A 144179-nucleotide genomic window follows, 5' to 3' on the forward strand; every position below is an offset into this window, starting at 1 on the left:
AACAACCGGAAATATAAGATTTTTTGACAGCAGACTAGATGACAAAATCTTCTGAACCGAATAATAAGAGGCATTTCCCATGCTAATTCTGCGTTTAATTTCCTCCCGAATGTCATTTATATTTGTTACTGGTGCTCCAAAGTTATTTGAATTTTTCTACCTCATCGAAGGATATATTTTTAATTTTTATATTGTATTTCCATTTCGAATAATATTCTGGTCACGAGATATAATCATATACTTTGTCTTTTCGGGATTTACTTCCAAACCTATCGCTTTACTTGCTTCAATTCCCGTGTTTTCCCTAATTGTTTGTGGATTTTCTCTAACATATTCATGTCATCCGCATATACAAGAAGCAGTAACCTGTTCAATTCCAAATCCTCTCTGCTATCCTGAACTTACCTAATGGCATATTCTAGAGCGAAGTTAAAATGTAAAGGTGATAGTGCATCTCCTTTCTTTAGCCCGCAGTGAAAATATTATGTCATTGAGAAATTAATCATTGAATTATATTCCTCCTCTTGTTTCTGACTAGTGCTAATTTTGTACATCGACAATTGATTACACATTGATTAACTGCACGAGAACACGGCATTCTTCAAGATAACAATGAAATATCGCACTAGAAACCTCTGTTCCTACGCAAGTCTTGCGTTGTACAGTCTCTCCGCAGGAGTAAATATGGCTGCCGCGGCGGCATTTGTCGGATCAAAAGAATGCGGTACTCTCCAACAACGAGCACAGAATACATAGAGTAGACACTAGCATCTTAATACCATTGGATGGAGTGAAGCCGGTTTGATGGACCTGACGCCATCTTGTTGCTACCAAAACATTGCAAAATAGCTATTACGTTATAGAAGATCTTATGATAATAGAAATTCCATATGTCCCTAAGTCCCTAATTTCCTGGAGGACTCACACTTTCTTGTTTGTTTCGTAATACAGAATCGCTAGGCACGTATTTTTAGCAAAAATTGCAAAACTGTCATCAATAAGTCACATATATACAGGTTATTTAAATTGACAGCTCTTCAAATTGCAGTATGGTATTTAATAGATACTCTGGAAAGTAAACAAACAATAATGATAAAAAAGGAAAATAACAGTTTGACTTTATTTTGCTACTAGTCCAATAAAAATGCTAGCCTATAATAATTACTTTTATAGGTTGATACATTTGCTTCCATTTAATAATGCAGCTTGCTTCTTAACGCAAATTATCATTCTCTTCCTTTTGCCAGTATTTCGTATAGGCTAGGTGTCCCGATTTTGTTTAGAGAAAAGTGGAATGCTCTTAACTATATATTTGATAGGCTCTTCGTTTATAGTATATAATTAGATTATAACGGCGGACAAAAGTGAAGTTTTATTACCAAGTTGGTCAAGTTAGTTCACGACCGAGTTAATGAAGCTACTAAGTCTGCAAAGCATAAGTCTGATTTCGTGATTATAAAAATTAATTACAATAATATTAATACACTATTTCTTTTTTTTCATCAAACGAATACGTGCATTCGGTTGAAGAGAAACCTCGGTACACCCATTTTCTATAGCACGCGACACAAACTTCCAACATGGATTGTTAGGTTAGCTTCGCTCGTAAATGCTAATTCTGCAAAGCATGTCTGATTTCGTGATTATAAAAATTAATTAGAATAATATTAATATACTATTTCTTTTTCATCAAACAAATACGTGCATTCGGTTGAAGAGAAACCTTGGTACACCCATTTTCTACAGCACGCGACACAAACTTCCAACATGGGTTGTTAAGTTAGCTTCGCTCGTAAATGCTAATTCTGCAAAGCATGTCAGATTTCGTGATTATAAAAATTAATTACAATAATAGTAATACACTATTTCTTTTTCATCAAACAAATATGTGCATTCGGTTGAAGAGAAACCTCGGTATACCCATTTTCTACAGCACGCGACACAAACTTCCAACATGGGTTGTTAGGTTAGCTTCGCTCGTAAATGCTAAGTCTACAAAGCGTGAGTCTGATTTCGTGATTACAAAAATTAATTGCAGTAATATCAATACACTAATCCTTTCTCTTAATCAAACTAATACGTGAAAAATACGAATCTAACCGACTAACCTAGGCTAAATCATTAATTATCTACCGGTAATAAGTACATTTCACACATGCATATTTACCCGTGAAAAGTTATTCCAGGAATTTTTTTTGAAAACCTGTTTGTGCAGCCATACGCAGCACATGTAGGCATACTGAAATTAGTTCATTTATTAATTAAAACAACGATACAACATCACAATCAATTGCCCATGTGCTAACTGGGTGCCCAATGTTTTGGTAGCATCATAATGGCGAAGGTCTACAAAAGCGGCTTCACCTCCAAGCTGTTCATGTCTACTCTATGCATTCTGTGCTCGTTGCTCTCCAATATACACTGCTCTGTTCGACACGCTATTGACGCGACATCGAGACACTTGGCGGCAAAACATCGGAACTACATCTCGTTACAAATAGCGGTAGAATGCGGAACTACATCCCATGTTACACGGCCCGATCGGTATTACCGGTATCCGTTATGCCAACATCAGAGCCTGATCGGTACTGCAGATACCTATTATACCAACACATACTAGTATTTTTCATATCGCCAAAGGAGTGTGTAAATCAGTTTAAATAACATGTTTAACCACAATATTTATATCACATTTTCGTTTTAACATGTGAATATAAATATAATGGTTGAACATGAAACTGAAAACCATTAACACACTCCCTCTTTTAACACCGTCATTTAACCCTTCTGTTAAATTAATTTATCAAATTTGACTGATAAAAGTTTTTGCATCTTCTAGATAAAATATGTAATTGAGATACAGGATGCGAATAGGCTAGGATAGTTCTCTCCAAAACACCTTAAGCACTATTTTTAAATAATGTTATGTATCATGTATTGGAAGATAAAAACAAAGATTGACTTTGGAATATTGACTTCAAAGTTATTATTGGTCAGTTATATAATTATAATTCGCTCTTAATTTTTTTATGTCAAACATTAGCTTGAAAATAGTCATAAGATGTTTTGCTGTGACATAGTACAACTCACGTTCAAAACATTTTATAAAACACCACTTTATTTGTTTTACACCGTCAGAGCTGAACATCTATTTTTAAAAGTAACTGCCATTAGTTTAATATATGGATATTAAAAATCTAAGTAATCAATAATCACCACTGATAAAGAATACAAAGAAAACTATTTGTGTACAACAGACATAAAATTAACTTAGACTTTTAATAAAAACACCATTAAGAAATACAAATAAAAAATTATTTTTCATTCTCTGATGTATAGTTGATTCAAAACACTGAACATATTAGAAAAAGTGCAATACAGTTTATTAGAGATAAGTCTATACTTCGCAACATTTCCTAATTTTGAGCTTTGATTCTGAGAGTGTTTGATTTGGTTGTGGCCCCATTGCTCAAAATATGTTGTTGTTGTATTCTAATGCCAGGGGTTTGACAATAAAGTCATTTGACCTCTTGCACTCCAATATTTTTCGAAGATATTATCATGGTCAGCCAGCCACTGAAGCACAGATTTTGAGGTGTTCCGAATCCATTTCTTGGTTTGAGTTGCACAGTGGGTAGCTAGGGGACTGATATATTCCAATTCTATGGAGGTATTTGGCCAGACAGTCATGGCCTGTTGCCAATCTAAATGCAGCTACAGACGATTTTCGTGGTAAGTCGGGAATTAACTGTGGATTATGATGCAGAGAGTTCCATTTTTTCCCTTGAGATTGTGTTATCAAATTTTGTTTGTTGAAGTCTAAGTATGTAGATTTAATAAATCTTTTCACAGAATAATACGTAGACTTAGTAACAGGTCTGTAAGTAGCAGTGCTGCCCTTCATTGCTAAAGCATCTGCATTCTCGTTTCCAAGGATTCCATAATGGGATGGTATCCATTGAAATACAATTCTTTTATTGAGTGATATTAATTGAGAGAGCATTTTAGTTATTTCTGCTGTTTGAGATAAAGGTGTGTGTTTAGAGACTATTGATAGAATAGCTGCTTTGGAGTCTGACAATATAACTGCATTCTTAAATTTATTGATGTGGCATAGAAGATTACTGAGACTTTCACTTATTGCAATGATTTCACCATCAAAACTTGTTGTTCCATATCCAAGAGATCTATAAATTCAGAAGAGACAAAATATTATACCATATTTACTCTCTTCTTAGCTGATGTTATGCGACAAGCATTCCATTATAAGAAATTTAGTTGCTTCTGTACCATTAAAGTTGTCCCGCCCGGAAATCCGATTGGGGGACTATTTTGCTGCATAGAATTGGAATATATCAGTCTCCTAACTGTCCATTGTGCTACTCAAACCAAGAAATGGATTTGGAACACCTCAAAATCTGTGCTTCAGTGGCTGACCATGACAATAATTTTAAAAAATACTGGAGTGCAAGAGGTCAAATGACTTTATTGTCAAATGCCTGGCATTAGAAAACATCAACATATTTACTCTCTAAAAATTCTAAATAATGCACCCAAATCTCACCAGTTGGAGAAGCTGCAGATTTGTATCGCTGCCACTGGACTCCTCCTATGCCCTATAGCTGACACAACTGAAATGCTCATTGTACTAGTAATTATTATTTGTATTTATATTACTATGTAATGTTAACTTAGGGTCTTAAAGATAGTTAGATTTATCATTGCCCTATATATTACAAAAATTACATAGCTCATAATGTAGAAGTCAAGTACTCCACTTTTTTTTTTTCAGATGAATGAATTCCCCTTACTCTCCTTCAATTAACTGAAGAAATCAAGACATTAAACGAAATGAGATAATAATAATAATAATAATAATAATAATAATAATAATAATAATAATAAGGAAAGAAGTCCATTACCATACACTTGTCAACAAAATTAAACACATTTTTTGTTAAAAGATAAAGACAATGAATGAATCACTCACTGAAAGAGAATACAAAGAAAGCAATTTTTCTACAACAGACATACTGTAATAATTAATCATAGGCTTTCAACAAAAGCACCATTAAGAAATACATACAAAGAAAAAAGTGGTACTTTTAAAGGTTCTCATGCATAGCTAATTGAAAGCACCACTATATTTGAAAAAGTACAATGTAATTTATTAGAGATAAGTCGATATTTCACATTTCCTTATTTTGAGCTTCGATACTGGCAGTGCTTGGACTGGTTATGCCCCCATTGCTGGAGTATTATTCTCTAAAAATATGTAAATAGTGCACCCAAAACTCGCCAGTTGAGAAAGCTGCAGGTTCAAATTGATGCCACAGTGAAGTGCAATGAATGAAGCAATCATGTTAGGTGGTGAAAAAGGTTAATGTAAGTAGGCTGGTGATGAAGTGGATCGTAGTTCCTGAGTGGGATACCAAGCATCTCTTGATGGAATGGCCCCTCTTAGTAAGTTGTACCTGAAGTCATCGTTATACTGATTACTGCGAAAATGGCTTGCACATATATAGGCCCTTCTGTAAGGATGAGGATTTTCTGCCACAGCTGCCCACATTTGGTACCTGTTACAATCAAAATTCTATTATTATCTTCGAGAAATACACAAACCAGGGTTGGTATTAATTTAAATTAATGATTTAATCATGATGTAAATAAAATAATTTTCATTTTATTTACATCAGATAATTGTTACTACTTAAATCACAGATTAAAATTATATGCACCTAACATGGTTAAGATGAGAAATTAACTTCCTGAAGAAAAAAATATAAACGTTTTTACATATGACTGTTCTGCTGCTTCTTAAAACTATTAACAATATATATGAGTAGCAAACTTGCAAAACTTGACATGTCCATTTTTAGAAAATACACTTCAGATGCCAAAAACTTGCATCTCTGCAATGAATAAAATATTTTCTATGGTGAAATATATTTTTCTTCCTGTAAATTCATGTAAAATTTCACTACAGAAAAATCTTTGTTTATTATAGACATATAATTCTAGCATTTTCTGAAGAAATAGATAGGTTTTGGAACTTTGCTTCTCATATGTCTTTTCCTAAATCCTAATTAAGGAGCATCAGAACACATGGTACAGGTAGTCAAGTAGAGCCTGCTTTCGGAATCACCACCTAATTAAAGCATAGTATGATGCTGAGGATTGAAATGAATAGCTGTAGCTCATAACAATATTCAAAGTAAAAGTTGCACAATGCCAAATGGACTACATATTTATTTTGAAAACACACAATGCTAAGCTCTTCTGATAAATTTATTTGTAAATATTAATCTCTCTAAATAGTTGAATTCTTTTCTAATGAATAACAAACTGAGCATAATATCTTGCCTAAGTCCAAGCTAATTATTATTATTATTATTATTATTATTATTATTATTATTATCATTAAGTGCAGGTTATTAGTGCTGTAACTCTTTATGTATTAATAATGAGGCCTATGTGTAAACATACAGTAGTAAATAATTTTTGAAACGATGTTGTTAATTACTTAAAATAACACATTAAAAATACACAATTATGTAGGAACTAATGCACAAATTAAGTTTAAATGAATTACAAAAGAAGGCAAAAACTCATTTTAATAAACAAATCTGATTTCGACATAAAATTCTCACTTAAATTTAAAAATCACTACAGTTTACCAACCCTGACCATTTACTGAAGATATATAAGGATATTTTTGCATTGAGCTTATGCCAACGGCATTGCTTACCTTTTAAGCTGTGCTGCATTACTTGGCACAGGAAACAGGAATAACCAGGTCTTCTCATTACTATCCGACTTCTGTCAGTACAATGCAGCACATTCACAGTGTAAAACTCCGCCATTTGTCTTTCTATTAACTGAAACAAACCAGCAGTAGGCTAGTATCATATAATGCATTAATGACACTACATTTCATAGAACAATTGAAGGATTGCAGTATAATCGACGTTTGTGAAATATTCCTGGAAGAATTCTATCCACGAGTCTATAAAAATAATAAATATCTCCGGTAATTTAACTCTTTTTATTTTATCAAAATTATTCGAGTAAAGGTACTATTGTTAACTGTAAAGTCAAATTTTCTAAATTATGTCTTTTCGGGAACGACACTTTTTTACTATTGCGGTTACCAAGCTAGGGTACGCCGCCATCCTTTGGTAACGCAACTGTAAAGAATTAAACCGGGAACAACATATTTAGTCGTGTCAGATTCTGTCCCACGAATTTTAAGATGTCTGACTAAGTTAACTTAGTTATATACAAAAATAAGATGTTCGTTCATACCCAAAGTGTATATTAACTCTGTTAGCTTACCTTTAAAGCTCTTGGCGTAATTGCAGTTAGGCCTAATACACTCTTGTAATTCAACACAGAAGTCAGTTCATCATGTGGTAGTGATAGAAGGAAGGTAATCGCGTTCTGAAGTTTATCCCTTAAAACAATTACAGATTTCAGTTTAATAAACGTTTAAGATATGATGGAAGAATTCAGTTTAAATTAAAAAAAAAAACATGATGGTGCAGTTATGCTGCATCTACACGGTTCAGTTTTTCATGCTCATATGCACGCAGTCAGGGAAGAATATTGAAGGAATCAAGTTTAAAGCGCTTGTTGAATTAAGATACATTAAGATTTTCTATCTACAAGGTACGCCATATTGCTTGAATGTGTGAAGTTGAAAGAAAAGTTGAACCGTGTACATGACGTGAAGTCTTGCAATCTCAAACATATTTCTTTCTTACCTTTAACGTTGCGAATTATTTCTTGTTGCAGGAAAGCACCAGTAACTTCTAAATTAACTCGATCTGTTCAAATTTCGGTCAATGTTACTTATGTCCCGCCCACTATAGAGACATAGGCCAAATTTACACATATTTAGTATTACTTGTTGCTTCTTTGACAGGTTAGGTTTGGTTAGTTTAGGTTTTTGTTATAGCCTACCTTGCATATACGATTATAGCGCAACATTGGCAGTGATAAAAGTGAAATATTCGTTCAGTGGGCGTTGGATACTCTACGTTCACCCAAATTTCTTCCTTAAGCAGCCATGTTCGTCCATTCCATAATTTATACAAGATTTAAACAGAATAGGAATGCCAACATCCAACAATAGATCAACTGAACAAATGAGGTTAATAGGTCATACACAGTAGACTAATATGGCTACTTTGTCCTCGAATGAAAATGCAAATTGGCTATATAGTAATAGTAATAATAATCCGAATGTTATAAAACTGAAACATTCTGTAAATAATGGATATTAATAATATCTGTTTAAAACTGTCATATTGGCAAAACTTATAACCAAAGAACTTTCGAAACCAAAGAGTTTTGTACTGCTAATTTTACAAACTCAGTGATCGAAAACAGCCAGCGCTGTCCTGACCACATGCGGCAAACTAAGGAACATCTATGAGCATCCAACATCTATCATTTGAGTTAAACCCCCCTGGACGAGAGTTCACCGTGAGTACGCGTCAGGAGAAGGAGTTCACCAGTGGAGTTCATGGAGAGGAGTTTATGAGGAAGAGTTCATCACGAGAGTTGGTTGCAGCACGTCGCAGAAGAGAGTTGGAGTTCCTCTGGGAGAGGACTTAAATCCAGGACGCGTCAGAGAGATCGACTACAACACGGGGTGTTGGAGAACAGTCGACTGGACGTTTTCGCAGACTGGTATCCCTGCAGTGGACTTTGAGTCTGGAGATATCCACGCGTGGGGAATGGGCCGTGAGCGTGCCCGCTCATATTAGAGTTCGTGCTTTGCTGAGAACACCAAAGCACCGCTTCGTGTATACGAGAGTGATCCGGCGGCTACATACAGTACTGGAATGGATTGCTGTATCCGTTCAGAGTGGAATCCGCTGGAAATGAACCGCTACGTTGGAAGGAACGCAGCAAATTGTGATTGGGAATCAGAATGTCTACGGGTGGTGTACGCTGATGGTGTACAGACTACGCGGCATCGGCACGCCGAGGTCGAGTTATCCGCAGAACGTCATACACCTGTGTCACGAGTCGTTTATGGATTGTCCGCGGTCCCGAGGTATGTGCTGCGCATAGGGCCCTCGGTACGTTGGAAATATGCTGCCAGGTAGTGAACTTCTACTCAAGCCGCAATGGTACATTTTGAGTTTGTTACAGTGTTAATGATACCGAGGTATGTACTCAGTCTGATGGTAGAGGTCAAAGTACAGTTACTCCTTTTAGTGGCAAAAGACATGTGCGTCAGCGAGAGAAGTATGTGCTTATTGGAACTATGTGTTCGCCTCGCATGGCGCAGTCAACAGCAAGAATGGACCTCTTTTCTAATTGTAGCGTTCGCGGGATTTTCCCCAAGACTCATTAATCATCTCACTCATTTTAGTATAGTAAGATGTATCTTTCATTTTAGTATAGTAACGTGTACCACATTTTTATCCTACTTACTTACTTACTTACAAATGGCTTTTAAGGAACCCGAAGGTTCATTGCCGCCCTCACATAAGCCCGCCAGCGGTCCCTATCCTGTGCAAGATTAATCCAGTCTCTATCATCATACCACACCACCCCCAAATCCATTTTAATATTATCTTACCATCTACGTCTCGGCATCCCTAAAGGTCTTTTTCCCTCCGGTCTCCCAACTAACACTCTATATGCATTTCTGGATTCGCCCATACATGCTACATGCCCTGCCCATCTCAAACGTCTGGATTTAATGTTCCTAATTATGTCAGGTGAAGAATACAATGCGTGCAGTTCTGTGTTGTGTAACTTTCTCCATTCCCCTGTAACTTCATCCCGCTTAGAACCAAATATTTTCCTAAGCACCTTATTCTCAAACACCCTGAACCTATGTTCCTCTCTCAGAGTGAGAGTCCAAGTTTCACACCCATACAGAAGAACCGGTAATATAACTGTTTTATAAATTCTAACTTTCAGATTTTTGGACAGCAGACTGGATGATAAGAGCTTCTCAACCGAATAATAACACGCATTTCCCATATTTATTCTGCGTTTAATTTCCTCCCGAGTGTCATTTATATTTGTTACTATTGCTCCAAGATATTTGAATTTTTCCCCCTCTTCGAAGGATAAATCTCCAATTTTTATATTTCCATTTCGTACAATATTCTGGTCACGAGACATAATCATACACTTTGTCTTTTCGGTATTTAATTCCAAACTGATCGCTTTACTTGCTTCAAGTAAAATTTCCGTGTTTTCCTTAATCGTTTGTGTATTTTCTCCTAACATATTCACGTCATCCGCATAGACAAGAAGCTGATGTAACCCGTTCAATTCCAAACCCTGCCTGTTATCCTGAACTTTCCTAATGACATATTCTAGAGTGAAGTTAAAAAGTAAAGGTGATAGTGCATCTCCCTGCTTTAGCCGGCAGTGAATTGGAAAAGCATCAGATACAAACTGACCTATACGGACTCCGCTGTATGTTTCACTGAGATACATTTTAATTAATCGAACTAGTTTCTTGGGAATACCAAATTCAATAAGAATATCATATAATACTTCCCTCTTAACCGAGTCATATGCCTTTTTGAAATCTATGAATAACTGATGTACTGTACCCTTATACTCCCATTTTTTCTCCATTATCTGTCGAATACAAAAAATCTGATCAATAGTCGATCTATTACGCCGAAAACCGCACTGATGATCCCCAATAATTTCATCTACGTACGGAGTTAATCTTCTCAAAAGAATATTGGACAAAATTTTATACGACATCAACAGAAGTGATATTCCTCGAAAGTTACCACAGTTGGTTTTGTCCCCCTTTTTAAAAATAGGTACACTTATGGACTCCTTCCATTGTTCTGGTACAATTTCCTTTTCCCAAATAGCAAGTACAAGTTTATAAATTTCGCTATATAATGCACTCCCACCCTCTTGTATTAATTCTGCTGGAATTTGATCGATGCCTGGAGACTTGTACTTTTTCAGATTTTCTATCGCAATTTCGACTTCTGAAAGCATGGGTTCAGGTATAAATGGCTCAGCAATTTGTATTTCAATTTCGTCCCGATCATTTCTATTTGGCCTATGTACATTTAGTAGTTGCGCAAAATAGTTTTTCCATCTGTTTAGGATTGATGGAGAGTCTGCAAGCAAGTCACCATTCTCATCCTTGATCACGTTTACCCTTGGCTGATATCCGTTCTTAAATTCCTTTATACCCTGATATAAATCTCGAATGTTTTTATTCTTACTATTTGTTTCTACCTCATTCAGTTTTTCCATCAAGTAATCTCTCTTTTTATTCCTAAGTGTACGACTTGCTTCCCGTCTTTCATGGAAATAATTATCTCTCTTCTCCTCAACTGGATTTTGTAAGAATTTCAATTTTGCCTGTTTCCTTCTTTCTACTACCATGCAACAATCTTCATCAAACCACGGTTTCTTTTTCTTAATTTCACAATAACCTATGCTCTGCTCAGCTGCAATTTTTATACTATCTCTGATATTTTCTCACGCGCTATTAACATCTAATTCTTTCTCAACTTCGTCGGAACTTTCTAAAGTGGCAAACCTATTCGAAATTTCGACCTGAAAATTTCGCTTAGCTTCCTCGTCCTTTAATTTCAAAATATTGAATTTAGTAATATTAACTTGTTGCTCTACTCGCTTGGCTACTGATAATCTTTCTCTTAATTCTCCAATCGCCAAATAATGGTCAGAATTACAGTCTGCACCCCTGAAAGTTCGAATATCTACTATACTAGTATGTCTCCGTTTATCTATCAAGATGTGATCTATTTGGTTGTGTGTCAATCCATCTGGAGAAGTCCAAGTATATTTATGTATATCCTTATAGGGGAATGTTGTACTTTTGACAATTAAATTTTTCGATATTGCAAAGTTGACTAATCTAACTCCATTGTCACTACTAATTGCGTGTAGGCTCTCTTTTCCAATAGTTGGTCTAAAGATATCCTCCCGTCCTACTTTAGCGTTGAAATCCCCCAATAAAATTTTCATGTGATATCTAGGGAACTGATCAAAAGTATGTTCCATGTCCTCATAGAAGCTATCCTTTATATGGTAAGTACTAAATATGATAACCTGTCACTGATAAATTTACCACATTTTTATCATTGTTAATTTTTAGTTTCTCATGTAGGTTAATAAATCATCATTTAATTGTTGATGGTTTATTATTATTTGTAATCTATTCACTCCCTTGTAACAACGAGGCAACTCGGAGGTGCTTCGATAGAAGCTACGGCCTTAGGGAAATAGGACATAAAGTTACTTATATGGCTTCACGGAAGAGAGTTTCGTCACAACAAGGGGAAGGACTGCTAGATCAAGAGCCTGGAACATGGTCAATAGATGTCTAGTGTAGTTCGAATCAGAGGCTAACAAATTTGTGTTAAGGTCACCCATTATTAAGAAGTGTTCATAATCTGTGATGAATTCCAACAACGATCTCTCGATCTCTGCAATACTGGGTGTTCATTTCAAAGTGTGTCATGACGTCACTGTTGTTGGGTCACCAATTTGAAGCGAGTTTCAGCTTATATGTTAGAGAAGTTGCCTATTATTTAAGGCGTTCTTCAATCTGAACTTGAGAACGTGTACGGTATAACTTGAACGTCGTAGCAACAGATGGCGGTCTGTATGTTCTGTGTTCTACCATAACCTCTTTCGAACTGTGTTTTGCGCCGGCAAGTCGTACGCAGGGTATTTGTTATCATCGGTTGCGTACAGAACATTCCACAACACAAATCAAATGCTCTGTGTCCATTTTGACCGTCGAAGTTAATGTCAACAAATACATAAGTAATCGTCTTAACCCTCTCCCCATATCCCGACAGTACGTATTTCCAAACAGTTCACATTCCTGCCACTACCGGCGTTACCGTACGTATCGGTACGTACTCTTCAGAATGAACGCCGTACTTGCTAGGCAACTTCTCTACCTCATAGGTTATACACCTCTGCGGAAGTGTAGGAAGATTGAATTCTCTAGGCTCATCGACTAGCCACATGACGGCATACAGCGAGCCATGACACACTTTGAACTGAACACCCAGTATTGTTAATCTTCGGGGGTTGGTAAATTACACAAATAAGACATTTCTGAAAGCTTCTCAAGACTTCTACAAATAACATTTCAGGTTTTCCGCCATACTCGCCAGGAGATGTGTATATTATTCTTGGATTGAGATCTGATCTAACATATGCAGCAACGCCGCCCCCTTTTTTATTTAAACGACCATTTCTTAATAGCGTATAATCATCTAGGTGTAATGTCGCTGAGGATAATGTAGGCTTTAGCCAAGATTCAGAGATGAGAAGAGCATGGAAATTCTGATTCGAGAATATGGATTGAATTTCGTCAAAGTGTGCAACCAAACTCTGAGCGTTAATATGGGCTACGTGAAGGGATGAAGAGCTCTTGGAAAATGCTGTTAAAATGTTGAATGCTTCAGGGTGAGAGAGAGGGTTCTGATCAGTAGGTATAGGGGAATAGAGTGAATGAAGGTCATTGTACAATGTTCTGTCAGAGACAACCGGATTATTACTGTCAAGAATCAGGGTATCCAACTTATAAGAAAAAAAAATGTTATATAAAAATATGAAGTTGCTAGAAGTAAAGATTTCCTATTAATTAATAACTTAGCTACAATTAAGTTGAAATAAATAAAGATGAATAAACACTACTGGCACTAACAAGTATGAATAAGTAGTTTAGACTTTAGTAATTTAGAATATCATATAACTTAGAAGAGAACAAAAATATAAATTATTAATATTAATTATTGAAATACTAAAAATGAAAGTAACTAAGAAATAAGTAATGTTAATGGGGTTATGATATAATGAATATAGTAAACTAAAAGTACAGCACGAATAACAATACTACTAATAGAATAAACTAAAAAGTTAATGTTTAGCTATAAAGTAATGACTAATGGTATCGCTTATCACCCTAGCTCCATTACATTATTTAGTCTTCTCTTTACATTGCCCTCCTTAACAATAACAGAACCATCTAGTGTCCAAACATTAGTCACAACGTATTTACTACTAGCTTCGTGGTAAGATTTCAAACATCCGTTCTCTATCATTCTGTAATTATGTTTAGACTATCGAGTGGATTGGAGAGACCCATAACTCTGAGCCATGTGTATAAAACATGGTCTTTATATGCAAATCAAGCTTTCAGGTAAAGTTAATTTGAATAATTTCGAGGGAAAAATTGTTCCGGGGCCAGGTATCGAACCCGGGACCTTTGGTTTAACGTACCAACGCTCTTCCAACTGAGCTACGCGGGAACACTACCCGACACAGATCAATTAACTTTACAGGGAGTTATACCTGGAAGCTTGATTTGCATAATACACGTCACTGTACGTAACAGGAAATCACAATTTAAGTCACACAGAGTTAGCGTGCACTCAATAATGGTTGCTTGACGGTTGTCAGCCCACTTTGAGGTCTGGATATAGAGGGAAAAATTGGATCTGTGTCGGGTAGAGTTCCCGGGTAGCTCAGTTGGGAGAGCGTTGGTACGTTAAACCAAAGGTCCCGGGTTCGATACCTGGCCCAGGATCAATTTTTCCCTCGAAATTATTCAAATTAACTTTACAGGGAGTTATCCTGAAAGCTTGATTTGCATAATACACGTCACTGTACGTAATAGAAAACCACAATTTAAGACACACAGAGTTAGTGTGCACTTAATGTTGGTTGCTTGATGGTTGTCAGCCCACTTTGAGGTCTGTGGATATAGAGGGAAAAATTGGATCTGTGTCGGGTAGAGTTCCCGGGTAGCTCAGTTGGGAGAGCGTTGGTACGTTAAACCAAAGGTCCCGGGTTCGATACCTGGCCCCGGAACAATTTTTCCCTCGAAATTATTCATGGTCTTTATATGCTGTGTGCTGATATCATAATCCGCTGCTGGGCTCCAGGAGAGAGGCGACTCCTTGTTTCTTGTAAGCATCATTGTGGCGACACATTATGAGCAGGGAGGCAAATGAAAACATTGACTTGTGTCCTAGGCTTGTGTATAAAATGCAAAAATAAGACATGACGACATAATATAGGCGCATATGTACTAAAGTAATGAACTGAAAATCCGGGCATAGAACTAGGTGACTGCAGCATGCCAAAAAGGCAGGAGAAGTTCGGACTTTTGACAAAAAAATTAGTAGAGCAGTAGATTCAATGGAAAAATAGGAAATCTCCTGCTAAAACAGTAGGTATGGCAACACTGGCGATAACCTCTCTCTCCAGTCACAAGGTAGAATACACGGTTCAGGGATATGAACAGTTTCCACTTATTTACTTACTCACTGGCTTTTAAGGAACCCGGAGGTTCGTTGCCGCCCTCACATAAGCCCGCCAATGGTCCCTATCCTGAGCAAGATTAATCCATTCTCTATCATCATATCCCACCTACCTCAAATCCATTTTAATATTATCTTACCATCTACGTCTCGGCCTCCCTAAAGGTCTTTATCCCTCCGGCCTCTCAACTGACACTCTATATGCATTTCTGGATTCGCCCATACGTGCTACATGCCCTGCCCATCTCAAACGTCTGGATTTAATGTTTCTAATTATGTCAGGTGAAGAATACAATGCGTGCAGTTCTGTGTTGTGTAACTTCCTCCATTCTCTTGTAACTTCATTCTCTTAGCCCCAAATATTTTCCTAAGCACCTTATTCTCAAACACCCTTAACCTATGTTCCTCTCTCAAAGTGACAGTCCAAGTTTCACAACCATAAAGAACAACCGGTAATATAACTGTTTTATAAATTCTAACTTTCAGATTTTTTGACAGCAGACTGGATGATAAAAGCTTCTCAACCGAATAATAACAGGCATTTCTCATATTTATTCTGCATTTAATTTCCTCCCGAGTATCATTTATATTTGTTACTGTTGCTCCAAGATATTTGAACTTCTCCACCTCTTCAAAAGATAAATTTCCTATTTTTATATTTCCATTTCGTACAATATTCTCGTCACGAGACATAATCATATACTTAGTCTTTTCGGAATTTACTTCCAAACCTATCCCTTTACTTGCTTCCAATAAAATTCCCGTCTTTTCTCTAATCGTTTATGGATTTTCTCCTAACATATTCACGTCATCCGCATAGACAAGCAGCTGATGTAACCCGTTCAATTCCAAACCCTCTCTGTTATTCTGGACTTTGCTAATGGCATACTCTAGAGCAAAGTTAAAAAGTAAAGGTGATAATGCATCTCCTTGCTTTAGCCCACAGTGAATTGGAAACGCATCTGACAGATACTGACCTATACGAACTCTGCTGTACGTTTCACTGAGACATATTTTAATTAATCGAACTAATTTCTTGGAAATACCAAATTCAATAAGAATATCATATAAAACTTCTCTCTTAACCGAGTCATACGCCTTTTTGAAATCTATGAATAACTGATGCACTGTACCCTTATACTCCCATTTTTTCTCCATTATCTGTCGAATACAAAATATCTGGTCAATAATTGATCTATTACGCCTAAAACCACACTGATGGTCCCCAATAATTTCATCTACATATGGAGTTAATCTTCTCAAAAGGATATTGGATAAAATTTTGTATGACGCCAACAAAAGTGATATTCCTCGAAAGTTACTACAGTTAGTCTTCTTTCCCTTATTAAAGATAGGTACGATTATGTATTCCTTGGGTTGTTCTGTTTCCTTTTCCCAAATAGCAAGTACAAGCTTATAAATTTCGTTAGATAATGCGCTTCCACCCTCTTGTATTAATTCTGTTGGAATTTGATCGATACCTGGAGACTTATAATTGAACAGTTTCCACTACGATCAAGAATGCCGTGATCACACAAACAAATAACACACTTCAATTTAGATATAGAGGGGGAAGGCTGAAATCAGGCTTAATTGCATTTTAGATTTCATCCCCCAGCCATTCCCACTTTGAAATTTCAAATGACACCCCTATATTTTTATACTTAAATATATAAAAGAGCATTCAATTGTTTATACACCTCATTAATTTGTTTCCGCAACTTTTGTTTTCTATCGTCGCCTAGAAACCAGTATTTTTTGTTATTATCATTTGATTGTAGGATGAAAAAACAGCTTATTTTGTGTAATTTCCTACATTTAATCAATAAGGATGATTTATGTTCTCTCTTGAAGGGTATAGGCCTATACCATTTTAAAATAATTTACTACACAAACAATTTTCTAACTAACTAAGGGTAAGTAAACAAATGGTAAATTAAATTATTAGGGAATGTATTTACATTAAGTTCAAACTTCCTTATGTACGTTACCTTCAAATTGTTTTACTAAGTGTCACTTTGTCACTTGATAAGTCTCGTTTTTCAACTTAACGTTAGAATTCTATAGTGTTCCACGGAAGTGACAACTTCCATCTTTACATTCAATTATGAAGGGTCATTCAAATAATAAGGAAGCACTCTTTAACTCGGATATCCCAAAATTTAAGACAAGTCCCGTTTTTGATCTGAAATGTACATGTATATGAGTCAATTTAAAATACATGTAATTAGCTTATATATTATCTGTGGAGGAACTTCCGAGTTTATACTGCGTTGTCTTGGTGCTAGTGGCTGACTTTTCGACTGCTGTGTTGACTGAGGATGACCACAACACAGCAGTCGAAACGTCAGCCACTAGCACCAAGACGTGGTATAATAATAATAATAATAATAATAATAATAATAAAATAATAATAATAATAATAAAATAATAATAATAATAATGGTTTATTTTAACTGGCAGAGTTAAGGCCATTCGGCCTTCTCTCCCACTCAACCAGTATAACAGAAAATTACTACAATGCTATGAATATAACAATTAATACAATACAATGCAAAGCAATACAATACTACAATACAAGACAATATAATAAATAATTAATATAATACAATGACAATTCTTTGCATCTTCACAACACCATTAAAATAATTATGTAATAATAATAATAATAATAATAATAATAATAATAATAATAATAATAATAATAATAGTAATGATAGTCATACCTAAATTAAATTAAATTATTAAACTCGATCACAATTATAACTTCAATTTGACTGCGCCCGTAAGAAATCGTTTAGCCCTTTCTTGAAAGTGGTTATTGTCTGGCAGCTCCTAATCTTCTGAGGTAGAGAATTCCATTCACGGGGGACTGAGACAGTAAAAGAGGATGAATAGTGGGATGTTCTATGGGCGGGAATTGCTAGGATTTGGCTGTCCTGTGACCTGGTGTTTAGATTGTGATTGGAGGATAAGTAGTTAAACCGGGAACGAAGATAATTTGGAGTAGAAGTGTGGAGAACTCGAAACAGAAGACAGAGCGAATGAAGTGTTCTACGGTCATTAAGTTGCAGCCAGGATAAAGATTTGAACGAGGGTGTAATATGGTCAAATCTGTGAGCATTACTGATGAATCTGACACTCATATTGTCTACACGCTGCAGCTTGTTCGAAAGGTCAGTTGTCAAGTCTGTAAGTATTACGTCGCAATAGTCAAACAGTGGTAGTACGAGGGTTTGCACTAAAGTCTGTTTTAATTCTGGCGGGAGGAAGTTTCTGAATGGGTTAAGAGAATGAATGGTATAGCACACTCTCTTGGATATTTCCTTTATTTGGCATTCCCAATTTAAATTTTCGTCCTAGAAAATGCCGAGGTTTCTGATGACGGAATGGTACGGAATAGTGGTATTATTTACTGTAATAATTGGGATATGTCTGTTGTTCATTGTATTCAGTAGTCTCTTATATCCAATTATTATAGCTTGTGACTAGCATTTAACCTAAGTCCGAAGTTTTTCGCCCATGAAGAAACTCGATTCAAGTCATGATTAATTTTGGCAATAGTTGCATCAATTTCGTCTGGTCGGGAGTGTATGTAGACTTGTAAGTCGTCTGCGTAAATGTGATACTTGCAGTAATGTAAGTTTGTAGTCACGTCATTAATATAAATGGAGAAAAGCAGTGATCCAAGCATGTTGCCTTGAGGTATTCCTACTTTCGTGTATCGCCAAGGGGAAAACCGATTTTGTACTGAGATATATTGTTGACGATCACGAAGATAAGAGTCCATCCAATTAATGCAGTTGTCAGACAAGTATAACGTTCTTAGTCTTGCAAGTAGTAGGTCAAGATCAACTGAGTCGAATGCTTTACTGAAGTCTAATAGAGTTAATATGGTCACCTCGCTTCTGTCCATTGCTTCTGGCATGTCTTAAGTCACTTTGAGTAGGGCAGTTGTACTGTGTCCTGTTCTGAAACCAGACTGGTGTTCATTGATAAGTTTGTACATGTTTAAGTGATCTGTCAGTTGTCGGTGTATGATGTGTTCCAGTGCTTTGGAGAGAGCGGGGAGAATATTTATAGGCCTGTAGTTGTTTGGAGAGGTCGGAGTTTTCGTCTTGGGTATAGGTGTTACTAGTGCCATTTTCCAAATTTTAGGAAAGATATTAGTTATGAGAGATGCATTAAATATATGGGTTACTGTCGGCACAATCACGTCAATTATTTTATTTAACAGTGAAATGGTGATACCATCTATGCCTTGTGCATTAGATTTCAGTCGTCTTAGTGATTTTCTGACGTCAATTTCAGTAATGTATGTAAAGTGAAATAACATGTGTATTGTAGTCGGAGCATTAGATAGAATGTCTTCCTTTGTTTGGTCCTTTTGTAGAGGTTCGGGAGGTGGGGTGGTAAAATGTTCATTCAGATCAGTAAGTGATATGTCAATGGTCTGTATGTGCTGTTTCTGTTCTCTTAATCCCATGGAGTTGATATTTTTCCATAGCTCTTTCTTACTAACAGAAGGTTGGATGAGTGAGTGGGCGAGCGTAACAAAGTCTTGCGTTTCTGATTGACTGGTTTGTCCGGTTGCATAGGCGTCTATAGTTGTCGTAATCAGAAATACATTTTGTTCTTCGGTACTTGCGATATGCAGCATCTCTTTCCGCCATGAGTGTACGCAATGATTCGCAGATCCAAGGAGCAGATCTTCGAGTAGTGGTTCGTCTAGTTTTCAGTGGTGCATGTTTGTCATATAGCTGGGTGACTAAATTATTAAATGTCTCAACTTTTTCGTCTACACTTCTCAGCATCCAGATAGTCTGCCACGGTAGTTTAGTTGCGTCACTAATTAGTTCGTCATGGTTAATGTGAATGAGGTCGCGATATGTTACAATATGAGGTTTACGTCTATGGCATCGTGAAGAAAATTCAACGTAGATGATATCTATCATGTTTTGAGATTCCAGGAGCAGGCACTTGTCCATTTGTTATTACGTCATGAGGTTTGTTTGTCGCAATAATGTCTAGTAACGTCTCTGAATAAGGAGTATGATGTGTAGGTTCGGAAGGGAGAATTGTCATATTGCAGGACTGGAACATGTTCTGTAGTTGTATTGTTGTGTTGCTGTTAGCTGAAAGTAAATTTGTGTTAAAATCCCCAAGTACTACAGCATGCGGATAATTGGGAATGAGATTCAGCAGTGCCGCTTCAACATCACGCAGGTGATTTCCTTTCAGCGGTTTGTAAACCACCTCAAGGAGGCATTTTTTATATTTTATTTTCACCTCTACAAATAGAAATTCTGGCCGTTCACTTTCTTTGTTTGAAGACTTATGAATAATTTTGTATGGTATATCTGATCTTACATACATAGCTACGCCACCACCCCTCTTGTTGGTGCGGTTATTTCTAACGAGTGAGTAGTTTGGAATATTAATGACAGCAGAAGAGTGAGAAGATTTTAACCAGGATTCTGAAATTAGTATAGCATGCAGATCTAACGGTGCGAAAATAGTAAGGAAATCGTTGAAATGTGACAAAAGGCTCTGTGTGTTGACATGGGCTATTTTAAATGTCTCTGGATGTGTGCTGAAACAAGATTTTAACAAGTCGCAGGTAGAAAGGACAGTTACTTTGTCAGTGGATAGACTGGGAGAGAAAGTGGTTGCTGAGCGCGTCACAGAAAGTAGGTCATTGCTATGAGGGGCTGCAGACGACAATAGTTCAGACTCTAAAGGGTCAATGTTGCCAACTTACTAATGTTACTGTACTATTGTATACTAAAATAATTTGAAAATACTTTGTTATGTATTGCAGTTAATACAAAAATAGCACTAAATTAATTATTTAATAATAAACAGATGTTAAGATTACAGAAAAATTGTAGTTAATATAAGAATAACACTACGCTAAATCAATTAGAATAACACTAAATTAATTATAACACTAAATCAAAGGAAATATAGTAAATAAAATCGGAAATAATTTGTGAGTGCACAACAGAACTAGTGAATATCAGACGCACGAAAAATCTGCCTCTTGATCTCTCCAGTTTTGACAAAGATGTTGCCATCAATTGTCCAGACACTAGTGACGCCATATTTGTCAATACATTGTCTTAACAGTTTGTGTCTAGCTTGAGTCAAGTCTTCTCTAATCGTAAATGATTTACCTTCAAGTTTCTTCTTGTTCAGGAAGACTTCTCCTCTTTTCCTGTAACTCATGAACTTGATGATCACTGGTCGTGGGCGTTCTCCTCTCTTCCCCACACGATGGCTCCTGTCAATGTCGTGCACCTCCAACTCCACACCGACTTGGGCTGCGACATCAACTGCTATCACGTCAGTATCCTCACCTTCAGACTCTGGCACCCTGAAGATACACAGACATTGACGGCGTTGATACTGCTCCAAGCAGTTGTGCTTTTCTTCCAACTTCGCTTCTAGAACAGAAATTTTCTCGTCCTTTTCTTTTAAGGCCGCTTCCAACTTCTCAATAGTAGTACTATTTCTGTCGAGTGCGGCCTTTAACTCCGACACTATCGCGTCCCGCACCGAGTCCTTTATTAGGTTGGCAAGTTCATTCAACATGGCGGGTTCCCTCCATGCTTCCTGTACACTGCGTCTAACACTGTCGTCAGTGGCTGGAATCTCTTGCTTTTGGTTTCTCCTTCCAATTTTCAGGCAAGCAGGAACTGAGTGCTAAATACACTGATTTGACACAAAACTAGCATACACAACTTACAAACACCTCCGAAAAAATGAGAGAACTCACGAGCCGACACAAGCGTCACACTCTACAATCCGCCATGACACTCCAAACCTATTTCCAGCAGTTTTTTCACAGATCATGTACACCGGCCATGGAAGCCTATGCCAACACTTAGCCTATATAACGTTGTGAACCTTCCATTAATAATAAAATTAATGTTTTCTTACCCTTACTGATTCTCTGAGGTTCTCATATAGCTTCACTTACTTCTGGTAGAATAAATTAAATAGCTTGCTTTGATATGCGAATTAAATACTACGTGAAAGAAGTCAGTTGACAAATGGGATATACTACTAACTGTAAAACTGTATTAATTATTGTACAAAGTAACATAATGATGTGTTCCTTCCAAAATTTCCGGTAATCTGAGTGACATTTTTCATTTGTACTGTTAGGTTGGCAGTACATATTCCCCTTTTGTACTGCTAGAATTCTCCACCTTTGTCTCCTTATCAATTTTTCTGAATTAGTTTCTGTGGAATACATAAAATGAATACAGTACATAAAATGAAGTGGGTCATGGTATGGTAAACAACAACAGGTGTACTACAGTCAGTTTGTGTTTTCTTTCGTTTATTGTTTGAAGTTATTGAGTTATTATTTTGAGTTGAGTAATAGTTCAAGAAGATAACATTATTGTTTATTCCAATCTAACCTTTCAGGTAAAGCTTCCTGTAAAGCAGATTTGAATAATTTCAAGGGAAAAATTGTTCTGGGGCCGGGTATCGATCCCGGGACCTCTGGTTGAACGTACCAGCGCTCTGCCAACTGAGCTACCCGGGAACTCTACCCGACACCGTCTCAACTTTTCCCTTTATATCCACACAACTCGCGTGGGCTGACGAAACGCCAGAGACCCACATCGAGTGCACACAAACTCTGTGTGACTTGAAATTGTGGTTTTTCTGTTAATGTACACAGTGACGTATATATTATGCAAATCTAATCTTTCAGGTAAAGCTTTCTGTAAAGCAGATTTGAATAATTTCAAGGGAAAAATTGTTCTGGGGCCGGGTATCAATCCCGGGACCTCTGGTTGAAAGTACCAGTGCTCTGCCAACTGAGCTACCCGGGAATTATTGTTTATTGTTTCCAGTTGTGATAGTGATATTCATTGAAACTTGAAGAGATCATGTTGATTCCTGAACAGAGTGTGGAGCTAGTACTGCTATGTGGGGACAATCACAGGATAACAGGAGAAACTGCAGACGAGTTTCATGGTCGTCATCCTGACATTCCAAGACCAACATATCAAAATGTAGCCAAATTAGTGCATACATTTAAAACAACTTTCAGAGTATTCGATAAGAAACGAATTGGTCGTCCTAAATCTGCTACTGACGGACAGCATTCAAAAGACGTGATTGCGAAGATGATGGCCAGCCCTAAAAGGTCAGTGTGCTATGTGGTTCCAGAATCAGGAGACAATCTGTTCATAGAATATTGATATCTGTACGTTTTCACCACTACAAATTGCGGGATTTACACACAATGCAAGAAGAGGATTCACTCAAGAGGCAAACATATTTCAACTGGATCACACAGCATTTGCGTACTGATCGATCCTTCCTTCAGCATGTTCTGTTCAGTGACGAATGCTTATTCTTTCTTGATGGGCACGCTCCTATACAAAATGCATGATACTGGTCCAAAGAAGACTCAAGATGGATGCGTGAAGCTTAGAATCCTGGTGCTCCAGAAGTTATGGTGTGGTGTGGAATACTAGGTGATATGGTTATGGGACCATATTTCTTTGATATAAATGTAAATGAACACAATATGAGGAATTGCTGAACAGCACTGTAATGGAGTTCCTGAACAAACGAATAAGAATGTAGTTTCAACAAGATGGGACAGAAATTTTATCTGAACAAATGGAACTTTTCGTTCTGGAAAGGAATTGTAAGATATTACATTTGTTCAAATCAAATTTCTGCACATTTAAAGGTCAAAGCTAAAATCTTCTCAATCATTTATTATCATAATACAGAGCTCTCTTAAACAGAGTAAGAATATTGGGAATTAAATGAATGGCTTTTCCAAAACACACTATGAAATTTTTCATTAAAACAATTTTTTTTCTCGAAAAGGAAACAAAAACGAGCAAAATTGTATTAAACTTTTTGTGTGAAATATTTCAAACAATAACACCCTAGTCGCGATAAAACTTTTGTTATAAGTTAAAGCGACAATAAATAAATAAATGGAAAAAAAAATAACATCCTGAAATTAATGACATTACTTATGGTTCAACATGTATAATATATAATATAATACCATCACTGTACAATCTTAACAGTTGGTCCCTCCAATCCCTGCAGGAAACTGATATATACTTACAAATATTTCAACCTCGACAATATAAATAAAATAAAGATGTGATATGCAATTCGGAATATTTCGCATTTCTGCCATAATGAAACTATGTTCAGATGTCATTAACGCAAATTCCCCCTTTCAAGTGAGCTTTTTTAAATGAGTTGCCTATAGACCCTATTTATTGACTGAAAGCCGCATTCTTCTTATTGTGTATGTGTATGTATTTATTCACACTGCAATGGGTATATACCCGGTGGCAGTGGTAACTAATTACACTCAATAATGACAATAATAAACTTATTAATTAAAAATACAGTTAATAATAATAATACCAATAATTAATACCAATAATACTAATAATAATTTACAACAACAACAACAATAATAATAATAATAATAATAATAATAATAAAAATAATAATAATAATAATAATAATAATAATAATAATAATAATAATAATAATAGGGAATATCCTAAATTAAATGAAGCACGATCACTTAAAATAACATTTAAAATAAATCTAATTTGTATCTTAAAACTAAGTTCGAACTAAAACCCACGAGTATGATATGTTCATATCTGCACAAGTACCTTTCCACATTACACTCATTTCGCTGTCAAATCACTCACTGCACTGGAACTACGACACATTTCACTGATTCTATCCTGATTTCACTAACACTTAAAAAACATTTCACTGTTCAAATACTTTGTACTGCCATTATAAACTATAAAGCTTCACTGACAGGAACACGTTTCATTGACACAACACACTTCACTGACACAAAACACTTCACTGACACAACATAATTCTTTACTGATACAACACTTCAATAACAAAATATCATTTACACCCTTTACATACTGTGTATAATTATCGTCTATTAGTAAAGTCCTTAAGCCTATTTTTAAATACGTTTCTGGTTGTTGGTAAAGCCTTTAGTAAGTCTGCAGGTAAAGCATTCCAGTCCCTGACAGTACGATTGAGAAAAGAAAACTTTCCAGTGTCCGTCTTCTGTCTTCTTTCCCTCAATTTAGGTGAGTGGTCGTTCCTTGAAGAGTAATTTGGCAGTTGCAACCTATTTTTTATTTCTCTCCAGGCAGGTTCACCTCTGTAAGTTTTGAACAGTGCCCATAATCGAATTCGCGTTCTCCTGTCCGTGAGTGTGTCCCATTTTCATGGTGAATTTTTCCGACAACACTTGAGAGCCCGTTTTTGAATCTTTTCCAGTGTCTTAATATGTTCTAATCTGTAAGGATCCCAACATGCAGCACCATATTCCATTACTGGACGTACTAGTGATTTATATGCAATCTCTTTGGATTTATCAGAGCCTTTTCTTAGTACCCTCATCACTAAGTGTAACACTCTCCATGCTTTTCCCGCTGTGTCTGTAACATGTTCCCCCCAGCCGAGATCGCTGCTAAATGTTATTCCGAGGTATTTACATTTATTAACTTCCAGAATGATTTCACCCCCTAACGTATACGATGCGACTATTTTATTTCTTTTCCTTGTAAAGCTGATGGCTTTGCTCTTTAGAGAATTTATTTTCATTTTGTTGGCTATTGCCCAATTGTTTATTCTATTTAGGTCAGTCTGAAGAAGAGTAGTATCTTCATAACTTTTTATTTCCCTGTATACCATACAATCATCCACGAATAAGCGAACCCTAGACAAGATATTAACTGGCAGACCATTTACAAAAGCCAGGAATAGAAGAGGCCCCAAGACACTCCCCTGTGGGACTCCGGAAGTAATTTCAATTGGGTTCGATAATTCCTCCCCTACCCGTACTCTCTGAGTGCGACAAGTTAAAAATTCCTTGATCCACTGGAGTACTCTGAAGTCAATCCCCATTGATTGTAGTTTAACCAACAATATATCGTGTGGGACTACATCGAATGCGCGTGAAAAGTCAATAATCACTGCATCTACTTGGCTACTGGAATCTATTCCATCTTCTACATCCTTACATACAGTTACTAATTGACTCTCACATGAATAGCCCCCCGAAATCCATGCTGACCATTCTTCTTCCTCGTGTTTTAGGATAAATCCTGTATTTTCCAACTTTGCTATAGGCCGCATTCAATAATAATAATTTCAGACATTTCTTCAGTTTAACTATGAAAACTTATAAACACCAATTGAAACTAGTCGTAGCAACTCCTACAAAAACTTGAAAATATTGCCATGGCAAGGTGCCACTACTAGTACACGCACGGTCCTATATGATGCTACAGTAGTTATTTACCAAGAACTTTATTCTTGTTTTAATGTCTGACTGCTCTGAGTCCATTTTTGTATGGCTAAGTTCACCAGCTCCCTTTCTTCATGACCCCAGGTAATGAGTATTGACAAGAAACAGAAGACTCCAACTCCAAGATGTAGTATTTTAAATTCCTGGGAAAATACTGCCTGAAAATCAGACAAAAAAAATATTTTTTCCCTCTTAAATTTGCACAAACCAAGAACCTATCATTTAAACGTGGTGTTTCAGGTGTCATTCTTAAGAGGCTATCCCCGACTAAAGTACAGTGCATATTATGACCCAAATCCAAGTTTGTCACGTGTTTAAAGATGAGAATATACTTCTGATGACATCCTTTTCTTTTTTGGCAGAAAAAAATTACAATGTTTGGAAACTTTAACCCATGGATTGTCGCACATGACAGTTTTTTTACATTAAATCAAATATGACGCCATAAATTAACTCGCAATGATATAGAAGATGATCTCAGACACAATATGAAATTCCTTTATACAGAGTGATTCACGAAGATCTACCGCCACTTACGGAGCTTATTTCGGAAGTCATTCTAAGCAAAAATGCCATATAAACATGTGTCCTAATTCCAATATTTTCTGACTTACATTAATTTGAAGTAGATTGTAAAATACCATTATTCTTTAGTTTTGAGAGTGAAACAATATTACGGCTAAAGATTGAACTATTTAGGAGTATAATTTCTTTAATTAGCTAGTATTCAGAAGTTAAAGATGAGTTGTGAATTCCATAGGTGCTTTGCACAGAATTTTTTTTTTTTTCGATTTTTAACTACAAAATTACATTTTCTTACGCATTTATCACAATTGCTACAAATCACGTCACTCCTGTCATTCTTTAAGACTGTACACTAAGATGCATAATTAAACTGTAAAGAATCAAGTTTCTAAAGTCCTATGATTTGTAACAATTTTTGTGATAAATGCGTGAGAATAATGTAATTTTTAGTTAAAAATTGAAAAACAAAATCTGTACAAAGCAATTAACAACACATTTTTAGCTTCAGAACACTAGCCACTTAAAGGAACGATACGTCTGAATAGTTAATTCTCAATTCGTAATGTTCTTTTTCCCTTCAAACTAAATAAAAAAAAAAGGGTTTTACTAACAACTTCAAATTAGTGTTAACTCTGAAAATATTGAAGTTAGGACATATGTTTACATGACATTTTTTGCTCAGAATGTCTTAAGAAATAAGCTCCGTAAGTGGCCATAAATCCTCGTGAATCACCCTGTGTACAGAGTGTAATGAGTTTGAGTGCACAAATTTTAACAGTACGTTCTTTGTATAAAATAGAACCAATACTTCTAATGAAATATTTTTTACAACACATAGTTCAACGAATAAAAAATAAATTGTGTGCAAAAGTTGCATTGCCAATGTTACCATATCTCTTTGAAATTTTAAGGTTTACTATAAATGTCGCGATAGATATTAAAAGATGAACAATATATCTTCGTCTCTTTTGCAGAAAGTGACTCATGGTATTTATTCACAAATTAAGGCACATACAATACTAATGATTTAGTTACATGGAACATACAGATAATAAAATTTGAGCCTTTATTTGTGTGTAAACAGTTCACTTCCTGCAAAAGAGACAAAGACATAAATTGTACATGTTTTTAATATCTATCGCGAAATTCATAGTAAACCTTAGAATTTGAAAGATAAATGAAAACATTGGCAACGAAACTTTCCATACAATTTATCTTTAATTGATTGAACTATGCGTTGTAGAAAAATATTTCATTAGAAGTATTGGTTCCATTTTATACAAAGAACCTCCTGTTAAAATTTGTGAACTCAAACTCCTAACATCCTGTATATTTAGATAAATCTGAAATATTTCGACATATTAGAAGATAAATATTCCACAGAACAAAATATGCACTGTATTATAAATAACTAGTTCTCACAAGTAACAAATTAACATTTACATTTGTAACTATATATAAACACACGGAGATAAAATGGAGATTCACACATCATTCAAATACTTAATGAAGAGACTCATGGTATTATTCAGTGTCTGAATTGCCTATGCAAGCAAGGCATGATTGTGTTAATAATATAGTTGTTTTTCACACATCACAAATATACCTAATTTTCTGTAGAACTGGGGTGAAGATCCAAATTGTTCCACCTAATTTAAATTGCTATAAGTCTAATAAAATTGAAGGGTTCAGAACCATAGTGGGCCAAGCGCCATTTACTAAAACCGTAGAAAACCAGAGTTAAAATGAAGTTATTACCATAATTGAATGGAAACATATAGCAAGTAATATATAGTAGAACCCCGATTATCCGACACCCTATTAACCGATTGACGGATTATCCGACTGTCTTTCGCTCACTCTCCTTTTCTTTTCCTTTTTTTTTTGCTACAGAAACAAATGAACTACTACTATACGTTATATTAGTACGTATTTTTTTTCTAGAGAGTGTTATTACAAGCCTTTCTCTTCCAGTTTGGTCTATTGTTCGAGTTGCCGTACTGTACAACTTCTACATAAAATGTATTCCATGAATGTCAAAAGAAAACTTTTGTGATAAGTATCGAAAAATGCATATAATCCAGTGATTTGGGAAAGAGAAACTGTGGCTCATCAGGCATCAGAATACGAGACTGATGTTACAACTGTGCACGACTTAATAAAAATTAAGGATAAAGTGTATAGAGCATGTAAATCTACAACATGAAACCTCTACTATTTCTATCTTTCCGCTTACAGCCATTACAAGGAGTTTTCTTGTCGCTTAAAAACAGGTCCTTGACAACCGAACTTAAATTAGTGAACTTCTGATCCACTATCTGGCATGTTAAACACAAGAGTACGGTGGAAATTACGAAACTTCAAGAATTATTCACTTCATTTACGAAAATATTTTATGGTACGGATTATCCGATTTTTTTTATTAACCGTTCAGTCCACCCCCTTCATTATCACGGATAATAGAGGTTCTACTGTAAAGTATACACATTAAAACTAAATGATATGTCAATCTTCATTAAACTATGGTATTCACTTAACTTTAACCCCTGCTTTCTCCGTTTTTAACATGACATTTCCGTAATTCCTAACTAATGTCATGTCTCCAAATATTATTGCAGGAAATTAAGGTTTAAGATTATATTGTAATATTTTAATCTTTGCTCTTTCTTGTTGGAAGTAGAAGTGATAATGCATGTTAGGTAGGAGGGTGATCCAGAAAGTAACGACTATTAGAGAAACATGCGGTGAAGATCCGTATTTTTTTATTACTGTTGTTTCTCTGATCACATTTTTCATTATTTTAAATTGGTTTTGATCTTTAAATGCCTATACCTTATAGTTTTCTTTAACTTTAGTAAAATCATGGAAATTATATGTCAATTGAAGAGTTCAGAGCCATACTGGGCCAAGCGCCATTTATTAAAGCAGTAAGTCCCAAAATCATTCCTTAAATTTCTAAAAATACAAATTTTATACTGAAAATTAGGGTTGCGGTGATAATGGTGGGGGTGGAAATGGTTGTAGCAGCAGCAGCAGCAGCAATTTAAAGCAGTGCAAGGAGAATGAAAACGAGATAGGGGTTTTTATTGACTATTTAATAATGATTAGAGAACGGAATTTTAGGCCTAAAAAGTGGCATTTTAGGCGCCTAAAATAGGTTCTTAATTTCCTTTATTTAGGCTCTATAAAACAAAAACAAAAAAATAGGCTTTTTTTGTTAAAAAATGTCACTAATATACCATTCAACATTTATTTAATGCAACATTCTGGGATTTAAAAAAAAAAACTTACATTTCACATTTTACAAGGATACACATGCAAACACAAAATGAAGATATTCTGTCTTTAAGTTATTTTTTTTTCATTCACCAATCAGATTTCCATAGTTTGCTTCACCATTGATGACCAGCATCTATTGTGACTATTGTGTTGCTCACTGCTGTACTTACAAATGGTGAGAAAAAAGGAAGGGGTTGTTATCTGTCTTGGAATGTAAGAGAATGCTTTTTCGGGTATAACCCAGAGAGTTTGTGTTAAATTGCTGGCAGACAGAAGAAAATATAATAATAATAATAATAATAATAATAATAATAATAATAATAATAATAATAATAATAATAACAACAATAACAATATTAATTTATCCCGCAGGAGTTCTTTTACATGCCAGTAAATTTACTGACATAAGCCTGTCGAATTTAAGCACACTCAAACGCCACTGACCTGGGCTGGGATCGAACCCGCAACCTCGAACACAGAAGGCCAACGCTATACCGACTACGCTACCCAGGCCGACTGAAAGTTGGAATTTTAGGATGAAAGACTGTAAGAATGAGAAGGGGTGGCCCGGAGGTACTTCTCTATTGTGTTGTTTACTGTTAGAAAGGAGTTGTTATTCATCTTGGAATGTAAACGGTACAGGATGTTAAGAAAAACAGTAAACAGTTACGAAAAATGATGCAAAAATTAAAAGAAAAACTTAAAAATAGGCACTAACGTCGAAATAGGCATTTTATTTATACCTATATTTTCATGAACAATACAAATATTAAATCTCAAGCCTGTATGTATCAAGGAAAGAAATAGGTTTTTACCTAAATTCCACTCTCTAATAATGATGTATCAATCGCACGGTTATTTAGCATCAGTCAAATTGCTGATAATGTGATCGTACTTTGCAAGATGAATTTCAGGAATTGCCATCATATAGTTCAGGAAATCCTCAGGAAAAAACCCCACCTCGTAATCAACCTAAGGAACAGGAATAGACATCCAAGCAAAGCCTTGAAATACGAGTTTCACTTGCTAATCCTTAAACCACACTGGTGGTAATAAAGAATGTGTCACGCTGAGAAAATGCATGAAAAACTCTTAAAACCATTCTTAATTTCCAATTGATTTGAAGAATAAGAATACTAACCTGTGATATTTGAGTGACTATGGTAACACACGCTAACATCACTAGGAACAATGGTCCTGGTATAAGTCCATTGAGTGGTTTGTATTCTGTGTCCTTATATCGATATTTAATGGACACTACACTGTGAAACAAAACAATAATGAAATTAATTATTATGGATTTACAAAGAATTATATTTCTAATGAATTAATTTCTGGAACAAAACTTTTTTTATTAGACGTCACTCTCATCAACTTATTTCACACAGACATTACAAGACCAATCATAAGATTATGGAACACCAATCTCTGTAGAAATAAATATATGAGTCATTCCATGTCAAACTGAACACCTACGAATCAAGGTGACTTAGTATTTGCTCCAAATTTTTTTGTTACATATTCCATTGATTAAATTAAATAACCCTTGTGTTTTTTTTCGGGCTGACACAATTATTTACTCATTTATTAAATGTTACTTTTTCCGTAAATTAGGATGCAACATATTATGAAAATGATTATACTGAAGATTCTATAAATCATAGAAATTCTGTATTTATATCGTTTTAAAGTGCAATAATTGCAGTATTATATACTAATTTTTAGTGTTCAATCAAAACATAAAATGGGCCCCTTTTAGGGGGTTATATTTTTAAAATACGTTTTTATAATATATCAGGGGCCTACTTCTAAAAAGGGAAAAATTATTATATTCTTTGAAATGTTTTATGTAGAACTGCATTGGTATTAGAATGCTATTCAAATAAGAAGTCGCTGTGCAAATAATTTACTGATAGTGTGTTCGGGTCGGAAGGCTCACATTGAGTGAGACCATGCGCTGGAGCATACAGCTGCAATAGCCGCAGCGAGAGGGAGTAATACATTATAAGTAGTGCGGTGTTACTATATGTAAATAAACAGATAACCTCTAGTTCTAAAAGCACCTAATGTCCCTTCAACACTTTGCAGTTTCCCTTTAATTTATTCAACAATAATTCCTAAGTCTTTCGGAGTAGGTATCGTGTTGTGTTGTGTGCATGTAATTCATTTCACGTCAAATCAAACACCTGTATATGAAACGTAACCATTTAGTATTTGCTTAAATCTTCTAAAATATGTTGTGCAGATCAAAATAAGAGGTCTGTAATTTTGTCTGGGATCATACTTTAATATTTACTATTTATACTCTTCTAATTATATGAGAAATTCGTGCGCAACGCACTATGAAAATGCTCATTGTTAAGATTCTATACATCATAGACGTTGAGTGTTGGTGTCATTTGAAATGGGAACAAATGAAATATTATATTGATTTATTGATGGGGTTGTTTTAGAGGGTAACGTTTTAAACAATTATTTTTTTTATAACAGCTTACTTTAAAAATGCAAAAAAATTATTATAATCTATTATATTTTACATAAAACTACACTGATTTCAGACTGCTTTCGAGTAAGAAATAACTTTAAAAATAATATATCGAAGATGTGTGAGAGCTTAGTGATGATTGAGAATCGCCAATAAAGAAGACAAAATTATCTAAAACAAAAAATGCAGAAAGTTACAGATACACTTAAACATAAAATATTTCATATCACAGAAAAGACAACTTCAGCTGAAAATTCAAATAATTTCGATATAATACAGAAACTGATAGACTTCTTCCAGGAAACAGACGACAGAAATCACAAAATACAAATATTAACAATTTTTGAAAGTTGGTCCTACAGTAAAATTCAAGAGCATTTTAATATCACCACTCACATGATACGAATTTCTAAACAAATAGGAGCAGAAAAGGGGCTACTCCTAATCCTAAATCGGGAAAAAGTTGGGGAACATTTATAGTAGAAAAGATTGTTCAATTTTATAATTCTGATGATGTGAGGAGGGTTATGACTGACAAAAAGAATTGTGTTTCAGTCAAAGAAGATAGAAAGAGAGTTCACAAACAGAAAAGATTAATACTGTGTAATCTTAAGAAAACTTACCAGTATTTCAAAGAGCAATATCCGTATATCAAAGTAGGGTTGAAGGAGTTGACTGCATCAGCATTGTTCTACTGTGTAAAATCATAGACGTAATATTGCCAACTGTGACATACATCTTTAATGCCTCGCTTATGACCTCGACATATCCGACCCTATGGAAGAAAGCTTATGTACGTCCCCTTCCTAAAAATAATAATCCTTCAAACCTAAACGATTATCGTCCTATAAGCATCCTGCCCAGCCTGTCAAAAGCAATGGAATGCATTATTCACAAACAATTGACGGACCTTTTGAACGAACACAATTTACTTGAGGAGTATCAGACAGGCTTCAGAACTGGACATAGCACAAATACAGCATTACTTAAAGTTATGGAAGACAAACAGAAAGCCTCCGACAAACAAAAATTGACCATTTTGACACTTCTTGACTTCAGCAAAGTCTTTGACTCAGTTGACACAGATCTGTTACTATTCAAGCTCCGAGCCCTTAATCTATCAGAAAATTCAGTGTCGTGGTTTACCTCCTACCCACAAGTACGCCAACAATGTGTGCGGGTCTGTGATCGTTTTTCTTCCTGGCGTACTGTGGGTGCAGGTGTACCACAGGGTTCAGTTCTTGGACCTCTACTTTTTACGATCTACATAAATGACATATCACAATCTATTAAACACTGTAGACATATCCTATTTGCTGACGACTTACAAATATATATCTCTGCACCTATATCGGCATTAAATTATGCAATAAATGAAGTTAACAATGACCTAAAATCAATTATTTCATGGACGAAAAGATTTGGACTAAAATTGAACTCAGAGAAATCACAGGCAATTATAATGGGGCATCAACGACTTTTAAGTAAATTAAACACAGGTGACTTATATCCTGTTAAAATGAATGAAACTATTATCCCTTACAGTGATACAGTAAAAAATCTACGAATTTACATGGACAAAAACTTAAGTTGGAATACTCAAATCACACACACATGTAAAATAATACTTTATGAAAATTCACACACTAAAAAGAATTCGAAATTTCCTTCCATCGGTTCTTAAGAAGAATTTAGTGCAGTCACTCTTGATGCCTCATTTTGATTACTGTGACATTTTCTACACTGACCTTAACAGGAGACTGACAGACAGACTACAGCGTGTTCATAATGCATGTGTTCGATTTATTTTCAACGTAAATAGATTTGACCGTATCACACCTTCACTAAATATGCTGTCCTGGGTCCGTCTCAAAGAGCAAAGAAATATTCACTCTCTCGCTTTACTCTTCAATATTCTTCAAAACTCTAACCCTAGCTACTTAGCTTCTCGTTTTCAACATTTATCCTCATATCACGAAATAAATACTCGCTCACAACACCATATCACACTCTTCATTCCTAAACACAGAACATCCTTGTACTCTTCATCTTTTACCGTCTCTGCAGCTCATCTCTGGAACTCTCTACCACAACATGTCAGAGACTGTCAGACATTGTCCAGTTTAAAAAATAAACTAAAATTGCATTTCTTTTTTCAATTCTGATTCCTTTCAGTTATAAGCCCTTTTCTCTGTGATAGTTTTGTAAAATATATATATATATATATATATATATATATATATATATATATATATATATAATTTTTCTTCCTTTCCTCTTTTTGTTCTCTTGATCACCAGATGAATTTATTATCATACCCTTTTTAATGTGAATTTTAATTAATTTTCGTATTTTCTCTTCTTTTTTATTATTTTATTACATTCCATTTTGTTATATTCTTCCTTACGTTCTTCATATTAACTATTTGTTCTAAATGAACTGCTTTTACTATATTTCAATGTATTTTACATTTTTTTCTATTATGGTATTATTTTCATGTTGTTTTGTGTCGATTTATTATGCTATTATCATTATTTTTTTTTAATATGTTAGTATTCTGTTCTTTAACTTTTTGTTAAATTTTTTCACTGATTGTATACTTTGTGACCTGGTAGAGTGTAAGAGAAGGCCCTATGGCCTCAACTCTGCCAGTATAAATAAAGAATTATTATTATTATTATTATTATTATTATTATTATTATTATTATTATTATTATTATTATTATAGGGTATTCAAAAATTTTCAAACTCAGACCAAAGGAATGTGTACTCCCTGGAACAAGTGGCACGCACTCAGTTTGTGTCTATGTTCATAATGAAAATGATGTTAAATTAATGCTCGATGGAATTAATATTATTTATAATATTCCTTTTAAATTTTTACAATTAGTGAATACAAATAACATAGCCATATTTTCTACTCATGGTACCAACAAGCAAGAATGGTACGAAATATCTTACAACTTTATTCTTTTGTTCCACTGACAAAATCTCAGGCCATAATAAAGAACAATTCACTTCAAAATGAGAGTAAAGTGGTGGACATTAAATAGAATTGGTTGTAGGTGATTAGTTTTGAAAGTGTAATGTTGTGTAAACTGTAGTTATCATTCTTACAAGTGTATATTTTACACAAACAATATTTAAATATAGTACTACATTACATAAATTACGTGAAAGAGTGATATTCTGACCGTAGAACAGTGTAAAGTGGTCACACGACTCTCATCCAGAGCTGCACCTGCACATCATCTTGCAACAGTACTTTTGCAGCCCGTGAACTCAAGACGCGCAGCTTGGTGAAACATTTAATTATTCTTCAACAGCTCAGAATAGCATTCTGATTTCTTTTAAGGGTGGTTAAAATAATTTCAAGGTATTTAAGGATTTTTTCTGTAATTTTAAAGTAAGCCGCTGCCATTAAAACATATTTTTATGTATTTAAATGTTCTTTAAAACAAAACTGACAAACTTATATTTTTATATTATTATGCAAAGAACAAGGTATGTACTGTTATCTTCCAATTGAGACTAAGAGCAAATCTCTGTGATGATTATTAGTGGAGATAATCACGTTTAACAATAATGATGCGCGAACTATTTCGGAATCTTTAATAACATATATCTACTACAATAATTGATATAGACAACAATAATAAAACACGCATTTATTTTTTCAATCCATAGAATGTGTAAAATTTGTTTTATCTAAATCAGAGACATGAAAGTCAATTCGAGGTTAAATTTGTGCGATTTGATGTGGAATGACTCATATATATATATATATATATATATATATATATATATATATATATATATATAGACTACACATATGTGTGAATGTATATGTCACACACAGGCCTAGACAGCTTTCATCCTTTTTTAACAAAGGCATGGAAGATTTGAGTTGTTAGTACATCTGGGGATAAAAGCTATTATTCATTACAAAAAATTCTTAACAAAAATTATCAAGCAAAGTTAAAACAAATGTATACAAAACTATAATAAGACCTAGTGTGATGTATGGAAGTGAAACTTGGACACTTACAAAGACGGATGAAAGACAAAGAAATACATGTGAAAGAGAAGTTGTGAGAAGAATTTTTGGGCCAGTAAACGAAAGAGGTGAGTGGAGGTCAAGAACAAATAAAGAAATTTACGAACTCTATAATGAAATGGACTTAGTAACATCAATCAAGGTGCAGAGGTTACAGTGGTTGGGGCATGTATACAGGATTCCCGATGAAAGAATCCCAAGAAAAGCAATGCATGGTAAACCAGGAGAAAAAAGATTTAGAGGAAGGCCGCATGCAACATGTATTGGTGGATTGGAGCATGTTCTGGATAGGATAGAAGTAAGATATGAGGAAGGCAATAGAGGACAAGTACCTGGAAGGATATTGTATGTAGGGCAGCCAAGGTTGTACAAGAACTGTAGCGCCACAGTGTGAGTGAGTGAGTGAGTGAGTGAGTGAGTGAGTGAGTGAGTGAGTGGGTGGGTGGGTGGGTGGGTGGGTGGGTAGGTGGGTGGGTGGGTGAGTGAGTGGGTGAGTGGGTGAGTGAGTGAGTGAGTGAGTGAGTGAGTGAGTGAGTGAGTGAAAGTGTGTGTGTGTGTGTGTATGTGTGTGTGTGTGTGTGTGTGTGTGTGTGTGTGTGTGCCGTGCTATCTAACTTCAGACTTGGTTTATTTTATGAGAGACTGAATGCTTTACAGCACTTCTACAAGAAAAATCATATTTCGCTATGGAATTAACTACAGAGCACAAGCCCTGATTGTTACCTTTAGATATTGTCAGTAGTAAACATGTGCTTGCAGGTGTGTGCGGTCTTTCCAATCACGTTATTTTGAAAATAGAATTTGAAATACATACACCACAAAGATTTTAAAAATGTTGCCAGACAAACACAACAGTTACATGGACTTCAAAAAGGCAAGGTGTTTGACATTCAAAATAATTAATGAAAAATTAAGAAAGATCAGGCACGAAAGAAATACAAAACTCAACAAGAATTTATAAAAGAAGTTACCGAACCATCACATATAAAGGGCCAGTATTGAAACCCAATAAAATCAAGAAAACATTGGAATTTGTCTGGGTTATAATGATGAAAAAATAAATAACATTAATTAAAAACATCCTCTAGGGACCTGTTTCATAAAAGTTACAAAGCTAAAAACAATAAGTGTAATGCAGTGATTCTCAACCTATGATATGCGTACCACTGGTGATACATGAATCACCGCTAGTAGTACTTAAACGAAGTGTGGAATAAAAATATGAATTATCATAAAATGTAGAAATATATAGCTGTTTTCAACTTCAAACAATGAAAATGTAAGTAAAATGATTTCAGTAATGTGTGTTTGAATATTTCTAATTGTTGGCCAATTTCATCAAATCTCCAGTAAAACTAGGCAAGATAAATCTAACACTAGTATTACAACACTATTAGGTTTTATGGAACAAGGCCTTGATCTAACCATCTATAACTACAATCTAATACTACAAGGGTCGTTCTGAAAGTAATGCCTCCTATTTATTTTCATGGAAACTACAACAGATACAGAGAGAATAATAACACAATTAAACAGAGCAAGATTTCAACTATATACACCTTTTTTCCACTTAATCATCACCTTTGTTATGTACTTTTGCCAGCGATGAACAAGAGCCTGTATGCCACACTTGTAAAATCTGAACCAGCAGAGGCAAACCACTTTTTCACAGCTGGGATGACAGCATCCTTGTCTGTAAAATATTGATCATGCAGTCCATCATTCATAGGCTCAAAAAGATAGAAGTCTAAAGGCTCTACATCCGGACTATATGGTGGATGTGATAAGGAAAGTCCAGCCAAATTTAGCAACATGCTCGGTGGTCGCGAAACTGGTATGGGGCCTGATTTTATTGTGTTGCAAGCGTAAGCTTCCCTTCTCTGGTGTCACTCTGGAAATCCAGGTTCCTAACTTAGCCAACATCTGCTTGTAGTGTTCAGAATTGACAGTTTCTCCAGGCTCCGAGACGCCCAAAGCAATCACACCCTGCCTATCCCAAAACTGTCATTTTCGCTACTGTTAAAATGCACCATCCACAGCCTCACTGTGCTCGCAACCATTGTATGGTCTCCGTACACCTTTAGCATGTGTCAATGGATGTCAGTGAGTGAAATTTGTTCGGCAGTGAGGAATTCAATAACACACCTCTGTTTCTTACGCACCTATGTCAAATGCTATTTTGTTAGACTGCCCTGCTGCCGCTATCTGTCACACGACAACCAAATGAACAGAACATAGCGTGAAGGTTCAACCTTTTCTACAACGCCACTAACATTCGGCACAGATGTTATAGGTCAACACAAATAAAAATAGGAGGCATTACTTTGGAAATGACTCTCATAGGTCCAAATATAGGAAAATATCATAACCAACAAAATAACTACTAGGTGTAAAGTATCCGATATTCTAACGAAATAAAACAAATAAAATGTTCCAATATAAAAAGGCTGAACAGTAAAGTTTAGATACGGTAATGTAGCAAGAATAAACTTTTAGGCTTTCAGTGACAGTTCAGAAGTAGGATTTTCGGTATACCACCATGTCCTGCAACTTAATACTTTCAATATTTCGGAACTACAGGACTTCTATTACATATACTGACCAATGGCACAATGTTTTACTTCTCAGCAACTGGGCATGTTTGTGGTTTTTTCTTCGGCAACTTAAGGTTTAATTGACCCATAGCTCGTGTTTCTTTTAGACGAGACGTAATTCCACCTCACTGATGGTGTAAACAATCAAAACACTCACTATTGGTGTATCGACAGTATTAACAGCAAACTGGAAAATCTTCAAGAGGAAAACATTCTATTAAAAAAGGTCAAATATTTAGAAGAAGAGAAAAGGAGGAACAATCAGATCTTCTTTGGTGTTGAAGAGCAAGTGCAAGAACAGTCTTGGGACACGTATGAAGTGATAGTGAATGTGTGCTGGGAATGGTTAGGTATTGACCAGTGGTGGGCAAAATGAACGCAACCCACACGACAGGATTTAAATGGCAACTACATACTGTGGGCAGAGCTGGGTAGTATTTGAAATACATGTATTTCAAATACGTATTTGAAATACATTAGTATTTTGTATTTTGTAATTTGTAAGGATTTTCGAAAGTATTTTGTATTTAAATACATAAAATTGATGTATTTTGTATTTCAAATACTCAAAATACTTTTTTTTTTCTTCTTGTTCTTCAAGTTTTGGATTTGGATTTGAAGAATGAATTTTTGTCTTATTTGCCTACCCATTTCAGTTGTGCTAGCCATACACTTGGTTTTCTTGCCACAACTGATTTCCTGAATGCCATGAAGAAATCTCCAACAGCATCAAGGATCCATCACCCAACACTTGCTAAATGTTTAGCATTATGGAATGCGTCTAGGAGACTCAAATACTCAGAAATTATATCAGATGTCTTGAAATATTCATTAAAGTTTCCTTGCCCAACTCGATGGAATTCTCTTTATGACTCAATCTCTCAAATATTGCAATTCAAACATGATATAAACAGCATATGTGAAAAACTGGGATTGCCAACCTTCAAACATGTTGAGTTTCAATACCTTGAAGAATATTGTGCAGTTCTGAATCCCATTGCCTTAGCCCTTAATTTAATGCAAAATGAGAAGACGTGCTATTACAGCCAACTTTTGTCAACATTAATTTCCCTTAAGGACGGATTACATATTCTGTTACCTAGTAATTTATGCCGTCTATTCCAAGTAACTCCAATCCTAATAAGTTCACTTTCATCAAGATATAAAGTGATGTTTGATCTGCTCCCAGAAAAAAATTGAGCTTTTGGCAGCTTGCTCCACCCATCATTGAAGATGAGATGACTACCTGACATTTCCTCACTAAGTGATAAGAAGAGAATACAGAATATGTGTGTGAAATCAGCTGAGCAGTTGTCTGCTACATCTTTGGTCTGTTCAGACGATGAATACAATTTTTATGTTTTCAGCTCAAGTAAAACAGACTTTGAAATTCAAAACGAAAAGAACTTGTCTGCTGTGGAGCATGAGCTCATACAATTCTTCAATGGAAAAGGGATAACCCTGTGCACTCTAGAGAATTATCAACAGTGAAACAAGCTTTTATAAATATAATACAAGTTTGTGTTCCTCTGCGCCTGTAGAAAGACTGTTCTGTTTTGCAGGATTTATTCATTCACAAGCAAGGGGATCCTTATCTTATGAACATTTGAGGAATTGGTTGTTTTGAAAGGGAGCAGTAATTATTCATATGTAGCATAATTTCATTGCTGACTGGGAAAAGGAAGAAGTTCAGTTACAGTGTTTATATAAAACTTCGAGGTAAAAATACTTTTAATATTAATATAATATTTTAGATTTTCAGTAATATTCTTATTTCTTTAGGCCTATATATTGTATCGAGTATTTGAAATGCAAATGTAGTTTAAGTATTTGAAATACAAATGTATTTTGGTTAATTTTTTTAAAGTATTTTGTATTTGTATTTCAAATACAATTATTTTAAGTATTTTGTATTTGTATTTGAAATACTTGGATGTCAGTATTTTGCTCAGCCCTGACTGTGGAAGGGGTTGCACTCTACAGTGCAGTGACGGATTTACAGACAGTTGCGCCACTACACACCTACCTATCATATGTAATTAGAATAGTCCATTCTCGTGATATTTAATTAATCATTTTCAAAGCAATTTCTTCGAAATTGGGATTTATATCCGTGCATGCTATTTCAGTTGTGCAAGGAGATGAGCATCGCTTAAGCGGGATCTGTGGCTGGACTTTATAAATTTCATTTTAGACAACAGCTGTTCGCACTGTTAGGTTGATGAATACATACCGTCATTTCCCATAACTATGGTCCTGGAACACAAATATGGTTCACGATACAACCATTCAATGAACATTGTAGAAGTAACATAAACTGTTCATAGATAGCTGCAGTGACTTAACTTCAAACTACAGTGCAGCAAAAATAAAGATAAACAAGGTACTACGTTATGGAGTACAAATTTGAATAGTTGTATCGTGGACAATAATTATGTTCGAGGACCATAGTTATGGGAAATGACAGTACTCGTTATTTTTGAAGCAAACTGTCTAAGCAGTGGATATATAGTGCTGGACATCTTTTAAAAAATTTTAGCCCCCAGTAGACCTTCACATTCTGCTTTCAAGAAGCCATCATTCTGTAAACCCAGTACCTCTAACTGCAATTCTGGGATAACATTTTCAATTTAAACATGAAAAGGAGTGGCAAAAATATTGAAATCTTTCTCCATCCTTTGAAAATCACTGAATCTGTGTTCTTTGAACTCGTATAACAGGTGATCTATTTTAAGAATGTACATATTTAAGTTCGTGTCCTGAATATTTGTAACTGATCCTGAACATGAGAAATGAAAGAACCGTCATTCTTGTAAGTGTGATATCCTCTCAATTCATATGATTCTGCAAAAGACATTGTACCACTAATGAAGCTCCGAAGTACAGCAATGCAGTATAATCCGCCACGTACACGTGCAGTATTTTCATAGAGTGGGGGAAGGGGAAGGTAGGGGGTAAGTTTGATGCTCCGCTGAGCTCTGACATCACTGTGGCAATGCTGCAGGAATGCCTGCCATTGGTATTGACATTGGAAATGGAGAAGTGAAAAAAGTGTATAGAATGGGTCATGGGGAAAATAGGCCAATCTTGGTCAAACTGACAAACAGGATGATTAAAGAGAAGATCATGTTTAGTAAGAAAGAATTGAAAGACTCGAGCATTAGTATAGATGAAGATTTTCAATACGAGATGAGGTGTAGAAGGAGTGTCTTAGTGCCGTTTATGAAAGCAGCTAGAAAAAATGGACATTACACTAAATTAATTAAGGATAAATTGAAAATTAATGGAGAGTTATTCGAAGTCGAATTATGTTTAGAAAACTTAAATGCATCGTCAAATGATGAGAACACTGATAAAAGAAAGAGAATAGAGATAAGGGAGAGAGTAAGAGAAATTGTAAGCAATAGTGGAATGAATAGAAAATGTAAAGTTGCGGAAGGCAAGAGGGCAGTGACACAGGAGATTGCAATAGAAGGATGTCTGAGAAAATCAGCATTATCATCAGATTCCATTCAGGCGATGAACTCGAAGGCAGCGGCTGCAACATCAAGTAGACGAGGAGGAATGACGTCACCCCAAGGCCAAGTCGGCAAAACTAGCAAAGCATCAAATAGCAACAGAGTTGGAGACCTTGGAGTTAGAAGGCAGAAGGAGGGAGAGAAGAATGCGGAACCATCGAAAGAAGTGAGTAGTGAACGAGGAAATGAAATAAGTGCGGGGAATAGAAGGGGAAGTATTGAGAGTGCAAATTGTAGTAGGAGTGCAAAACGAGGGGACAATAGAGAAGAAAAAACTATTTATAATCTCAGAAAGTGGTGTATTAGTGGGTTCAAATAATAGCAGGTAAGTTATGTAATGGATAATTGAAATTGAACTGCGACACTTTTTCAGGGTTATTGAATAATAGTTATATTCAAATATTGTTATAAATAAAGTGTAACAAATGTGCTAAGCTGCGAGCGCGAATGTGTAGTATAAGAAGTTAGTCAGTGTATTTAATAATAGGGTAAATTTTTAGGGAAATAGTCAACGAGGGTTATGTGTTCTATATTAAATATGTAAGGTTAAATGTATTATGTTATTTACAAGATGGCAGTATTTAGTTAGTTATGAGAAAAGGGGAATGAAGTTGAATGTAGGAATAGGATAAGTAATGAATATTAAGTGAAAGTGAAAGGGACATGAAGAACAGGCTCCAAGGGTCACATCACGGCTGTGTTAAAATTGTAAATAGTATAAGTAAGGAAATGCTGGCCTGAATACAGAAATGTGAAGGGCCAGCAGGACCGAGTATATTGAGAAATATATCATATTATCATATTGTCACTATTGGTGTTCTGAAGATCCACACTGTGTACAAGAAATTCCTCTTCATGATAGGAAAGTTGGAATTTGATGTGCTGTTAGTGCAAGAATAATAACACTGGGGAACAATTTTGAACTTTTTTTTTATTGACTTCGATTTTTCAGCTGATTTTTACTAAAATAGGCATGCTGAATTCGAAACTGCAGTTAGTTTTCTTCTATCACGTCAGGTCTTTTCTGTATCGCTTACCTACAAGCGGTTATATGCTGATTTTGAAACTGCTGTTAGTTTTATTCTATTACGTCAGATTTTTTTTGCTATCGGTTGTTATTTGTTGTTTAGTCAACTGTCCGAAGACAGTTCTGAACCTCACAAATGATATCAACAAGGCATCACTTATGAGGCAACTAGGCCAGGAGATAATGGGGTATGGTGGCCAGTTCTTTTCCCTCTCGCTATCGTTTATCTCCAAGTAATTTACTGTATCATTGATGGAGGAGAACACTAGTGTTCAATAAAGAAGCAGTCTGGAGGGGGGATGGAGGGAGGAAGATCTTGTAGAGAAGAGAGTTCACAGGGCAACGTGGTTAGAGTATGACTGTCAATATCTTACTCTATTTAAACACGTATCTCCGCATTCTTTCAGATCATGGCTACCTCTTCTATTTCTCGTCAGAAGTGCAGAAACAACCCTAATTCTTTTTGTTATATCTGTGGAAGTTTCACCATACCCAGTCAGAGGATGAACATCAGTGCATTTGTAAAGCAAGCCTATTTTGCATATTTCAAAGTTAAAATTGGTGACCAGGATAAGTCATGGGCACCTCATTACATGTGCAAGCAGTGTGTGGAGGGTTTACGGATGTGGACAAAGGGAACACATGCTAAGATGCCATTTGGAATACCAATGGTTTGGCGAGAGGCGAGAGACCATTCAGATGACTGTTATTATTGCACAGTGAAAACATCAGGATATAACAAGAAAAATATATGTAACATGGAGTATCCTAGTCTACCATCAGCAGTACGCCCAGTACCTCATTCAGCTGAAATCCCAGTGCCAGTTTTCGTTACATTACCCTCTCTTGAAGAACATAGTGAACATAGTGATGCAGTGTCTGATAACAGTGATAGCAATTTTGTTATTGAAGATGACTCTGTTCGTAAGGGATTTGATCAGCATGAGTTGAGTGATTTGACACGTGATTTGGGACTATCGAAGAAGGCTTCTGAACTCCTAGCATCCAGACTGCGTGAGAAAAACCTGCTAGAAAAAGCAACTAAGGTATCCTACTTTCGAACCAGAGAAAGTGACTTTCTGCAGTACTTTAGAAGTGATGGTGGTTTTGTATATTGCCATAACATACGAGGTTTAATGGAGGAATTGGGAATTGAAATGTATAACGCAACTGAATGGCGACTGTTCATCGATAGCTCAAAGTGGAGCTTAAAGTGTGTCCTCCTTCACAATGGCAATTTATTAGGGTCAGTCCCAATTGGTCATTCAGTTTCTCTTTGTGAAGAATATGGAGACATAAAGAGAGTCATTGAGTTACTGAAATATCACGAACACAATTGGGTCATATGTGTTGACCTTAAAATGGTGTGTTTCCTTCTTGGGCAGCAACGTGGATACACTAAATATCCCTGTTATCTGTGCATGTGGGACAGCAGAGCACGCGAGAAACACTGGGTGTAAAGCAATTGGCCTCCACGAACTACCCTCAAACCGGGTGATCCAAACATTCTAAATGACCACTCGTTGATAGAAAAAACATAATATTCCCACCTTTGCACTTGAAACTGGGTCTCATGAAACAGTTCGTGAAAGCTTTGGCAACTGAAGGTGACTGTTTCAAGTACCTCCTTACAGCACTTCCTAGTCTGTCATTTGAAAAAATTAAGGCTGGTGTGTTTGATGGTCCACAGATTCGGCAGCTCATCAGAGATCAACATTTCATTGGGACAATGTCAGAACTGGAAAAGAATGCTTGGTTATCATTGAAGGACAATGTCAAAGACTTTTTTGGAAATGTACGAGCAGAGAATTACACCAAAATAGTCCAGAAACTCTTGGACTCATACAAAGCACTTGGTTGTCACATGAGCATCAAAGTGCATTTTCTGCATTGCTATCTAGATAAGTTTCCGGAAAATCTTGGTGCCATCAGTGGTGAACAAGGCGAACGATTTCACCAAGATTTGAAGGTTATGGAAACACGGTAGCAGGGTAGATGGGATCAACATATGCTCGCCGACTATTGCTGGAGCATTCGGCGGGATTGTCCACAGATGCCACACGCCAGGAAAAGTTATAAGCGCAAATTTACGCCTTAACTGAAATGACGTGCACAAGATTTGAAGTACAGAAGTAATATATCCTTTGTATGAACAAAATAGTGAATAAAGTACATTTAGGTAATTATATTTCTTCATTTTCATTCTATGTCTACAATTTTTACATTTTTTGGAGGGCACCCTGTATCTTAAAAAGTTGACGTGATAGAAAAAAACTGAGGTCATATTTGAATTCCCAACGCAAAAGTTAGTAAGAAATAAGTGTCAGCTCTAACTGTGTTCCCCAGTGTAATCGGTATGATTTTCTAGTAGTAGAACACACTTTGTCTTCTCTTCATTGTTCTTAAATTGAGCATTCTAATTATTGCGAGGTTAAATATCATATATACCAGTAGCACAAATCAAATCAGAAACATTATACCTACTGACCGAACTTAATCATGTCAATCAGAATACAACGACTGTTTAGTGGAGGGGGGGAGGGGACATTTCCAGCATCTTATATAAGGTACGATTTTATACATGTTTTAAGTAGTGGGGTTAATGTATGAGTGCGATATGTTCAGCCACCGAGAAGCAAAACACCGCACCAGAGGTCAGTACATATAATAGAATGCCTGGACATACAGGTTCTATCATCTGGTCGTCGTAGTAGTGATAAGTGAAGAGAATTTACATTAATGGAGTTACGGCTGAACTACATGCATCTTGAAAAAATTTTAAATTATGGTTTGTTTAACAAAGCTCGCAACTGCAGAGGTTATATCATCGACGCTGGGGTGCTGGAATTTTGTCCCGCAGGAGTTCTTTTTACATGTTAGTAAATCTACTGACATGAGCTTGTCGCATTTAAGCACACTTAAATGTCATCGACCTGGCCCGGGATCGAACTCGCAACCTCGAGCACAGAAGAACAGCGCTATACCAACTATGTTACCCAGGTCGACTGCATCTTGAATGTTTGAAGTATTGTGATCATTCAAAAGTCACTGAAAACATCAAAGCATCATAAATATTTTAATAAATGAGATGGAAAAAATAAACAAATAAGAGCAGCATAGTTTTGGACAAATAATTGGGTTTTTCGTTTGTTACTTTATGCATTTCCATAATTACCATTTTGTTGATTAAAGCATTAATGAGTTTACTAATTCTGGTTTTAAGCCATGGTCCTATCATTAAACGATAGAATATAGCTGATACAAGTGTTATGAAAGCATAAGGAGTATTTCTCAAGGTCCGAAAACATTTTTAACAATTTAAGATAACGCCCATATTACATTCATAATTACGGGGATTTAATCAAGAGGTTCTGAGAAAACTGGTTCTGTTGTTTAAAGAAGAAATCTGGAAGAACAAGAGTATCATCTGAGGATAAATTAATGGAGAGAATGGGATGACAGGTTTTTACCAACTGTCTGAATTTGTAAATCAGTACATGTGAAGCCAATGGTGTGGAAACAAAGAAGCAATCCAGGAAACTGTATGTTAGTGCCTTAGGCACATGAAGTAGAGTTCTTCTGAAATTTCTAGAATGGTAGGAAAAATGTGCGCAAAGAGATGTAGGTTATGCAGAAAAATAAATCAAAATGTGTTCATTGATATATTTACTTCCTTTTCAACAATAAAACCTCCAAATATACAGAGTATAACCAAATTCAATAGCCAAACTTCTAGGGATGACACAAGAGACCAATACAAACGTTTTTTATTATATGATCATGGGTCTGAAACTAATTATTATAGAATGATAAAATCAGAAACTCTAAAGAATAAACATACTACAGCTGTTTGAAATAGAGCTTCCGGGCTAAGATGCCATGGCCTACTGATGAAGATATTCCCAGACGTTTCGTCTACTACTGCGGCAGACATCTTCAGTGGTTAGGTAACCTAGGTCGAAGTCTTCTTCTAGGTTACCTAACTACTGAAGATGCCTGCCGCAGTAGTCTTCTTCTAGGGATGCCTGTGGCAACAGTTGTCACATGCACCCCTAGAAGAAGACTTCGACCTAGGTTACCTAACCACTGAAGATGTCTGTCGCAGTAGTAGACGAAACGTCTGGGAATATCTTCACTAATAGGCCATGGCATCTTAGCCTGGAAGCTCCATTTCAACTAGACACCAGCCGTGAAAGCCTACATGCTAAGATACTACAGCTGTAAAATTACTTATGACACTCGTGCTTCAAAATCATTTCCATTTGTAATCCTTTACAAAAACTGTTAAAAAGTGCGGCCTCCTGCTTCAATACAAACTCTGCAACAACCTGTCACTGCCTGTCATACAAGTTCAAAGACTCCAGGCATGTCCTGTAGAGAGTCAATAGCTGTAAACACCTGAATGATGAGCTCTTCTGATTCAATTGGAGTCTAGTACAATAGGCTCTTCAAGTGCTCCTGTCGACCTGGTTGGCGAGTTTGTATAGCGCTGGCCTTCTATGCCTAAGATTGCGGGTTCGATCCTGGGCCAGGTTGATGGCATTTAAGTGTGCTTAAATGCGACAGGCACATGTCAGTAGATTTACTGGCATGTAAAAGAACTCCTGCAGGACAAAATTCCGGCACATCTGGCGATGCTGATATAACCTCTGCAGTTGCGAGCGTCGTTAAATAAAACATAACATTTTATAACATTCAAGTGCTCCTATACACAAAAGGCAAGTGGGGTGAGGTCGGAGAGCAAGCAGGCCATCCAATGGGCCCACTGCGACCAATATACTGCTCACCAAATCTGCGATTCAAATGTTCTTGGACTTCACAATAGAAATGAGGAGTTGCACTGTCAGTTGAAACCACAATCAAGAGGAACGTCTCTTTACTCTCAATGAACAATAACGTACTGAGTGGTCACAAACATTGCACTCTGACTCATGGCGTGTTTACTGATTAATGTAATGTAAATATTCATGGCTTTGAAGCATGAGTGTCATAAGTAATGTTATAACTGTAGTCCTTATTCTTTACAGTACAGTAGATTTTCTGGTTTTGTCGTTCAATAATTAGTTTCAGACCCATGATCATTTAACAAAAAATGTTTGTTTTGGTCTCTTCTATCATCCCTAGAAGTTTGGGTATTGAATTTGGTTACACCCTGCATTAATAAGAAACGTTACTCATTACTTACACTAAAACTGTAGTAATATTAACCACTGTTTTACACACATTTTCACTGTTATAAGGGGTATAAAAACAAAGAGTTGAAATGAAAGTATACATTACCCAAGAGCAATTCTGGCACCCATGTTGTAACAGTTAGCTAGGATGAAACCTACGCCACCAAACAATCTCGTCAGCAGCCAGGCAACTACGAGAAACAACACAGACAACACTGCCATGATGCGATTATACCTGCAAATAATAACACAATTAACAGAAATTATAATAAAGTGCTGTAAATGCAAACAATGACATTGCTTGCTGTTCCATTTTTAAGTATACCTAACAAGGGAACAAAAAGCATTTCTATCTTCTGAAATCTAATGGCTCCACAGTGGAATTTCGATTATCGTAGTTATTTCATTCCACAAAATTAAAGGGTGTCCCAACAAGAACGTTGGATTTAACAATATAAATAAATGCAACAAAAACAGATAACAGAATAGATACCAGTGCCACCAGACCAACAACAATGCAATGGCACAATGTCCCAACAATGTCTTCTTATTGTTGGGTTGGCGGCACTGCAATCTGCTCTATTATCTGTTACTGTTGCATTTATTCACATGATTAAATCCGGAGTTCTTGTTGGGACATCCTTTATTATGGTTATCAAAACAATGACAATAAACTCATTAAAATCCATACTACAGTAACAACGGGATAAAAAACTAAAAACCAGAAATACAGAGTCCAACAGAGGAATGAGCAATTATAAATAGTTGATTATTGACTCAAAGGATTTATTTATTTATTTTAATTACTAGCCGTACCGGTGCGCTCCGCTGCACCCGTTAGAAATAAATATAAAGTAATTATATAATTAAAATAGGACATTTGATCCAGGGAACATTCGTGTTTGATAGAAGGATAAATCGTTTATTATGTTACTTAATTTAAATTTAATTAAACAATTAAAATGCGATCATTTTGATCCAGAGACCACTCATTTGGTCATAAAAATTAGTTTAGGAAATACAGGAAACGAATATACAGAATAGCCTATCAAGTTTTCTGTGCATAAAAATCTATTTTAATCTTACCTGTCCTCGATTCACTCAGGAGTTACTGTGATAACATTATAGCATTATGTCCATCTAGAGAAACTACACTTTCCAATGGTGAATTAATAATTAATTATACAAATCGGTTAATTAAGCTTCTGATATTACTTCATAGAAACGCAGAAACATTATCTGTAGGTTATCTTTCATAGCTTTCGATTGTTGCTGTCCAAGGCCCCTTATAGACGAAGTCATTTGTTTTTTAATTCATTACTAGACATCGGATTTTTAGGCACTAAAAATTGCAGTTTTAGGTGCCTAAAATAAGCTCAAAATTTGTAAAATTAGGCTCTCTTTTAATGAAAATAGGCATTTTAGGCACATCAAGGTATCATACTTATTTCTTTCACTGAAATTTTTAGTTATACACTAAAATACGCACAAAAAGTATGTTTAAACATTAAAAAAGAATACTATATTATATTTATAAACAGAGCTGCACAAATTTAATATATTGAAACTAATGAAATAATGATTATTGATATCAAGATTACTCATTTTAAGTTATTGAAATTCAGTTCCATGCTCAGACTTTATTATAATTATCTGCACAGTACACCACCAGAATTTTTTCTAAATTCTCCACAGTTAACCTTTGCCTTTTGTCACTGAGAATCATTTTGAAAGCAGAAAAACTTCTTTCAACCGAAACTGATGTGAGAGGCGCAAATTTTAAATTAGGTAGAATAGAAACATCAATACTTACTGGAACATTTACACTTTCCCCCGATATCACTTTTGATACTTTTTCCAACAATGAAAATCCTACATTCTTATTTAATACGTTGTCCCACTTATTTTTAACTTTTTTCCCAGTTTCGCCCAATGCAGAATGTATGTTCACTTGAGCTTCCTTTACTATTGCTATTTGGCTACAAAGAGATTGTTTTTCACGTTCTAATTGTTCAATGCTTGCAGGTATGAAAGAAAAGTTTGATGTTATGTAGGCAATATCGTTTTTCACTCGTGAGTCATTCAGACAATCTTTCACTGCTTTCACACACGCTGCACTATCAGTTTCAGGTAATTTATCAATAACTGTGACCACTTCTTTAAAATACTTAGAATAATACACCACTGACTGAATCCAGGTTCCCCATCGTGAGGTGGGAGTGGGATATCTGGAAAGTTCTCTCTGAATATTGAAATCCTGGATGGGGCTTTACAAAAACATTTTTTTGTGTTAGAAATAAACGAATTGACAAGAGGAAATTCATTCCGGATTGTTTCAGAAACCCTGTGAAGGCCATGTGCTAGACAGGTTACATGCGTGAGGTTAGGATAAAATGTTTTAAGAAGTGGAGCTGCAGCAACCATGTATGAGGCAGCATCAGTACAAAACAACAGAACTTTAGAATCGTCTATATTACCTGAGTATAAAGACTGTAGGCCTTTATTTACAAAATAAGCAATGGCTTGGCTATTCACTTTCGAAAGTTCCTTAACACATACGAGGTGTGGAATCGAAGGTCCATCAGGACTAAGTTTTCCTACTACCATATTTGCTATATACCTATTCATAGGATCTGAGGTTTCATCCACAGAGACCCATATGTAAGAATCACCTATATCCTCCCGAATGGAAGCTAAAGTTTCATTGTATATTCTGTCTAAGTAATTTTTTCTTAGGGTCGACTCAGATGGGATATTTTGTTTGCAGTATTTTTGTAAAAAACTGTCTTAAAACCGGATTTTCAATTGCATTCCAGGGAATGTTAGCAGCAACAAACGCTCTGGTTAAATCAGCATAGAAATTGCTGCTGAGATTGGATGAAGTAGGCTGTGTTAGTAAAGTTTGTTGCAGTTGATTTTTCTGTTGAGCTTTAGCCTTATGAGCCGCTCCTTGCACATGCTGCTTTAGGTGGCACTTCTTTTCTTGCGAAATCTAACAATGTAAAGTAAACTGAATTAAAATAAAATCCTAATTGTTGTATTGCCGTATTTCTATCACAAAGTTAGTGGGTTCGAACAATCAAAATTTTAATGACCTGCAAATACTTTAACTATCGGAATTTAAAAGGTTAAAGTGTAGTGGTCTTAAAAAGAATTATACCTCAGGATAGCTCAGTCAATGTATAAATATTATAGGCCTACTCATTAAAATTAATAGAATTTATATATTTCAACTATTGTTACATACCTGTTTGCTACAAATCTTGCAGAATATTATTTTTCCATCATAAGTGAATTCTGAATATTCTGTTAGCCATTGCCGGATCAATGTAGATTTTGCACTTATATTTTTCGGCATTATCGCGTTAAACTTCACAGGAAAACGTCCTACCGCTCAAAACTTCTCAACACAAATAAGGTGAGGGAAAGAGCAACTGTTAACGAGCATTCAAATGAACCGTTGTTATTGAGATTCAATTGGACAAAAATACAAAGTTCCACTTATTGTTGCATTTCCTGGTAGTGTTAACACTAGGAGGGCCATTCTTTTAAATATTTTGTAACGGTTTACCCTACTAATTCGCAGTTTTACGACTTTTCATAAATATTTCAAAAACACTCTTTCTCCAAAAATTGTGATTTTATGACACTCTGAAGGGCAGTACAGCTAATCGGTTTCAGACCGAAAACAGTCATTTTTATAGTATAGTATATCTCTGAATCGGTAGCTGCACATGTTGTGATTGTTGCCTGCTTCAAAACTAAGGTTGGTTCTTTGTCGGCATTTATGGCTCCAAACATGTTAAATTCGGTGAAATCTATTGCGAGTGTCGTGAGATTCAAAACATTTTGTTTCCTTTATCAATGGTTTCATGGCCGGTGTGAAGCAAACTTTACACTTTTTAAATGCCTTAAATTTCGCAGTGAATGGGTGTATAAATTATAAAAAGTAAGAGTAAAATGCGAAACTTTACAGTGAGTTAGGCATTTTTAGGCGAATATTAACAAATTAGGCTCTAATAACCGTTTTAGGGCATTTTAGGGCACTATAAAACTCTTTGAATACCTTTCAATTTCCATGAAACACAAATATTAATAATTATTTTTACTTTTCTCCTAAAGAAACAAAATAGGCATTTGCCCTAGAATCCGATGTTTGTTCATTACACGGCCTTAGATGGCAGTTATTTTAATTTTAAAACTCATTTATCTCATTAAATATCAGTCCTATCAAAATTTTTCAAAGAATAAAACTTATCGGAAATGATTTTTAAAGCAATTTTTATTATGCAACATTTTTCACAAAAACCAATAATAAGCGAGATATTTCGATTTATTTAATTCAGGCCCCCTTATAACCCCCCTTTTAAATAATGTATTTTGAATGCCATATAGCCTATAATCTAAGTTACGACGAACTTAATTTATATTCCAATTTTCATCGAAATCCGTTCAGCCATTATCGCGTGAAAAGGTAACAAACATACAGACAGACAGACAGACAGACAGACAGACAGACAGACAGACAGACAGACATAGAAACAAAAATTTCAAAAAAGCGATTTTCGGTTTCAGGGTGGTTAATTATATATGTTAGGACCAATTATTTTTGGAAAATCGAAAATTACCAGAAAAATTTCGGCTACAGATTTATTATTAGTATAGATATACGTGAGATCATAATGTACATAGTCTCCCATTCATTTCTTGAAAAGAACATCCTTTAAGTGACTACCACTGAGATGCAAATATGCTTCGTCAGACATCCACAAACTGTCAATAAATTCTTCATATTCATAAGATAAAAAATCTCCTCACAAAATGCCTTTTGGTTGAGAATTTGGCGATGATTTATTTGATGTACCACCTGAATGATGAAAATGTAAGTCGCAGGAGCAGACAGAATTGGATTATGGCACAATACATTACAATGATGAAATTTACGCCTAGTAGCCTCAAAACTGTCGTCGCTTTTGTAAAAGCTTTTCATTGCAATGTGCACCACTCCACCTTTCCATAATGGCTAAATGACATTGCATTGGCAACAGAATGTGCACATAGTTTATCGCGCCTCAACTGTGCTGAGAGAGATAATTTATGCTCTTCAAAATAATTCTTGTAAGAGCAATCTAAGAAGTATTACTTCTTCAATCAATCTGTCACCCACCCAGCAAGAATATCATCTTTACAAACTGGATTTTTTTTTTAAATCAAGTGAAATTTTAGATGCATGGAGACTGTTGTTGGACAAACAAGGACTTATGTGACGAAGTTCTCTTTCATTATTAATTTGTATTAAATATTACCAGTTTTTACCATATACTGCATTATTAATCGTTGCATCAATTACAGAAGAAACAAAATATTTGTATTCACTTACTTCCTTAATTGTGGAAGACAAAGAACCTAAAGCATTATTTGACATTATTATTCACCATCATCACTGGTATTACAACTCTGGATATTGGCCACTTGGACAACAGCTTTCAAACTTTATTTATCTACTATTAAGCTTCTCCATCCCCTCATTCCGATTGTTTTAATATTATTATTATTATTATTATTATTATTATTTTCTAAGTATATTGAATAGAAACAATCAGCGTTCATTATGGATGGATAACTGTTGTACCTTATATTCATCGATCATACAGAAATCAGCGTAGCAATATAACTGTCAATTTACAGTATTTTTTAAATGACAGTAAATGGAAATAATTATGCAAAATGACATGGAAAAAGCAGAACAGTAACTAACATGACAATCTAGCTTCCTGCATCTTCATCCTGCAATTTGTACTTACCTCACATTAACACAACTTCCTCTCTCTTTTTTTTTTTTTTTTTTTTTTTTTTTTTGGTGGGAGGGGAGATAGTTCTAAATATAAGCATATGTACATGTTAGAAGCCACTTCCTTCACGAACACTTGAAGAAACAGAGAATGCAAAGTTAACTAGTTGCCCTTCTAAAAGCTTATATATATATTTTTTTTTTGATCATGGAGAATTTATTGTTGTCATAGGTACTTGACTGCTTCTTTAATGAAACAGGGAAACCCAAAAGCAATAATAAATGTTGAGAAAGAATGCGAAATATTGGGACAGAGGGGAAGAATAGATTGCTGTCCTGATAGTGCTGATAGTTCCTAACAAGAAAGTGTGTTTTGTTAAAATGATATTATTGCTTGTCCACCTTCTGACACTAGCATTAGATCAGTCAGGAGACGGGGTATGGCAGGATATGCAACTGTCTACATGTAGTCACTTAAGGAATAGAATTATTTTTACTTGGTTATGTAACGATGCTGCATCAACTACTCGGTTATTTAGCGTCGATGGGATTGGTGATAGCACGGTGATATTTGGCGAGATGATGCCGAGGATTCGGCATAGATTACCTGACATTTGCCTTATGGCTGTGGAAAACCTCGGAAAAAAAACCCAACCAAGTATTCTGCCCAAGCGAGAATCGAAACCACACTCGAGCACAAGTACGGATCAGCATGCAACCGCCTTAGCCGACCGAGCTACGCTGGTGACTGAGCGGAAATTAAGAGGAAAAGAAAGTCACGAGAAGCTATTGCATTTTGTCATATCCGAAGAAATTCTATGGAGAAACTACATTGAATCCAAATAGTCGATAGGAATAAAAAAAAGTCTTTATGTAATTTCAAATAACGAGTCTCTCATGACAAGGCATTGTCTCAGCAAAACTCCGTGTCCTGGCAGCTGCAATACTGTTACAGAGAGAAGACGATAGTCTTTTGTCTACAACATACCTCATAAAACATACTTCACAATATAATTACACATGGACATGCATACATCTTTTGTGCCCATTGTCCAAACCCATCTTTGCCGTATACATTTTGTGTTTGTATGGCTCTTCATGATTTTCTTAAAATTCTGTATAAAAGTTCTTGAACAACTGAAGGGTCCAGGAGAAAAACACGTTTAGTCCAAATTTAGTAATTTTTATATTTTAATTGAAGCTGACTTTTAAAGTTGTGATCTTTAAGAGTCTCTAATTATACAGGGAAGAAACTCACTTGGTTCCACAACATAAGCATACAGGGCAATTACAAATGATTCATCAAGTTTTAAGCAGCTGCATAAAGAAAATGTAACACTTAGAATAATGTATTCATTCATCCATTCATAGTGTTATGTCCAAGGGCAGATTTTTCACTGCAAACCCAGCATTCTCCAGTCTTTCCTACATTCTGCCTTCCTCTTTATCTCCGCATATAATCCATATATCTTAATGTCTTCTATCATCTGATATCTCCTGCCACGCACTCTTCTCCCGTTCACCATTCCTTCCAGTGCATCCCTCAGTAGGCAGTTTCTTCTCAACCAGTGACCCAACCAATTCCATTTCCTCTTTCTGATGAGTTTCAGCATAATTCTTTCTTCATCCACTCTTTCCAACACAATTTCAGTTCTTACTCGTTTGTTCACTTCACATACTCGATCCTTCTCCATTTCAGATGCTTCTATTCGCTTCTCTTCACCTCGTCTTAATGTCCATATTTCTGCCCCATACAATGCTACACTCCACACAAAGCACTTCACTAGTCCCTTCTTTAGTTCTTTCTACAGGGGTTCACAGAAGATATTCCTTTTTCTATTAAAAGATTAATTTGCCATTTCTATTCTCCTTTTGACTTCTTGGCAACAGCTCATGTTACTGCACAGAATAATGCATGATACATCAAAATAAACAGAAACTGTCCCAAGTTTCGGACACACCTTCACAAGTGTTCAATGTGGCTTCCTTTCGTTACAGGATACACATTGATGTGATACTGAAGCTCATCCCATACATGCAGTACTGTAGCATATCCCTGGTAATGGTCATAAATGCATCTGTAATGCGATTCTTGAGTTCAACCAAAATTGCTGGCAGTTGTGGCACGTACACTATGTCTTTTACACACCCCAGAGAAGAAAATCACAGGCCGTTAGATTGGGGGATCTAGGAGACCACTATAACAATGCTAAGTCATCTTCAGCACATTGCCCAATCCAACGGTGAGGGGGGTTCTGTGATCAGGTAATGACACACTTCAGTGTGCCAATTGAGTGGCGACCCATCAAGTTGGAATATGAAGTATTGGAATCCTCAGTCACTTGAGGAAACAATCATTGCTGCAGCATATCAAGGAATGATATACCGATCACAGTCATCTGCATAAAAAAAAAAGGGCCCGTACATCTTTGATTTAGACACTGCAGCAAACATATTCACTTTGGTATTGGCTCCAGAACGCACTCTGTATGGTAACATAGGAAAATAACTTCTCATATTCCAAAACTGCGAATGCTTTCTGCTGCATAGACACCTTTTGAAAATATGCTTGTGCTGTTGTCTGTCTACACGTACCAGAGTTACAACAATGGAAAAGTAAATTTTCAGAGTTTTTCTTTCGATTCATGATTAGCACAAACATATTGCACTCCTTGTTTTCGCAGATATTTGTCTTAAAACCTGATGAATAATTTGTAATTGACCTATATTAAGGAAAGGTTTACACTGGAAGAAACTGTCAGTTCTGCAAGTCTGTAAACGCTCTCCTGAAAAATTTGCAAAATGTGACTAAACATGTTTTTCTTCTGGACCCTTTAATTTTATTTCCGTCTCTCCTGCCAGATACTTTGTTTTTTATAAGAATATGTCAGTGTGAGGTTAATAACTTACCTATCAAGTTGTGGTGTGTTCATGGTCGCGAAAGCATAGCACTCAGTAATTCCATTGATAGCAATGAGAAGGACAGCCAAGCAATGAGCCAGCATAAGTGTAGGGCCTGGCCCCAGAATCAGACTCTCTCCACCATACAGGAAGAGCAGGAGATGTGAATAAGATTGTCCAAAGACTACTATTACCAGTCCAATGCACGTTATGCAACGAATAACTTCATATAGCACTTTAGCAGACTCTGCCATGTGTTTCTGTGAATAGAATTTAAAATATCACGTTCAACAATAACAAATGCACTAAATATACCATGTAAACATGCTTACATTTGTCTCACAATATCTTTTCAAACAAAAACATTTTGAAAACTCATTTCAGCAGAGTTAGGCTATCAGAAATCGGACACGATAATACACTGCAATTGACTAGCATATGAAATTCCACAAAATGTCGTCTTCGTCATTGACGTCATCTATGAGGTATATCCAGAAAGTGAAGATACAAATTCAATAAAAACAGAACAATATTCATTTACAAAGTGAAGTAATAGAACCTATTTTTAGTCGTTTATCAGGGATGTGCAGAGGCATAATTATTGACAATGGGCAGTTAGAGTGGCAGCCAGCAAGTGGAATGACTAAGATCTGTTGCATCAGAGTGCATAGTTTCATTTACTAGCAAAGCAGGATTTAGTGGCGTAAAATCTGTACAAATAGCGGAACTTTTGTAAATGGTACACTGGCCTGCAAAAGAAATAGGCTACCGTGTTGAAGTTGCTATTGACTTCAAATATAATAGTGTTGCATGGAATTCACTTAGGAAACAATAGAAATAGAGATAGTCAAATGTTTTAATTAGGTCCAATTTTCAGTTCTGTATCTGTATTTAAAATAAAATTGTATTACTTATATATTTTATAATACAATTTCATATTTATTCTGTATTTATAATAATATTGACACATTTTCTGTTAATACAACATGAAAATATGTAAGTTTAGAATGGAAGCTATTTTGAGGTTCAATAAAAAACGAATTTATATTGTGATTTTAATTTAGCACATCTACCTTCCTTAACTGTAGACAGAAAATTTACCATACCACTCCTATGAAAATAGTATACGTAGTAGATAAATACAATAATTCAGTACAGAAAAATAGAATGTGACGGGTGTCATACATGACATTATGTTTAATTATAATGTATAATTGCGAATATAGGAATATAAGTTAAATATAGTAAACATAACCTATAATTTCCATATGACATAACATACATATGTAGTGGCAGGGCATTGGAGACCACTAAAATTAGACAGAAAGGGCCAACTGGTACAGTAAACATAACCTATAATTTCAACATATCTAAATATTCGTGCGGTGCAACTGAAAATTATTGAATCGTGCATAAATGAATGTACAAGAATTTCGCAATATTTAATCGAAATACAGGCAGGTATTACACATACGAACAACGTAATTTTCACACCAAAAATAATATTACACCTTAACTTGCAAGCAATTATGTCTGAAGTGTCTCCTAATCATTGTTTTAAATTTTATTAATGCAATTACACTACATTTTAGAGAAATATATGTTACTCTTTACTTACTTACTTACTGGCTTTTAAGGAACCCGGAGGTTCATTGCCGCCCTCACATAAGCCCGCCATTGGTCCCTACCCTGAACAAAATTAATCCATTCTCTATCATCATATCCCACCTCCCTCAAATCCATTTTAATATTATCTTCCCATCTACGTTTTTTTTTTTTTTTTTTTTTTTTTTTTTTACCTTGGGGATTTAGTGAAGTGAATTTTTAATGGCAGGCAGAGTAACTATCTCATGCCCCCATGTATTAGATTGCTACCAGTGCACTTCATTAGAACCAGGTACCCAGCTTCGAAGCCGTTAGCCCTGTGAACTTACAATATATTTATGTTCCCCTATTATCATAATTCAGGGTTTGTATCTAAGAAATTAGCAAGTTCTTTGTGATAGTAGAAGAGAAAGAGTGGGGGAAGGGAAGTGGTCCGTGGCCCATTTCTTTTAGGGCTCATCCCGACATTTGTCTTATTGCTCAAGGGAAACCATGGAAAAACCTAGAGCAGGATGAGATGTCGTGCTGACGACAAGCCAATTGGCTATAGTGTGGTCGGAATATGTTCAGGTGGGAGGTTTTGATTTAATCATTATTCAATATACAAATACATTTAAGGTCCATAAAAAAGTGTTAACAATTAGAACAATGCATCTTCCCATCTACGTCTCGGCCTCCCTAAAGGTCTTTTTCCCTCCGGCCTCCCAACTAACACTCTATATACATTTCTGGATTCGCCCATACGTGCTACATGCCCTGCCCATCTCAAACGTCTGGATTTAATGTTCCTAATTATGTCAGGTGAAGAATACAATGCGTGCAGTTCTGTGTTGTGTAACTTTCTCCATTCTCCTGTAACTTCATCCCTCTTAGCCCCAAATATTTTCCTAAGAATCTTATTCTCAAACACCAGTAGTCTCTGTTCCTCTCTCAAAGTGAGAGTCAAGTTTCACAACCATACAGAACAACCGGTAATATAACTGTTTTATAAATTCTAACTTTCAGATTTTTGGACAGCAGACTGGATGATAAAAGTTTCTCAACCGAATAATAACAGGCATTTCCCATATTTCTTCTGTGTTTAATTTCCTCCCGAGTATCATTTATATTTGTTACTGTTGCTCCCAGATATCCTTCAGACTACCAAGCTCTAAGACCAACACCAACTACCAAGCAGGGTCAGCCAAGACCCCGAGGAGGAATTGCTTTATAAAGAACAATGAAAACAATATGTAATAAAATACTTAAAGAAAATTATAAATATAGTGCATTTTGAAAATACAACATATTTAATCAATGATTTTGGAAACAATACAAGTCCAATGTTACCCTAACCCACTAAAATTTCCTTCTCTAGTACACTTTTTCATATTTCGAATTCATTCATTCAAGTTTTTCACAATTTCTTCCGTGAGTTCAAATTAAAATTTCAAACTAATTTAGGGCAGATATACTTTTGACAATAAGAGCAAAACTATTCACAAAATATAAATAGGGTGTACAACTGAACAGAAGAAAGTTATGTAACAAATTTCACATCAGAATTCTACTTCACAGTTTCACTGCATGGAAGACACACTGTTTTGATTATTTTTTTATATGGCTTTCGGATGCATTTTTTTACACATTTCACAGGATTCACTAGCATTCCTGACAGTTTTTCAGGGCACAACTGACATCGGCTTCCTTTTATAGCTTGATTGGAGGTTCAGCATCTTCTCTTCCCATAGGTTCTGGCTCAGGAACAAGATATCTCATTGCAGTTATTGCTGGTTTGTGAAATCCTGTGGGATGCTGAAGTCGTCGTTTCACTTTCGGAATGATCGACTCCTTCCCAAATTGGAGCAGAAAGTTCCTTCTTCCATGCATAGAACTTGCCTGAAAATGTGGATTCTTCGCCTTCCATACTATATAAGCATTGAGACACCTAATGTCAACAATGTTCATAAATAAGACATAAGGTCATCATCTTGTGGTTGTTTTCACAAAATATTCATTTACCATTTTGTCCATAGACGGTGCTTGTTTGAGAGCAACGTAAAATCAGTTCTTCTCTATGGCAGTGAGACATGGAAAGTGGCAAAATATCTCACTCATAAACTCCAAACATTTGTGAATTGTAGTTTACGCAACATATTGGGAGCATGATGGCCAAACGTCATTTCCAAAACATTACTTCGGAAGAATATGCAACAGAAGCCCATTGATCTGGAGATAAAAAGAAGAAAATGGTGCTGGATTGGACATGCTCTGAGACGTCCAGAAGGAAACATTGCTAAAGAACCACTCGAATGGAATCCTCAGGGGAGTAAGAGAAGAGGAAGACCTAGGATAATGTGGCAGGGTTTGTTCAAGAAGCCCAAAATCTAGGGAAGAACTGGAGAGAAGTGAAGGCCTTGGCCGCAAATAGGTCAAAATGGCGCTCTTTTGTTGTGGCCCTATGCAGGACATTGAATGTATGTACAGTATGTATTTTGTCCATAGTATCGACACCCCTCTTTTAGGGCTAAGCAGCAATACTTTGGATATTCCTTGCCTATTCTTTCTCATTGTTTCATACAGTGTCACATATTTCTTGTAAAGTTCACTTGCAAGTGAAATAGATGTAAGAAAGAATATCTGTCGTAATGCCGTATCCTCCTTGTAGGCAGCTGGTTAGATCAAACATTACACTTTCATATTGATTTTTTCAGGATCAGCCCCTTTTTTCAGTGTACACCTGTAAGTTTATTGCGTAATATGATTCTACATCAACCAGGGACCAAATTTTCAGTTTATACTTAGCAGCTTTTCACTTCATATAAACAATGAAATAGCAGCGTCCTCGGAAAGAAACAAGTTGTTCAGCTACAATCCTAATTCACATCTTACAGTAGGTGGACTTACAGTGGTAGACAATGAAACTGAAAATATCTCTGATAGCAGCCAGTTTATCATTTCGTCTCTTTTCATCTCTTGTACTAGTGTCATCAAATCTGAAGAATGTCGATAAATGCTGAAATAAAGTTCGAGATATTGCAGCACGAAATATGTCTCTATTGTACGTGGGATCTGTAATTCATAAGAACTCTATGTCTCCCGTTTAGCTTTTGAAACACTGACGGTTATCAAAAATGCATACATTTCATGGACATCTGTTGGCAGCCATTGTCTCTGCTTTTCTGGATTCTTTGTATTTCATTCTTCATGAAAAGCCTGTGCCTTTTTATTAGTACAGTCTACTGTAATTTTTCAAATATTATCATCAAAAAATATCTTGAACGCATCATTCATTGTCTGAATTCTCTGAGATGCACATGTAAGTCCCGGAGGCATCCAACAATATTTTGAACTGTGTGTCTTGTGGCTTTACGTGGCTTTTGGTGAACTTTCAGACCAAGACATTGCATTTTTACTTGTATAATTTTCATCAATCTGCATATCATTATTTTCATCTTCACCAACACCATCATTAGCATCACTATTTTCTATTTCATCTGCTACTTCTTCAACCTCTTCTATTAGTCTCTTCTAATTCTGACAGATCAACTACTTCTTCATTTTCACTCTCACTCTCACTCTGTATCATACGAGTCACTTCACCAACATGTTCCTGATTATGTAGCCAATGTCATATATTTTCATGTCCCGCACAGAGGAGTCGCGGTCTAAGGCATCCCGCCTAGGACGCGCGTTACGGAATGCGCGCTGATTCGAGTCTTTATGGGGGAAGAAATTTTCTCACGAAATTTCGGCCAGTGTATGGGACCATTGCCCACCCAGCATCGTGATGCACTTGGGGAGCTATGATAGGTAGCGAATATCCGGTTTCGCAAACCAGCTATAACGACTGGGAGATCATCGTGCTAATCACATGATACTTCCATTCTGGTTGGATGATCGTTCACCTCTGCTTTGGCATGTGGTCGTGAGGCCAGCAGACGACTGGTCGGTCTTGGCCCTGCAAAGGGCAATAGAGCCATGGATTTATATATTTTCCCTCCTCACACTTTTATGTATCAAGAAGAGTAATCGTGTACAACTCAATCTAAACCAATAATCTACTGAGCTAAAAGTAAAGACAAATTCCCAACAGCAATAGACAAATAATTTGAGATGCCTGAAAGGCTTACTAACAACAACAATGGGCAAAGAAAATAAACTGGTGACAAAACTTTGTACAACACAAAACTACCAAGAGGGGTTAACAGAGACCCCACTGAATAAAAATAAATATTATTTATTCTCTTTGGGATGGAACACTTATGTAACCAACACCACAGACATGACGCGATAAACAAATCTGACAATAACAAGAAGTATCAATGTGCAAAGATACCGCTTTCACATGAAAATAATAAAACAATTTGCTTTGGAGTCTCTTCTGACCCCGCTTGGTAGTGTGAAGGATATTTGAACTTCTCCACCTCTTCAAAAGATAAATTTCCAATTTTTATATTTCCATTTCGTACAATATTCTGGTCACGAGACATAACCATATACTTTGTCTTTTCGGGATTTACTTCCAAACCTATCTCTTTACTTGCTTCTAGTAAAATTCCCGTGTTTTCCCTAATCGTTTGTGGATTTTCTCCTAACATATTCACGTCATCCGCATAGACAAGCAGCTGATGTAACCCGTTCAATTCCAAACCCTCTCTGTTATCCTGGACTTTCCTAATGGCATACTCTAGAGCAAAGTTAAAAAGTAAAGGTGATAGTGCATCTCTTTGCTTCAGCCCACAGTGAATTGGAAACGCATCTGACAGAAACTGACCTATACGAACTCTGCTGTATGTTTCACTGAGACACATTTTAATTAATCGAACTAGTTTCTTGGGAATACCAAATTCAATAAGAATATCATATAAAACTTCTCTCTTAACCGAGTCATAATCCTTTTTGAAATCTATGAATAACTGATGCACTGTACCCTTATACTCCCATTTTTTCTCCATTATCTGTCGAATACAAAATATTTGGTCAATAGTTGATCTATTACTGTTACTCTTATCCATTCCAATTAATTTATATGGTTGAAACGCCGCCCTTCGTGATCGGGTTAAAGGAGTCACATGGTCTGCCTTATGGCCTGTATTAGATCACGATGGCAGTTTATTGTTTCTAGTACTTACAGCGCTTCAAGCAGCTAGCAACTATTGCGAGAAATGCAAAAAATCATCCCAAGCTTCGTGACTGTATATAGTAGACTATGGTGTAATGTAATTTCCGTACTCAGTATCGTAAAGATCCTCCAAGTACACTTACAATTTACTCTTGGCAAGGGACTTTTATTGGAACTGGTTGTTCTGTGTGATATGACAACGGTAAATTTATATTAAATAGAATCTGCCTGGAACAGAATAAATTTATAATTTATTAACTCATCTTTCAAATCCTGAGATCAGTTATTCTGAAAATGCTTAAGAAAATTGAAGACTGGACATAAAAAAAGCTGTAAGTGACAAAGAAACAAACTGTAGATAACAAAGTTTTCTTGTGCAACTAGTAATGTATTATATATTTTGCACATCTATGGGAGCAGCTAGGCTCGAAGTAAATTTACGTGCTAGTTATAATTTTTCTCAATGGATTAAGCAAGAGGGTGGAGGCAGAATGAGAAGGGGAAGAGGGAGATAGGAGAAAGGGGGAGGGGTTACTCATTTCTGTTAGATACCGAATGAAGCCTGGGGCCATAGTACTGCTGAAGGATAATACCAATGGAGAAAATCCGTGGCTCCATCAGGAATTGAACCCAAAGCCTTCTAGCTTGCAGTACAACACATCAAAAAATATGTTACCACAAAGCCAAGACATTAATACTTTGGCTACTGAATTCTGTGTAAATCATTACCTGCAAACTTCATTGTGTTTACAGTTTTTATGTTTCTATACTAAGTACTCAAAAATTTATATTCCATCTATGTAGTCTATTTCGTTCGCCATAAAAATTGTCTACAATATTAATATAACTCATTTTGTCAGCTCAGACGAAATGTAACTAGGTGCTATGATACTTGCAAACCTATCTGAACAATACAGTAGCGAAACCTTCTATCTCCAAATGACTCATTTTATAATAATCAGACATTTTACAAGTATGGAAAATATGGTATGATGTTACAATATTTTTCTTTAAAAATCACTCTTTTTCACTTTAAGATATTTTATGCAGTTTACTTCATTTGTCAAAAACTGCTTAGCATGCACATATTAATTTTTGCAAATGAATAACTCATTTAGTGAAAATTACCTACTATCTTATTCTCTGCAAGGAAGCTATGTAAACTAAAGAAGCAACAACATGACCTCTCTGTGTATAGGCTAAATTCAAATTTAGAAACATCATAATATGAAGCAGAATTAATGTATATTACAGTAATACCTTACCTGATTCTGTTCTTTTATTGGTATATCCCTTGTCACCATTTGTGAGAAATAGAAGTATGCTGAGTCCTCTACTGGCCGGAAGAGAAACCGAGCCGCAATAGATCCCAAATTATTGACGACATCATACACACCCTGTTCCGAAAATGAAAGCACGGAGAACAAGGTCATTATGTACCTTTCTCCTTCTGTCAGAAACTGCTTCAATATGCCCTGCTTGAAGAAACTCCATGTTAGTATTGCAAGGTCACTGTCTATTATAGACTGTAAACAAAAAAAAAAAAGAAAAAGGTTTCAGTTTAACAAGGTGCGAGAACATGGGCAACACGAAATTAATCCAAATTTCCCACAAAAACTGGAATTTTCTTTAATAATAATAATAATAATAATAATAATAATAATAATAATAATAATAATAATAATAATAATACTTACTTACTGGCTTTTAAGGAACCCGGAGGTTCATTGCCGCCCCCACATAAGCCCGCCATTGGTCCCTATCCTAAGCAAGATTAATCCATTCTCCATCATCATATCCCACCTCCCTCAAATCCATTCTAATATTATCTTCCCATCTACGTCTCGGCCTCCCCAAAGGTCTTTTTTTCCCTCAGGCCTCCCAACTAACACTCTATATGGATTTCTGGATTCACCCATACGTGCTACATGCCCTGCCCATCTCAAACGTCTGGATTTAATATTCCTAATTATGTCAGATGAAGAATACAATGCGTGCAGTTCTGTGTTTGTAACTTTCTCCATTTTCCTGTAACTTCATCCCTCTTAGCCTCAAATAATTTCCTAAGAACCTTATTCTCAAACACCCTTAACCTATGTTCCTCTCTCAAAGTGAGAGTCTAAGTTTCACAGCCATAAAGAACAACTGGTAATATAACTGTTTTATAAATTCTAACTTTCAGATTTTTTGACAGCAGGCTGGATGATAAAAGCTTCTCAACTGAATAATAACACGCATTTCACATATTTATTCTATGCTTAATTTCCTCCCTAGTATCATTTATATTTGTTACCGTTGCTCCCAGGTATTTGAATTTTTCCAACTTTTGAAAAGATAAATATTATTATTATTATTATTATTTATTTATTTATTTACTAATATTTATTGCACTTTACAACAGCCTGGGGTCAATAACAGTTCAGCACAAGATAAAAGTTAGCAGAAGATTTACAGTAAACAAGGAATTAAAAAAGCAGTGCATACAAATAATTATTCAACTTAGAGACAAATACAAATAAACAGTAATGACAAAATGAATAGATAACTGCAAAATACATGATATAGCTTGCGCATGGAACGATTACCGAAAAGCAATGGTGGCATTGCTGTCAGTTTTGACGTGTTTATGTAGGCACGCCGAGGGGGCTAGAGGTGCAGGCTAATGGAAGTACTGTCTCCTCCAAGAATATGAACAAATGAGAACATCGTTGTGGAAATAAAGAACGTAGCAAGAAAAAAAATTTAAGCTAATTAAACGCTCAATATATGTTTACGAATGAAATAATAATACCGTGCGATACAAGACACGTATTCACATGCAATGGAACAGACTAAAGCTGTAATGTAACAATCACAATGCAAGACTGATTCTATCGATGTCATTTCTCTTCCGACTGTACTCTTGAATATCATTCAAGCTATCTCGTGACCTTTCCTGTCACCCGTTCTTCCTTATCGCATTGTTTCATTTGCATTCCTTCCATCGGTATTCCCTGCTTGCGAGACCTATACAATAAAGCTCAAAAAGAACACAAGCGAATGAAATTGAAATGAATGTGATAATAATAATAATAATAATAATAATAATAATAATAATTACAATAATATTATTATCATCATCATCATAATCATCATCATCTACTATTCAGAAGTTTCACATAGAAAAATAAAAATATATCAATATAATATGAACTACGCTTTGAAAAGGTTACAAATGAAAGAACTTATAAATTTGAACCAATTTTAAAGTTTTCACTTCCAATCTTGAGTAACAATATTCTCTTCTGGTTACCACTCCTGCTCCTCCTATTACCTCATCTTTTGAACTGAAACAGGATTCTTTTCGAGACTGCTAATCCAGAATCCAGAGTCGAAAGTTACCCACCATTTGCTCTTAATGGGTTGACGGAAAACCCCGGAAAAACCTCAATTTGTAATTTGTGTCAACCAGAATTTGAATTCGTGTCCATTTATTTCGTGGTCAGACATGCTAACCATTACTCTACAGTGGTGGATGGTGGACCCCCCGCCAAATGTCATCCTCATTTTCATTCATGTTATTAGAAAAACAGTTCTTCTTGGAATCCTCCGCTGTACATTCTATTTTATGTTGTAATTAACCACTGAACCAACAACTGTACACTTCTTTTTTTTTTTAATTTGCCTGTTGTGGTTTGACCATGGTTCCCTTTAAGCAACCAGTCATTATGCTAAATGCACAGGTTATACTTAAATGGGTTATTAAGAACTATGTCCAGCACTTGAAGCTGAGACGTCATCCCCCTAGGATAATGATTTAATCAGTGTTCATACAGTATGTCCTACCTCCTTCTAATTATGTAGCCAAAAAAAGAATAAGGAATTAACATTCCTTTCTTCCTTAATAAAGCACCTGGTAGTCGTCCACAATCTTCAGGTTTAGGTTGTCATTACAATACAGGTAAGGTTCCCATGACACAGCTGTTTTATACACAATCTGCGACGGAATGCAACATAGTGTTAACGTGTATTTATGTTGTTGTTTAGTGAACTGTCTGAACACAGGTTTGGACCCCACAAGTGACACCAACAAGACATCACTCATGAGGCAAGTAGGCCAGGAAATAATGAGATAGGGTGGACAGTCCCTTTCCCTCCTCCATTGCATACATTGCTGATTAGCTACATATTATACTAATCAGATTTCAGATGTATACAAACAACTGTTCTTCCTCTGATAATAGATGTACATATCAGCCAGAACCTCAATCAGAAATTAACGTGTATATGATGGGTTAGTATATCAGAATAGGAAAATGGTCTCCCATGCCTACAATTTCTCGAGAAATATGGGACAAAAGTTTTCTATTTATAAAAGGAAATATCTCAGCTAAGTGTTTAGTGTGTTACAAAGTACTAAACAAATTATCAAAATATAGCCTACTAATCATAACCCATTGTGTCACTCGAATGATTTGGTAAGTGCAAAGAACAGAAATGTGATAAACTCATTATGAAAGTGAAACCTTCGAGCAGGGGACCATGTTTACGCGTTTAAACTGAAATGTGTAATTTTAACAGGAAAACTTAACACTTTGAGCCTGGAACCATTTAAATACCCCATTACCATGTGCCGGAAAGTTTCAAGGATTCGAAAAAAAAAAATAATAAAATGGATAAATTTAGAGATAAAAATATGAAATTTTAACAGGCACTAAATAAACATATCTACTTTTGTGTATTATAGTTATATTGGTACTTACATTGACAAAATACTGACGCATAGACAGTTATCTGCACCATGACTATCAGGGCATGATATCATTTATCTATCATTTAATCTGTAGTGTCCTAAATCGACTCCCAGAGTAATTACTTACAGGGATATTAAAAGAATAGATGATATTGCACTGAAAGAAGATGGCGCATGATCTGGACAGTACGAACTGTAGACAAGAAAGTACACTTATTCAATATGTTAATACTTCAACTTTATGACAAACATGCACCATTAAAGACCAAACGTACCAGAAGGACCCCAGCCCCTTGGATGACGACTGAAATACGTAGCCTATGTCCGAACGCGACTTAGCCTATACAAAATACACACGCAACAAAAACGACGAATATTTTAATTTCTATAAACACCTCAGAAATAGAACGACTCAACTAATAAGAAATGCTAAACTCAAATACTCCTACAAACTTGTAGAAACCAACACAACCCCTTCCGAATTATATAAAAATCTGAACGTTATTGGACTTGGAAGGGCTAGTGAACAAGCAGACATTCCCATTCCACTTGACCGCTTGAATGAACACTTTATAAAGGACCCCACCTTAAATGACAACGAAACAAGACACAGTTTTGCCTGACTCAGCTCCATCAACTCGAGACAAATTCTATTTTATCGACGTCACTCCTATTGACGTAATGAAAGCCATCCGACTCATCAAGACGAAAGCCCAAGGGCTGGACAATATTAGCATAATACTTACACAGAAAATACAAGACATAGTAATACCTACAATTGCACACATATTTAATAGTTCCTTAATCACTTCAACTTTCCCTAAAATATGAAAGCAAGCTTTCGTTCTTCCTCTTCCAAAAGTCAAAGTTCCTACTGACCCGAACGACTATAGACCAATAAGTATCCTGCCAGCCATTTCAACAGCACTGGAAAAAATCGTACACAGACAAATTACTAACTATATGCACGAACACAAATTGTTCGACAAGTATCAGTGAGGTTTCAGAGCTTGACACAACACAAGCACTGCTCTACTTAAAGTGACCGAAGTGAAGCAAATAAACTCTAATAAAGTAACAATACTAACACTTCTTGACCTTAGCAAAGCTTTCAATTCTGTAAATTTTGACCTGCTCACCCATAAATTGAGAAATCTATATTTGTCAGAGACTGCTGTGAGTTGGTTCGAATCCTACTTACAGGAAAGACAACAATGTGTTGTATCCGGGAATCGAAGCTCCTCCTGGCTTGACATAACATCAGGTATACCACAGGGGTCGGTACTTGGGTCATTGTTGTTCAAAAATATAGGTGAATGATATTACATCTCTTGTAAGACATTGTTACTATCACATGTATGCTGACAACCTTCAATGCTACATCTCTTCTCGCTTAGACCGAGTAAACGACGCTATAGATAAATTGAATGAAGACATTGACAAAGAAACTCCATCTTCAAATCAATCCTGGAAAGACACAAGCAATTATATTAGGACACAAACAGCAACCCAACACTGTAAAACACCTTGACATTTCCCCCGTTAAAGTAAGTACAGTACATATCCCTTTCAGTTCTTCAGTAAAAAATCTTGGCATTCACATGGATAATAATCTCAACTGGGACATGGAAATCACAGAAACCTGCAGAAAAGTATATTCTATTATCCATGTGCTAAAAAGGATAAATGTTCATCTCCCCTCTTGGTTAAAAAAGTCGCTTGTGCAGATGCTTGTATTTTCCTATTTTAACTATGCTGACATTTTACTGACTGACATCTCCAGAGACAACAAAACGGAACTTAAACATGCTCATAATTTGTGTGTACGTTTTGTAAGCAATGTTCCAAATATATGATCATATTACCCCATCCCTGGAAGCAATAGGTTGGCTTAAACTAGATAAGAAAAGAAATTTACATTCACTTCTCTTTCTCTTCGAAATCTTGAACTCTTCTATTCCTTTCTAACTGTCGTCTCGCTTCATTTACCATAATCTGAACACACGCTCGTCATGAAACACTACTAACAATACCATCTCATCGCACCTCCTCATACGCATCCTCTTTCACTATAGCCCTGCCAAGACTCTGGAATTCGCTACCTGCTAGCACCATGGACTGTCGAATTCAAATGCAAACTTACTAGCCACTTGGTTAGTAATTGAAACTCGTTTAGACATGGCTTCTTGTAAATAGTTTCCTTAATCTATCACAAAATATTTCAATATCCGGTAATTTCATCACTATACAATTTTGTTATTCTAGGTTTAATTTGTAATTCAGTAAATATAAAATATTCTTTGTTTTTCTATTATAAATTATCTAGCTTTCATTAGTCAGGTAATCTTTTTGTACTTTGATTTTATTGTAACTGTAAATTTAATACTAATTGTAATTTTATTCTTCATATTATAGTTGTAATCTCCTGGTAGAGGGGCAGAGAAGGCCTGATGGCCTTATCTCTACCACGTTAAATAAATAAATAAATACTAATGCGTCTTGGTGTTGCAGATTTTGGCACATTATTCCAAGTTTCCATAGATAATTCACACTAATTATATACATATAAAACACACTTTTGACATTAAATACTACATTTTTTCACATTCAGTTATTTTAGCATTAATTTCTTTTCACTGCTACTCCCAGTAATTCACTCTTGTATGGTAGATTTTGAAGCAATTCCCGATGCATAGTCCCACATCGCATCTCGCACAGTAGATGGTCGTGTACTTCTGTGTGGCCTTGCCAGTGTGATGTCTCTATCTGCGCAAACTTTGCATGTATGCTGAGTATGACCTTTTCGTTTCGATCTTGTATCAGGAATTCTGTGAGGAAAATGATCTCTTCCAACAAGCCTACCACAAGTACTGAGACGTGATTGTATTGTCATTTCCATCCTTAGACTCGTAACAAGACTCTCTGCAACTTTTGAAATGAACTTGTGAAGTGTCAATTTCTTTACACATTTTTTGCGGTGCAAAATATGCGCATTCACAAGTGCAAGATCAAAGAGGTGAGGTGAAAAAACAACTTTGTCCACCACTTCAATGATTTCCTTTGAAAGGAATAATATAAGAGCATTTGGTCAGATTTATCTACTCCTATTTTGAATTTATTACAGTCCACAACTGCAATGGGTTTTATTTTTTGATGCTCTCCTTTCGATTTTGTTTCAACAATGTGATCATGGGCAGTGCTTAGTAAATATACATCTAGTACATCACGCCATTTTATAGCTAGGAGATGATCTCTTTGTGCAATCAGTTTTTCCCCTTTTTTTTAGTTTTTTCTGAAAATATATCTTTTGGTATTTCTTTGTGATTTTCCATAACGGTTCCTACTGCTTTTGTTCCAACAGTCCACAGGTGATCGAAAAGTTTTGGACTTGTGAAATATCTGTCCATATAGACTGTGTGCCATTTGTTTGTTACTGGTTCACATAATCTATTGACAACACTGAAAGCAGTATTATAATCTACATCTGTTTCGTGTGCACCAGCACAAACTTCGAGACTGTAAACATATCCACTGTTAGCCTCGCACAGTTCATAGATTTTTATTCCATGTTATTGAGGCTTTCCTTTTATATAAACTCGAAAATATATTCGGCCCCGAAATGGACAGATAGCCTCTTCTATTGTAAGATTTTCGTCTGGAGTGTATACGTCTCGAAATCTCGTTGTGAGGATATTCAAGATTGGCTTTATTTTGTAGAGAGGATCATAGCCTGGCTTGTCTCTCATTGTCATTTAGTTGCAGCATTGTGAAAATTGCCAGAAACCGATCCTGAGACATCCTAAGTGTTTTTGTGTAAGTAGTACGTAGAATTGGCTCTGAATTCCAGTAATCCCATAGGGACGGCTTCTTTACTAAGCTGAAAAAAATATTTTTATTTCATTGATAGACACGTCTTTCCATTGAGCATATATAGATTTTGGTTTGATAGAGCCTTCATTTTTTCTAATATTGATTTGTTGTTTGGCATATTTATTTGTTTCTGATTGAATTTCGAAAAATACTGAATTTTCAACAAATAATTGAATACATCAATGGCAGAGCTTTCGTCGTTTATTTCCAAATCTGGGTTCAGTCCCGGATTTCCAGAAAATATACGTTTATTTAGTAACTGAATATTTTTGTTCCAATTTGAATTTGTTTCTGTGGGATTTCTAGAAGCAGGTAGTTTTCTTTTTCGTCCCCTCTCTGGTTGTGGTTCTACTGGTAGGTCTACAGGTTCTGTTTCAGGGTATACTGGTACAGATTCTGTTTCTAGCTCTTCTGTTTCTGGGAGAATAAAATCTTGCTCCGTAGCAAAATGATTAGATTCCTCAACTTCATAATCTGAATCTGAATCATTCAAAATTTCACACAGTTCGGCACTCATTACAATCGCGGCCGTGAAGGTTGCACATTTGTACTCGTCCCTGGCTTATTCATTACGCATCGAACACGCTTCCACTGTAATATCTAGGTGGCAACTGGAGATATTGTGAAACTTATCCTTATAAGGCATTCTATATTTAGTCTGGAGTCATAGAATTACAGCTGGAGAATGTTGTCTTATGAATGCTGACATAAACACTACTTCAAGAAATGTTTCGCTTTATGTCAAGCTACCAGAGATACAGCACAGAACTCCAGATGGCGCAGCATGTAAATGCCATAAGCTAGAGCACTCTGCTATATAAAACTAATATTATAAGAACAGAGCTATAATACGCCACAACATTCATAACGATATCTCATATGGTTCTCTCAAAACTAATGTTCGAACTTTGTGCATGAGCTTTGAATAAGTCGCTGAGGTTGAAGACGCTGCAATACATTGTTCCAGAGGGCATAACTTAAAGTCTAATTAAACTGATGTCTTTGCTATATAAAACTAAAACTAGAAAGACAGACCTACAATACAGTGCAATATTCATGTTGAAAACTCAAAAAGGTTTCAGTGTAGTACTTTTTAAACTTGTAATGGTAATAGTACCATGGCCGGAGTCTTGGAGAATTTAAACACATGGTAATATTACCATGGCCAGGCACAAAGTGTTAAGCCGACATTTTTTAATGTGTGAGTTTAACTACATCCATTATGCAAATGGTACAGGTTTTTAATTTTCAACGTTTTTGCGAAACAATAAAATTAGTGGTTCCGAGACATGATAGTACATAATATAAGTTAGTAAAAATTAGCGTACAAAACACTGATTATTCGTCTGTTATGTAAAGGCGTCTGTCTTAACCATACTTAAATGGTTAGCACACACACACAGAGGTTTCTTGTTATAGCTAATAGGTAGTTCACCATCTTCGGCTGCTTCTTTGGCAAGTCTGTCCGCCAATTCATTGCCTTCTATACCAATATGTGCCTTTACCCATCCAAAGTGAATTGTCCAGTTGAGGTCCTTAAGTTGGCGAATCTTCCTTCGAAATTATTCTATTATTGGGCTGTGTATATGTATACATAAGCTATACACTCTGCACTTTCTTTAATATTATTCATGTGAATACTTCCACAGCAACAAAAAGATTCTTCTCTTGCTGGCATTATCTTACATTCACTGCAATTACAGCACTCTGAGTTCTTAGAGCCTATTTCTGTTCTCAAGTGAAGTACTTCTAGGACTTCCACATTAGGTTCCTTTTGAGGTTCGAACTGGAACAGTTTATTTCTGACCATTGCCTTATAGATACCGATTAAAATGAAGGCTATGAAAATCACAGCTATTTAATATTTCTGTTTATTTACACATACAGCATCAGTCCACGCTGATGTTATGTCATGGTCTGTAGCATGCCATATTACAACGGCAAATAAACAGTATTCCAGACATCGTAGAAAAGTGTGGTCTCTTCGTTGTTCTTCTTTGTGTCAACTTTCTTAATAATTAATAAAAGAAGTAGGTGTTCTTTAACTGAACAGAGCCTTTAAGAGTTTAATAAATTTTTGTGTGAATTCAATAATATTACATATCCCATACCTCAACCAAATATCTGTTGTAAAGCCCTGGAAGATATTATTAGAAGATGTGAACAGTATTCCAAGTTTTCCAAGGAGCAGTGCAGTTGCCTTATTTCGACTAGCCAATGGTCATGACTGCCTAATAGCCCAACTATACAGAATGAACATGTACAACTCTCCAGACTGTGTACTAATGCAAGAATCCACTATCTAAATGAAAAGAGATCAAGTTAAAGAAAAATGAATTCTAATTCAACGAGCATTAGTAACTACTGTATTTGCTCACCATGTATTTCCCACATACAAAATCTTTAACGATTATTTTGGATTTTGTTTTGTTTCACGTAATTTAAACACCAACATCAAGGGTCCATAAATGAACTGGATCAATCTGATTCCCAATAATCATCCGATTAATTATAGATAATGGATAATTCATTATGATTACAATAAATTTAATTATTGCCAAATCAAGGTTATGAAAAAAAATATTGCTACAAAATTTGAATAAAACATTGGCACAACTTAATATAGTCTCAATCATGCTAAAATAACAGCTAAATGAAATCCTACACTATAAATTCCGCGTATTTTAAGCATCCCAATTTTAAAAGTCCGCAAATTATGCAAGCAAATGCGGTAAATAACATTTAGTATTTTAAACAAATGGTATCCAAGTACAAAAGACTGCCAAAGGTAAGAAAATACATTATTAAATTAAAATATTGTGAAGCAGCAAGTAAGACAAATGCAAATTACCTTTACCTGACTGTCCATCTTTGATGGCAGAAAGTCCATTAAAGATTCAAATGGAAACTCATCTTCAACTTAGTGACAGAATCTCTGCGGACAAACCTAAGGTTTAATGGAACCCTGCCATTATCATCATCCTTTTTCATTAAAGCACGTTTCTTCATTAAGTGTTTCATATAATAATGAAAGTACACATAATGACCTATGGTGTAGACAACAGCTGCCAGCACCTGCAATAAAACACTGATCATTATAAAATACTTGATAGCTCTTCTTAGAAACTACATTTCAAATCATGATAAGCCTACTGATCACAACAATAGAACATTTAAAATAGAAAAAGGATGGTTACTATAGAGTGATTATGTACAATCTATTCACTTATTATAGCACACATTGAATTCAAATTTTAGCTAACAGATACTAAAACACACCCTACCAAAATTATCAGTATTATCGTATCTGCAATATTATGGGCATAGGGCTTATACCAACCATGATAGTCAGAAAAAAAAAAAAATATATATATATATATATATATATATACATATATATATTTTTTTATTTATTGACGTTGTAAATTGGTATAATCCCTATACCCATAATATTGCAGATATATTAATAATTTTGGTAGGATAGGGTAAAGGGGGTATAGATGGTGCACCTTTTTAAAGTCAAAATAATTCACTTGAAGATGTTATACAATATTTAATTTAAGACATACACGTTACAGGGATTTGGTGGGAGACTCTTAGCGTCTCATAAGTCATATGTAATTTTTGACTCTAAAAATACCCATAGAGAAAAATTGAGCAATGTGCTAACTCATCCACCTGGGTGGGTAAGATAACGCAGTGTGGAAACATGTGATAAAACTTACTTTACTGTTCTTTTCTCATCTCTTATTCTTCTCTTTTCCATCCTGCCACAAAGAGAACACATATTAGCATGAACTGAGCATGTTTCATGCAACCACTTACTGCATAAGATGCATTTAATCCAATCTACTATTGATATAGTTTTCTCGTATTGTTCCAAACACTTAACACACTCATTTTCACTTATTTCACCGTCAGAATTTCCACTCACTGAAATGCCATCTGATGAACATGTTACATTTTTCTTTCTATACACAAGCCTACATTTTGTGAGTTTGGACGTAGGCCTAGTTGAATTTTTTTTCCTTCTCTTTCTGTGCAGTCACGGTTGTTCTTTTCTTCCTTTCTTCAATGTATTTTGAATCTGTAATTATTTTTTCTGATTGTTTTCTTCTCGAGGTACTTGGTTTAGTCATCTTCGGAATAGGTGACACTTTTTGAAGGGCTTTGTTGGGAGTAAGGGGTAGGTCTATGGGTTGACTGACTTCAGTGGGAGGCTCGGATTCATGGACTGTGGAAAAGGAGGGTTGGAAAGTGGATGGTTGGGAAGTGGATGGTTGGGAAGTGGAAGGTTGAGGACTTGGAACTCTTCAGGCCATTTTTAGACCGTGACATTTCGGACAGGTGAAATGCATGATCTGGTATAGCAGATTTATCTAATGGGAAAATTCCACATGCACGGAATCCAACAACATCAATTCCTGCAGTAGCTGCACGTGACCATGCTTCACATAAAAGTTTGCCAAACTGCAGGCGATTAAGCTTCCGGTTTTCGTTCCTCAGCATCCAAGACTGACAAGCCTGATAAAATTAGGTTGCAAAGGTATGAAGAAGCGGTCCAGGGGCTGAAGATGGTGTGTTGTGTGGCTTGGCAGACACAACAACACTGTTTCATTCTGCTGCAAATTCTAACATTTCAGGCCAATTCTTATGTGATGAGTGGCCATCTATAATGATCAGAGTCTTCCCGGCAGGTTTTCTGGGAACAAAGTGATTTTTTAGCCAATCCATAAAAATAACTGCAGTGACATAGGCTGATTTTTTACTTATCGTCATCACGGATCCTGGAGGCATGCCATCAGGAAATTCAGCCTTCTTATTAACACCTTTAAAAATGCAGTAAGGAGGTAAGAAGTTACCTTCTGCATTACAGCAGGATATAACAGAAATTGTTTCGCCCTTTTCTCCGGACATGAGAACTTGAACGTCTCTACTTCTCTTAATTTCCACAACTTTGTCTGGCTTATTGTTAAGCTGCAAATCTGTTTCATCTACATTAAACACATTTGGTGGTTTTTTTGTTAAATGATTATCAGCAAGTACAGTTGTAACTAGATGAAAGTATTTATCAATCTCTTCCCTGTTCATACCTTGGGCTCACGGGACAGATAAACCCTCTACTTTTCTCACAGAGAGGCATGGGTTTCTCTCCATGAATGACCTGTACCAATCACGACCAGATGTCCTCTTTTCTTCATTAAATTTATTTTCTAAATCGTACATTTCAGCTACATTCCTAACTGTACCTCTAGTGGGAGGAAAGCCTGCAGCTTGGAATGCCTTTATGTGGTCGACTAATTTTAATTCCATTTCACATCCTAAGGAGGTCAGTTTCTGTCAGATGCATTTCCAATTCACTGTGGGCTAAAGTAAGGGGATGCACTATTACCTTTACTTTTTAACTTTAATCTAGAGTATGCCATTAGGGAAGTCCAGGATAACAGAGAGGGTTTGAAATTGAACGGGTTACATCAGCTGCTAGTCTATGCAGATGACGTGAATATGTTAGGAGAAAATCCACAAACGATTAGGGAAAATATTGGAGTGTAGGCTTTCACGGCCGGCGTCAATAGTAGAAAAGTTTTCCGGGCTATGAGGCCGTGGTCTGTTGGTTGTGAGACCAAACGTTTCGTTCACTGCTGCGGTGAACATCTTCAGTGGTGTCTATTGCTGGTGCGGCTGGTTCTACTGCGTGTGCCGATTGCCGTCTGTGTTGGCTGCATCGTTATATATATATATACACTATACACTATATATACAACGATGCAGCCAGCGCAGACGGCAATCGGCACACGCAGTAGAACCAGCCGCACCAGCAATAGACACCACTGAAGATGTTCACCGCAGCAGTGAACGAAACGTTTGGTCTCACAACCAACAGACCACGGCCTCATAGCCCGGAAAACTTTTCTACGATTAGGGAAAACACGGGAATTTTACTGGAAGCAAGTAAAGAGATAGGTTTGGAAGTAAATCCCGAAAAGACAAAGTATATGATTATGTCTCGTGATCAGAATATTGTAAGAAATGGAAATATAAAAATTGGAAATTTATCTTTTGAAGAGGTGGAGAAGTTCAAATATCTGGGAGCAACAGTAACAACTATAAATGATACTCGGGAGGAAATTAAACACAGAATAAATATGGGAAATGCCTGTTATTATTCGGTTGAGAAATTTTTATCATCCAGTCTGCTGTCGAAAAATCTGAAAGAATTTATAAAAAAGTTATATTACCGGTTGTTCTGTATGGTTGTGAAACTTGGACTGTCACTTTGAGAGAGGAACATAGGTTAAGGGTGTTTGAGAATAAGGTTCTTAGGAAAATATTTGGGGCTAAGAGGGATGAAGTTACAGGAGAATGGAGAACTGCAGAACTGCACGCATTGTATTCTTCACCTGACATAATTAGGAACATTAAATCCAGACGTTTGAGATGGGCAGGGCATGTAGCACGTATGGGCAAATCCAGAAATGCATATAGACTGTTAGTTGGGAGGCCGGAGGGAAAAAGACCTTTAGGGAGGCCGAGACGTAGATGGGAAGATAATATTAAAATGGATTTGAGGGAGGTGGGATATGATGATAGAGAATGGATTAATTTTGTTCAGGATAGGGACCAATGGCGGGCTTATGTGAGGGCGGCAATGACCCTCCGGGTTCCTTAAAAGCCAGTAAGCAAGCAAGTAAGTATGAAGAAGGACCCATTTTCGGCTTTTCAAATTTCTTAGAAGCAAGTCTCCTATGTAAAGTCGCCTATGGAACATTAAATGTTCTCCCCGCTTCCCTAATTTTCACGTTGTCTTCCAAAATTGCTGTAATTGCATTATGAAGATTATCCTGAGTTCAAGAACCAAGAACACTTTTCCTTTTGTAAACTCTAGGCATGATCTGTAGAGAACAGAAAAAGACTGAATATAACTCTGTCCATCAGGATTATTACCTGCAGATGTAGGCAGTACTTCAAGCAGTGCGCAGTCTCTTCCCCGCCTTCATGTGCGCCATCTCTACCGAATAGCATACATATTGTGACAGCGACGTGAGATTCGAACTCACGACCAGCGTCCCGCAAGAGAGCAGACCGCACGTGAGCCGACACAGGCTCCATGAAGCACTGTGGGACGGCGCGCGGCGGAGAGAAGAAAGGGGAAAGGGCCTAAGCGACGAGGGAGAGTGCGCGCGCAACTGCTGCGTACGGAGTAGGGGGGTCGGACCCTCCCGACTCTTCGAGAAGTGCGTCGAAGTGGAGATATCCAGATAATTCTCTGCACACCTGTAGAAATTTCTCGCAACTATGATTTCGCTATAAAAGAAGAAACACCAGCGAACTCGAGCAGGAAAACTAAAAGGGGCCGATGCGATGAGGGGCACGTCGGCGCCGTCATCACCATCCCCTCGGCTGATCTTGAAGACGGTTAACAGAAGATGCGACGATTGGCTGATTGCTGACGGATGGATAAGAGGCCGCCCATGCAGAGTACTGGTAGACACCGGGGCGTCGCTCACCATCGCCAGACCGGAAGTTGTGCGTGGCCTACCTGGGAGGACGCCGCTGCGCCGGTATGAGCTACGTACTGCCTCGGGCGAGAGCCTGCCCATCCAGAAAGAGGTTTTCCTGGATCGGACCAATGTCTGGAGATGTGGGTGTTCGTCGCCAACATCACTGAAGACGTCATCCTGGGACTCGACGCCATGCGGATCTTCGATGCAACGGTGGACGTCCGGCGCCGTATCCTCCGTTTTGGTCAGGATGAAGTGTTCCTGAGGGACGTCGAAGACCAACCAATGGCCAGCAGACTCACCTTGAAGAATCATGTGACAATCCTGCAGGCTGCGAGATGGTGGTGACGGCAAGACTGGACGGACAACCTAAGAGAAACCTGCTCCTCAATTCGCAAACAACTCCGATAGATGGGGTTTATGTGGCCAGATCCTTACTCCCGAAGCAGAAGGTGGTACCGGTGAGGGTCCTGAATGTCACCAATCGGGACAAGGAGGTGCCTAGTGGAACTGTACTAGGTAGCGTCGAGCCGGTGGTGTCTGTGACGTCTCTGGCAGATAACGAGGAGTGTCACCGACCACGTCCAGATCTAGACCCATCACTGAAAGAGCTGGCTCGAGAATTGGCGGAGAATTTAAACAAAGGAGAAAGAAGACAAGTCCACGATCTACTGACAGAATTTCAAGACGTGTTCAGTCTGTCTGAAAACGACTACCGGAGAACGGAGAAAGTTCAGCAGAAAGGGGAAAGGGCCTAAGCGACGAGGGAGAGTGCGCGCGCAACTGCTGCGTACGGAGTAGGGGGTCGGACCCTGCCGACTCTTCGAGAAGTGCGTCGAAGTGGAGATATACAGATAATTCTCTGCACACCTGTAGAAATTTCTCGCAACTATGATTTCGCTATAAAAGAAGAAACACCAGCGAACTCGAGCAGTTTTCAGTTGATTAGTCAGCCAGTCAGTGAGAAAGCCAGAGCAAGCAAGCCAGTCTTGTGTACCGGAGTTCGGCTCGAGTGTGCGTCCGCAACTGTATCAGCATCCGAAGGCCTGAGTTCGAGTGCAGTGGACCGCAGTTGGAGGGACCTGAGTTCGAGTGCAGTGGACCGCAGTTGGAGGGACCTGAGTTCGAGTACAGTGAACTGTCTCTGAAGGTCTGTGGTTCGAGATACTGTGAACTCGAGTGACTGAGCTAGAAGAACTGTGAACTGAGAACTGATAGTTCTGATTTGTAAATAGTGCTTTGTAAATATTAGTTAAGATTAACAGTTCATTGTTGTTCGTACTAGTCCAAGTAAATTGTCATTGTCGTCGGTGGAGTGCTATAACGAATACTGTGTTGAGTGAAAATCCAATTGTTGACGAGAGCGTTTAAGGCGAATTGTAGAAAAGAATTATTGTTGTGACGAATAAATTACATTGTTGTTACTAATAAAATTCACAATATTTTTGTGCCTATTATTGGATGTGAAGTTGTTGGACGAGAGCACTGAACCATGTCATAAAGAATGAGGACAAGTTCCTTTGTATTTAGAAGTAACAACCTTCAGCCTAATGGCATTCTTTTCCTTCTTAAGCTGCAGACAAAATAAACCTTTGAAAATTGTTGCACTTACCAGAGATCCGACTTCTCACAAATTGATGTATCTTTATTCTTTCTCTTGCTGTTACAAACACCTAAATTTTATACAAAGAACCTCCTCTGATGGCTGTTTTGACACGACTGGTTAGGATAGCTACTTCCTGCAATTTTATGGGTAAATCATGAGGTGCGCCATCTATGTATACCACTGCGCTATCTCACCCCCTCTTACCCTATGTTTTAGTGTCTATTAGCAGTAAGTGGCCAAAATTTCAATTCAATGTGTGCTATAATAAGTGAACAGAGTGTATCTAACCATAGACATGTAGTAAAAAAAATAGGACGAAGATTTAATCTAGAGTGTAACCATTCTTTTCTATTTTGAAACTTAATATGTGTACACACATCAGTAAAAAAATGAAAGACCTCTGATAAATTGTATTATATTTATGAATACTTGAAGATAGGCTATTTGTACCATTATTTTGCATGCAATAAGAAGTAACTTCCCTTAAATACTGAACACTATGACAAAAGAACTGGAGACGAAAGCTACACCACAAACCTGATATTATTCTCCATTATAACCAAACAAAAGGTGTTGTGGATACAATGGATAAAATGGTCAATGAATATTCTGTAAATCGTGCAACAAGAAGATGACCGTATGTTGTGTTCAAGAATTTGGTTGACATAGGATCCCTAAATGCATTCATTACTTGGATGACGAAAAATCTTATGTGGAAAGATAATTCTTTTGACATGAGAAGATGCGTCCTTCTGGAACTCGGAAAGTAGCTGGTAACTCACAGAGAATGCCGATTCCATTCGGTCTACACAGAGTGATTACAGATGCAATGAAAAGCGTGTTCCGTGAAGAACAGAACTCAGAAGTTGCAGAAAATAAAAGGTTGATGTCAATGAAGTCCAAGGAAAAATTATAGAAAAACAAGAACAAAGTGTGAGAAATGTCAGAATTTCGTTTGTGAAACCCACTGCAAGAAAATACAGGGAATAGTGTGTTTTTGGTTGTTACATCTAATGAATATGAATTTGTGAAACTTGGTGTAAATAAACTTAAATAGTAGCGTGTATCATTTGTAAAAGTGTTAGAAATGCATTTGTGAAACCTAATAGAGAATAAAATCCAAAAAGTAGTGTGTCTTGCACATTGTAAAAAAAAAAAAAAAGAAATCTTTCATTCGCTTTAAAAATTCAAAATGTTAATTTGACACTTCATGCCTATTAACTAAAGCAGTGTTGTGGTACTGAAATTGTTTTATAATTATTACAAAAGTTCTAAGCTTAATATGTAATAAATGGAAGTATTCATTTGAATTTTTGGTCTGGAGTGATTTAAGGAGATTCAAAATCATAGCAGTAGGAAAGTGAAATAGAATGTATTCTTATAGTTACTTCTAAGAAAAAAAAAATAATATCCTCCTGACTCCTGAGTATAGTATAGCTTACTAAATTATAATTCATACATAATTATGATATAACATATACGTGCAGAAACCCGAAGTATAGTATAATATACCTGCATTTCTGCCCTTTCTGTAACCTGCAAAATTTTTTTCAGCATTTTCCTCATGTCAGTTCCTCTCTCTCTCTCTCTCTCTCTCTCTTTTTTTTTTTTTTTTGAAGTGTTGAATTACATTGAACTTTAAAAATAAAACAAGAAATGTATCAGGACTCAGGAGGATAAATCCATAGTTTTCAGACAATTTGACTTAGTAAAATATTCATTTACACATTCGTTATTTAATTATTTTATTATTAATTCATTCCTTACCCACAGCAAATGCAAACCTTTCTCATATGCATACTCTTATTTCTGCTTGCATATAACATAGAAGTCTATGACAACAATTTATAATTATAATGATATCTGATGCCTTAATCTGATCTTACTTGGGCAATAGAAAATGCTACAACAGCCAGACGTGGACTATACACGATGATAGGTGTGAATGTTGCAGTGCGAACTAATATAGAGACAACCTGAAACAGTGAATTAAACAACAGTTATAATTTATGAATAAAATGTTACAACAATACAATATCCTCTGATTGAGGTTCTGGCTGATATGTACATCCATTATCAGGTAGTACATCTCACTTGACGATATGTGTCAGAGGAAGAACAATTGATTGTATGCATCTGAAGTCTGACTAATGTAACATGTAGCTATTGGGCGATGTATGTAATGGAGGGGGAAAGGAACTGGCTTCCCTAACCCATTATCTCCAGGCCTAATTGCCTCACAAGTGATGCCTTCTTGGTATGACTTGTGAGGTTCAGCTCTGTCTTCGAACAGTTGACTAAACAATAACAGCACAATGTAACTGACGTTCAGAATGCACATCAGCATTTCCTGACTTTCAACATGAAAGCACTAAGCTTTATCCTCAGACATACTCTGAAAAGAATTATTTAACAAAATTAAATTTTTGTTTGGAAACATTACACTTCGTGTAAATTAACGCCAAAGTAGAAAGGAAAATGTGAATTTTACTATGTGAAATCTGTTTGTGCTAAGTTGTCAGCAGTAATCTCACTAGAGATTTTGATTTATGTAGGGAAAATAAAAACTCAAGTGGGATTTAATTGACTATTACACGATTAGAAGAAACTATATAAAGATTAGAAAAATAAAGCACTCTAATACAATAAAATAGGTATTAATTGAGTTACTGAAGTTCCATTTCACTAACGTTAGCTTCACCAAAACGTTTGAACAGAGCCGCCATTTTCAGTTGTGGGAAAGAAATGACGATACTGTAAAGAATTTGTAGTTTGAAATGTTGACAGACAAAAAAAATAAATGCTAGGAAAGTGATAAAAACAAATGCTAGAGAAGTGATAAAAACAAACAAATGCTAGGGAAGTATTAAAATTGTAGCAATAAACACCCTTGATTGGTTGAAACACATCCTTTCGTATAGTTTTATTGGTCGAAAGTAGTATGAAGTAGTAAAAGTGTAATAGTCAGCATAAAAAATGACATTTTTTTCTGATTTTGAATGTACGTATGCATTTTGCAACACTTCACTTTGTTATCACTCTAAGACATTTATAATTATAGTGTATTTCCTCAATTAACATTCAAAAGACGGACATTCCTTAAAAAAATTTAATGTGACTCTAACATATTACATAAAATATTTATAGGCTGCAATCGTTTCCGATTTTACTTCCCAATTTACGAAAAGCATTATTTAAAAATTATAGAAATACTGAATTGTACTAGTAGCTTATACTGAGATTTTAAGTAGGCTACATTACTTACTCATCAAGAAAACAACACTAATGTGAATGTGAATGTGAATGTGAATGTGAATTTCTCGAGTAAAAATCATAAAACAAAATTCTATTGAGTGCTGTATTTTCTACGTAAAAGATGATGGAACCCTGTGTAAAATTTATTGGAGCGGACAGGGACAGATTACTGCTCAATGCATCAGAAATTCAAGGCCTAAATGGAGTTCAAACAGTCCATGGGAAATGGAACCTAACTTCTACTGTGACGAAATTGATGGGTACTATCTTATAGAGGAGAAAATACTGAACAATATTATTTTTATTTGGTTTAAAAATTGAAAATAATGTAGAAGTTAACATTATTTCCATTTTAGATTCCGAAAATTTTAATTAAAAAAAATAAAACAAAACAAATTTAAAGTTTAATAACTCTTAAAGTTTAGTATCCCGATCTAGTGTACAATCCCACACGATATATCCTGTTGAATCCAGATCTGACATTAGAATAAAATAAGCTAATTCTCATATGAAATCTGTTTTTTGTCTCTCCTGCAAAATGAGGTCTGAGAAGTTAAGGTCCCTTTTCCCATGGACTGTCACATTTATTTTCACATCTTAATGCACCTTTCAGAAGAAATACGAAGTAAATCCATGTTAGTATAAACTGACTCAATTTGGGTTAACAAAACTATAAAATGGTTTGCAAAAAAGGCATTCAAAAACCGGTACTAAATGTATTAGAAGATATTTCACAGAATACCCATTTCTTCGCAGTTTCTCCTTTCCTGTTAATGCTCTTCCCTTGTGAAGTCTGTTGCAACATGACAGAATTTTAGCAATCAAAATTTAGCATACTGTACTTGTCAGAAATTAACTTCATCAAAAGAGAACCAAAAATTCTAGTAAGAAGTAGGTCTTCATGGTGTTAACTAACAGGGATGATCTCAGTAGAGAAATAATGAAGTCCAGTTGGAAGAAACCTCACAATACCTATATTAGCGACGCGAAATTCGAAAAAAAAAAAAAAAAAAAAAAAAAAATGCTGAAACGGCATTCTGGCATATTCTACCAGGAGAAAACCATTATGGGCAGTCACCCCAATACACAGAGACACTTGCAACATGTAAAAGGAGATGATTATTTTCCAAAAACCAACCTTACATGCTTCAATATGGCTTTTAAAGTAGATACCTATTACAAAAGCCGAATATAGAATATGTGAGTAAAGTAGTTTTTTGAAGTAATTCATATAGGCCTAAATATATTCATGCATTAAGATATTTTTGGAAGAACTTTTCAGAGGAAGGCATAATTGTTTTTTTTTTTTTTTACAGAAAAAGAGTATGTTATGCTCTCTATTACTATAATACACAAGGTTACATAATTTTCCGAGACTTAATTTTCTGTCTGAAAAGGTCTAGGTTATAAGCATAATTCCATAGGCAATCACATTTTCTCTAAAACCATCGTTTTTGGAAACGTATCAAACATGTTAGTGTCATGCAATGTTCGAACATGACAGAAGCAACCAAGATATTACAAAAAATTCATCTTATTCCATATGAAAAACTAATTGCAAGATATGTGCTAAAATCCTTAAGTGGTTAAAACATGAAGTGAAGAACGGCGAATATTTTCATAATGTGACAGCGACGTGAGATTCGAACTCACGACCAGCGTCCCGCAAGAGAGCAGATCTCGCAGAGCACCGACGGACGGCGCGCGGTGGAGAGAAGAGAGGGGAAAGGGCCAACGCAACGAGGGGAGAGTGCGCGCGCAACTGCTGTGTGCGGAGTGAAGGTGGGGACGGACCCTCCCGACTCTTCTAGAGAAGTCCGTCCGAAATGGAGATAGCCAGATAATTCGAGAAGTCGTACTTTCCAGAAACTGTGGTGTGAGTATAAATTACGCGCGCAAGTGAACGCGAGGCAGTTTTCAGTTGATTAGTCAGCCAGTCAGTGAGTAAGCCAGAGCAAGCAAGCCAGTCTTGTGTACCGGAGTTCGACTCGAGTGTGCGTCCGCAACTGTGTCAGCTTTCCGAAGGCCTGAGTTCGAGTGCAGTGGACCGCAGTTGGAGGGACCTGAGTTCGAGTGCAGTGGACCGCAGTTGGAGGGACCTGAGTTCGAGTACAGTGAACTGTCTCTGAAGGTCTGTGGTTCGAGATACTGTGAACTCGAGTGACTGAGCTAGAAGAACTGTGAACTGAGAACTGATAGTTCTGATTTGTAAATAGTGCTTTGTAAATATTAGTTAAGATTAACAGTTCATTGTTGTTCGTAATAGTCCAAGGAAATTGTCATTGCCGTCAGTGGAGTGCTATAACGAATACTGTGTTGAGTGAAAATCCTATTGTTGACGAGAGCGTTTAAGGTGAATTGTAGAAAGGAATTATTGTTGGAAGAATAAAACCCTATTGTTGAGTCGAAATAAATTCACAATAACAAGGCTGAACAAACATGACACTGACTTCTGGACAGCGAAAATCGGCGAATATCGAACTTTACCATATTCGACTAACTTGAACTGAACAAAGCATCTGGTAACGCACAATGCTAGTATATATGTCGTTTCATTTGTCACCTAATGTACCATATGAAAAGTATTCGAAAAGGAAATTCTTAGGTCTAAATTTTGAAAACTGGCTAAATTGTGTTATCCCAATTCCCCAAATAAATAATTATTAACCTGTAAAGAAAACTGTTTCAATTTCTCATGTCAGATTCTTCAAATTGTATGTAGTATGAATAATGTAAGATAAAATGCTATGTAAATAGAGATGGCAGATCAAAAGCAATTTTCTCAGTATCAGAGATGCAGTTAATTTCCGTTAAAATTTAAATTCTTTATTAATTAAGAAGCACTTATCGAGGTGTTCGACTGCTTTTAACCTCTATACTTCTGGGTAATGCTAGTCACAATATCTAGCTGTAGCCTACAGTAATGTACAGAATTTAATAATTTCTTGGATCTAGTAAGAGATACTTTTTTTGTCCAATATGTACAGCCCCCCTTCAGGGCAAGCAACTACATACAATCCATTTTCAAAATCAATGATATTATTGGATGATCAGTGGTTAAGGTGATCAAGAAAGTTCAAGCATCTATTCATTATCACCTTTATAGAGAGAGAGCAATCTTTACAGTATTTCGAAATGCTCACACATTTATCCTACAATGTTAATGTTGGAGATGATTATGATGTTTGTAATATTTAGGCCTATCTAGATAAATTGATCGCCAATTCCATTAGTCTAAAAATTATATAATGAATCTGCTATATACTAAACTTAAATATAGTACTGGTACTCACTCTCATAAAATTCAATTACCTTGAATCTAACAAAGAGAAATGCCTGAGAGACCAAATATACAGGTTCACAGCACATCTCAATGACACAGCTAAAGCATACTGACCAAACTCCGAGTTCATAGTGCTCAGTTATCTTTGTGCTTGGTGGTGTCAGAATATGTAGCCAGATATAGCCAAATATAAAACTGAAAATCTGACACAATGGCAGTCTGTAATGTAAAAAAATAGTAACTAATTATGCAGTGTTCCCTTACTCTTCGCAGTACAGGTAAACATAATACTGTGACAAAGAGTTATGAATACATGTTGCAAATAAAATGTATAAATAGCATTGAAAAGCTTAAAAAATAGTTACATTTAGGTGGTAAAACGGAATGGCAAAGCAGAAAAATTTCAATGTGATAAATTTATCTCATTGTAAATGTTACATTTTACTACCCATATGCTACAACTATAGTTTCAAAGAATACATGTTAGTATTTTCTAAAAATGTCCTTTAGACAAATAGTGACTAATTTCTCATGTGGTGAAACTGAACTGTAAGTTAAATTTAAAAAAATTGATATGTGGAAAGCAATTTTGTTCTTTACATAGTAACAGCTTTTATTATATATATAGCCATTGAAACCCGAAATAAGTCAAACTAGTTTAAGCAAATGTAGGTAGATAGAAAGCGACTTTTCGTTAAGATCTAGAATCAATGACAGGTTAGATTTGGTTTGTTTAGATTTTTGTTTGGTAAAAGCCTAAACAAACCAAACCTAACCTGTCACTGATTCTAGATCTTACAAAAACTCGCCTTCTATCTACATTTGCTTAAACTACTTTTTACTAGCTGAAACTTGTTTTGACGGATTCCGTGTTTTAATAGTAAAAAAACCAAGCGCGCACGCACGCACACACACACAGATATGTCTTTATTTTTAATATGATGCATTAAAATCAGTAACATTATCATTTATGCTTAGACAATGTCATCTAGATGCCAGTCACTAAAAGAAGTAATTCACCTTATAAGAATTAATTTTATCACGTAATTCTGAGAGACATTCAAATATCCATCATCAGGGTTGGCTGGTTTAAAGCAAATGATTTTAAAAAACAATTTGTTTCTTTATTTTTATTCATTGATCAAGTACCTCAACAGATTACACAAAATATTTACAATATATATAAAACAACCATCATAGCAATTCGAAACAACAATAAACTTTCACAGTGGCGACCCATTTATAGTGGAGTACGACAAGGCTGTGGCCTTTCACCACTTCTGTTTATTATATATATAAATAGAATCATTCAAGATTGGCGACAGACACGACATGGATTTATTCCAATTAATCGAAATTTGCAGCTTGATGCTTTACTTTTCGCTGATGATTTAGTTCTCATGGCATCAACTGAAGATGATTTACAATATTCAGTACACAATTTAAATAAGGTCAGTGAAAAATATAACATGGAAATTAATATTGAAAAATCGAAAATCATGTCATTTTGTGGGAAATTCCCTGTACCAAGCAAAATCTGTTTGAATAATAAAATAATAGAAAGAGTAAATACCTTCACTTACCTTGGCTATACACTATCACCTTATGATGAAGTAGATATTGCTGAAAAAATATGTAAATATAATAAAACAATGGGGATCATTAATAAAATCATGAAACCCTCACTAGTACAAAGACACACAAGAATAGGCTTGTATAAAACCTTAGCACAGCCAGTATTAAGCTATGGTAGCGAAGCGTGGACTGTGAAGAATAAAGATGTCAGTAGAATAACAGCAAGTGAGATGAGGTTTATGAGAGCAACAGCTGGATATACTCGCTGGGATCATAAAAAAATGAGGACCTAATGCAAGAACTTCAAATAGAACCCATTATGCAGTTCATCAGCAAATATCAACTTCAGTGGAAGGGTCATCTCGAACGAATGAATCGATGCAGAATTCCAAAAGCACTGCTTCATTACCATCCATATGGCAAAAGATCTCTAGGCCGTCCAAAGAAGAGATGGACTGAAAATTCTAGTTTGAGACCGTAACAGGCCACTTGGCCTAATACTTGTTAGGAAGATGATGATGATGATGATGATGATGATGATGATTTTTATTCATGATATTTTTACTACTTTGCAATTCTATTATTCGAACAACAATGAATTTTTAAATTAGGATATTTTAACAGTTTATTGAGTAGGACTTGCTGGTTGTTAGATCAGTAGGTATACAGCAAGTGTCGTATTACTTCACATCCTTATTGCTTGTGTTACATTTGGCAACATTTGAATGTAATACAAAAAGATTCTAGGAAGGAAAAACATGTCAAGTGCAAGAAATGTGGACATGAAGATGAAGGTGAAGTTACAAGAATGAAGAAGCGGCAATTGTTGGATTACATCAGAAAAACTATTTTCGTACTTCATTAGCAAGTCTATCGTGCAATTAAAAAGCAGTGATTATATGGCAGTAAACATTTTAATAGCCTCCCTAAGGATATAGAGAATCAAATTCAAAACATAAGATTATTTAGGGGCAAATTAAAAAAGTAGACCTACCTAATTTCTCAAGCCTTCTATTATGTACCGGTAGGTGAATTTATGACATTCCACACTACTCCATGAATACTTCTGTCTTGTATTAAGAATTTATACTAAACTCTTCTGTTGTACTAGTAGACTATATTGTAAAATTCTTCTGTATATATTTCAACTAGACTGTGACTATAAAATTGAAACTTTACAGTACAATTAAGATTTTTTTTTGACATGATCCATATTCTAGCTGAAAGTGATATAGGAATACCAAGGAATGTAAATAAATGCAATACAAGGAATAGGAACAGCAGAAGAAAATGTTCTTTCCAATTTAAACAAAACACAAATTCATACGTCATCTGGATATGGAAGTGACAATTCTTTAGGTGCCTACATTACTAGAACTACTGCAACATTAAAAAAGAATTAAGATCATCAAGTAGCCTGCTTCATTTATACCTCTAATTCTGGGTTTAGAAGTGCAGAACATCCCCAGTTTCTTAAATTAATGCAGGACCTTCGTCGAGATTATTTCCCTCCAACTAGAAAGGAAACAGGTGGTTATATACTAAATTATGTTTTTGAGGCAGAAATGTCAAAACTTCGTAACAGAGTTGAAAGTGAGATTATGTGTCTTGGGTTTGATGAATGATCAAATGTAGAACAGGCCTATTGTTCATATAAAAATAACAACTTCAAAAAGTGACATTTATTAAATCGACACAACTGATACCTCTGAAAATCATCATACTTCTGATTATCTAGCACATGTGACAGCCAGTAGTATTAAAAATATGTGAGACAGAAATAAATTGCAAAGTGAGATCTGTTGTCGCAGAAAAGGCAGGTAATATAACCAAAGTGCGGAAAATTTTAGAACACAATGACGATTTGGCTCTTGTAAGTTATGGTTGTTCTGCCCACATACTATAAATTTCTAAGTCATAATTTTCAAATGCCACATGATACAAAACCTATGCTCAATATTGTAAATATTTCAGGAATAATAATTTCGCCAATTCTAGTTTGCATCAGTGTGCATCAACTGAACTAGTCCTCCTAGTGAAGTTAGATGTAAAAGTATGGGAGACTGTCTTCAATATTATATTAGCATTTAGGCTCACATACTGAATATATGTGAAGATAATCGTCAAGTTTTCTCTGATTGAGGTTCTGGCTCATATGTACATTTATTGGTCAATATGATTTTTGTCTCACGAGTACCAATAGTTGTACTTAATGCAGTTTTTTTATCATGTTTTCAAATATGTATTCGGAATTTCTCCATCACCCACAGTTTTTTTTATTTCAACTTCAATTTTGTAAAATAAATGTTTTTTCGTCAATTTGTCCATTGTCAAATAAAAGCTACTAGAGCATTATAAATATGATGGAACAGATGGTATCGTTGCTACTGTTGTACAGGTTCAGACTTACAGAGAGATATACAGACCACCACCTGCTGAATACACATCCACAGACATGTACAAACATGCATAAACGTGAACTACTGTAGCACACATTCATCAGAACAATGTCAATTGTGGAGATAGCAGTGAACCAGTAAACACGTCATTGTGAGTGCTTTGTGTGTCTGAATTATTATGTATTACATATTTACACATTTTTTTCTTCTAATTAGTCTTAGTTACAAAATGCCTAGAGTTTGTTTAAATCATCCTAACAACTTTTGTTATATATGTGGTGAAGTGACGCTCAAGTCCCAAAGACGAAACCTTACTCCATTATAGTCATATTTTTAGGATTTCCGATAAGCTGAATTATTAAGAATGTTAAGATTATGTATGCCATCTTGTAACTGCTTTCTATGTGTTATGATGTATGCAATTTGATAAGCTAAACAAGACGGCATACATAATCTTAACATTCTTACTCGATTAGTGAAAAAGTGTTATGAACTTTATTTTGGGTGTAAAGTGGGGGACCAAACAAAAGCCTGGGCCCCTCATGTCTGTTGTTTATCGTGTTCTAGACTTCTCACTGCATGGAAGAATGGCACACGTCACATGCCATTTGCTATCCCTATGATTTCGAGGGAACCCAAAGATCACTCCTCTGACTGTTATTTCTGCTTAACAAACATTAAAGGAATTACGTCAAAATCAAAACATACAGTGGTGTACCCTAACTTACAATCTGCAATGAGACCAGTTCCACACTGCGAAGAATTGCCCATACCAAAGCCTCCGGAACATGTGACATTAGATGAAGAGAGCTCAAATTGTGATGGAAGTAAGGAAAAAAAAGAAACAGGGTTTGGTGATAAACTTTTGAACAAATTTACTGACTCAAGAAGATCTTAACGATCTCATACGAGATTTACAATTATCCAAAACACAGTCTGAAATGTGTGCTTCCCGACTGAAAGGATGGAATCTTCTTCAAGAGAATACAAATACATGTATGTATCGTAATCGTCACTCTCAATTTAAAGATTATTTTTCTGAAGAAAATGGCTTAGTGTTTTGTAATGACATTTCTTCTCTTATGGAGACATTTGGTATTGAACATAACCCAACAGATTGGTGCTTGTTCAATGATTCCTTTAAAGTTAGTTTAAAAGCTGTGCTTCTTCATAATGGTAATAAATTTCCATCAATACTTGTGGCTCACTCTGCTAGTATGAAAGAAACATATGAAAACCTTAAATTTATATTGGAAAAGCTTCAATATGCAGTGTATGAATGGAATATTTGGGGTGGCACTTATTCTTGGTCTGCAGATTGGTTACACAAAGTACTGTTGTTTTTTGTGTCACTGGGATAGTAGTGACAGAAAAAAAAACCATTACATTGGAAAAGAATGGCCTAAACACGAATCATTCATTCCTGGACAGGAAAATGTGAAACATTATGCATTGTGTAATCCTAAAAATGTGTATCTACCTCTGTTACATATCAAACTAGGATTAATGAAGAATTTCGTCAAAGTCATGGCAATACTCCTGGTTTCATGAACTTAAAACAGAATTTTCCTAAAATTAGTAACGAAAAAATTAAAGAAGGAATATTTGTGGGTCCACAAATACGATCAATAAAGCATGATGAAAAGTTTGAGGAACTATTGAATCTATTGGAGAAAGCAGCTTGGTAAGCATTCAAAAAAGTTACTCACAGTTTTTATGGAAATCGAAAGGTGGAAAATTACCATGATATTGTCAATGGATCTTATAACATCTTATAAACATTTGGGTTGTAATTTGTCCTTAAAAGTACACTTCCTGCACTCACACCTAGATTTCTTCCCGAAAAATCTTAGTGCAGTGAGCGATGAGCATGGGGAAACTTTCATCAGGAGATTTCAGCTATGGAAAAGAGGTATCAAGGCAAATGGAATCCTAATATGCTGGCCAATTATTGTTGGACCATCAAGACAGATGCTCCACAGGCGAAATGTAGCAGAATATCGTCATTTCTTACTTTCTAGGTGAGTCACAATGTTTGAATATTGTGTAGTTAAGAATGTAAAAAATATTAAAGTGTTTGAAATTATAAACGCATGTCTCTCAGAAACCTACTGTTGGTGTCTGGTAACTTTGTCCGTGGAAGAGAAGTAAACAAGTTAACAACGGGGGGAGGAGCGAGTGACTCACTAGGCAAGCTACTATCAGTGAAAAAAAGTTTATCTTACCCTACTCGTGCTGTGCTCAGTCGAAGTCTTCCTGGGAAGAGGAGGAACTCGACACATCTGAACTAGCTTCGTTGTCACTATCACTGTCGGTGTCCAGGTTGATTATTATGCTGTCTATTACATCTGGAACAATGCCGTCTTTCTCCCAGTACTGTTTCTCGAGTGTTTCCACATGCTGACAAAAACCATCCCAGTCTTCTGCAGTAACATTTCGTATAGCGTCTATCGTAGTAGCACGTAACTTTTCTAATGACAAATCTGCCGTAACATTGCACTCTCTAATGAATCTTTTCATTTTAGACCAAGCAAGTTCTAACGGATTTAGGTCACACATGTATGGGGGCAGACGAAGCACAGTGTGTCCGTAACCAGCTACAATGTTGTCAAACTTGAAAATTTTTTCTTTTGGCTTTAATGGCTGAATTAAAGCGTACAACTCAGTTTTTTGCATGCCCTCATTACATTCTATGCCTTTCTTGTGTAATCACGATAGCATGTCCTGTTTCACAGAGTAAGGAGTCGGTGGTTTATCAATTTGGATGGAATGGTATGGTGCATTGTCCAATACAATTACAGATTGCGGAGGGAGATTTGGAATTAATTGTTGCATTGTCCATTTCTCAAAATTTTGACTGTTCATTTGTCCATGGTAATCCCCTGTTGTGCACCCAGCCTTATATATGAGTTGAGCGTTGGGAAGAAACCTGTGTTTGCTACCTACATACACTACTATGAGCCTGTTATTGGAATTGTAATTCGTCTGGATGCCCATTACGTCACTACTTTGCCAACATTTCCTAAATGTCAAATTACTGTCCACCCATGTTTCATCTATATAAAACACAGGGCATCTTTCTTCGCGATACACCTTCATTTTTACGAGATATTTTTCTCTCCATTCCACTATGTCTGGCCTCTCAATCAAAATTTTTCGCTTTGATTGACACCTCTTCCATTTAAAACCCATTGATTTTATTACCTGGCGTAAAGAAGCCTTGCCCCAAGGAAAATTGATTTTGCTTTTTACTATAGGAAGAAGCTTTGGAATAGTTGGGACCCTTTTCTCAGTAACATAAAAGTCTTGTATGACGTTTCTAATCACACACTTGTCGAAGTCATCAACGGATACGATATTACGGGAGCTCACTCTTCTCTTCTTTCCAGGTGACTTCAGATGGTTGTCTGCATTAGTCTCCTTCCTTTCTTTATTTTCTTTCCTAATGTTCTTTATTGTAGAGTACGATACCCCAGCATACATAGCGCCCCTTTCGGTAGATTTAGGCAAAGATAGTAATAAATGCTTACGTGTTTTCTCTTCGTCACATTTCTCTATTATATTCGCAATTATTTCCCTCCCCTCTCTATGCACAACGGTATGTGGTTTTCGTAAAGCCATAGCATATTACGTTACACTATTTCACTACACTACACTATACAATAGTACACAGTAATAAGTACACTAATACACTAATACTGTAGTTTATAATACACAGTAACAAGTACACTAACACACTAATACTGTAGCTTATAGTGTCGCGTCCCAGGCTGCAGTCCCAGGATCGATGGACTCTCTTCAGAAATGTAGAATTCACAAGTAAGCAACAGGTCTGGGCGAGCCAATGCTTAAATAGGAAGCAACAGTCATTAAGAGGAAATACCTGGGGCGCAAGCCTCCCTCACGTGTTGAGTTATGTGACATGGGACATGTTCCCTTCAAGACATAAGAATCGTGAACAACAATTAGGGCATACAAGTTCCGATAAGTTATGACTAGCCCAGCCCGTCTGTGAGCTGTGAGGCAGCTTGAATTACCATTTGAATTACTTTCCAACCCTTTTCAAAGTTTCTGTACAAAAGCTGAAATACTCTTCAAAACATGTGAATGCTCCTTAAAATGTCTCCAGTAGTAAGTCAGTTTCTGCGTTAAATGTCGCTACGTGTGGCCACATGACATGCCACACGTAGCGACATTTGTAGCTAGTTCTTTTGCGTTTTGCAGCACTCAGCCATAGTGTAGTGGAAGCTTTCTTCCGAGACGGAGTATGAAGCCAAAGTCACTTTCTGTGCGTTGTTAGTGTACATTATTACGGTCACACACAATTATGCGCATGAGAAGAAAATTTATAGCAGTGCCATAAAGTTAACTTTTATTCCTTTGTCGATTTTACAACAGGCAATATTGTTCATCAGTAACAATCGGAAGTATGGTGTGGGTGGAGGGTTTGCTGAAAGGCAAAGACCTAATTTCTTGTGGTTCTGTAGAAGGGTCATTGGGATTGTACGACAGGTTAGACATGCTCTTCCCTTTTCAATACATGAACTTCTGAAGCATCTCCAAGTAAAAAGGAGTTGTAAACATGACCCAAAACACAACTCAAAGAGGCAATCTGTTTGTAACATATTTGAGAGATCTGTCTTGTAAAAGAATTGTGTTTTTTCTTTTTTACCAAATGAAGTCACTGTGAAGAGTTTACTGGAATGCTATTGTATAGATTTTGTTATTGAAGGAAACCTTTGGTCGAAAATGAAAGAAAAAAAATGTGTACTCTCAAAGAACGGTATTTTGAAAAGAGTATAAGTAAACACATCTATAATAAAAGTTCTCTTTTTCTTGGTTTTGTAGAATGCTTATTGGATGTTGCGGCAATTTAAACTTGACGCTTATATCTCAAAACACAACTCAAAGTGGCAATGTCTTTATAAACAATACTGATTTGTGAGGTCTGTCCTGCAAAAGAATTGTACGTCTTTTTACCAAACAAAATTGCTGTGAAGGGTTTGCTAGAACGCTTTTGTATTCATTTAGTTATTGAAGAATTCTTTAGGTCGAAATTGAAAGAAGAAAAATTTATGTACTTTTTAAAGAAAGATATTTTGAAGAGAGTTAAAAAATAGGGGAACTCAGCTGGACTATACATAAGCGAAGCAATATTTATCAGCACTGTATTGTTAGTAACAAAATATGTCATATATATTGGCATCGTATTGTTATAAATATCATGATAATAATTTCCCATCTAAAAGTCAATCTCCCTCTCTACTTCACTCCCTCATAAACACAAGTTAATTCTGTTCTTATGATTACATATACATACTGAGAATTTTAACCATTAAAAAAACGGGTTTTCCTTCAAATTTGAGAATACCTTTCTCCCATTGTAGGCCTACATCTTATCCAATAGAAAACAGAGTTTACGTTCTCTTGAACATGATAGATCACGTTTCTCAGATTATTAAATTTCGGGGGAGGGGGAAACTGAAAGGTGAATCTTAGGGTATGTTACAGTTTCATGTCTCATAAAGTTTTTTACCAACAAAAGAAAATTTTAACGCTAAAAGATAAGCGGAGTCGTACAAATTGCGATATCTCATAGCTAATTTGGGAGACAAATTTCACTGCACTCATCAATGTCACTTGTTTTATTTTTAAATACATTAGGCCTGAATAAAATGCCAAGGTGTTGTATGCATGGCTGCAAATTCAATTACCAGAAAGGAACTTAGTGGCGATATTTACTTTTCCTTCTGGTGAAGTAACAAAAAACAGGAATAAGATTAAGAAAATAGTATTTAAAATTAGCTTATGCGTGTATCCATACGCATTTGTAAATTTACATTGGAATAAATTATTGTAATTCTCTACTGTAAAATGAATAACTTTGATTTATTTCACTCTTTTTAAAGTCTTAATCTGTGTTTCCTTAACATGACATTTTATTTTTGCTTTCTATCTCATTCCTAAAAAATTAAAGCATAACCATTCATTTTACACATTTGTTTGTGCTTTTATTACAATTATTTTTTGTTTTCTTTTGCATGATATTTATTCTTTATTTATTGTCAGTTAGTAGATAAAAGTCTTTTGACATGTATATTCTTGGACTCGCTGAGTCTCCTCTGGGAATTAGTAAAGATGAAATAAATATTAATATAAATTTAAAGTTTAAAAATATGGATTTCATAATAAGAAATTCCCAGTAACTAACAACAATGTTAATTCGTTTAAGGTAGAAAATTATTGGTCACGAATAGACCTAACATGTCAGACGGCGCCAAACTTGCTACATTTACTGCTCCGTGTGGCCGCTTCCATTTAACTCAATGCAGTCTATTATTCCAGCTACATTTGTCGCAGAAAACTTGTTACAAACATAGCTCGTGTGGCCGTACCCTAACCGTCATATATAGTATCCTAGAACATGGGACCAGTGACATTTAATGTACAAAAGGAAACAATTATTCTAAACCTTCGACACTGAGTTTTTTGTTAGGTCGCTTTCTGAGGTATTCACTACAATAGTACACAGTAACAAGTACACTAACACTCTAATACTGCAGCTTATAGTTACGTAGGTCTATACCCATTATTTGCGTAATCTCAGAGTCACAAGTCAACTTCATTGCACTGCAGCACATGTATTCTGAACAGATGTTACAAGACGTCTCTAAACTGTAATCTCAACAACTTCCTTCCTTCTCCCGTCCCCGCAGAGATGGTCGGGCCCCTCTGTGGCAGCCAGAGTTACCAGTCACATACAGTAGCATGATGAGGAAAGGCCGATATCATATTTGAATTCAGGAGAAAAAATATTATCAGAATCACATATTTTTCTTTCTGAGACAAAAAAAAAACTTGTTCCTCAGTGAGGCAGTAGATCTCACTTGACATGTGTCAGAGGCTGACTAGTGTAACAGGTAGCTATCCCCAGCGCATTTCGAACTGGCGGATCAAGGTCACGTACAAACCACGCACGAGTCACTGAACTGAAAACTGTGAACTGAAGCACTGGTAATTCCGGTTGTCCCAGCTGACTTAGTTGACGAGAATGTCTAGGAATGGGGTAAGCACGCATAGAAAATGCAGTACATTGTTTGACGTTGATCCAACAGTTCGAGATGCACTAACAATAGTCATCGATGTAGGCAATGGAGGGGGAAAGCAACTGGCCCCCCTATCCCATTATCTCCAAGCCTAGTTGCCTCATAAGTAGTGCCTTCTTAGTATCACTTGTGAGGTTCAGACCTGTCTTCCGACAGTTGACTAAACAACAACAACAAATAATCAAGTAATTGATAAGGTTGTGTAACAACAAGTATTTGAAAGGCATGATGAGGGCCGATAAGCTGATACAATAACAATAGGAGTTTTGTCAGGATCCGTCTGTGCTTATCTATTTAACAAATATTATTAGTTTACAATATTTGTCACATTTATTTAGTTTTAAACGTTTTCCGCTTAATTAAGCCATCTTCAGAAAAGTTTATGCCTATATACATGAAAGTAGTACACGTGTATGTGATACAAATAAATAAACCAATTAAATAAATCTCTGTAGAAGTAGGTGAACATACAATGAATTAAAATATTACTGTATTAAAACAGGGCTATGTGAGCCATGATCAAAGTTTTAAAAGTTATTAAATACTAAAATTAAATTAAAACATGTGCGATGGAGTTGCAATTGAACAGGTTGGTTCGTCTGTAGTGATGTCCAGATCTGACTAAAATATGGTGAATCAATATCATGAGTACTGTGGAGACATTCCTGCAGACACTGAAGGGAGTTGTCTTCCCTCCTTCAGTGTCTACAGGGATGTCTCCATAGTACTCATGATATTGATTCACCATATTTTAGTCAGATCTGGACATCACTGCAGACGAACCAACCTGTTCAATTGCAACTCCATCGCACATGTTTTAATTTAATTTTAGTATTTAATAACTTTTAGTAACTTTCATTATGGTTCACATAGCCCTGTTTTAATACAGTATTGTTTTAATTCATTGTATGTTCACCTACTTCTACAGAGATTTATTTTAATTGGTTTATTTATTTGTATCACATACACATGTACTACTTTCATGTATATAGGCATAAACTTTTCTGAAGATGGCTTAATTAAGCCGAAAACGTTTAAAACTAAATAAATGTGACAAATATTGTAAACTAATAATATCTGTTAAATAGATACGCACAGACGGATCCTGACAAAACTCCTATTGTTAACAACAAGTAGATTTCATCTCATTGTTGACACTCATTTCATCAGCATTGGACAAAATACAAGGAAACAACTACACCATCTCAGATTCAGTTTCTATGTGGAAAGAAATTATGGAGAATTTTTATGACCAGTCTTCTAGGAAAAAAATTGAAACAAGATATAACATTGCCTTAATTACAGCACATCTTCTTGAAGACATGCTAGATTCTACGGATAAAACAGCAGAAATGATCTCACCTCAAAAGAAAAAAAAAAGGACATTTCCCTGAATTTTGCTGAAGAACGTTATCTAGGAACTTATTTGTAGCATTGATCATAAAATTCCAAGCTACATAATCACCACCATTCCATAAAGATTTCTTTGAACCTAACATGACAAAAGGAGTGACAAATTATGACTAATGGAAGAGTCTTACAAATGAATTGGATAAATTTAACAACAAAGTGTTTCCTGTAATTCGACAGCTATTCACAGCCAAGGCCTCTTTTGCTAAGATTGAGCGTATTTTTAATTAATCATTTTACTTAGGAACAGATTGGGAATAGAAAAAGCCTCAAAGTTGTTTATTCAATAAGGAGGAAAATTTGGATGATTTTTATGTTTAACTGAATGTTGTCAGTTTATTGGTGAAAGAGGAAAGACAACAATAGAGCATGAGTAGAGGGTTATATAGATACGATATCTTATCTATCACGAAAAAAAAATGTAGCCTACAAAGTTTAGTTTTTATCTTTCTTTCTACATCTAATTATCGTTGTTTTTAATGCATAATGAAGCCAATGTGATGTTGCAAAGCAAATGCTGTTTCACTGATACTTTTTTTAGGTTAATGTTAAAAACAGAAATTATTAAAAAAAACGGTTTAAACAAACAAAAAAACAACTTCCTTGTTTTTTTTTATCTTGGTTTTCTGCCAACTTCGTCCATAATATCAATGAAAACAAACTTTCGTAAAATTAAAGTATTCAGAATGTTTTGGAGAGAAAAACATACCATGAAATAGGTTAAATTTCTCCAATTCAGAATTCTATAATTTGCTCCTGTTAGTTCAAAATCTATCAGGCATATCAGGTCTATTCGCCTACTGCACTTTGCCCCTGAGAATTTTCATTCACTGCACTTTACCCACTACTTTTGTACTTAGTCTACTGTGCTTTGCCCACTACATATCCTCTACTGTATTTTGCCTGTTGTTCTTGCCTACTACAATTACTACAAAATGAAACGGAGTGAAAAATTACACTGATTTTAATTTTCTTTATGATATACATTCATAGGCTGAAATTATGTCCACAGCCTTGTAGATAATGTAGAAGTCTGCAATCTTCTGTTGATAGCAGGATACTTCCTGCAAGGCTTCTCTCACACGTTTCTGCATTGTCATAATTTCATTATCTTTTTTTTTTTAACTCGCGTCATATGGAATAAGGTGAAGGATTGCATTTCCCTACGAGCAACTGAAAACTATTCCGTCACACTTCTGTTAGGTTGTTTGTTCTAGTGTAGGCTCTTCAGCATGCTCCAGTGGAATTCTCTTCACTGTTAAAATAATTTTTCGGGAAGACACTAATTCCTGATTTGTTGCATGACTATGCTCAGTAGTTTTCACAATTCTGGTGGATCCCCTTCAGATACAGCTCTACTTCGACAGGTTTTGCTTTCAATACAGCACCAGTACACTCGAGTAATTTCGAGGTTTCCTTCTGTTTGCAACATTAGTATCCTTCAAAACTAGAAGATTTCCACCTTTGGATGATGGTAGACGGTATAAATTCCCCATCCATTGCTGCCCAGAATGACTACGACAATGGCCGAAACATCAACCACGAATTTTTTTTCTTTATAAAGTGAGAGCAAGATTTGGATCGACCCGTTTCTTGCTAACATGCCTTAGTATATTATTTACCACAAACATTGTTGTCATAGATGGGGAAAAGTAGTACAAATACAATACCAGTAAAGAGAAGGAAGAAAAGAAAAGTAGGTAAAATGTAGAATTAGGCAAAAAGACCTGGAACTATCTGTAAGTACCAGTAAGTAAAAAGTATGTGGGAAGAACAAAGAAAGCCCATTTGAAATTGAAACTCAATAATACAGTGAAAATGTAGAAGAGAGATGTTCTGCGAAGCATTTTAAATCTGTGATAAACCAGAACAAAGTAAAATTCAAAACCATTTTCTTTCAAGATATACAGAGAGTTCCTAGGCAGACTGGTTTCACTTCAACCTGTACATAACAAAATATACTTTTGGGCGACAAGTCCATGCATGCTTCCCTAACCAGAGTGGTCCCACTTCACCCCTTACCACTTAGCTTCCTCAAGACAGGCACTCTGCACTACTGTCTTTAAGCTGATGGAACATTATTATCTGGGATCAGTCTGCATAGCAACTAGGAACTCTGCGCGCGTGTACACACACGCGCAAGCACACGCACGCACACACACACAGGATGGGTTAAAAGTGGCTTTCCCCAAACACGTCCTTACACTTAAGATTTTGTTCAAAATGCAAGCTCTGTTTTTCGATGTACACAATTCACAACGTTTAACACTGATTTACAGATGGCAGAACATAACTCACGATTTTCATCGATTTTCACTGCGAATGAGTGTTCGGTGATCTGTCGCAACTGATTCAGATCCTTCTGTTTCTGAGCAAAATCATCATTTTTCAGGATACCCCACAGCGAAAAATCACATGGCGTCAGATCACGTAATTCTGTGGTTAATTTGCGATTCGCTGCAAGTAACAGTTATTGCATAGAGACGCAAATCAACACAATAAAACAAAACTATAACAAAACATGACATCAGAAAAACAGCTGACGCACGAACATAGTGTCAACTCATCACTTATTACACCACCTATTCCTTTATTGTTCAAGTTATGGCATTTGTATATGTGTACAAGTATGAAACCTAAGAACAAATACTGGAGAAAGCAACTTTTGACCCACTTTGTATATAGGCCTTGATTGTTCTTTTTGATACTCAAAATACTCATGAGGTCCTAACTTACGTCAGCCACAATAAATTGATGACTTGAGCCCAATTGTGATCCGTTGTCTTGCTAAGACAAGCACGTCTGAATGCTTCACGGCTCAGAAACAGTATTGTTGATTCCAGGAGGAGAAGACGCACATTCATAACACCCACTACTGACTGACTGACATATCGGAGTACAAAGGCATTCAGTCCAAATGTCACAAACCGAAAAATAATCTAAGGAAAAAGAAAATACGTTAGGAACATAGTACTCAAAATACTTTGTATTGATTTATTTATTTCTGCATATTCATTCTCCTGACTAAATATGAAATGGGAAGGAACCCAATATAATTTGTCTATCAGGAATTCAGTCACACCTAAGCAGAAAATTGAACAATTTTAAAGGAAATAACATAATATTATGAAGTTGGTACAAATTTTATGTGCTCCTACATTCATCCTAATACTCAAATGTGGAGATTCTATTAAAAATACATTATTTTTAATATTTAATTTAAATACAAATACATATTTTGATACCGGTACCCTGTTAGCCAACTAATGTCGACTTTCCACGTCGGAAATGTGTTCAGGTCCAGTCAAATTCTTGTGGACAAAAACAGTGTTGCAGCAGGTTTTCTCAAAATATTCCGAATTTCCTACATAATTTCACTCTCTCTCTCCCTCTATTATACACAATAGAAGTCTCCATTCCAATGAAAACAACCGATCAAGGGCTATGATATTACATCCAGTCAGTCACTATATGCAGCAAGCTGGCTGAGCATGTACTGAATCTGTAAGAAAGCAGACACCCAACTGAAGCATCACAGTCGACCAGTCAGTCTCCATCATTTCTGGCATTACCGGTACCTTAAGTTGAAAACTGTCTTCTATCAATGCATCTACAATATGCACTATGACAATGTTAAACTACTCGTACCTGAAGCCCTATCACTTGATTAGTGAATCTATAGGTATACAGGCTATCAGATCTTGGCCTTTATCCTCCAGTTGAACCGAACAGTTGTATATTTTGTAATAGCCTTGTATTCGTAATGTCACAGGACAAAAGTAGGCCTAAATACATTAAGGAAACAAAGAAGGAAATTTAGTTAGGATTAAACAAAATTTATTCATTATTTTTAACCAAATGGCGAATTTTCCATTGATTCTTTTATTTTTTCAGAATGAATATTGTTTGCACTATCCTTGATATTTCGTGATATGGTCGTTGGATGTGGAATAATAGATTCTGTAGCCACCTTAGCATAAGTAGTTTCAACATGAATCATTGTCTCTAATTTGGTATTTCTTAATATACACTACTGTAAAAATGTTAAATAAGTGAACGTGTATTTTTGGCCTCACTTCATTTCACCCCCTTTGGTCTGATTACCTGATTGGATTTTTTCCGAGACTTTCCCCAACCATAAGGCAAATGCCAGGTAATCTTTTGGCGAATCCTCGGGCCTCACGTCACTCACTACATCTCGCCAAAATATTGTAAAAATTTGTAGAAAATTGTAAAAAAAATTGTAGAAAATTCAAAATTGTAAACCTGTAAAAATTGCACATCTTGAAGCTTCATTGCTAATGTAAGATCTATGGAATATAATAAATGAAATGAAAAAAAAAAAAAAACTTGTAAGTTTTACAGGTGACATATATAAATGAAAGTGGGGGAATGATACAGAGTCAGTCAACATTACCGTCTGTTCAGAACCTTTCCAATTCTTGATGATGATAGTTGTGCCAGACTTTCATGTTGCATACAGTTGTCAGCATATCAAAAAACCAGAAACTTTACTTTCTACATCGTAATGAGAATAAGACAAATTATTTTCATTATATACAAATAATTGGCATTGCATAATACCTTATTTTGCTTCAAAAATTGTCAAAATAGCACTTCCATACAATTTTGAAATTAGGCACAAGTTCATTGTAAAGAGCGTCCAACAAGTCCGGCATCGTAGGTTAAAACATAAAATATGTTCGATATGATTCCCTCCGATTTCCAACATGTATGGAAGAGGAACTTTATGTTATTTACAATACTATGTAGGAATAATTTATTAAATGGCGATCTTACTCGTGTTAATTGTGTAAGCCGCACATGCTTACACAATTAACATGAGTAAGATCGCCATTTAATCAATTATTTATATTCAAGTGTTAAAAGTAGTGTACGAAAGATTCAACATGGACTATGTAGGATGTTGAAGGTGATTTCACGGCACTTTTCTGCGTTCGTAGATGTTGTAGATCACAACTCTTCACTTCACTTCTCCTTATCCTGAAAAGTAAAGTCACGTGAATCTAGATCAGGCGACCTGAAGGCCTGCTCTATCGGTCCTCTGAGGAATCTGAGGCCTATCTACTGGCCGAGGCAGTTGTCGAAGCAATTCTGCACAGGTGTGGCATAAGATTATGTCGGAATTGGATCTGTTAGGCGAAAGTACAGTGCTTCATGCAAGGTGGTGTTGAGTTCCACCATTCCAGATGCCATTATAATGTTTTGTGTGGAATGCTCAATATTGCTTGCTTCAATTCACATGTGGTTCATGTATATACTACCTGTCGTGAACAAAAGACTACACTTCGAAGGAAACACTACCTTGTTGTACTAAGGTTACTAAGCAAAGGACTAATTGTTCCATGGATGAAGAAAAGAATAAGGATTCCAACACTTCTATTTATGTTTATTCAACGGTCAAATGTGTACTGGGGACCGAAAATCACCAAGAAGAAGATACTGAACATTCTTTTACGAACAAGAGAAAAATGTGCTACATTTCCCCATTATAGAAGAGAAGACTGACTACAATATATTGTACCATTGTCGGAAGGCTTTCTGCATAGAACACCATAAAAAATAATGCAATAATTTTTATAAATAATTACAATGTATGATTTGAACCTTCCAGTAAATATAAAACAGTACGTTCAAAGTAAATATAATTTATTACATTCCTCTTCACATCCTGGAATATAGTTTATCAAGTGATCGTAAAAGTTACGAATGATTGCGTTTAAAAGTGTCTGAAAAAGGTTTGTGTTCTAGGGTTAATTACTGAGATGGATTATGTCTGCTTTTGGAAAAATTTCGGACGTGCCATAATCTCTGTTCTTTCTATGCAATCACAGTTCTACTAAGCTACACTGAGTTTGAAAAGAGAGACGTGATTAACAGTATTGATAAAATAAAGGAATATTTCATATAAAGAACTGCGTTATTTAAACATTACGTTTCTTTATTTAAATGTTCAAAACTTCCTACTTTTCGTGCTATCTGAAATAAAAACAAAATAGTAACCTTCTTAGGTAAGTTGTTTAGAGTATCAGGCATTAAAAAGTGATGTAATTGTGGTGCAACAACCTCAAGTGCTCGCGACTGACTGAGTAAAAACTGCAATTGATTGGTTATAAATACTTAACTCCATGCACTTGAGCAAATTATTAACCTGCTCCCTTTTTCACAACTGAAGGCTGATTGATGAGCTTCAAGCGGCCATTTTCATGAATCATAAATCTAGCTACCTGATTACATAAACAAATACCTTGGATATATAAACTAAACAAAACAAAACAAAATAGAAGAATCGATCATTATGGATATGGTCGATTTAACTATAAAACTCATTACAGGCTTAATGTGATAAACCACTACCTTTACCAACTATAGGCATACTTGATGGCAGTAATTTACACAATGACTTCAAGCGAGCTGTATTGTCCATAATTTCAGTCAAAATTTAGTACAGTCATAATATTTCTATCAGGCCTAGAGTTCAGTATAAATTCGTACAATAAAAAAATAGAATTAAACAATTACAGATTGTTCCTGGTAGCAATACAATAAAACATATTTCATAAAAAACAAATAAACCAATGAGAAATGTAAAGCAGTGAAACTTGTCCCACTTTTTAAGCATGAAAGTACAAAGATTCAGACTGGTCAATAGAGCTAGCTACAAGTTCAAAAAGTTGTACAAAATATTATCTAATTTGATCTATTAATAAAATAAATGAAGGTAATTGCGATTATAAAAAACAAAGCTTCCATTCATATTTTAAGCTGCAAAAAGAGAAAGATTATCTGTTCCATATTCATAATCCCATAGAAGCTGTGATCAATTCACACCTATATTTGTAATTTCTGAAGGGCAAATTATGGATATGACTATATGTGTGCTTGTTGTTTGTGTATGTATATGTGTGTGTGTATGTATGTATGTATGTATGTATGTATGTATGTATGTATGTATGTATGTATGTATGTATGTACAATAAGGAGTGTGTCAACCTAAATAATTGGCATTGTTCCCGAGCCATGAGTTGGCTGTACAGCAGATAGTGCCTTAGGTTTTCTCAGTCACTTGTGTACTTTAAGCCCAGCAAAAGACACAATGCATTAATTTTACCTTGTTGGTTTTCACTAAGCCGTGAATAATTCTGCTGGCACTTCACACAGTAGCAGCCGGTGACAGAAATCCTTGGTGAGGCCTGATGTAATCTGATGTAATTTAACTACACTGACCAGCAAAAAAAGCATTACACTTCACATTTTTATAAATAAGTTATCTTAATTTATTACAATAAAAAAATATTTATGATAATTTTATAAAAACAACATAACTGATTATAAAAATACTAAAACAATATTAGCAACATGCATGTAACTCACAATTTTCTGTAACTTTCGCAGATCTTGAAATTTTGAAATTACCTTGCATCACAATTTTGTCAATTTAAGGCAAATGAAAACAATGTTTACACTGTACCTCTTGAGGTCACTAATCACTAAAAACTGCTATTTCTACCCCTGGTGTCTATGACAGCCTGTAAGCATTGAGACATATTATCCACTATCCATTCTCTTGAAGGATGAGATCCCACTCCTCCAGCAATGTCGCCCTCAACTGCGCCAAGGTGTTGATGTCATGCCATGGACATTCCTTCCGAGCATACCCAAACATGCTCAATAGAATTTATGTTGGGACTATGAGTTACCCAGTCTAGGGTTCGTATTCCAACTTCCTGTAGGTGCTGCACAATACGAGTGGTATGCGGCCGGGCATTGTTGTGCATGAGTATAAAGTTCTGGCCAATGAAAGGTGCAAAGGGCATCACATGGTCCTAGGATCTCTTCGACGTACCTTTGTGCATTGAGGGTTCCGCGAATGACGAACACGAGCTCAGTGTGGGCCACATTGCTGATGCCAGCCCACACCATTACCGAGCCCCCCCCCAAACGCAGTCCTCGAGGAGAAACCAGCGGGCGAGTATTTCTCTTCAGGTCTTCTCCACACCCTTCCTCGTCCGTCAGCAGACCTCAGGTTAAAGCGGCTCTCATCAGTGAAGAGGACAGAGGCTCACTGCTCTGGGGTCCATCCCTGATCTGTCTCACGAAACAAAGGCGCGCTTGCCTGTGTCTGCTCGAGTTGGGGTCCATATGCAGGTCTTACGGACAGAAGATTAGCTTCTGCAAACCTTCTCCTCACTGTCTGCTCACTCACTCTCACATGCCTGACATTTTCCAGTCGATTTCTTGTCTGTACTGCTGTGCTATGGCGATCACGCAGAACTTGCAGGGTGAGAAATCTGTCATCCCTGCCACTTGTGCTCCTCCTACGGCCTGATCCTCGTCTCCTGTCGTATTTTCCAAGTTTCCTATAACGTTGCATTGCACTGCAAATGGTATCAAGCAATGCTCTGATGACCCGAGTCACATAACGAAGGCTGTGTCCATTCTCCACCAAAGCAACTGTGGTTGTGACATCTTCACTGCTAAGAGGCATGTTTTACTCACAACAGCACATGAATAACTAACTAAAATTTTAGTGATGGTTGAGAATGTTTTCCGATATCCATAGATCATCAATAAGGGTGCCACAAGTTTGTAAACCTTAAAAGATTTTATTGTTCTACCCTCAATAAAATCATAAAGATAAGAAGGGTACTTCGGAGATTAAGGTGCAATAAACTGCCCTAAAGATGGTCAGATCCTCAATTTCTTTTCACAAACAGTTCAGATATTTGTTCTAATGTGTTAAACATCTTACAAATGAGAAGAGAATTCTTTGGTTCCTAATTAGTAATTATACAGAAAAAATATAATTTATTTTAAGTGTATCACTTTTTTGCTGGTCAGTGTAGTTTATGTAAGTCTATGTCCTATACAGAATGTTTATTACTGGTGGTATTATTATTATTATTATTATTATTATTATTATTATTATTAATTAAAAATAGTAAAATGTCACTCTCCAAATAAGTTGCTATTCGTACGAGATATTGAACCTGCACTCCTTCTCATACCACATAACCATTTATGTTTCCCATGCCATGATGCATTGAAAGCCTGCATTTTAAAATTATCTTTCTGAAAATTGTGAGTGATGGCGTAGGTCTATCTGTATTGAAAACTTCCCTTCTTTAAATATAATTTTTTTTCTCGAAAAAGGATATTCTTAACAATGAATTAATTATATCATCAATTCATCACTTGTTCGCATCTGTTTCAGTTTCCATTTTCCCGGAATACACAATAACATTGCATTGCACTCACTACCTTACTATGAAGCATAGTGTAGTTGTGAGGTACAACAGTACAACACTCTATGTAAGTCATATACTGAGACACAAGAGAAGAGTACAGTGTGGGCTCGCGCCTGCTAGACAGTGAGAATCTGTATGATGCTTGCGTCCTATTTAGGAAGACAAGCCAAAACTGCTTCCATAACTTCCTCATCCATATTCCTTCCCACCGTTCAGACGACCATTGACAAGAAACCAGTCTATGGGGCAAAGAGAAGGATGGTGAATGGACACCGGCCAGGCCAGAAGAATTGGGCCTCAGTTGCAACATTTGAAGTGCAACCTGAAAACCAGCGAAAACATACGAAATGTAGAAGGTAGACCTGGCCAGAAGATTTCAGGCCTCAGGAACAAATTTAGCATAACAGGTCTACATACATCACAAAGTTTTCAAATACTTCTACAATGCTACATGCGTCATTCAAATACATAATATGTTATGTATATAAAAACACAAAATTTGAGTTCATTTAAGCCAAGTGACTGAGGCCCGGCCTCACTTGACTCAGCCAATCGGCCGCCACTGACTTCACATGTTCAGTCTCAGTCAGCAGTCTAAAATGTATTGACCAATACCTACGTACTTTTAATCACAGTTAAATACACATTACAGGAAACCAGTTATGTCGTTGAAACGTACCTACTGAAGAAATCACATGGGTTGCGTTTACTCAGGTTTCGGCGGTGTATTCCAAAGGCTACATAACCAATGAAACAGTGTGATGTTGAACTGTTTAATAAGTGGCGAGAAACAGGCTCCATTCTTGATAAGAGAAATATTGTCCTAAGTATGTTCTAACAGAAGAAACACTTAAAGATGTGAGTGAGAATGGAATTGAGCCCAAAGAAGAATTAATGACGTAGCACAATAACTGAACTTATAAGTTTGTGTAAAATGGCTTGAAATATCTCATTTCACCATTATAAGATATCAGTGCTACGGAAATTGAATCCACATAATTCAATAGTGGCAACGCATTTTCTAGTTCGAGTTACAGCCAATCCACGATGGAATTGCTGATCCTATACATTTTTTTTTTTTTTTTTGGCGAAGGTTGGTCACCTAAGTGGTTATATGAGCACCAGACTACTCAATACTGGGATACCATATCGAAACTCTACAGTGTTCTCATGAAGTTCCACTACACTGATCAAAAAGGTAAGAGTATTGTGTGCAGCTAGTGCACAAACAATAGTTGGGTCAATATTCTTTTTTATTAAACATTTAATTCGGGGCATTATGTGAACAATATTTTGCGACTGTTGTAACATCTCACAGAGCAAGAAAAGAATTACTAATTTTTTCAGCAAGATGGCATAACAGCACACAAATCACTGCATTCAATGCAAACCTATAATATTTTTCACAACAGAGTAAAAATTGTGAACTATGGCCTGTCTGGTCTCCAGATTTATAAGTGTGTGACTTTTACCTATAGGAATCCCTTAAAACACCATGTGTACTTGCACAAAATAACCTGTGTAAAATGGTGCCATGGCTAATACGCATTATTACTGAGGATGTGCTCCAGAAAATCATACACTGCTGCAACACGTGCATAGAAGGCAATGAAGGGAATTTTGAGCAAATGCTCTGAAATTCAAGCAAGATTATCTTCAAATCCTTAAGTCAATAATTCACTAGTTACACGAAAGACCACTTGTCAGACTGCAATACCGTGAAATTGCAAGAATGTTATTCACGAGAGTTGATCTGCTTCCCAGACTGTAGTGCTGAGAGAGGAGTGCCAGTCTTTTCAGTATGACACACTCTCTCTTTCTCGTGTGTGTGTGTGTGCGTGCATGCGTGTGTGTGGCACTCGAGCATGTATGTGTTTTTTTTCTTTACCTTCCCTATGAGTCAATTTACTAACACACAGAAAATTTTAAACAGTAGCAATATTAGAAAGTTATTTTCTTTACAATAATCACTACCTTCAGCTTAAATGACTGCTCCATAAAATAGTCATACACCATCTGCTGGCAAATTCTAATATGCTTACATGATTGAAAAAGCAGAGTGCATATGGACCTATTTGTTATTTATACCAGTGATATTCAATCTATGGTACACTTACCCCCAGGAGTATGCGGAGTTCCTTCAAGGAGTATGCATCCCACTGATTATATATGTAAAAATGCTGATATATTTATTTTTTATACTTGTTGATAATTAGTGCATTAGGCTATATTTTAGTTTCTTTTGCAATATCAACTGTTCTTTCTCCTTGCTTGATATCATTTTAAAGAAATCATTACTATTATTATTGCATCAATAACTACTGTATTACATTAATAATAATAATAATAATTACTTACTTACTGGCTTTTAAGGAACCCGGAGATTCACTGCCGCCCTAACATAAGCCCGCCATTGGCCCCTGTCCTGAGCAAAATTAATCCATTCTCTATCATCATATCCCACCTCCCTCAAATCCATTTTAATATTATCTTCCCATCTACGTCTCGGCCTCCCTAAAGGTCTTTTTCCCTCCAGCCTCCCAACTAATAGTCTATATGCATTTCCGGATTCGCCCATACGTGCTACATGCCCTGCCCATCTCAAACGTCTGGATTTAATGTTCCTAATTATGTCAGGTGAAGAATACAATGTGTACAGTTCTGTGTTGTGTAACTTTCTCCATTCTCCTGTAACTTCATCCCTCTTAGCCCCAAATATTTTGCTATGCACCTTATTCTCAAACACCCTTAATCTCTGTTCCTCTCTCAAAGTGAGAGTCCAAGTTTCACAACCATAAAGAACAACCGGTAATATAACTGTTTTATAAATTCTAACTTTCAGATTTTTCGACAGCAGACTGGATGATAAAAGTTTCTCAACCGAATAATAACAGGCATTTCCCATATTTATTCTGTGTTTAATTTCCTCCCGAGTATCATTTATATTTGTTACTGTTGCTCCCAGATATTTGAACTTCTCCACCTCTTCAAAAGATAAATTTCCAATTTTTATATTTTCATTTCGTACAACATTCTGGACACGAGACATAAATTTCAAATAGGTTAGCCGTATTAGCAAGTTCCGACGATGTTGAGGAAGAGTTAGATGTGAATAGCATGTGGGAAAATATCCGAGATAATATCAAAATTGCAGCTGAACAGAGCATAGGTTATTATGAAACCAAGAAAAAGAAACAATGGTTTGATGACGATTGTTGCATAGTAGTAGATAGAAGGAAACAGGCAAAATTGAAATTCTTACAAGATCCAGTTGAGGTGAATAGAGATAATTATTTCAATATAAGACGGGAAGCAAATCGTACGCTTAGGAATAAAAAGAGAGATTACTTGAAGGAAAAACTGAATGAGGTAGAAACAAATAGTAAAAATAATAATAATTATAATTATAATTTATTTTAGTACAACTTCAATCATAGCCTTTTGTTAATTCTTATATAATTGGAATGCAGTATTGGAGTACAAATATATTTTGAGAGTACATTAGCAAAAAAGATAGAATACCATTGATTTATACTATACATCGAAAAAAATACCTGTTTATTTTTTATTATTGGAAACTGATCATGTAGTTAGAAATTTCACTACCTAGACCTAGCTACTAGGTTTAAAATTTTTATTTTATTTATTTATTTTTTGGGAATCTTCGATATTTCCCTACACCACACATGGGACTGAAGTCTGATTTGCGTTTCACTATGGGTTAGATGAGGGGATAACTAAGTGGCAACAAATCGAGGTATGTGGCAAGGTTAGTGGGTTAGTTGGTTGATGTAATTCTGAAGTGATGAGAGACCGAGAAATGTGAATAGGTTTCAATAGGCCCTAAGTATATTTTACCTCCAGTGAGTATTGTGGGAAAATATCGAAGTTTTACCTTTTTTTTTTTTTTTTTTGCAAGGAATTGATGAATTTTATAGAACTTACTATAATACTTCGTGAGACATTTTTACACAAAAGATTTATGTTCAACAAAAATTCGTTGTTGAAGACTGAATCTCATTTTCAAAATATAACTATACAATACGCATTGAATGCATCTATTCGACAGCTCAAATAGAAACCAAGTTCTGTGGTTCTTGTAAACTTTCCTTTTATCCTTTTTTCAGACATGGCAGCTTTATGAAGCTACACTACTGTATCTTGTTTTTCTATTTCATATTAGATAAACTATTTAATATTTATTTTATTTGTGACCTTTCATGCCTAATGCAGTAAGTTTTAAATCTTGTTCTAATATTAGTTTCTTTAATATGAACAATTTAGGCCTATTACGACTGTAAGCTATTATATCTCATCTACTGAATTTTGTAGTGGGACAGGACTGTAACGTCAGCATCTGGATATGCTAATACAGTTTTGAACAATTGTTCTCTCACAGTCTGGCCTCTGTACAGTCTAGGATCCGCGAATGCAGTTGATATCGTCATCAGTATCAATGTGAAATGTAGGTCTAAGCCATTTCAACAAATGATGAAGGATCGGTGGAGAGGAGAAAAATTCTTTCTGGCACTGGGATTCGAACCCAGGTTTTCAGCTCTACGTGCTGACGATCTATCCACTAAGCCACACCGGATTCCAATTCCGAGCTGGAATGAATCCTCTCAGTTTACGCCCCACCTCTTAATTTCCCTTTAGAGGCCAATCCTTTTGCACTGTGTGACAGATGTGTGACAGTGGCACAATGTCCAACACACTAGTGAGCAGAGGTGCACTCATTACGAGTGACTAAGCAGCCGGGATCCGAGTGCCATCTTAAATCACCAAGTTATTATACACGCTATCATGTTATTGTGATGTATCGAAGTACATATGATATCATGGAGTCAATGATCTCCAACAGTTTAACGTGGTATTTAGAATCCCAAAATCTTTTATCACCAAGACAAGCCGGCTTTCGACAACTACACTCTACCAATGAACAAGTCATACGCCTCGGCCAAGAAATAAAAGCCAGTTTTAACAAGAAGGAAGATACCTTGGCAATATTTATTGACTTTCAGTTAGCATATGACTCTGTTTGGAGAAATAAATTATTACTAAAACTCCAGAAATTAGGTATCTCCAGCAATATGTTCATATGGATATCAGAATTCCTTAGTCAAAGATTCATTGCTACTAAATTCAATAACTCACTTTTTAGTTACAGATATACGAGTACATATCGAGGTCTACCTCAGGGCGCTGTCCTCAGCACAACTTTATTCAATATTTATATAAATGACTTACCCTCCCTATTAGAGGAATCAAACATGAAAACAGCACTATTTGCAGATGATATAGTTTTGTGGACTTCCGGATCATACAGACATAGAGACAAAATTCAAAATTCTCCTCTTAAAGCTCTAAATCAATTACATGAATGGAATACATCAAATTAGATGACACTCAACTTACGCAAAAGTAACTACCAAATATTTTCACTTGGTAAAAAAGAAAGAGAATTCAATATCCAATACAATGGCCAACACCTTCCTAGGAGTTATACCTGGAAGCTTAATTTGCATAATACACTTCACTGTACGTAACAGAAAACCACAATTTAAGTCACACAGAGTTAGTGTGCACTCAATGTTGGTTGCTTGACAGTTGTCAGCCCACTTTGAGGTCTGTGGTAATAGAGGGAAAAATTGGATCGTGTCAGGTAGAGTTCCCGGGTAGCTCAGTTGGGAGAGCATTGGTACGTTTAACCAAAGGTCCCGGGTTCGATGCCCGGCCCCGGAACAATTTTTCCCTCGAAATTATTCAAATTATTCACCTTCCTAGGACTTATGAGTTATTTTCGATAGTAAGTTAACATGGAGCAACCATTTGAAATACATTACTGAAAAAGCTCGTAAAAGATTCTCCCTTCTAAAAAGAGTAGCAGGAAAGAAATGGGGATGCTCTAGGAATACTCTAAACACTACATACAAAATGTTTATACAGCCAGTGCTGACATACAGTGGAGAAATTTTATTTACTTCACCTTTCATAAACAGCCATTTCAAGATAAATGAGCCTAAGTGGTTAAAAATTAAATTTGTGATAATAAAATTTATTTTGACAAAGAGAGCTACTGAATAGTGTAAATTTCCAGATTCCAAAAAAATATATATTTATTTGTATTTTTACTCTCATTTCTTAAGGTCTCAAAACAATGTAGTAATCTTGTTCTTAAAATGTAAATTTGTATCCCTATGTTCTCACTATTGACATAGCCAAATCAGTTTCCTTAAGGTGGTATGCTTGCTACTTCTTATTGGTAGAACCTATTAGGTACATGGTGGACAGTGTGGTTTTGTGTTTTGTTATTTCCTGCAATTATTGTGACAATGTATAAAGACAGCCATCTTCTTGTCCCATACGGAACTAGAAAAGATATAAAAGTTTGTTTTCCATGTTAATGAAAGAAGATAAGTGCACAATCTTTTATAGAAGTTAAGTAAGTACCGCTCTCATAACGTCACTAATTTTAATTAGGTTTTTAATAAGGTATTTTTAAAGGAAATAAGGTTCTGTATGGGACAGTTCTGTACGGGACAATTTCAAACAGAACTCGAGGTTGCTGTATTGTTGATTACTGGTGTTTTATGTATAACATTTGAATTTGTTTCAAAGGCTATATGAAGAGCTCAAGAACAAACAATGGGAAAAAGTAGCAGCGATTTCCAAAATTCAGTGAAGTCACTTTTTTTTACCATGACTGTGAAAGCGTTCTTGTTGCCACAACAGCCCGCTCAGAAATGTATAGACACAGCATCTTTAAATAATTAACCACATTAACCACTCTAAGAAGCCTATATTACGAGATTTACTCTGACTCGTCACTTACAGCAAATGACTCAGAATCAGACGCTATAGAGATTTAAGTCTTCAGATGAATGTGAAAATATCTCTCCTCTAGAACAAAGCCATCACAACCTAAAACATCCCATGGATATGGAAGATTTAAATCCTAGAAAGTTCAATGAAGTTGAATTGACAAGTGATAAGGGACTAAAGCATAAATATCATACTAACTTCTATGCAGTGCTGTCATTGTGGAGGTCATACGGGGCCATACATCATATCGTCGCCTGCATGCAAGAACTAGGTAACTTGATTTTTCATATTTTGTGACATTGCCTATTTACTTATTTATTGCACTAAGGAATATGTCTCGTTTTCTTTTACCTATATGTTATATTGGAAAATAGATGTCGCTGGTATCATTCGATCAGTTACCTAGAACCTGCATTACATTTTGTGCGATTTTTGCTATGCTATAAAAGAGGTAACTAAAAAACGCAAATTTCGAGTTACCTAGTTCTTGCATTCAGGCGACGATATGAGAACCTACAATTTTTTTTTAATTAATTGTATGGGGAAAAGAAAATTTTGTCTGTACGGAGGCATACAGCATATGGGTGCCTAAATTTTGTACGCGGAGATCTGTATATGTACAGATCTTAGATCATCTCTTCCTGTTCCTAATGTATTTTGTTTGATGTTCATAAACAAAAATTGTCCACCTCTGCAGCACAGAAATCCAGAATTATATAAAATAATGGTTGAAAAACAAGAAGTGCTGCAAATACACACTCCAAGATTCATCAAGACAAGTGTGCATCTACGGTGGTACTACAGGGTGTATTCTTTAAATCAAATTTGTTGTACAATTAAAATGTAAAGGAAAACAATTTCTTTACTTCTTCTTTAATATTAAAAAAATCATTAAATGACAGTCGGAAAGATAAAGAGAGGAGAGTAAAATATATTTCAAGGGAAAAAAAAAGGGATGGGGCGTATGGCCAAGGAAAAACTTACCATGACAGCATTGACTATATGTAATGGCAAAGTTGAAAACGAAGATATTAAAGATTTTTTTTAACAGACAGCCAAAAATGACAAACATTTTAAGCTGGATGAAGAATCCTTTTCATTTGAAAGTGTTGTCAAAGTGTCTCAGATTAGAAGAATCTAAATGATTCTGATATTGTTAGAAAAGGAGCTGACATATTGTATTATAAATTTAATTGAAGGTTCTTAAAATGAAATAAACTTGCAGTTTAATGTACAGTATAATACATAATCATTAACATACAACTTTTTATGGTTAAATTCAGCAGATCAATCTGACCGTTTCTTGACAAAATTTCCTTTAATTGCGCATTGCTGTCCCATAAAATGCATATAAAATCGATAAAAATAAATATTTGTTATATTAAGATTACATTATTACCTCCAAAAAACATAAAACCTCCCAAATAAGACTTCTAATTCACTAGTGTCCCGTACGGAACTATATGTCTGTCCCATACAGAACCAAGTATTTTTTATTATTTCGTAGCAGTTACGTGGTTTTTTAAGTAGTAACTACTTTTCTTAAATGTTTCAGTGCCTACAAGTTCATGGAAAAAATTTCAGTTACTTAAGGAATCAGATATCACATATTTTTGCCATCAAAGTGTTTGTTGACTATTGAGGTGTCTAAAAAATGTCCCATACAGAACCCCATTTTATTTAGGTATTTCTCAGAAAATAAAGTTCAATAAACTATTCTGTTTTCAGAAAGAGGGTCCTTCACACTTTAACAAAATTATTCATTTATCACTGAACATATTCTACCAAAGATATAAATTTTATAGACAATTATATTTCCAAAGTTGCTGTCTAAAGTGTCCTGTACGGAGCCTGGAATGGCTGTAAACGAAATAGAATATGTTCAAAACCAAGCTCTCAGACTCATTACTCGTGGAATCAAAACAACTCCAATAGATTCTATGAGATTCCTCACTGATATTAACAGCATCAAAATGACAATAGAAGAAAAAGCACTGATGTAATATGAAAAACTTATCAGATTACAAGGGAACAATTGGCATTCATACAGTCCTCTCTGTAGATTTAAAACTAAAAAAAGTTTCATATCCATTGTTCAAGAATTAAAACAGAAAATGTGTTATCTAATGCTGGGCTTTGGCAACGAAGCTATTAGCGTTCTTGCTCTCCAATATTTCTCTGTGGTGGATCCATGAGGTAGAACTTCACAGGTTTGTACTGCTAGGAGCTGACGAGAAAAAGAGCGGGGCCTGAGGAGAGGGACGCTGTTATTGCTGTGAATCACCGCTGCACGTGACACTAAGCATTGGACTGTATCAATCATTTACAAACCTTCTGCTCTTGCTCAGTCGTGTTATGAATCCATGTGTTGCAGTTACTGATATTCTTTCATTTTCAGTACAGTGTTTACAAAGATTGTGTTTTATTCGTCTATGTGTTGCAGTTACTGATATTCTTTCATTTTCAGTACAGTGTTTATAAAGATTGTGTTTTATTCGTCAAAATAACTAAGCTAGTGATAATATTAGTAGACATATAGTTAATTTTACATAGGTATAGAGTATCTTATAATGGAACCACAGAGGAAAAAAAGAAAAACAATACACAGTGAGGCCCGGGAAACTATTAGAAGGGTTATACTTGCTTGTGATGAAGAAGCACGACAAGGGAGACTTAGCCACACAGTGAAACAAGCAAATTTACGAATATCTCATTACACTGGTATTTCAGTCAGTTCAATAACAAAAATTCGTAGAGAAGGTGCTGGAGCTGGTGAGACTTCCCTTTCTACTCCAGGGAAACACAGAAATCGCCAAGAGGAAAGAAATGTTCATTTGGACGATTTTGATAAGAGGGTAATTCGAGATACCATTAGTGAATTATATTTAGTGAGAAAACAGGTGCCCACATGTCCAAAACTGTTGCCTGCATTAAAAGAAAAAAATAAACTTTCCATATGGGGTACATTCCTTGAAAAGGGTTTTGAAAAATATGGGTTATAAGTGGAGAAAATGTCAGAATGCGAGGAAAATATTAATTGAGCGCCCACATATTATTGATTGGCGTTGTATGTATCTGAGGGCAATACGGCGATTCAGGGAGCAACATCGTCGTATAATATATATTGATGAAACCTGGATAGATAACAATTTGACGGTCCGTAAATGTTGGCAGAGTGACAGTCAGTCAGGAGTATTGACTAAGTCAAGTTCAACTAATCGCTTATAGTCATTCATGCTGGTTCAGAAAGTGGTTTCGTAGAAAATTCATTACTAATTTTCCAGGCTGGTAGGGCTACACGAGATTACCACGGCCAGATGAATTCAACAAATTTTGAACGCTGGGTTAACACTCAGCTCCTGCCGAATCTGCCAGAAAAAAGTGTTGTTGTTATGGATAATGCTCCATACCACTCTATTCAAGAAAACCACCAACAAGAAATACTGTAAGAGCAGAAATGATTTCGTGGCTGCAGAATAACAACGTGCCTTTCGCTGTAGAAATGAGGAAAACTGAACTTTTTATGTTAATAGAAAAACACAAATGCCCAGAAAAGACATTTCGTATCGATCAAATTTTAAAATTTCATAGCCATGATGTCCTCAGATTGCCTCCATATATGTGCGACCTTAGTCCGATTGAGCTTGCGTGGGCGAAAATAAAACGCCTGATACGTGAAAAAAACGTTGCTAGGGAAATGTCAATGGTAGTACTGAGAGACATAACAATGAATGCATTTTCATCAGTTATGGGGAGTGATTGGTCAGGGTACTGCAATCATGTGCAGAAGCTGGAGACTCAATACTGGGAAAAGGATGGGTTGTTAGAAAACACTATAGATGAGTTCACAATTGCATTGGGGGGTGCCAAAAGTGATACTAGCGACTCGAGTGACTCTCAATCGGATGAAGAAAGTGACGACACCGAGCTTGCCCGTCCACTGCCGGACAGCGAATAAGGAAGCTCAACTTTCATCATATCACGTGAGTTAAATTAAATAATTATTTTCTTTTGTATACCAGAATTATAAGCAGCCTTTATTGTTGCTGAAAATCGTTACAATATAATAATATTAATAATAGTTTAATACAACTTCGCTCTCTTGTTTTCATAGATTACGTATTCATTGTTTGCATCTATTATAAAATCGACATTAATTAATTAATATTTATTTTATATTATTAATATCTTTTATAATTCTGTTGTACAAAAAAATAGCGTATGAAACTCGTACAATGTAAACTCGTTTATAATGTTACGCAATTATTATATTCGTTACTCATGTAACGAAGTATAACACTGTAAACTTATTGATTATATACTACTATTGCATTAATGTAAACATTTTTTTTTTCAGATTAAATTATTCTTAAATTGTCGAATTACTGATAAAATAACGGACGAAAATTAAATTTAAGTACTTAAATGTTTTGAGAATAACTTCTAACTTAATTTATTGTTAACGGTTAACAGTTAAAAAAATTCTTTCGCATTAAAATGTTAAATTAGAAACGCGACGAATATTTTCAGGACACGTAGTACTAAGATGCATGCGACAGAAATGTTATGACTCTAGTATTACGTCACGCATTCCTTCCGCTCTTCTTCTCGTCGGCTCCTAGCAGTAGATGATCTTCAATCATTTCTTCTTCTTTGTTGCATAGAGGGCAATTTGGATTTGTGTAAATTCCTATTTTATTCAAGTGTTTGGCCAAATAATCGTGTTCTGTAAGCAGTCTGAATTTTGCTACTGCAGATTTACGTGGGATTTCTGGAATAATTTCTGTTTTTTTTTTAATTAAAATGCTCCATTTTTTATCTTTGGCTTTGGTACATAGTGCTTGGTTTTGCTTGATTTTATATTTATTTTTAATTAGTCTTTTGATGGATGTAAAAGGTAGGCTTGGATTTGTATTCTGAATTAAATCGGATCCTTTTTTGGCAAGAAAGTCAGCAGTTTCATTTCCAGCAATTCCGCAATGTGCAGGTATCCATTGCAATTGAATTATTTTCTGTAGTTTTTGAAATTGTTGGATCATTTTGTGACATTCTTTAATTTAGACTGACATCATTTTATATGAATTTATTGCATATAATGCTGCTTTAGAATCAGAGAGAATGACAGCATTTTGAAATTTATCTATTCTGTATAGTAGGTCTTGGAATGAGATATGAATAGCCATTATTTCCGCATCAAAATTTGTTGTATGATATCCTGCTGGTTGATAAAATGAGAATAACGCACACGTAATTCCTGATTCTGACTTGTTATCGATAGTACACCCATCTGTGTAGATATGTAACCATTCTTCTGGTGGGTATCTATTGTTCACAGCTTCTAATGCTAGCGCTTTTAGTACAGGTTTGGAAGTTTCAGATTTTGTAACTGGTTCTTCTAAATCAAGTTCAATGTTAATTGGTTCGAAGGTTAGAGGGTTTTCTCTGCTTAAAATATTTTCTTTAGATTTAGGGAGATTCAATTCTGTTTTTATTTCCATGACTTTGGACAGGAAACTTGTTTGTGTTTTCAACTTGGTTGGTTGTAACAGTCTTTTTTCCCATTTTGTTGTTGTTAACCGTAGCATTTTTTCATTATGTGTTAGTGCCTGCTCCTCTAGAGTGAGATATATTGGAGGGTTCTGGGTTAGAATTTAAAAGAAAACTTACAAATTAAACCAAACCCTTTAACTCTATTAAATATAGAATATAATCTAAATTTAACAGAAGAAATAGTGAAATCAGAAGGAAACACTGAAATAATGAAACAATTGTCTTTAGAGACAATTAATATTAGGTATCTTCCACAAAACTGGCTTCATTTATACACTGACGGATCCTTGATCTCCAGAGAACAAGGTGCCGGTGCAGGTGTTCGTGCTGTCTCTTCTCACTTTATAGATCTCTTGGATATGGAACAACAAGTTTTGATGGAGAAATCATTGCAATAAGTGAAAGTCTCAGGAATCTTTTATGTCACATCAATAAATTTCAGAATGCAGTTATATTGTCAGACTCCAAAGCAGCTATTCTATCAATAGTCTCTAAACACACACCTTCATCTCAAACAGCAGAAATAACTAAAATGCTCTCTCAATTGATATCACTCAATAAAAGAATTGTATTCCAATGGATACCATCCCATTGTGGAATCCTGGAAAATGAGAATGTGGATGCTTTAGCAAAGAAGGGCAGCACTGCTACTTACAGACCTGTTACTAAATCTACGTATTACTCTGTGAAAAGATTTGTTAAGTCTACATACTTAAGACTTCAACAAACAAAATTTGATAACACAATCACAAGGGAAAAAATGGAACTCTCTGCATCATAATCCACAGTTAATTCCCGATTTACCACGAAAATCGTCTGTAGCTGCATTTAGATTGCCAACAGACCATGATTGTTTGGCCAAACACCTGCATGAAATTGGAATATATCAGTCCCCTAACTGCCCATTGTGTAACTCAAACCAAGAAATGGATTCGGAACACCTCAAAATCTGTGCTTCAATGGCTGGCCATGATAATATTTTTGAAAAATATTGGAGTGCAAGAGGTCAAATGACTTTATTGTCAAACGCCTGGCATTAGAAAACAACAACAACATATATTTCCGTGCAGGAATTCTTCGTTATCATATGATGAAGGATCGATGGAGTGGAGAAAAATTCTCTCCAGCACCGGGATTCGAACCCGGGCTTTCAGCTCTACGTACTGACACTCTATCCACTAAGCCACACCGGATTCCAATTGGATATCTCCCAACACTATACTTGGGAGAGGACCGTAACCCATTAATGCCCGTAATTCCCTGTGTGAGATTTTGGCATCATATTTCTGTTATGTGATCCTGGAAGAACCCTAATCACTATACTTTCATCAATGCTTAAACATTTGCCAGGAGACACCTGTTTGAAGGAAGCGTTCAGTATATGGAAGAGTTGTCTCACTTTAGAGAGAATCAAGGCCATCTAATCCGTCATTATTGGTCAGGTGAAGGAATTTCAGTAGGTCATCAAATCGGTTGCGTCGCATAAATTCTGACACTATTGGCACATGAACATCCGGTTCGCTTCTACAGTAAAGCATTCTTGATGGCAGTTTGTGGTACCCAGATAGAAGTAGAATACAGATTAGAGTAAGAATCTCTTCCCTTGAGGCATTCAAATTATGCATAAGATGCTGAGCCACATATCTATTGGTTTCCATAACTATAAGCTCAAGTAATTCTGTAGAGAAAAAGGTTCTGAGAACATCTAAAGGAGATTTTACTGTTTCTCTAAGTAGATCTTCAGCGCTGCGTCGAATATCAGGACTCCTTCCTTGATTTTGAAGTCTGCCACTTTGCTGTTTTTGCTCCATTTTAGATTGAAGTAGTTAGCTTCAAATTTTATTCCAATTATTTTATAATAAATGTATAAAACCTCTATACTTACAGTTAGCCTACTTACATAACGATAATACAATAACAGATTAAAATCAGATATATTAGTACCAGTGGCGGCTCCTGCATATTTCTTAAGAGGAGGAAAGAAATTAACAGCACTAAATGACACCTTCTTGAATGAAACATGCTAAAAATTAGCCTACATGCATACATGTAAGACCAGGTAGTGTTGGGGTTGGCCTTCCCTTCTGTATAGCAATAATCTCTTCTTATAAACTGAGTTTCCTAAATTGTCCACAATATATTATGATTTCACTTCCATGCATTGTTGAATAATTGCACAAATTAACAATTACAAGGAAATTCACAACCTCGTAGCATTTTTCGAGCACACTACAGCATCACACGTGTTGGAAGAGACTAGCTACTAACTCGTAACCAGAACCGTTTTACGGAAATGGAAATGGGAATGGGAATGAGAAATAATCTGAGGAAAGCGAGAACACTGCACCCACCCACGTGGTCTTTGTTGCCACATGTACATTTTACAAGTTCAGTATCACATACTTTTGAAGAATGTCAGTTCTTCTAAAGTCATACTATTATTATTGTTCAAAGCTGCCGGTGGCCGATTAATTTTTTATGTTAAAAATGATGTAGTTTGGTGTACCTACTTTCAGTTTCAAATATATTTGTACAAAACTGACAACTTGGCTGTTGCCCTGTCTAGTAAACAATGAATAGAAGTGAATTTCAGGGGCCAACTACGTAAAACTACTTTCTCTTTGTTTTACATAAACCCGACTTTAACTTTCAAATATCCACGAAAATTTCAAACCATGAATAGTAGCCTATATCAAGTGCACTGAATAATATTTTTTATTTATAATTTCAAAAAAAGTTTACATGGTGTCTTTCATAGCGTTGCGTTAAAACTGGTTTTGTTGTGTCTCCTCCTAGATGTGTTATAGTCCGGTTGAATGCAACATTGTTAGGTGGCAGCGGTAGCGAGCTTGCTGCACGACCAGTCGGTTTCTATTTCCCGCCCATGACTGATTCAGAGGAGGATCTCCTCCCTCTCCGTTCATTTACTTGCTCTAAAACTCTGCTTCTTTCTCTGGCCACTATTGCGCTGTTATCTATGTGTGTTAACTGCAATGGAGGAGGAATGGAGTGCCTTTCCTCTACACAGACAATCTCGCATCTTTCTCACAGTTTTCTACAGCACATGAGAGCGTGTCGTTTAAAATTCGATCAACCGAGTTTTTCTTATAGCTGTGAACTTAAAAATTATCGAATCTTCCTCGAATTTCAAGGCACATATTTTATTTGGTATTTACTTTCAAAAGAAGAAAATGTGAGGAGGACGTTCCTCCCTTCCCTCCCCCCGAGGAACCGCCACTGATTAGTACCAATAAAAATGTACTACAGCACGGAATCGAACTACGAACTAGTCAGTAGTGAAGAAAACAATTGCTATAATAAATTGATATTCTGTCATTGTTCGTTTTCAGAGTTAGCAATGATAAAATTTTGAAGAATATGTAAAATGAATAAACAAATAATCGTAAGTGCCCACTGGCAACTAAAGTTGCCATACAAATTCAAACCACTCTAATGAAATTGTGATAAGTTGTAAATTAAAAACCTGTTAGTATAATAAAATTGCACATATTCTTATTAGATTTATGTAATTGAAATTGTTGTGCAGCAATTTTTAGATATAATTTTACTTACATTATTGAAGGAATGTGTAGCAGTCCAGAATCTTGTGTGTGCACTCATTAATTTCTTCTGTACTGACGACGTAACGAACGGATGCGATAAAACTCAATCGAACTAGAGGAGGATAGTTGAATCTTTACACCAATTGTTGTGAACAATGAACAAATTTACAACTGACCAATCAATAAAGCTTTATTACCTTGGCAACTTTAGTTGCCACTGGGATATAATAGGTTAAATCATTGAAATCTTTTCACATTCTTCGGTCTCACGTCACTAAAATATTCTCTCAAACAATCCAACCTTGGCACATACCTCAGCATATCGCCTCGTTTACACATCTAACCAGTCGCCCTCAGTAGCGTAGTTGGTATAGCGCTGGCCTTCTATGCTCGAGGTTGCGGGTTCGATCCCGGCCAAGGTCGATGGCATTTAAGTGTGTTTAAATGCGACAGGCTCATGTCAGTAGATTTACTGGCATGTAAAAGAACTTCTGCGGGACAAAATTCCGGCACACCGGCGACGCTGATATAACCTCTGCGTCGTTAAATAAACCATAATTCGACTTTTGAACACATCTAACCCATAACGAAACGCAGATCAGACTAAAGTCCCGTGTGTAGTGTGGGGAGATATAAAATATTAGCCATCAACTGAGTCTGAGTCGGTGATCCAACGGGAAATAAGTTTCCTTAGAATCATATCACTCCACAATCTCAATGAAATGAGAATACTATGAAGTATTCTTTCATGAAATAGGTTATGTATAAATAGGTTAAGTTAAACGCGTAATAAAGCTCAAGAAATGAAAGATTAAAATATACTGACTTAAATATTTCTGTTTCGGTATGCAATATTTAATAACAAATAATATGAAAGCATTGGAAGTCGTCAGAGCTAAGTTTAATTACAAAAACGGTGGAGTGTCAATCTAGCAACCAGACATGAGCATATCGTAAATGTAAGAGCAGAATAAATTATAAGTTACCTGAAATATGATGCTGAAAGAGGCATTCTGAAGACTGCTTTCTAGAAAATTTCTTGCCATTACTAATTTCCGTGATGTGAAGAAATCACCTTAGTCCAAGGACTAAGGTTAACCTATAATTTTTTCACTTGGGTATAATCCAATAAACAGTTGCTAAGGCGAACTGTCATGGCGGACTCGCGCAAGGCCACTACGTAAATCAAATTAAGCATGTATGCATGGGAGCCAACACTACACTCCTTAGCGATGAGAGAAAAGCTGCCATCATGTATTTGAAAAGGTAATAAGTTGTAACTGTATTAAATCGTGGACGTAGTTTACACACAGAACACCAGAGTCGCAATGACACTATGCTTTCAGCTCAAGATACCCGTACGGCAAAGAACTGTACAACAAACAAATTGTTACCCGGGTTCGAACCCCGAATAAATGCAATTCCAAAAAATATGTATGAGTATGACAGATATGCAAATTGTTGCAAAACAAGATCATATAATCCCCAATGACAGGAAAGGAAATACACTAAGAGCACATAGAGTGGACTGAGAGGACAGAGAATGGACTGAAAGAACAGTGCGTAGACTGAGAGGACATAAAGTGGACTAAGAATTCAGAGAGGAGAATATGAGTACACAGAGTATACTGGTTTGACTCTGAGTGGACTGAGAGGAAGCAGATGGGACAGAGAGTGGATTAAGTGGACTAAGTGCACATAGAGTGGACTGAAAGGACAGAGAGAGGACTCACAGATCAGAGAGGGGACTCAGTCGGCAGAAAATGGACTCAGAGGACAGAGAGTGGACTGAGAAGAACCAGATTGGACTAAGATGAGACAGAGAGAGTGGACGGAAAAGACAGAGTAGACTGAGAGGGCATAGAGTGGACTGAGAGGACATAGAGTAGAGTGAGAAATCAGAGAGTGAACTGGTGGGACTGTGAGCGGACAGAGAAGAACCAGATAGGACTGAGAGGAGAGAGAGTGGGCTGAGAGCACATAGAGTGGACTGAGAGCACATAGAATGGACTGAGAGAACAGAGAGTGGAATATGATAACAGGCAGGATACTGATTGGACTGTGAGTGTACTGAGAGGTACCAGATTGGACTGAGAGGAGAGAGAGTGGACTGAGAGCACACAGAGTGACTGAGAAGACAAGGAGTGGATTGTGAGGACAGAGAGTAGACTGAGAGGACAGAGTGGACTAAAAATTCAGAGAGTGGAATATCAGTACAGAGAGTGGACTGGGAGAACAGAGAGTGGCCTGGTTGGACCGTGAGTGGACTGAGAACCAGATAGGAGAGAGATGAGAGAGAGTCGACTGTGAGGACACAGAGTGGACTGAGAGCACATACAGTTGACTGAGAGGACAGACAGAGAGTGGACTGAGAGGACATAGAGCGGACTTAGAGCACATAGAGTGGACTGAGAGGACAAAGAGTGGAATTAGAGCACATAGAGTGGACTTAGAGCACATAGAGTGGCTGAGAGGACATGGAGTGGACTTAGAGGACATAGAGTGGACTTAGAGCACATAGAGTGGACTGAGAGCACATAGAGTGGACTTAGAGCACATAGAGTGGACTGAGAGGACATAGAGTGGACTGAGAGCACATAGTGTAGACTTAAAGCAAATAGAGTGGACTGAGAGGACATAGAGTGGACTGGGAGGACATAGAGTGGACTGAGAGGACAGAGGGTAGACTGAGAGGACAGAGAGAGGACTGAGAGGCCATAGAGTGGACTGAGAGCATATAGAGTGGATTTAGAGCACATAGAGTGGATTGAGAGGACATGGAGTGGACAAAGAGGACATAGAGTGGACTAAGAGGACATAGAGTGGACTGAGAGGACATAGAGTGGATTAAGAGCACATACAGTAGACTTAAAGTACATAGAGTGGACTGAGAGAACAGCGAGAGGACTGAGAGGACATAGAGTGGACTTAGAGCACATAAAGTGGACTGAGAGGACTTAGAGTGTACTGAGAGGGCAGAGAGTAGACTGAGAGACAGAGAGTGGACTGAGAGGACATAGAGTGGACGTAGAGCACACAGAGTGGACAGAGAGTAGACTGAGAGGACATAGAATGGACATAGAGCACATCGAGTGGACATAGACGACAGAGAGCGGACTGAGAGGACAGAGAGCGGAGTGAGAGAACAGAGAGTGGACTGAGAGGACAGAGAGTAGACTGAGAGGACATAGTGTGGACTTAGAGGACAGAGAGTTGATTGAGAGTGGACTGAGAGGACAGAGAGTACACTGAGAACTCATAGAGTGGACTGAAAGAATATGGAGTGGACTAAGAGAACATAGAGTGGACCGAGAGGACATAGAGAGGACTGAGAGAACAGAGAGTGGACTGAAAGGTCATAGAGTGGACTTAGAGCACATAGAGTGGACTGAGAGGACATAGTGTGGACTGAGAGCATATAGAGTGGATTTAGAGCACATAGAGTGGATTCAGAGGACATGGAGTGGACTAAGAGGACATAGAGTGGACTAAGAGGACATAGAGTGGACTGAGAGGACGTAGAGTGAACAAAGAGGACATAGAGAGGACAGAGAGAACAGAGAGGGGAATGAAAGGATTTAGAATGGACTAAGAGTACATGGAATGGCCTGAGACTAAATTGAGTGGACTGAGAGCACATAGAGTGGACTCTGATGACAGAGAATGGACTGAGAGCACATAGAGTGGACTGAGAGAACAGAGAGTGGACTGAGAGCACATAGAGTGGACTGAGAGGACAGATAGTAGACAGAGAGGACATAGAGTGGACTTGGAGCGCATCGAGTGGACTTAGACGACTGAGAGTGGAGTGAGAGGGCAGAGAGTGGTCTGAGAGCACACACAGTGGACTGAGAAGACATAGAGCGAACTTAGAGGACAGAGAGTTGACTGAGAGTGGAGTGACAGGACAGAGAGTAGACTGAGAGCACATAGAGTGGACTGAAAGGATATAGGTTCGACTTAGAGGACAGAGAGTAGGCTGAGAGGACAGAGAGTGGACAGAGAGGACATAGAGTGGACTTAGAGTACACAGAGTGGACAGAGAGGACAGAGAGTAGACTTACAGGACATAGAGTGGACTTTCGAGTGGACTTAGACGACTGACAGTGGACTGAGAGGACTGAGAGTGGACTGAGAGGACAGAGAGTGGACTGAGAGGACATACAGTGGACTTAGAGGACAGAGAGTTGACTGAGAGTGGACTGACGGGACAGAGAGTAGACAGAGGGCATACAGAGTGGACTGAAAGATCATAGGGTGGACTAAGAGGACGTAGAGTGGACTTAGAGTACATTGAGTGGACTGAGAGCACACTGATTGGACTGAGATGACAGAGAATGGACTGAGAGCACATAGATTGGACTGAGAGAACAGGAAGTGGACCGAGAGCACATAGAATGGACTGAGAGGACATAGAGTGGACTCAGAGCACATAGAGTGGACTAAGAGGACATAGAGTGGACTAAGAGGACATAGAGTGGAATGATAGTACAGAGAGTAGACTGAAAGTATATAGAGTGGACTAAGAGGACATGGAGTGGACTGAGAGTACATAGAGTGGACTGAGAGCACATAGAGTGGACTGAGATAACAGAGAATAGACTGAGAGCACAAAGAGTGGACTGAGAGCACATAGAGTGGACTGAGAGAATATAGAGTGGACTGAGAGGACAGAGAGTGGACTTAGAGCTCGTAGAGAGTACTGAGAGAACAGAGAGTGGACTTTGAGCACACAGAGTAGACTGAGAGAACAGATAGTGGACTGAAAAAATATAGAGTGGACTAAGACGACATGGAGTGGACTGAGAGTGCATAGAGTGGACAGAGAGCACATAGAGAGAAATGAAATGACAGAGATCGGACTGAGAGCACATAGAGAGGACTGAGAGAACAGAGAGTGGACTGAGAGCACATAGATTGGACTGAGAGGACATAGAGTGGATTTAGAGCACATAGAGTGGACTGAGAGGAGAGAGAGTGGACATAGAGCACATAGAGTGGACTGAGAGGACAGAGTGTGGACACAGAGCACATAGAGTGGACTGAGAGAACAGAGAGTGGACTTAGAGCACATAGATTGGACTGAGAGAACAGGGAGTGGACTGAAAGGATATAGAGTGGAGTAAGACGACATGGAGTGGAATGAGAGCACATAGAGAGGACTGAGAGGACAGAGAGTGGACTTAGAGAACATGAAGTCGACAGAGAGAACAGAGAGAGAGCTGAAAGAATACAGAATGGACTAAGACGACAAGAAATGAACTGAGAGTACATAGAGTGGACTGAGAGCACATAGATTGGACTGAGATAATAGAGAGTGGACTGAGAGCACATAGAATGGACTAAGAGAACATAGAGTGGACTAAGAAGACATAGTGTGGGCTAAGAGGACATAGAGTGGACTGAGAGTACATAGAGCGGACTGAGAGCACATAGAGTGGACTGCGATGACTGAGAATGGACTGAGAGCACATAGAGTGCACTGAGAGGATATAGAGTGGATTTAGAGCACATAGAGTGGATTGAGAGGACATGGAGTGGACAAAGAGGACATAGAGTGGACTAAGAGGACATAGAGTGGACTGAGAGGACATAGAGTGGATTAAGAGCACATACAGTAGACTTAAAGTACATAGAGTGGACTGAGAGAACAGCGAGAGGACTGAGAGGACATAGAGTGGACTTAGAGCACATAGAGTGGACTGAGAGGACTTAGAGTGGACTGAGAGGACTTAGAGTGGACTGAGAGGGCAGAGAGTAGACTGAGAGACAGAGAGTGGACTGAGAGGACATAGAGTGGACGTAGAGCACACAGTGTGGACAGAGAGTAGACTGAGAGGACATAGAATGGACATAGAGCACATCGAGTGGACATAGACGACAGAGAGCGGAATGAGAGGACAGAGAGCGGAGTGAGAGAACAGAGAGTGGACTGAGAGGACAGAGAGTAGACTGAGAGGACATAGAGTGGACTTAGAGGACAGAGAGTTGATTGAGAGTGGACTGAGAGGACAGAGAGTACACTGAGAACTCATAGAGTGGACTGAAAGTATATGGAGTGGACTAAGAGAACATAGAGTGGACTGAGAGGACATAGAGAGGACTGAGAGAACAGAGAGTGGACTGAAAGGTCATAGAGTGGACTTAGAGCATATAGAGTTGACTGAGAGCACATAGTGTGGACTGAGAGCATATAGAGTGGATTAAAGCACATAGAGTGGATTCAGAGGACATGGAGTGGACTAAGAGGACATAGAGTGGACTAAGAGGACATAGAGTGGACTGAGAGGACGTAGAGTGAACAAAGAGGACATAGAGAGGACAGAGAGGACAGAGAGGGGAATGAAAGGATTTAGAATGGACTAAGAGTACATGGAATGGCCTGAGACTAAATTGAGAGGACTGAGAGAACATAGAGTGGACTCCGATGACAGAGAATGGACTGAGAGCACATAGAGTGGACTGAGAGTACAGAGAGTGGACTGAGAGCACATAGAGTGGACTGAGAGTACAGATAGCAGACAGAGAGGACATAGAGTGGACTTGGAGCGCATCGAGTGGACTTAGACGACTGAGAGTGGAGTGAGAGGGTAGAGAGTGGACTGAGAGCACACACAGTGGACTGAGAAGACATAGAGCGGACTTAGAGGACAGAGAGTTGACTGAGAGTGGAGTGACAGGACAGAGAGTAGACTGAGAGCACACAGAGTGGACTGAAAGGATATAGGTTCGACTTAGAGGACAGAGAGTAGGCTGAGAGGACAGAGAGTGGACTGAGAGGACATAGAGTGGACTTAGAGTACACAGAGTGGACAGAGAGGACAGAGAGTAGACTTAGAGGACATAGAGTGGACTGTCGAGTGGACTTAGACGACTGACAGTGGACTGAGAGGACTGAGAGTGGACTGAGAGGACAGAGAGTGGACTGAGAGGACATACAGTGGACTTAGAGGACGGAGAGTTGACTGAGAGTGGACTGACGGGACAGAGAGTAGACAGAGGGCATATAGAGTGGACTGAAAGATCATAGGGTGGACTAAGAGGACATAGAATGGACTTAGAGTACATTGATTGGACTGAGAGCGCACTGATTGGACTGAGATGACAGAGAATGGACTGAGAGCACATAGATTGGACTGAGAGAACAGGAAGTGGACCGAGAGCACATAGAATGGAATGAGAGGACATAGAGTGGACTCAGAGCACATAGAGTGGACTAAGAGGACATAGAGTGGACTAAGAGGACATAGAGTGGAATGATAGTACAGAGAGTAGACTGAAAGTATATAGAGTGGACTAAGAGGACATGGAGTGGACTGAGAGTACATAGAGTGGACTGAGAGGACATAGAGTGGACTGAGATAAGAGAGAATGGACTGAGAGCACAAAGAGTGGACTGAGAGCACATAGAGTGGACTGAGAGAATATAGAGTGGACTGAGAGGACAGAGAGTGGACTTAGAGCTCGTAGAGAGTACTGAGAGGACAGAGAGTTGACTTTGAGCACACAGAGTAGACTGAGAGAACAGATAGTGGACTGAAAAAATATAGAGTGGACTAAGACGACATGGAGTGGACTGAGAGTGCATAGAGTGGACAGAGAGCACATAGAGAGAAATGAAATGACAGAGATCGGACTGAGAGCACATAGAGAGGACTGAGAGAACAGAGAGTGGACTGAGAGCACATAGATTGGACTGAGAGGACATAGAGTGGATTTAGAGCACATAGAGTGGACTGAGAGGACAGAGAGTGGACATAGAGCACATAGAGTGCACTGAGAGGACAGAGTGTGGACACAGAGCACATAGAGTGGACTGAGAGAACAGAGAGTGGACTTAGAGCACATAGATTGGACTGAGAGAACAGGGAGTGGACTGAAAGGATATAGAGTGGAGTAAGACGACATGGAGTGGAATGAGAGCACATAGAGAGGACTGAGAGGACAGAGAGTGGACTTAGAGAACATGAAGTCGACAGAGAGAACAGAGAGAGAGCTGAAAGAATACAGAATGGACTAAGACGACAAGAAATGAACTGAGAGTACATAGAGTGGACTGAGAGGACATGGAGTGGACAAAGAGGACATAGAGTGGACTGAGAGGACATAGAGTGGATTAAGAGCACATACAGTAGACTTAAAGTACATAGAGTGGACTGAGAGAACAGCGAGAGGACAGAGAGGACATAGAGTGGACTTAGAGCACATAGAGTGGACTGAGAGGACTTAGAGTGGACTGAGAGGGCAGAGAGTAGACTGAGAGACAGAGAGTGGACTGAGAGGACATAGAGTGGACGTAGAGCTCACAGAGTGGACAGAGAGTAGACTGAGAGGACATAGAATGGACATAGAGCAAATCGAGTGGACTGAAAGTATATGGAGTGGACTAAGAGAACATAGAGTGGACTGAGAGGACATAGAGAGGACTGAGAGAACAGAGAGTGGACTGAAAGGTCATAGAGTGGACTTAGAGCATATAGAGTGGACTGAGAGCACGTAGTGTGGACTGAGAGCATATAGAGTGGATTTAGAGCACATAGAGTGGATTCAGAGGACATGGAGTGGACTAAGAGGACATAGAGTGGACTAAGAGGACATAGAGTGGACTGAGAGGACGTAGAGTGGACAAAGAGGACATAGAGAGGACAGAGAGGACAGAGAGGGGAATGAAAGGATTTAGAATGGACTAAGAGTACATGGAATGGCCTGAGACTAAATTGAGTGGACTGAGAGAACATAGAGTGGACTCCGATGACAGAGAATGGACTGAGAGCACATAGAGTGGACTGAGAGAACAGAGAGTGGACTGAGAGCACATAGAGTGGGCTGAGAGGACAATAGTAGACAGAGAGGACATAGAGTGGACTTGGAGCGCATCGAGTGGACTTAGACGACTGAGAGTGGAGTGAGAGGTCAGAGAGTGGACTGAGAGCACACACAGTGGACTGAGAAGACATAGAGCGGACTTAGAGGACAGAGAGTTGACTGAGAGTGGAGTGACAGGACAGAGAGTAGACTGAGAGCACACAGAGTGGACTGAAAGGATATAGGTTCGACTTAGAGGACAGAGAGTAGGCTGAGAGGACAGAGAGTGGACAGAGAGGACATAGAGTGGACTTAGAGTACACAGAGTGGACAGAGAGGACAGAGAGTAGACTTAGAGGACATAGAGTGGACTGTCGAGTGGACTTAGACGACTGACAGTGGACTGAGAGGACTGAGAGTGGACTGAGAGGACAGAGAGTGGACTGAGAGGACATACAGTGGACTGAGAGGACAGAGAGTTGACTGAGAGTGGACTGACGGGACAGAGAGTAGACAGAGGGCATATAGAGTGGACTGAAAGATCATAGGGTGGACTAAGAGGACATAGAATGGACTTAGAGTACATTGATTGGACTGAGAGCACACTGATTGGACTGAGATGACAGAGAATGGACTGAGAGCACATAGATTGGACTGAGAGAACAGGAAGTGGACCGAGAGCACATAGAATGGACTGAGAGGACATAGAGTGGACTCAGAGCACATAGAGTGGACTAAGAGGACATAGAGTGGACTAAGAGGACATAGAGTGGAATGATAGTACAGAGAGTAGACTGAAAGTAAATAGAGTGGACTAAGAGGACATGGAGTGGACTGAGAGTACATAGAGTGGACTGAGAGGACATAGAGTGGACTGAGATAAGAGAGAATGGACTGAGAGCACAAAGAGTGGACTGAGAGCACATAGAGTGGACTGAGAGAATATAGAGTGGACTGAGAGGACAGAGAGTGGACTTAGAGCTCGTAGAGAGTACTGAGAGGACAGAGAGTGGACTTTGAGCACACAGAGTGGACTGAGAGAACAGATAGTGGACTGAAAAAATATAGAGTGGACTAAGACGACATGGAGTGGACTGAGAGTGCATAGAGTGGACAGAGAGCACATAGAGAGAAATGAAATGACAGAGAACGGACTGAGAGCACATAGAGAGGACTGAGAGAACAGAGAGTGGACTGAGAGCACATAGATTGGACAGAGAGGACATAGAGTGGATTTAGAGCACATAGAGTGGACTGAGAGGACAGAGAGTGGACATAGAGCACATAGAGTGGACTGAGAGGACAGAGTGTGGACACAGAGCACATAGAGTGGACTGAGAGAACAGAGAGTGCAATGAGAGGACATAGAGTGGACTTAGAACACATAGGTTGGACTGAGAGGACATAGAGTGGACTGAGAGCTCATAGAGTTGACTGAGATGACAGGGAATGGACTGATCACATAGAGTGGACTGAGAGAACAGAGAGTACACTGAGATCACATAGAGTGGACCGAGGGGACATAGAGTGGACTCAGAGCACATAGAGTGGACAGAGAGAACAGAGAGTGGACTTAGAGCACATAGATTGGTCTGAGAGAACAGGGAGTGGACTGAAAGGATATAGAGTGGAGTAAGACGACATGGAGTGGAATGAGAGCACATAGAGAGGACTGAGAGGACAGAGAGTGGACTTAGAGAACATGAAGTCGACAGAGAGATCAGAGAGAGAGCTGAAAGAATACAGAATGGACTAAGACGACAAGAAATGAACTGAGAGTACATAGAGTGGACTGAGAGCACATAGATTGGACTGAGATAATAGAGAGTGGACTGAGAGCACATAGAATGGACTGAGAGTACATAGAGTGGACTTAGAGCACATTGAGTGGACTAAGAGAACATAGAGTGGACTAAGAAGACATAGTGTGGGCTAAGAAGACATAGAGTGGACTGAGAGTACATAGAGCGGACTGAGAGCACATAGAGTGGACTGCGATGACTGAGAATGGACTGAGAGCACATAGAGTGCACTGAGAGAACAGAGAATGGACTGAGAGCACATAGAGTGGACTGAGAGGACACAGAGTGGACTTCGAACACATAGAGTGGACTAAGAAGACAGAGAGTGGACTTAGAGCACATAGAGTGGACTGAGAGGACAGAGAGTGGACTTAGAGCACATTGAGTGGACTGAGAGAACAGAGATTGGACTGAAAGTATATAGAGTGAACTTAGAGCACATAGAGTGGACTGAGAGGACATAGAGTGGACTGAGAGGACATAGAGTGGACTGAGAGCACATAGAGTGGACTTAGAGCACATATAGTGGAGTGAGAGGACAGAGAGTGGACTGAGAGGACAGAGAGTGGACTGAGAGGACATATGGTGGGCTAAGAGGACATAGAGTGGACTTAGAGGACATAGAGTGTACTTAAAGGATATAGAGTGGACTAAGAGGACATAGAGTGGACAGAGAGGACATAGAGTGGACTGAGAAGATATAGAGTGGTCTTAGAGCACATAGAATGGACTCGTTACATCCACATCCGAATGACTTTTTTTCCACTGTCTATTGATAATCATGCACATTTTGACGCATAATTGTTACAGTGCCGAAAAATATTACCATGCCTACTAAAAAGTAATGACTTGCCAACTTTCATTGACGAAGTTCTTAAGAGCTTTTGAGACTTATCCTACCGGTTCCCTCATTTATTTAAGTTATTATACCTGGTAACAATAGGCCAGTAAGTTCGTAACATCGATGTATCGTACCACTTGATTACACTCCAATCCATCCAAAAAAATAAATACACTGTTGGCACTCCTTCCAGTATGGAAAGTTCATTGCGAGGGGCTTGTGGCACATGCGTCTTAGAGACGGTAACTACGACCTTGATTCGCATTGTAGAGGGGGATTCTGGGGAGGGGATATCGATTCGCTACATTTCCATACAAAGCGTCACTAGCCTCTCATTCACAATTTGATATGTCGCTTTATATTTGGGGCTCTGTATATGCACTGTGTTGTTGAGTGTTAGTTTCATTGAGAGTCCATGCCTGTGAGTGTTACATATTTTCTGTATTATGAATCTTAATGAGAGAACATTAAGGTAGATTTAAAAGCTAAACAGTTTTCAAGTTGGATGTATGAAACATAAGTGTGCTTAGAAAGTTTGTGATGGACTCCACATTTACACATTAAAATCAGTGCTGTAGTTGGGCCGGTACGGGCCAATACGCCATACCGTCTAAAATAAAAACTTGCTGTTACCATACTGGCAAAAAATATAGACTTGAAAACATTCATTATGTTCAACTAGTCTGTGATACACTTTGAAATGAAGGATGTTAGATATCTGAAAAAATTTAATTCTGATTTCTGGCATAACAGTAACAGCTGGTATCTCATATGCTTTGCTTACACACTTGTATATTCGTTGTCTTATTGAAAACTATGGTCTGGCACCTCATGAATAGTAGTTATCTGTTAATTTCAAGCCTGTCGTGATATTTCTAATTAATAGGTCTACTAGTTTGATGACACGACACCTCACAACTGAAGTCTTCCATTATATTAATAATAAGTTAAGAGACTCTGAATTAATTAAGGTCTAAATACGCAAGTTTACCTGAAATTACAATGTCTGATGATTTTGTTCAGAATATGGCAGTAGTGTGTGATGGCCTTATTATGAGACATATAACAATTTCATAAGCTTAATAGCATACTGTACTGTTAAGGTCTTTGATTCTATGGTACATTCGCCTGGATCTTATGTTGAAGAGGCATTTTCTGCTTCATAATAGGAAGTTTTCAAAGATAGTGAGCTACATTGCAGGACAAATATAGCTAATATAAAACCTAGTCATTTTTACAGAACTCTGGCAGAAAATTTCAATCAGAGGCTTTCCAAGCCCACAGTAACATCCTACTTATGTTGACAGTCTGAGATTAGTATTATAGAATGGAAGACACGTAAAATAGAGAATGTTGAAAGATTTCATTTGTAAATACAAACATTTACTTGTAGGCCTACCTATAACCTGTACTAATATGTTCATCTTAAACTTGTATGAGCATTTCCATTTTGAAGAAAATCGAAAGTACATTCTGGCCTTTAGGGATTATACTGACTTCAATATGAAACCTCCAGAGCTTCGTAATTTGTAACATAGACCTATAATGCATTCTATTCAAATTTCAACTTCAGAATACAAAGGCGCTTTAGTGTAATGAACGATATTTCGACTAAGAATAGAAATACTCTTCTAGTAAAATAAATCCTAGGCTTTTGTTCTCAATCCTGTGTTGGGCCATCATTGTCAACATTTAACCCCATGCCTTATGTGCTATTGTGGCTGCGATCTCCAACCTAGGAGATTTGAACAGTACCCCTAAAATTATTTTCCAACTACAGCACTGATTAAAACAGCGGATGGAGGAAGACTAAATGTAAATATTCTATTGTCTTGGTGTAAGAAATATCTTTGGTTAACTGGGAGTTCTTGGTCATATAGTTCAAATTGTTTTATACGTATTCTGTTGGATTTTTTTTTTGAATGGATTATGTAACTATATTTGTCTTCAAAATGCCGTGAATCATCTAATGTATAAAATGATAGAAGGATAGCAGATTTATATCATCCTATTTAGTTTTGACACTTTTGCTTCGCCACTGTTACCTTGTCCTTGTGCAGTTTTGTGCATTATTCACTTTTTCTTTGCAAACACATTCTTCCTACGTTAGGGAATTATATGGAAATACCATCCTTTACAGTTTATGCTATTTCCTTATTTTTAATGTATATATTGGTGTTGTAAAATAATTGCATCTGCAACGCGTTTTTAATGTTTTACCGTAATTGCATTCATCATTATCCAAACATTGTCTTGCAATAAGGTACCGGTATTTTATAACATTATTTATTAGTTTCTTCGTATATTGTGTACTCAAATCTGTTGTTTATTATTGATTATACAAGTATTAGTTAGGATTGTTCAATATGTGTACAATAAATATTGGTATAGGTACTTGTTTCATGATTAATGTCTCCCTTTCCCTGTGGATCACTATCCCTCATACTAGGACTATCCTTACCATCTCTACTAACTGTTGTTATTAGATCACATTATTCCACTCAAGAAAATAATGCCCTTCCTGGTGCGATACTAAGTATATTTTAGTATATGCGCAGATATCATGTATAAGCATAATAAACTTCCAAATTTTTTGGCTCTCCATACATACACTTATATCTTATAAGTTCACTATGCTCGAACTTAGGGATTAATGCCCTCTCAGCCTTAAATCAACTGCCTATTACTATTTGGCACCGGGACTTCTTTACAATTTCTGCATTTTTTAGAATACTAACTCCTTAATAGCCATACTAATGTCACATGATTACACTAGACATGAATTAGGAAAGTTATTCTTTACTTCAAGTATGGCCTGTTACCATTCCAGTAACGGCATTTATATTTACAAAATATAAAGTTTTTTTTTTGCATTTTCTTCATACCGTACCTGTAGCGGCTGTATATATCATTCATAAGTTTACATGGATCGAATTAGGGAAATAATGTCTTGAGAGTATTATAACTAAGCCTGCTAATAAGTGGACATGTGACATTATGTTTAGAAAGATTGCCCTCAATGAGTCAGTCCACTTTCTGTCATCTCGGTCCACTCTATGTTCTCTCTGTCCACTCCATGTGCTCTCAGTCCACTCTCTGTACTCTCAGTCCACTCTAAGTGCTCTCGGTCCATTCTCTGTCATCTCAGTCCTCTCTATATGCTCTCAGTCCACTCTATGTACTCTCAGTCCACTACATGTCGTCTTAGTCCACTCTATAACCTTTCAGCCCACTCTATGTTCTCTTAGTCCACTCTATGCTCTCTCAGTCCACTCTATGTCCTCTCAGCCATACTATGTCCCCTCAGACCACTCTATGTTCTCTCAGTCCACCATCTGTCCTCTCAGTCCTCTCTATGTCCTCTCAGTCCACTCTATGTACTCTTAGTCCACCCTATATCCTTTCAGTTCACTCTCTGTGCTCTCAGTCTACTCTCCGTCCTGTCAGTCCACTCTCAGTCAATACTCTGTCTTCTAAGTCCACTCTATGTCCTCTCAGTCCAATCTCTGTCCTCTCAGTCCACTCTCAGTCCACTTTATGTCCTCTCAGTCCACTCTATGTGCTCTAAGTCCACTCTATGTGCTCTCAGTTCACTCTATGTCCTCCCAATCAACTCTATGTGCTCTAAGTCCACTCTATGTCCTCTCAGTCCTCTCTCTGTTCTCTCAGTCCACTCTATGTGCTTTAAGTATACTCTATGTGCTCTCAGTCCATTCTATGTCTTCTCAGTCCACTCTATATGCTCTAAGTCCACTCTATGTCCTCTCAGTCTACTCTCTGTCCTCTTTGTCCATTCTGTGTGCTCTAAGTCCACTCTATGTCCTCTCAGTCCAATCTATGTCCTATCAGTCCACTCTATGTGCTCTAAGTCCACTCTATATGCTGTCAGCTACTCTCTGTCCTCTCAGTCCACTTTATGTGCTCTCAGTCCACTCTATGTCATCCGAGTCTACTCCATGTCCTCTCAGTCCACTCTATGTGCTCTAAGTCAACTCTATGTGCTCTCAGTCCACTCTTTGTCCTCTCAGACCAGTCTATGTGCTCTAAGTCCGCTCTATGTCCTGTCTGTTCAATCTCTGTCCTCTCACACTGTATGTGCTCTCAGTCCACTCTGTGTCCTCTCAGTCGACTCTCTATCATCTCTGTCTTATCTAGTTCTCTTAGTCCACTCACAGAACTATCAGGCCACTCTCTGTAATCCCAGTCCACACTCTGTACTGATATTCAACTGTCTGTATTCTTAGTCCACTCTATGTTCTCTTAGTCCACTCTATGTCATCTCAGTCCATTCTGTTTGCTCTCAGTCCACTCTCTAATCTCTCAGTCCACTCTATGTGCTCTCAGTCCATTTCCTGTCATCTCAGTCCACTCTATGTGCTCTCAGTCCACTCAATGCACTCTCAGTTCACTCCATGTCGTCTTAGTCCACTCGGTATACTTTCAGTCCACTCTCTGTTCTCTCAGTCGACTTTATGTTCTCTAGGTCCACTCTCTGTCATCGCAGTCATCTCTATGTGCTCTCATTCCACTCCATGTCGTCTTACTCCACTCTATATACTATCAGTCCACTCTCTGTCTTCTCAGTCCACTCTATGTGCTCTAAGTCCACTCTCTGTTCTCTCAGTCCACTCTATGTGCTCTAAGTCCAATCTCTGTCCTCTCAGTCCACTGTATTGCTCTAAGTCCACTTTATGTCCTCTCAGTCCACTCTATGTGCTCTCAGTCCATTCTCTGTTCTCTCAGTCCTCTCTATGTTCTCTCTGTCCACCCTATGTATTATCAGTCCACTCCTTGTCGTCTTAGTCCACTGTAAATTTTTCAGTCCACTCTCTGTTCTCTCAGTAAACTCTATGTACTCTAAGTCCACTCTCTCTCCTCTCCATCCACTCTATGTGCTCTAAGTCCACTCTATGTGCTCTTAGTCCACTCTATGTCCTCTCAGTCCACTCTATGTACTCTAACTTCACTCTATGTACTCTCAGTCCACTCTATATACTTTCAGTCCACCCTATGTTCTCTTAGTCCACTCTATGTCCTCTTAGTCCACTCTATGTCCTCTCAGTCAACACTATGTACCATCAGACCACTCTATGTTCTCTCAGTCCCCCCTCTGTCCTCTCAGTCCTCTCTATGTACTCTCAGTCCATTCTATGTCCTCTTAGTCCACCCTATATCCTTTCAGTCCACTCTCTGTGCTCTCAGTCTACTCTCCCTTCTGTCAGTCCGCTCTCAGTCAGCACTCTGAATTCTAAATCCACTCTATGTCCACTCAATCCACTCTTTGTCCTTTCAGTCCACTCTCTGTCCTCTCAGTCCACTCTCTGTACTCTCAGTCGTCTAAGTCCACTCGATGTGCGCTAAGTCCACTCTATGTCCTCTCAGTCCACTCTATGTGCTCTAAGTCCACTCTACGCCTCTCATTCCACTCTATGTGCTCTCAGTCCACTCACTGTTCTCTCAATCCACTCTATGTCCTCTTAGTGCACCCCAATTAATTTCAGTCCCCTCTATGTGCTCTCAGTCTATTCTCCGTCCTGTCAGTCCACTCTCAGTCAACTCTCTGTCTTCTAAGTCTACTCTATGTCCACTCAGTCCACTCTCTGTATTCTCGGTCCACTCTCTGTCCCCTCAGAAGTCAAAGTCCACTCGATGTGCGCTAAGTCCACTCTATGTCCTCTCAGTCCACTCTGTGCTCTCAGTTCACTCTCTGTCCTCTCAGTCCACTCTCAGTCGTCTAAGTCCACTCGATGTGCCCTAAGTCCACACTATGTCCTCTCAGTCTACAATCTGTCCTCTCCGTCCACTCTATGTGCTCTCAGTCCACTCTCTGTTCTCTCAGTCCACTCTATGTGCTCTCAGTTCATGCTCTGTGATCTGAGTCCACTCTATGTGCTCTGTCCACTCAATGTAGTCTCAGGCCACTCCATGTACACTTAGTTCATTCTATATCCTTTCAGTGCACTCTGTCTCCTCTCAGTCCTCTCTATGTGCTCTTAGTCCACTCTATGAGTCCACTCCATGTGCTCTCAGTCCACTCTATGCGCTCTAAGTCC

The 144179-nt window shown here is 36.8% G+C and overlaps 1 protein-coding gene and 1 long non-coding RNA gene across 2 annotated transcripts; both read right to left on the reverse strand.

Moving 5' to 3' along the window:
• Positions 1 to 3116: 3116 nt before the first annotated feature.
• Positions 3117 to 17554, reverse strand: LOC138705952 (uncharacterized). The gene is made up of 3 exons (XR_011333868.1): positions 7336 to 17554; positions 6749 to 6878; positions 3117 to 5576 (listed from the first exon to the last, which is right to left on the reverse strand). It is a non-coding gene; the product is annotated as an uncharacterized lncRNA (long non-coding RNA).
• A 7327-nt stretch (positions 17555 to 24881) lies between these two features.
• On the reverse strand, positions 24882 to 109418 carry LOC138705582 (man(5)GlcNAc(2)-PP-dolichol translocation protein RFT1-like). Its single transcript, XM_069834185.1, has 13 exons — positions 109342 to 109418; positions 106373 to 106478; positions 104211 to 104413; positions 89007 to 89203; positions 84333 to 84427; positions 76282 to 76413; positions 76196 to 76246; positions 73265 to 73267; positions 66002 to 66262; positions 58037 to 58287; positions 49442 to 49570; positions 31622 to 31742; positions 24882 to 26834 (listed from the first exon to the last, which is right to left on the reverse strand). Exons 1-13 carry the CDS (start codon positions 109416 to 109418, stop codon positions 26679 to 26681), a joined length of 1782 nt encoding a protein of 593 aa, XP_069690286.1. The 3' UTR covers positions 24882 to 26678.
• Between the last annotated feature and the right edge of the window lie 34761 nt (positions 109419 to 144179).

The sequence above is a fragment of the Periplaneta americana genome, chromosome 9, assembly GCF_040183065.1.
Source record: "Periplaneta americana isolate PAMFEO1 chromosome 9, P.americana_PAMFEO1_priV1, whole genome shotgun sequence".
Classification (NCBI taxonomy): domain Eukaryota; kingdom Metazoa; phylum Arthropoda; class Insecta; order Blattodea; family Blattidae; genus Periplaneta; species Periplaneta americana.

Coding starts and splice junctions, on each gene's coding strand:
- LOC138705582 (XM_069834185.1), bottom strand. CDS start 109,418: ATGGTGTGGGCTGGCATCAGCAATGTGGCCCACACTGAGCTCGTGTTC. Junction 49,571..58,036: donor AACACACCACAACTTGATAG/GTAAGTTATTAA, acceptor TATTATTTGCAG/GTATAATCGCATCATGGCAG. Junction 26,835..31,621: donor TAGTCACTCAAATATCACAG/GTTAGTATTCTT, acceptor TCTGATTTTCAG/GCAGTATTTTCCCAGGAATT.